A 144179-nucleotide genomic window follows, 5' to 3' on the forward strand; every position below is an offset into this window, starting at 1 on the left:
TTGTGACATGATGTTATTACATGTACCGCGCTCCTTCCTCTCCGCTCGACTGAGGTAAATCCTTCTCCCAGCAAAACTGTCGGTATCGCGCGTTCATGTGTTTTGGGGGCGTGGCTTTAGAAGAAACCCAGAAGGGAGGGGGTGGAGTAAATGGAAAAATTTAAAACAGTGGTGAGAGGTCCACAGACACTCAACCTCTATACTCTCTTTTTCAGAGTACCCACATCTCACCCATGCATTGATATACAAAGACAGTCCAAACCAACTTGTAAAAAAGTCTTCTTAGATAATTCCTGCCTATCCTGCCTTTAAAATGCAAATGAGCTGATGAAATGCAAACACTGATCACAATGATGGTGGTTTGTTGCATTTGAAACTCAATTCTGCTGTCAATTATTTTTTCTCTCTCTGCACTAGATGGCAGTGCCGTGGTTGGATGGTTCAGATTAATGGGCAGTATTATTGCAATAAGACTTAATACCTACCTCACAAAACAACCTAATTTTTCACATGCTTGCAGAGAATGGTTTACCAAAACTAAGTTACTGGGTTGTTCTTTTTCACGTTTTCTATGTTGATAGAAGCACTGGGGACCCAATTATAGCACTTAAACATGGAAAAAGTCAGATATTCACGCTATGACCCATTTAACAAGTAGTCTTCCAACAATCAAATTGTTAAGAATCTATAAAAAGTCCTTTAACTTTTCAGATTTGCTTTCCTCTTCACATTTGTGTGATTAACTACAAACGGGTTGAAGAACAATGATGTCTTTTTTTACATCTGTGGAGAAAAAAGTAATTTTTAAAAACATTTAAAAAAAATTAAAAACGGACAGAGCTACAGAATGTATTAAACAACAAAAAATCTTAAATAATCAGCTAAAATGTTTTCAGTTAAAAATTACATTTTTACACATGTTGACTAACAATAAATATATTTGTATGAACACAATACACTTTATAAAAAATGCTGCACTTATTTTGACTTACCTAACTACTGTCTGCATGTGACTGATAGCCTCGGGTAGAGGAAATCCTAAACTCTCTGGAAGAAGAAGACATAGCAACCCCGAGAAAACATTTAGGCCGCCAATTAAGATGTAAGGCAGAGATCTGTAGTAGCTTCCTGCAATGAAGCGACAAGAGAAAATGTGCAAAGATTTTAATATCTTAGATATTCTGTTAATTCAACATCTTATCTCTTTATTTTAGTAAACATGACCACCATGTTTGCATGTAATTCAGTATCATGCTTGTTATGGTAAACAAAGAGCTTAAATGGATAGTTCACCAAACAAATATAATTCTGTCATTGTTTACTCGCCCTCATGTTTTTGTAAACCTGTTGAATACAGAAAAAGATATTTTGATAAATGATTGTAAGCACACAGTTGAGACAGTAATATATAAACAAATACTATGGAAGTCATTGGTTACAGTCAACTGTGTTCTCCTTCTTCTGCATTTAACAAAATGAATAAATAATGGGGAGTAAATCATTACAGAATTTTCATTTTTAACCTCCTAAGACCTGTATGTCCACATACGTGGACATCAAAATTTTTTGTTTTTGTTGTTTGCACCATAATCAATTCTGTGTAATTTGAACCTGTTTTACACAAACATGGTCAAATACACTGCTTCATGTTCTAAGTAGGGCCGGGACTTTAACGCGTTAATTAAGATTAATTAATTACACAAAAAATAACGCATTAAACATTTTTAACGCATTTTAATCGCACTTATTTTTGCACTGCAGAACATTTCTCATTGGATGAGTTTCGGCGGACCGATTATACTGGAGCACCAACTAGCGTTCATGACTTCAGACAACAACAAACCACAGTGAACATGAACGAAGAAGCTGATGAAATCGCTTTGGTTGGTCCCGTGGATGGGAATTTTTTTAATAAAAAACGAACGGATGGAAGCGTCGATAAGAGCATGGTTGTGTGCAAGCTATGCAACAAGGAATTCACATATCACCGCAGCACATCGAGCCTCAAGTATCATCTCAATGCAAAACATATAGCAGCTAGCGTGGACGTTAGCCCGACTCCGGTTGAACAAAAATAAACAATATTTTGTTGCTTAGGCTTATGTATTCAGTCATTATTCATGGTATACTAAAAATCCATGTGAAAAAATTACTTCTCAATGTTCTCAGGTCAAATATTTATATGTGATTAAAATGTGATTAATTTCGATTAATTAATTACAATACATTTTTTTAATCGAGTCCCGGCCCTAGTTCTAAGCAATATATTTATTGGTTCTTCCTAACCCCAAAATATCTGGTAGAAATCTGGAAAAAAAGACAAACCAAACTTCAGGTCTTAGAAGGTTAAGTGAACTCTAAGGGGTTTTCAAAATGTGATATGCAGAGCAGTCATCCGCATTACTGTGGAAATGTAAAACACTAAACATTTAATAAATACAAACAAAAAATCTGATGCTCATTCTACTTCACTCTGCATATGGGAACACAGTAAATGGTTTATTCAGATGTTGCACATTGGGCTAAGAAGCTTGAGGTGTAAATTATGAGATGTTATGATATTATGGAGAATATTAGTTTGAGTAGTTTACACAGATTAAAGTTTAGTGACCTAAGTAGAGGAAGTATGGTGCAGTAATGGAGCCCACTCTGGATGACATTGAGCAGATTCCTAATGCAGAGTTCCTCAGACCGGTGGGATAAAGCTCGGCACTTGCAGGGTAGGCAATTGCGAAGGCTGCTGTGAAGGCAAACTTTCCAAACATCACCAACGCAATGAAAACAGAACTCAGATCTGTCAGTTGAAAGGAGACAAAACACACAATCAAAGTTGAGAAAAGGTTGTGCCATAGATCAAACACATTATCAGATGGGTAGATCTGCATTTTCATTAAAATTTTTATACTTTGTTTGATAATACCAGAAGCGTGAAAGAGTGCAGAGTGTGAGATTCAATCAGGCCTTTGGGATAAAAAAATAAAAGTAAAACATGCTTATCAGCATTATGAGTGCTTTATTTAATGAATACAGAGACCATGTCAGCAAAAATAAAAAGACTTTTGTGCGCTTCACTAAGGAGCCTCTAAATGTCACAGTGTTAAATGGTTTGTTATAAATGTGCAAATCCCAAAGTAAACAATAACATAACAATAATTATTGTCTCCAACTTAAATTTCTTTTGTAAGACTACAACAAACACACGCATTGTAGGCAACAGTTTACTTCCGTAGCCTGATGACGTGAACACAGCAGTCATTATCAGAATTCAATCGCAAAGGCAATGCAGGTAGATTGCACATAAGTTAACTGTTTATGATGCTCCATGCCTCCACGAAATTGGCATTATGCGTTATTGTGAAACAAGCAAGTATTTTTGAGTTGCTGCCTCTTTCTTCTCAAATGTGTTTTTATAAATCTTATGCCTGCCCGCTGCAGCTCAGTCGTCTAACTTCCGAAATTTACCAGGAAGCGCATTCTTGCCTTTATGCAGGAGCTGATCCTCAATTTTTTTGAAATATTGATTATAGATGTGTGTATAAGAACTGACTAGCTGTTCCTAAAAAAGTTTGACGCTCTTCAGATAAGTGCAGAGGGTTTCTGATGAAATGCTTCCAGTTCCTAGCACAGCATCCCACACTATTCTCCGCTGAAGAAGGTAAAGTCTCTTTAGGATGCTCTCTGGTTACAGGAAAAGCGCTGAATTCGGCTGAAGCCATCTGGTGGAATCGGGGCTTCAATCAGTGCACGTTCACTAACTGTTTGCAGGAGTTGAGAGAGGTCTTTGAGCACCTCGGAGGAGACAATGAAACCAGGAAACAGCTTTTAACAATCCAACAAGGCAGGAGAACCGCAGCTGAGTTTGCAATAGCTTTACATACCCCTGGGCACCCAAACTACTTATGGTGATGATACACTGAAGTTGTTGTTAAAGCTGTTGTTTCTTCAGAGACTTAATCTTGAGTTACAGTCAGAATTGGCTTGTCGAGACGAAGGAAAAATGTTTGACCAGTTTATCAATTTAGCCATTTGTTAACGTGATACGATCCCGAACACCTGGTCATTCTTACAACCCCACTCCACTGTCCGAATTCGAAGATACGGAATTCATGCAGGTCACCGTACTCACCCCACCACCGAAGAGAGAAACTGTGGTCCTCTGTAGCGAGCAGGGCGGGCGCGAGCTGTGGGCACGAGGCTGGTGGTGCGATTACTAATGAGCATCACCTGTGAACCACACTAGAGTTTCACGATTCTGTATAAAATAACAATCACTATTCTTTTGCTTTAAATAAAGATCACAATTCTCAATAACTTTAAAGACTTACAACCCCTGAACATTAGGAAAGAATTCTGCTTCTGAAAGTTTCAGATAAAGTGTACTGTAGATAATCTTTAAATTCAGTTAATGTTAATTGTAGAGTGATTATGTGTTCATTTTATTAAAGAAAAACTTCCGGAATAAGATCCTCTTTTTGGTACTAAAACAACATCACGGTTCTTGTCAGACGTACCTGCGCATTGCTCTGCCTCACTTATTCTCTTTAGTTTCTGTTTATTTTTGTCTAACTTTTCGGCAAAAGCATCCGCTGTACCAGTGGAGCGAACACGAGCACAAGCACATCTGGCTTGCGCATTAATAAATGTCATGCCAAATCATTGTCATTGCAGCCGCTGTTAGTGATTGCGTGTTGTTGAGAACTGACGAGACTGCGTCTTTCCTCCTTGAAAATGTAATTACACGAATCGTAGAAATGCTGGATTAAGAACGTTTGGGGGAATCGAGATCACAATCTTTAAACGATTAATTGTGCAGCTCTAAAGTCGTACCAAACTGGAAAACTGGAGTCGTGCAGCTCTAAAGTCGTAAAACTGGAGTCGTACCAGCAGTACTAAAGACTGCTGCTGTTATGCCGGTGCCAAAGAAAGATAATGTTCCTATGGATGATTTTAACAATTTTAGCCCCATTTCTAATCTTCCTTGCTTGGCAAAAGTGCTTGAGCGTGTTGTTGCTTCCCAACTCAGTAAACATCTAATTACTAATAATCTGTTTGAACCCCTTCAGTCAGGTTTTCGCAAATGTCACAGCACTGAAACGGACTTGGTCAAAGTTACCAATGACTTCCTGATGGCTGCTGACTCTGGAGCTATCTCACTTTTAATTCTTCTGGATCTTAAAGCAGCCTCCCTACTGAAAAATCCAACTAAGACCAGCATAAGCGGGTGAGCTGGTCTTAGCTGGTCTCCATCTTGGTTTTAGCTGGTTTTGCTGGTGTAGGAAGCTGGCTTTGCTGGTGTAGCAAGCTGCTCTAGCTGTGTTTTGGTCACATTTTAAGCTGGTCTAGCTGGACTTAGCTGGTCATGCTGGAATACCAGCTGGCCCACCAGCATGACCAGCTTTGTCAGGCTGGGAGGACCAGCGTAAACCACCTTAAACCACCTTTTAGCTGGATTTTTCAGTAGGGCTTTGACACTGTGGATCACGGTCTTTTACTTGCTTGACTAGAAACTACATTTGGGGTGTCTGGGACAGTTTTGGTATGGTTTAAAATGTATTTTACTGACCATTCCCAAATTGTATCGATGGGTGGCTTTAGCTCTGTTTCTTGTCCGGTTTTTACTGGTGTCCCTCAGGGATCTGTTTTGGGTCCTTTACTTTTTAATATTTATTTATATCCATTTGGGCATCTTCTGCGATCGCTTGGTCTTAATTATAATTTCTACGCTAACAATACCCAAATTTATATCCATTCTAAACCTGGAGAAGATATTTATTCTTGTTACCTTGCTGGCTGTATTTCTGAGATTAAACTATGGATGAATAATAACTTTCTGTGCTTGAATGTTGGGAAAACTGAGGTTATGCTTATAGGGTCTCGGCATCGAGTTCGCAAAGCGTCAAGTCTGACATTGTCTGTTGATTGCACTGTTTTAGAGTCTCAAGTAAAATCAGGAACTTTAGTGTCTTTTTTGACACCAGCTTCACTTTTGATTCTTCTGTCCAGAGTACTGTGAAGGCGTCCTTTTCCATCTCAGAAATATAGCTAGAATACGCCCGATGTTAAGCATATGGGTCGCTGAAAAGTTAATTAATTATTTTGTGATTTCACGTCTGGACTGTTGCAATGCAGTCTTAGCTGGAGTTTCTAAAGCTACAATTAGTAAATTGCAATATGTCCAGAATTCTGCTGCCCGGATCCTGACTGGAACTAGGAAATTTGAACATATCACACCGGTTCTGATATCTCTGCACTGGCTTCCAGTCAGGTACCGTGTTGATTTTAAGGTCATGATGTTAACCTACAAGGCGCTGCATGGCCTAGCTCCGCAGTACTTATCTGATTTACTGACCACTTATTCTCCAAATCGTAGCCTGCGCTCCTCACAATGTAATTTGCTAGTCGTTCCACAATCACATCTTAAATCTATGGGTGATAGGGCTTTCTCTGTGTATGCTCCCACACTTTGGAACTCTCTTCCTCTTGAACTCAGGGAAGCACAGACTCTCGGATCCTTTAAAGCCCTTCTTAGGACACATCTTTTTAAACTTGCATTTGATTGCTGATCTTGTGAGTTATTTTTTACTGTTTTTTATTTATTTTTGCTTGCTGAATGTTTTATTGTATTGTGATTTAATGTACAGTGCTTTGAGAAGCTGCTTTTAAAGGCACTTTATAAAAATAAAGTTTATTATTATTATTATTATTATTATTAAAGCACATGGAGCCCGGAAGTATTAAAGGAGGAACGACAATGGTGGAGGATGAGAGAGGACCAGGCCTGGACATTATTTTATTATCAGGTTGGATTTTTCAGTCGGCAGTTGTCTGTGAGGGGCTGCTGATGTTTTCTTTTGTTTTGTTGTTGTGTTTATTAGGGGATGGACGGTTCACAAAACCCTCGGTTCGGTTCGTATCACAGTTTTATGGTCACGGTTCTCGGTTCAGTACGGTTCTTGTTGTTATTTTTTCTTTACATTTTTTTAACACTCCAGAAATGTATTAATTATCCATATTTTAGGATACAGTATTAAAAAGTTATATCATGTAATAATCATACACAAACTGAATTTGACTTTAACTCTTTCACCGCCAGCATTTTTTTAAAAAAGTTGCCAGCCAGTGCCAGCGGTTTTCATGATTTTCACCAAAGTTAAATGCCTTCCAGAAAATGTTCTTCTTTAAATATATAAACATATCCTACCTTGAGTAGTTCTTTTGTAATCAGCTTTTGAATATGGGTAGGTTTCTGCAAAAACACCACATTTTGAGCAAAAAGCAGAGATAATAAAATTTTTGTGACGGACTTCTCATAGAGATCCCATTCAGAGCGATCTTTAAAACAGACACGGACATGCAACAGCTTGCCAGAGGGCAATACTTCCGGGTTTAAATAGTAGCGGAAGGGCGCCACCTAGTGGATAATAGCGGTATTGCGGAAAGGCGGAAATACTCGTCATTGGCGGGGAAGCGTTTTCTCTTGATTGACGAGATATCTCATCAATGGCGGGGAAAGAGTTAAGCACAGTATTGGGACCATCTCTGAGGAAAGCCAGGTGAGATTTTGTTAAAGCAAGAGAGAAGACATTGATGATTTCAACATGCTTTTCATTTATTTGGCAAAAAAATAGACTGTGTATTGCCATCTACATGAACTTATGTACCTTTTTAACACACAAAGATAACTTGCATTTATCAAACTGCCAACTTCAGTGTAGCTCTAAGATTTATCACTGAGAGGCTGCTTAAATACTGCAGAGATTATATGTGAATGAGAGAGAAACATAATGTTTACACCTGTAATATTTAAATCTGTATCTTTTGTTTACTTTTGACCACTTCTGTCCTGATTACTTTGAGGGGCAATTTATGAAATAAGATTGCGCAACTTTCACATGCTAGCAAAATGAAAGTACGCGGAAATCAGTGGCTTTCGTTTTATCAATGAAAGGCTAAAAATAGCGCTGTTCACCGTATGTTCCCGGCAGAAGTCAGAAAAGACGTAAAACAATTGTGTTCAGTACCTCAGATTAGATAAATGGTCGGAGAGAAGGCGGTCTCCTGTGGCTGTTCGAACACATTCAACCTGTAGACTGCATTTTCTATCTATTGTTTTATTTCCCCAGGCATCATAGGTAACATGAAATAAAAAATGTTTCCACACACCAAACTTATACGATGCTGGCGCATCCTCCAACTCCGGGCAGACTTCTTCCTTCCAACTTGGCATTTCTACATGTAACATGACCTGCGGCATTCACTCTCCACACCAGTCACCTCTTCTTCGCGCAATTCGCCAAAGGGAAACACGCTATCTGAGGTCACATACAGGGCACGAGGCTACATACATTGCGCATGCTATGAACCGTCGAACTGTGCGACGCACACAACGCTCCGAACCGAGACAAGCGAATCGAACGGTTCAGATTTTTTTCATGAACCGTGCCACCCCTAGTGTTTATGTAAATATTAAATTGTTAAATGTGTTCGGGCGCATTGTTGGCGCGTTGCTATTTTGAGGAAACTAAAATAGATTAAGCCATTGACCAACAAAAACTTTGTCTAAAGTTTTTGTTTTTGTTCAATATGTTTTTTGTTATTTAAAGATTGCGTTAGAAATATGTGCTATATAAACTGGACAACAACGCAGGTTTGCTTATCACATATGAATGCTCAGCAGCACAAAAACACTTTTCAAATGTAAAAAGATTAAAGGATTGAAGGTAAAATATTATTATTGAGTTTCTTGGTCATAAATGAGGACCGATTATGAGACGTTAGAAGGCGCAAAAAGCTGCTTCACCTGCAGCCTGGTAAGTAAATAAATGTTTTGCTTTAAACAAATGCATCTGTTTTTAAAAGTTTTTTTAAATGCTACCCCACAGATTTATTGTATATGATGACTCTGTGGATATGGTGAGATGAGAAAGTTTTTAAGTAATGCTTTTCAAAAAAGCCTATGGCACTGTTCTAGTGCTGAAACGCTGCTCTCCACACGTTAGTAAATTCTTCTGCTCTTGTTTGTTACAAATAAAGTATTTTTACAGTACAAACCTTTTCTTGCATATTTGCAAATTATTTTATGAGATTACAATGATTATATAGGATATCAATACATTTACAGCAATTAAAAGCCTGCTTTTTTTACTTCTATGACTGAAAGAAAACGGCTTTTAAAAGTTTTAATAAAAAAAAAAACATTTTTTTACATTATGCTTAAACTGGGGGTTTCTTCCTGCGCTTAATTTATCAGTTTACAAAGTCCGTTACCTAAATAGGGATAGCTATAGCGCCAGCGCAGCAAGCTTTTAAAGGGGATGGGATGCACGTTACGCCCAAAACACACCCATTACTCATTACAAGAATGGGTACAACCCTAATCGACGTACGCCCGGCGCACAAACCATTTTTCCTGTCGTTAAATTAGCAAAAGTGGAATCGGACACGCCCATTTAGACCATGCGCCGTGCGCTTTAGACAATGTGCTTAGATCTTTAAAATAGGGCCGCAGTCTTTTTAAAAGTCTTTTTTTTCTGATAAAACTTTGTTTTGTTTGTCATTGTTTGAACTGTTCACCTAGTCATTATCAAATTAATAGCGGGTACCGCTTGTGGGTGTGAGATAAAAAAATTGTTACTCTCTTTACTTCAATACAGATTATATAAACAGGCAATATTTGTTTTCAATTATAATTAGTTTGTTTAAAAGACATTTCAGGCTTTCTTTAGATATATGTATCATGTTTGTGTGACGAGTATTCGCTGAGTTTCAATTGAATTTTGTTATGTGTTTTGAGGGACAGCTGACGCACTATGTTTATTTTCTTTATTTGACAAAAACACAAAAAAATTTATGTTAATGTGAATGTACACAAATAAAAGTAGGCCATTTACAGTTTCAAATTATGTCTAACACATAAATGTATGATTATTAATGATGAAGTATTATAAGTTAATTCTGCTTTGCTGAGGAGAAAACAAGTCAAAACACAGCGCCATATTTTTGGACTGCAGGGAGGTAAAGCTCCCAAAACACATTGTTTTCGCCAATCTTATGTTAATCTTGGTTACATATAGAGTAGTATGTCATTACCATATGTCCAAAGAGTCTTTCGTGCTGTCAGATTATTAAAAGACAGAACTGCCTTTCCGTTTTTTAAAGAAAAAAGATGAACACTTAAAGACGTACGGTGGGCGGAGCTAAAGAGTTACGAGTACCCCCTTATCTAACAGCTGTTACATTGATGGAAATTAAACTTAAATATATATATATATTTTTAAATAACTATGGCTTACAGTCAGATACAGCCTTATATATCTATATAAGTCAGTAATAGATCAACAGGAACAACAGCAGCAACGATTACAGCAGGACGTCTCTATTAATTCCGTAATTAATTCCGCTATTTTAATTAAAAGATGTGACGTAAATCATGATTTTTTTCTGCATTTGCACGTTTAAAAGGTGTAAATGTCGTAAGTGCAGTACAATACCAACTGAGGGGGAAAATGTTTGCAGTTGTAACATTACATGCACTTATGTGCCGATTGCAAACAAAACAGGTGAAATTTTGATTTACTTGCGCCTGTGGTTGCGACTCCTAAACAGGGTCTTTTAAAGTTTGGACTGCCCCATCAGTTGTAAACAAGTGGCAAATTCGCCAACAAACTGAGCCTTAGTTTGTAAAGCAATCCTCTCCGAAATGCAGCCAGGGAACAAACATAAACCCATTTGCAATTATGTTGCTGTCCGGGCAAACGAACTGCATCCACTGTTGTCTTAAAACAGGGAAAGCTAAATAAGGTTTTCTTGTCCTTACATCCAAAAACACATTTCTTTTGTCAAACAATCTTGATAAAACAAAGTTGTCGGTGCAGCAATGCTAATGCTGTTCTCGCTCTCAATTGATGTGCAGGGCAGGTGTGCTTTTCTGGAGAGAAAAAGCCCATAAAAGGATTATGGGGTCAATCAGTCGTAACGGATACACCCTTTTGAAAAAAACGTTCCAAAACTTTTAGAAAGGCGTGAATTTGGCCCAGAAATACTCTGTTACAAGCTCAACTGCTTTTTTTGACACTTGGCTTATGTTTAGCATGATGTTTACAACTCTTAAACTGTGTTAATAAGTCAGAATGCATGAAATAGCATTACACCCCCCCCCCCCCCCCTAAATACAGAGGATATTCTGTACCTGAACCTTTCTCAGTGAAAGACCCAGACATAAATAACTTTCTTGGGTCAAAAGCCGCTTGCAGGGGGCTCTGTCATGGATGTCAGCAATATCTCCCCCGGACACCAAAGCGCCCATTCACCCGAATATTAGTCCTGGACTCCAAGTCCCATAATGCCACGCACATTAGGGGTGGGACAATAAATTGATATGGCAATGTATTGTTTGTCTGTCTCTGGCGATACGAGAGTCGATACAATGACATCAACTATTGCTTTTCAACTACAGTAGCCACTGTTCAACCTAAAGAAAGCAGCACTCAGACGTTTTTACACCATATATTGCAGTATTGAAACACTTTATATCTAAATGTCAAAAAAGTTACTAAAATCAATGAAAAGCACTAATAAAGCATCATTCTTACAGATCATTAACTAAAAAAAGTTTGTTTAGGGTTTAGTTTAAATAGTCATTATTATGCTGATCGATTGAGTGAGTACTCAAGACATGATCTGCAATGGAGAAGTAGCTTGTTGCTTTTGTGTAATAAATACTATGGTGAACACATTGGAATTATGAAAAAGGAACACACAAGGCTTTAGAACATTTCAGCCTGATACCTTTTACCATTTGGTCATAAGTCTACTTTATACAACTTGAGATGTTTACCAAATGGATTTCTCCAAATAGCATGCCAAACTTTACCTGTCGAGTAGAAACTTCGCGACTGAGGCATCAGCGTGTGAAATATTCAGCACAGTGACAGAGGCATAAGTTTGGGCTCATTTTAATCCAATAATTTAATTTAATCTCATTTAATCCTTCATGCTAGATTTATGTTATATCATGCTATCTTCATGTTAAATCACGCCAGCTTTATACTAAAACATGTCAAAACTACTAAACTAACCTTCCACTAAACTTCCAGGGGTGGTTTCCTAGACAGGGATTATCTTAAAACAGGACTAGGCCTTAGTTTAATTAGGCAATATATAACTACTAATATATAACTAAACTAACTTTTAACAAGCATGCCTTACTAAAAACATTACTGGAGTGCATTTTGAGGCAAAACAAAGGGCACTGATGTATTTTAAGATATGTCCAAGCAAGTTGTTTTCAGTTTGGACAGCTCTTACATTTATTTTAGTCTAGGACTAGACTAATCCCTGTTCAGGAAACCGCCCCCCAAAGTCCACATTTAACCTGTCAAACTTCTTTCAAAGTGTTTTAAACGTTCAGGCAAGGCTTTGTCAAGTCAACATAAGGTTTGCCTACTGTACAAACTTTACTATCTAGTAATTTATTTTTAAATGCTTGGCAAGTGGTGCACACGTTTTATTTCTCTTGTTATGGAGTAAATAATTTAGACTAGCCAATCACTAGATGCAATGCAGCAAACCTGACATTACGCTGATCAGCATTTTCACGCATATAAAACTCTGTTTCTAGTGTAAATCACATTATAGAGCACTGGCATGGGTGAATAATAGCAAAATGAGAAAAAATATTGCATGTGTGAACAGCTGATATGATACATTTACTTCAAAGCAAATTATTGTAATTCCCTTCATTTCAGTAGAATAAAAGCTAAACTGTAGACAGCAATTTCAGGTCTCACCTTCTGGTATGAAGTGTAACATAAGAAGAACAAGTCCTCCCAATGAAAAGGTAGAAGACAAGCAGAGACGCCTCGGCCAGCAGCGAAACATCAGCCAGGCCATGATGAGAGCAGGAACTTCTACAACAGCTGCTAACAGACAATTTATATAGATGCTCCCATGTAGGTTTGATGTGTTTAGAGATAAAGCATAGTATCCAACGGAAACAGTAAACCTGAGAAAGAAAGTAAGCATGTGAGAGGTAATTAATTCATATGACTCACTGATTTGACTTAGCAGTGAGATTTATATTCACTCCAGTATATTATATGGCTTAATATCACTGCATTTGATGATTTACCTTTCACATCACTAAAAGCAAAAGGACCTCCAATAAACAACTTTGACCAATAACAATCATGCCAAAGCCATCCCAAAAGTTATACTTGTCTTGGACATTGTGCTTGGACATGTCAGTAAACAAATAACAAATAATATTTAAGTAAATAAATACATAAAAAAACACAATGTGCAATTTTCACAGTATTTTATCTATATTTAAAGCTTTGATTGCTGTAGGAACAAATAAGTTTTTTAATCGATTAGACCTGCACATCAACTACAGAGAACTGTGATTTATTTGTTTTTTAAAGAGCACAACAAAATAAGTCTCACCAGACCACGCACAGCAGGACAGTAATGCAGCGGATGTTGGTGGACTTCACCAGGTCAAAGAGATTGTAGGTCTGCAATTTTCCAGTATTTTCCACTGACTGCAGTTCATGTATAACAATAAACATCTTTTACTATACAGCAATGGAAACTTCAAAAACATTAGACACAAGGGTAGACAATCTGATGTCCACAGCTAAGAAAACATTAAGCATGCCAACATGAAAGGTGATAGGAAAAAGAACACCCCTATATGTCTACAATACTGTATTTTTTTAGTCTAATGTGTAAATGCTACAGGACAACATGCATGTAATGACACTTATTATTTTATTTTATGTATTTATTTATTTATTTATTTAAAAAGTCAGCTGTGGCACTAGTTTGGAAAATACATTTGACACTTTACAATAACACAACTGTATTTATGCAGGCTTTTAAATAAATTATAAACATCCATCAACCAAAACGCATCTTAATACCAGGAGTAAACAGAGCCTTAGGATCTTTTTGGAGATTTTCAAATCAAATAAAGTTATGTCTTTGCAAGCTTACATTTCATTGTATTGCACAATTAACACAATACTAGTACAGTGTGTCATTTTAAAAGCACAGCCTATGGATTTCACCTGGAGTTGGGGGAAAATGACATCAGGAGCCTGAACTCTATTCATCTTAGCAGCTTTTCTCAGAATTGCCTCAGCCTCTTTAACCCTCCCCTGAGACAGCAACCACCGTGGAGACTCTGGAATAAACCTGTAAAGAATTAGAATATTAGGGCCCAAGCACCGGGTTGGGTAAAGCCCTATTGTTTTTTCTCCATTTATTTGGGCCCGAGCACAGAGGTGCGACAATTTACAAGTGCTATAGGTTTCAGAATTGGTCATGTAGAAATGCTTAGAGCCTACAAGGAAATTCAGCGGAGAGGAGACAGGGACCATGACAGGTGGCGCAGCAGCCGGCAGTGGAGACGAGACAGGTACCATGACAGGGGGCGCTGCGGCCGGCAGCGGAGACAAGACAGGGACCATGACAGGGTGCGCTGCGGCAGGCAGCGGAGACGAGACAGGGACCATGACAGGGGGCGCTGCGGCAGGCAGCGGAGACGAGACAGGGACCATGACAGGGGGTGCTGCGGCCGGCAGCGGAGACAAGACGGACCATGACAGGGGGCGCAGCGTCCGGCAGCAGAGACGAGACAGGGACCATGACAGGGGGCACTGTGGTGGGCTGCACAGACAGCAGAGGCTGCAGTGGAGCAGAAGCCAGGGAAGTAACGAGCTGTGGAGCCGAAACAGGGGTGATTGCAGCCGACTGAAAAGCCGAGGGCCCCTTCTTCCTCCTAGGCCGGGACATCGGGGCTGAGGAAGGAGGGGTGGGCGTTGCCGAGGCCGTGACAGGCTCTGCGGAGGACCCTTCGGAGGCAGACTCCCAAGAGACCCTCCGCTCACGTTTCCCTCGGAGGTCGGCATACTGGACTGAGCTCATGGGGACCGGAGTGGTGAGCGCTGGGTCCTCCCGCGTCACCACTCCGATGCCGAGATCCTCCGGGATAAGGGACAAAGGAGGTGGGGGTACGGCCTTGACTGAGGACCTGGGCTCCAGCCGGTTACTGATATACCGAACCATGTCCTCGAAGCCCAGGTACCTCATCATCCTCCGCTCCTTCGGTTCGATGGGCTCCTTGAGGCAACTACAAAAAATAGTCATGAGTTCTGCCTCATTGAAACCGGAGCCCATCGCTGCCTGAATAAAATCACTGGAAAAGGTCCATACATCGGCCTCCTTCTGGCGGAGGCCGAACAAAATGTGCGCCTGGTACGCACTCTGGGCCTTGTCCATGCTGTCTGCTGGGTTCTCTTATCGGCTTGTTCGTTATGTTATGATGTGGTGTGAAGTGGTAGCACAGAAACCAAATGCAGACAGCAAGTACTAACGAAAAGACTTTTATTATATAATAAACAGAAAATAAAACCCCCGAGGGGGCAAAACAACATAAACAGGATAATACTAGAACACTAAACTGTACAAGACACAAGACTACACTATAACACTTAACAATAAACTTGACCAAACACTAACTCTACAATAAACTAGACTTGACAGAATACTCAAAGGAATGGAAACAAACGAAAAGCACAGAGTAACAGACACAAGGACCTTAAATAGGGGAGAACTAATGAGGACAACAGGAAACGAAACGAAACATGACACTCCTAGTAATTTAATCAGATCATCATCATATTTGGTCAGTGTCATCTAAAACCTTTGCGATGCTAAATTGCAAAGATCTTGACTCTAGGCTTACAATGTCTGACCTGCCCCAAACATCACATGATTGAGTCCTGGCCTAAACACATTATGCCAATATTCAGTTACAGTCATAGTGGCACCTGCTGGCAGCAGGAAGAATTGTTTGTACATGTTTACATTGCAATTTACTGCTGATAGAGATTTCACCAATCAACATCATATTCTTAATCTTAAGGCCTTTGAAATTATAAATGACAAAGATCTTGACTTTTTCTTTAAAGGACATGTCTGTGGCAGCCTGGCAAAGAAGTGAATTGCATTTTTGAGGGTCTAAGCATGCTTGAAAAGTCATAAAACGTTGCACATGTATTAGATGTGGTGATAATGTACAAGTGGAATAGGTTTCAGAATTCAGCCCCCAAGACCTACGAAAAAGCTCTAAACCCCACAGGAAGTCGGCCGTTTTTAATTATCTCTGTTTTGGGCAAATTTTGATATTTTCAGACTTCATACTTTAACAAACTCCTCCTAAAGATTTCGTCAGATCATCATCACATTTGGTAAGTGTCATCTTAAGGCTTTGTGATGCTAAATTGCGAAGGATTTGACTCTACATAAAAATTTCTGTCGGTTCTGGTGCCTAATTTATAAAACATAGTATCCAAATAAAAATATTCAGATTTATAAAACCATGTGTACGCACACCAGCAAGCAATGTTTCCTTTATAAATCACAGATCACCTGCAAGTGTGTGTACATTTTTAACCATAAATAGTCAAGGCAAATCACCTCACGATTGCTGCACATATATTAATAAAGCTGGCATTCAATTGTTCGTTCGTAGGCTAAATGCTCCCGGCCAATAAACGCAAGCCATTGTCGAAATCCCCACAGCATTACACACAGGGGTCACCGCAGCATTAATATATATTTTCAATATTCATCAATTATATCGTGCACCTTGCCAAAATCACAGCATAAACAAGTGGTATCACTAAACTAAAATTAATATCTGTTTTCTGCTCCTTTTGTGCACACGTCTGATATATGAGCGCTCTTCTCCAGCAGCATGAGCGTTCTCCTCTGCTCTATAAATGAATCATTTTAGTTAAAAAACATAAACATCATTTTCTTTGACCTAACAGACTTGCAGTAAATATATATTTTAGTGTAACAGGCGAACACATAATTCTTTATCCCAGTTTTGCTATAAACATCATAATTTGGACTATTATAACGATAACAGAGAGATAAACGATTGTCCGGGAGCCTAATGGCTGTATTTTCACACTTTGACATTTGATGATAAAAATGCACAATAATTAAGGAAAATATTATTCTGCAGTTGTTCTGCAGTTATCTAATGGAGGGGTATTTGATGCTATTCTTTATTCATGCAGTCGGGCCATCACATGCTCCCGTAGTGGACAGTCTGATGGTGAGACAGCATTGAAAAATATTTAAATGAATTTTACATTTATATTGGATTTTACAAGCTGTATATGAAACAAAGATCACTCATTACAAGCACAAATAACTGCTGGATATTAATGTCATGATAACGTGGATCTAACGTATGATAGAGTGAAATGTGTGTGTGGCATCAATGCTTATAATCGTTCCTGTCATATTTACTTTCTTCAACTGATTTCATTTCACTACCTCAGCATCTGTGTCCCCTTGATTGTCTCCAGGGTCCGAGTTTGCTTACAGGTGCGCACATTCTCCAGTCATTTTTTTATAGATCACAACCTTTGCGTGGGAAGTGGCGTACATATGTGTTCAGCCCCGTTTTGTGTGTATGCACGCTTTATAAATGAGGCCCCTGGCCTGAGAAATAAAACAGGAAGTTGCTGGAACCTACAGTGTCTGATCTGTCCCAAACTTCACATGATTGATAATAAGTCCTAACCTGAACACATCAACATGCCAGAACCGTGGGTCATGATCTGATGGATCACGGATCAACTGCAATCCATTACACCACTAATTAGTATTAAAAAAAAATCTTGAGATACTTGGTAGCCTACAATATTTGCAAAAATAGAAATTATTTTATTGCAACGTTTCGATCTCTTGATCTTCTTTCTTCTTCAGACATCAAACATATTGACTTTGTCAGTGACGCATGTATCATTTGTATTTTGCACCGGCGCACAGTGGGTTTTTCCCTCCACAGACGCACGTCGGCAAACTATGGAATGAACTTGGGCTCCCTGGGCGGTTCAGCGCAAAAAAGGAGGCGTGTTCCGGCGCAAACCATCCATGATGCTATTTTGCAGTTTTAAAAACAATTGCGCCTCTGACCAAAAAAAACTAGTCTAAAGTCAGTAACACGTTGCGCGTTGTTCATTATGTTATTTTAAGGGTGCATGCTTGACCATAATGTATAGCGTGCACAACGCGCACACACTTTGCTTATCTAATCTACACAGATGCAACAGTTATTTTTGCAAATCATAAATTGTTACAATAAAAAATATTAACACATGAGATAAGGGAAATCATAGTGGTGAGCATTGTGGTGATTTTTATTTATTGTGTGGCTGCGTTAAAAAATTCTCATGCAAATAACGATTAAAATATTTACATTATCATAAGTTTGTTGTGTGGCTGTATTACGTTTATTTTATGTAAAATAATAATTAAAATGTTTTCATAAGAAACCTTAATGTATAAGAACTTGATTTGTAAGTGTACTTTGGGGGTTGGACCTTGCTTGCGTATCTTGGGTCCGATTTCAAAGCCCCCAAACCCTTTCAGCGGTGAGGGTGGATGCAGCGATGTCCTCTTGTGTGCCCGGCGTGCCCGATTTATGCTGGCAAGCTTGGGATCCCCCCGTCTCCTGACATCATTGTAGCGCTTGCGGCACAACGTCCTGCAGGGATGCCAGCTGATGAGACAATTGTTTGTGGGTATTTCCTCTCACGCCTGTTTAACTAACGCTGATTTGGGCGGGTTTCTCCCATCCCCATACAAAACAACTTCTCTGTCTTTGTCTGCTCTTACAAGAACGTGGGTCTCCTCGGCTGTGAACCGCTCCTGGCGTGCGCCTGGTAAATCTGTCATAATAATAGCAAACCGCCATGGAACTTGCGCCCTTGCGTTTAAAGGGAATGTTGGATGACGTTCTGATTAGGGCCTTAAAAGTTAGGCCCGAAATGTCCAGAGCCCGACAGAATGCAGCCCGAACCCGAAAGTACATTTAGATTGACAGCTTTTTAAAAGCTCGAACCCGTTTACAGCCCGACATTGTTTAAATGTGCGCGCACACACACAGCTTTTGTCAAGAATGAGAAATTTACACAGGTTTTAACATTATTTATTAATGACTAATAATCTACATGCCACTTGGAAGTTGAAACAAAGAAATAAAATAAGTCATCTGTAACGTTGTAACATCTCATTCTAAATAGGCTTATGCAATACACTATAAATATGCCAATAAAATTACTAATTAAATTAAGATAATACATTCTGAATTAAGATGGGTATTTGGCAATAACGAAATGAAGAGAAAGGCTCCGCGGGATTTGCGTCTGCACTTCTCTCCATTACTGCCAACATTAGTATATATCCTCTGTCTAAATTATGTATTTAAGACTCGATTCATATTTAGTTATACATTGAAAAACCTACTCACCAATGTTAGGCTACATGTTTTTGATGAGGAAAATCATTAAATCCACTGTAAATGAATTCAGCGCGGTCCTGCGCTACTGATAGTGCATCCAGCAGCATTGAACTTGACCGCTCATTTACCTCACAAAGCCGGAGCACAAGGCCGAGCCCGGCCCGAGCCCGTATAAAATGTTTAAAAAATGAAGCCCGAACCCGCCCGAGCCCGTCGGGTCCCGTCGGGTCCGGGCAAAGATCTTCAGCTCTAGTTCTGATTGGTTTTTTTGACGTTACGCCCAAACCACACCTATGAATAATGAACCTACTTCAGACCAACCCCTTATTGATTTGCGCCTGGCGGAAGAGTTATTTCTCCCGCTGGGAAAATAGCAACAGCTCCCAAGATCCGCCCACAAAGTCACTTGCATTTTGCGCTTCGCACTTGTGTTTCAGATCGTTAAAATAGGGCCCTTGGGCTTGAGTAGGCTACTTGCTGGTGGCAAACTTCTCATTTCTCTGATGAGTCAATCAGCTCATTTACATGCACACCAATAATGCGATTATTTTCAATAATGCGAGTAAGGACTTATTCGCAGTAAGATGTTTACATGACTGGAGCTAACCTCTTCACTCCGGTTTACATGCATTTTTTATTTTCGGATTATTCACACAAAGCCCAATGCAGAGCACAAATGATGAACTCACATATATGGTTCACTGTTTTAATTTACTTATTGTTATGGATGTATTTCATTATCCAGTGCCGTGATGAAGGTATAAATATGACAGTGCCTGTAAAGGGCGTTCACATTAAAACGATATAAAATTATAGTTTTAAAAATCGTGTTATATTAAAGATAATAGCAGAGTTCACACAACAACTATAACGATAGCGATTTTGGCACATGATGAATGAACCATTGAGTATGTTTACATGCACAGCATAAGCGGATAACTATCAAAAATCTGCTTATTACAGAAAACTGTTTTCATGCGTTTACATGCAAATCAATAAGCCGGCTATGCAGACAACTGCGTTTCCATGGGACTTGCAGAATTATCAGTTTTCTCGCAGGCAGTGACGTCACCACCTATCGTAGACAAAAGTCGTTCAAAAAGTCAACGGCATATCTGTCTTAAGCTGTAATGTTGCATCTCTTCTCGTGTCTGCAGAACCTGTAAATGTAACATGAGCTGCTATTTTAACAGTTTCTCTGCCAGCTGCTTTAGTCGAGCGGAGACTTTTATGCGTTACTTTGCGCTTACTTCCGCGTGTGACGTTTATCTTTCATACGCGGAGACATGCGCACATGGACAAAACCGTGAGAAAGCCGGTTAAGGTGTTTACATGCCACGCGAAATCGGCGTAATGAGCAAAAAACTACCTGTGCCGATCGGTTTTTGCTTACGCCGTTTATGGGCTTTCCCCGATTACAGAAAACCGATTTACGCGTTTACATGACCCCACGTGTTATCAGTTTATTAAGCATAATCGGCGTAAGACTGTGCATGTAAACGCACTCATTGACAGCCAATCAAATCTATTTTAACTTGAAGTGCATGCACACTTAAATGCAGTAGAAAAGCTCATTCATTGCTGAGGTCTGTAACATAAAATTACCTCAGGTATCCAGTGCTGATGCAGTTGCTGTGAAATTCACTACTTAAAGTTTTTTCTACCACACTGACTACGCCAAAAGGTAAGATATTTTTACACACTACTACATTCATTGTTTAGTTACGCGAAACGCAGCGAGTTGAGGACATTTGCTGGTTTCCCGCTGTGCAACAAGATGCAACAAGAACAGCATATTCAGTGACATGTAAACAATTGCAAAAAAGTTTTTATTACAAGAAATATCCAATATTAGGTAATGCCGCGCTCGTTGAACGAATTAGCATGAAGCTATCATTATGATGTGGTCACTGATATATTTATCGTTATAATTATTGTTATAATGTTCCTTAATGGTTTAATACACTGATGTCGTGTTATTTGAGCTATTTCTGAATGAAGACAGACTGCTGACAGCGAGTCGTGTTGGCAGAGTTCACGTAAAACTTCCTAATGTCAAGTTTAAAACGAATTTGTGCTTAAGGTGCGTGACTAAAACACACGCGCACTTCAGTTAGTGCGGTATAAATGCGAATAAAGTTTTTACATTTACCTCTTTTAATGCGATTATACTTACTGCAATTATGAGCTTAATCACATTATTTTTATTGAAATATTGCGTTTGCATGAGGTAAAGTATAATCGCAGTATTGACAAAATCCCATTATAATCGCATTATTCGTGTGCATGTAAACGAGCTCAATGAGGACCGGAAGTGAACTTCACAGAGTATTGCACAAAAATCTTGTCAACAAACGAAAAAAATATAACGGTATTAACCGATTACCATTATTTAAAATAAAAGATTCTGTTCCAGAACATTATTTTTTTTAAAGTTTCTGGTTTTGTTTTTGTTCCTTACAAAACATCAAAAATTCCTGGTTTTCGATTTGTGAACCGGTTCAAAGCCTTGGTCACAGGAAAGTGAGGGCCGATGATGCTTACAGACATCACTTCATGCAACAGCTTTGTTTTATATCAAGACTTAACAATGGCTCTAAAGAAGAAGTGTGTTTTTGGATGTAAGGAGAAGAAAGCCAGCATTATGGAAACAATGGATATAGTTTTTTATCCGGGGTACCAGCAGAGTTTTGCGTGTGTGTTTGTTTAACGCTGGATTTTGTTGAAAAGTCCCAACTGGGTCATGAGTTGCATGCGGTAAGTAAGACTTCTGTGTTATGTTGAAAATAACGACACATAGTGAATCACGACATGTAGTGAATCATAAGTTATCCAGTCAGTGTTGTATAGAGTGCTGCATGACTTGTGACTCGCTCCTCACGCCGTTCGTAACTCCTCTTCTGAATCGGTAAAGCTAATCTGCCTTTATAAATCTGATTAAATTAAAGACTCTTCGCAGATATGAAGGATGTAATACTACTCTATAGGTACTCCAGATTAACATCAGATATGCAGAAACAGTTTGTTTTATGAATGCTTTAATCTTAGTTCATGTTAATTTTGGCATTTACTAATCAACTACTAAAGCGTTGTACCTTTTAACATTTATTTATGCTCCATATTCTAACATGTAAAAGGGCATTGATATTAACTAACATGAACAAGGATAAATACATGTTAAAAACTATATTGTTCATTGTTTTTTCATGTTATTTTTTAATGGCTTTTTAAATGTTTACTAATACAACCTGATTGTATTAGTAAATACAAACCTAACAGTGTAAGTCACTAAACGAATTGAGTTTATTTAACTTTTTTTTTTTAAGTTAATTTAACTTAAAGGGACATTACACTTTTTCTAAAAAAAATATGCTCATTTTCCAGCTCCCCTATTAAACATTTGATTTTTACCATTTTGGAATCCATTCAGCTGATCTCCGGGTCTGGCGCTAGCACTTTTAGCATAGCTTAGCACAATCCATTGAATCTGATTAGACCATTAGCATCACGCTAAAAATAACCAAAGAGTTTCGATATTTTTTAAAACTTGACTACTCTGTAGTATTATGGAATTATATTTGTGTCAAATAAAACAAACGCAACTTTTGCAAAAACAAACAAAAATATACATTGATAAAAGAAAAAAACACTCTGAAAATAAAAACAATCAACTAACTAGCAAAAAATTAACATCATCTTTAAATATACTGCATTCTTTGTTTATGGTTTTCTAAGTTTCACTAAACATAGTTTTGAATGTGCTGCAAGTGTTTTCGTTTTCGCTTTCCAAGTTTTCATTTGTGCTTCGCAAATTTATGTTCACCATTTTGACACAAACCTCTCATGAGGGGGCGGGCTTAACAGCGGTTCGCTCTTATTGGCTTGTGATATTCTGATTGACAGCTCATTGAACCGGAACCCCGGAACAGAAGGTGGCGGCAGTGCACCAATAAGCTGGATGCCAACCGCTGTTAAAAATAACAAGAAGGAGACGATCGTACGCTGTAGCACGCCCGCCTTCCAGCTGGCAGTACTGCAGTAAATTCTGTTTAACAAAACAGAGTTGTGCTGTTGTCACTCACGAGTCGCTCATGTAATCTTTATTACAATAATTCAAAGATTATTTATATCTTTTTTTCTCCTTTTAAACTTAAATCACAATATCTTGTGTCACCTTACATGTGACTCACTCAAATTAAACATCAATAAACATGTTGCATTACTCTTGTAACTCTTTTCTCTAATACTCAAGTACAAGTAGTATTTTTCTTAAATAACTCAATACTTTTCCCGTAAACATATATCACAATGTATTACAGTTTCTGTTGTCTGTGCAAATGTGTCCTCATAAATAACTGACTAGTTGAGCGAACCATAGATCACACAATATAACCATTTAAATGACATGACTATACACAGTAATTACAAGATTATCACAAGATTATCATCCTACAACAGTATACACATGCCATCAACATATTGTTTCATGTTTTATGTCCATAGTGATTGATTTCACCCACCTGTTTAACAAAAGAATGAGAGAGACAAGAGCTGTTGTCACTCATGAGTCGCTCATGTAATGGCGGCTTCTTCTACGCGACTCAGTTACCCACACAGACTCTGTTCAGCACATAGTCTCCCCCTATTGTCCATTGAGGGTATTACGCATCACAAGTCCAGCATAATAACAGCAATTGAAACGATATCATCAATACAATAGAACAAATCAAATACACAAAGAGAAAAAAATATATAATTATTCAAAAATATAATTATTCCTGTGACTATACATACAGGGTGTCACACTCGCATGTCTGTAATGTTACTTTGGAGCTGCAAGTAGTCTAAACAAATGCTAATAAGAGTATGTTAAAGAGCATTAATGCTAAAACACGGATATTTTACACGTCAGCCGAAGAACAACAATAGTTCAAGATGAGCAATCAAGAGGCCCACGATCCGGAGCGCCAACACCACCCTCGGACGGACAATCGAGGCAGCCCGAGGCAAGTTCGCAACAACCACCAAAACAAATAGAACAATCCCATTATTATTATATACTTCACATGATGATTTACTATGGACAAACATTGCTTTTTTATAAGCTACAATTTGACCAAACTTCTCTTCTTTTTTTAGAATTGAGCCTCTATGGTGTGAAGTTTGGTCAGCCGTCTCTTGTACTTTGAAGAACTGCAATGAAAGAAGGGACAGTGCTTTATTTGGCAGGTGAACTGCACCTATTTTGTAAAGCCAGATTTAATTTTAGAATATTTATCAAGAATAAATGTTTACTTTTTCATCTTTTATTAATATTCATAATTCTAGCTGGGTAAATGGCATGGCATTAAACAATTAATAAACAAAAAAACTGTAATAATACATCCTTTCCCCCACCCTTTTTTGCAAAGTAGGTCTCAAGTAGGGGTGTGACGGTCATTTAATAACCGTGAGACCGACGGTTATAGTTGAACACCGTCATTGGAACTCTATAACCGCCAAAACTGTGTTATTATTTTTTTTTACATTTTTATCAGAGAGTGTTTAAATAGTATTTAAAACAATTGTTAACATGTTACTTTTGATATTAAACATATTAAATAGTCTTACCTTTCAAATCATCCCTTCGTTCTAGTTAATTTATAGCATCAAATAAACACGCATAACCATAAGAAGGAATTCTGTTTTGATAGCGGAAAAGCGTCAGTAAACTCCGCTTTTCAACTTTAAATCCTCCCATGTTAAGCTGGTAACTCGCGGATGGCGAAGTATGATTAGTCAGATCACCTGTCAATCAAGCTCCTTGCGAATGGGTCTTAAGAACCTATACGGCGAGGGTCGTTGGTCAGGTGATAGCGGTGATAACCTATGGCCTGCAGCAGTATCACTTTACATAAACTTCGTAAAGAAAGGTAAAACCGATGGATCTCGTTGCAAAAAAAATGTTACATCGCCTATTTGGGCACATTTCGGGTTTAAACCAGATGACAACGGAAAACCCGCAAATCTTGATGAGCCTGTGTGCAGAATATGCGGAAAAACGGTATTTGTTACAAATGCAAAGACCACTAATCTCCGTAACCATCTGAAGATTAACCACCCCGCGGCACACGCGGCACTTGGATTAAGCACTGCTTCTGCTGCCGCTCAACCATCCACATCTGGTCAGAGGCAGTTGAATATGGCCCAGGCATTTTCCAAGGCGACAAAATATAAAAAAGACAGCGACAAATGGCGAGTGCTAACAGATAGTGTGACTAGATATTTGGTATTAGGAATGGTACCCTTCCGCACAGTGGAAACAAGTTCATTTAAAGAAATGCTGAATACTTTCGACAAACAGTACGAGATGCCTGGGAGAAAGTACTTTTCTCAAACAGCTGTTCCGGCCTCGTATAGTAAGGTAAAGGATGAGGTGCAAAGAGAACTCCAGGAAATCAGTAATTTTGCACTGACAACAGATATGTGGTCAAGCGTGAATATGACCCCATACATGAGCCTCACCGTTCACTACCTCACAAAAGACTGGTCACTGAAATCCAAGAGTTTGGAAACAAGCTACACGCCCGAAAGCCACACAGCCGAACATTTGTCCGAATGCCTGCAGTTAGCGTTGCACGACTGGGGTCTGGATGAAAAGAAGCTGTCATGTATCACTACCGATAATGGGGCGAACATTGTTGCTGCAGTAAGGCAATTAGGATGGCCGTGGCTAAATTGTTTTGGCCATAATTTGCATCTGGCTGTTACAAACGGTGTAAACAGTGAAGCTGCCCGAACAGGTCGACCTCTAGGTCTATGTCGGTCCCTAGTGAGCGCTTTTTCTCAGAGCTGGAAGAAAAAGAAGGCACAAACAGAACTCCAAATCCCACAGCACAGCCTTATTCTGGTAAGAATTGTTTTAGCCTAAGATAGTTAACTCTATATTATACTATTCTGTAATGAACAGTATGTAACTGGTTTTAGATTATTATTATTTATTTTATATGCATATCAATAAAAAGCAGACATATATAGGCTATAACATGGTACTCGTTTTATTTATTTTTTTCTATTGCGTCCCCTTCCAATAATCAACTATATTTTATTTCACAGGATTGTCCGACACGGTGGGGAACAAAACAGAAAATGGTTGAGAGAATTTTGGAACAAGAGCAAGCGATCGCACGTGTCCTGGTCTCAGATAGAAAGCACCAGCATCTGATTCTTAAATGGCAAGATAAAGAAGTTTTAACATCGCTTCAAGAATCTCTAAAACCTGTGGTTTACCGACTTTCTATCTGGGGAACGTTATGTAACAGTTTCTTCAGTAAAGCCTGTCCTGCAACTGTTCACATGCGATCTTTTAAAACCAAAACCAAATGAAACGGATCTGACACAAAATATAAAACGCAAAATGTCCAGCGTACTGGAAGACAAGTACAGTGCCCCAGTCACTCAGGAGCTTTTGGCAAAGTCATCTTTCCTTGACCCAAGATACAAAGGCAATGGGGGGGGATGGATTGGAGGAGACAAGAGATGTACTCCGGGGGGAAATTGTATCAGCTGACGAGGGAAACGGAGGCGGAGTTAGTGGTGCTTCGGCGGCTGCTGCTACTGCTGGAGATGATCCGGGAGAGGTCTGTGCACCACCCCCTTCCAAGAAGAGAAATCTTGGAGATCTCCTTAGTAAACGGAGGTCTGAAATCTCTGCACCTTTACCGATCAGAGCGCGCGCTGACGCGGAGTTAACACGCTATCTCCAGGAACAAACAATTCACTCCACGGCTGATCCACTAGCATGGTGGAGAGACAATGAAACCCGCTATCCGCTCTTAGCAAAATTGGCACGTAAATACATGTGTATTTGTGCTACAAGCACAGCATCAGAGCGAGTTTTTAGCACAGCTGGTAACATAGTTACTTCTGTCAGATCGTCACTAAAACCAAGTAAAGTTAACATGTTGGTGTTCATGTCACGGAACTTGGAAGTCAAGAAAGATTAGGCATTTAAAATGTCATTGCACTTTTTGTTCCTGTATTAAGTTAATTTAATAAGGTATTATTTAAAACAGCCGTTGTTCGACTTTTTTGATAAAGGTATTTAGATTTTGTAATTTGTAACGCAGTTTTTATGCAGCTCTTATAATATTTAATTAGCCTTAATTTTTTAAAGGATTTGTTTACTGTGTGTGTGATTTATTTAAAACAAAGCACGTTCATTGCAATGTTATTTTTGTTAAGGATTTGTTTACTGTGTGTGATTTACTTAAAACAAAGCACGTTCATTGCAATGTTTTGCTGTTAAATTGAATAAACATTGAGCAAGTAGCCAATCAGTGTCTGCTCATTTATTCAAACAGACATCACAAAGAAAAACACGCAACACCCCTGCTGTTTGTGACTGCTGGGCTTCCCCTCTTATTGTGTTCAGATTCATATGCATCTGCAGGGTTATTCGTGCCAACACTTTATAGCGTTGTGCTGGTAATTTATCTTTATATATCATGCCTTCTCACTGCGTCTGTCAACCTGTGCTTAACATATCTGAGAGTCAACTCTAAACATGAAGGACAAATGCAATGCAAGACGTTATGCGTGTTAAACAGCATCTATAAATGATAAAAAAGACATTACTATTGGGAAAAACATTTTGTCTGGACATTTGAGTTCATTTCAACTGAGACGTTGTAAAAGTAAGCATCATTTTGCACTGCTGTTTCCATTCTTTCTTTAAATTCATTTGCTTGGCCTTTGCATGCATGTGTATTTTGAAGGCATTCTTCTCTAAGGGAAGCAGGTGCCTGTCAGCCACTGCATCACCCGTGGAACAGAAAGTGCTGCCTCGTCCTAAGTTTGCCGTCTATTGCAGTAAAATAAACAATAAGCATTTAATGACATCACTACATATAGCACAATAATCATTCAACACAAATACTTTAAAATGTATAACTTGTTTGTAACTAATTGTTGCTTTAGAAAACTGCAAGTTTACAGACAAGGTTAACATTAGAACCCTGAAATTTTGAAGCTGGCCACCCTGTGCAAGGCTTACAGCAAAAACCTCCCCAGCAGCACATGAATAAAACTTGCAGTGGGATTATTTATTTATTTTGATAGTTATTACAAACTTACCTTGGGTTGCCTCGATTGTCCGGCCGAAGAGGATGGTGTTGATGCTCCGGACCGTGAGCCTCCCGATTACTCATCTTGACCTATTGTTATTCTTCTGCTGTCGTGTAAAATATCCGTGTTTTATCATTAATGTTCTTTAATATACCCTTATTACCGTTTGTTTAGACTACTTAAAGCTCCAGAGTCCAGACATGCAAGCCCCGCTGATGAACAGCGCTCGATCGTCGTCGTCTTGTTATTTTTAACAGCGGTTGGCATCCAGCTTATTGGTGCACTACGGCCACCTTCTGTTCCGGGGTTCCGGTTCAATGAGCTGTCAATCAAAATCTCACAAGCCAATAAGAGCGAAATGGTGTTAAGCCCGCCCCTCACGAGAGGTTTGTGTCAAAATGGTGAAATTTGCGAAGCGCAAACGAAAACCCGGAAAGTGAAATGAAAACACCTGCAGCACATTCAAAACCATGTTTAGTGAAAGTGAAACTTAGAAAACCATAAACAAACAATGCAGTATATTTAAAGATGATGTTAATTTTTTTGCTAGTTAGTTGATTGTTTTTATTTTCAGAGTGTTTTTTTCTTTTATCAATGTATATTTATGTTTGTTTTTGCAAAAGTTGCGTTCGTTTTATTTGACACAAACATAACTCCATATAGTTTCATCGTGTAATAAGACAGACAGAAAATTAAAAGTTGCAATTTTTCTAGGCAGATATGGTTAAGACTATACTCTCATTCTGGCGTAATAATCAGGGACTTTGCTGGTGTAGCATTGCTGCGGCGGGCGTAGTGATGTTGCACACTGCCCGAAAATAATAAATAAAAAAATAGTCCCCTGCCATTGAAAGTATTCAAGGGGACTATTTTCGGGCAGTGCGTAATATCACTAATATGTATGTTTTGTTTATTATACTTCGCTACATTTTAAATCATATCCGTTACTGAGTAAAAATATTTTTTTAAATGCAAGGTGATAAAGGCGTGCCACAGATGATTGATTGATGAAACTAGGAGTCGCATCCCTGTACACCAAACAGTTACAAAGGATGGCCATCCCAATCTTAGATGATGACACTCAACCCCCTGCACAGTGAGTTTTAGTTTTTGCCATCTGCGAGGAGGTATAAAATCCTAAGGTCTAGAACAGAAAGATATAAGAGCAGCTTTGTACCAAATATGATTAATATGATTAACATATTGTAGAGGTGATTTTTAGAAATGATTTTTGTTTGTTTTTGTTTTTAATTGTATTTCATTTTTGTTAAGTTTTTGTTTGGGTTCTTTAACAAAGACCATATGTAATGTTTTGAGAGCACTTTACTTAGTATGAGTATTTATCATAGACTGTAAAAAAAGATGGACGGCGCCTGTTCGCTCTCTTCAATTGGTGAAAAGTGAAGCTGCCAGTGTCCCGATATGGCGCTGACATCTTGGGTCTTGATTCTGCGCAGTAGCGATTTCGGGACCAGTCCTGCGAAGTAGTAAGCAGGAAGTGAAGCCGCGAAATCAAGACCCCGCCTTCGCAGAATGCACATATCACATGATATCACACCTGTCAATCATGACGTGACACCACCATTTTTATATCATTAAATAAATAACTAAACACAAACCGATTTTAAAAACAAATATTTGAATGTACATCAGTGTGATAAAAACTACAGTAAATGACAGAAACCAGCTTCGGAAAAAAAGATAATTGAAGTTTAATAAAAAAAATTGTTGGTCTCAAGTCCCATTGAATAACATGGGGAGGCGGGGTTTATGACCTATACTGGGAATAGTCACTGGGGGGCGATCGAGACGGTTTGGCTTGTGCGGCACGCTTGGTATTTATTTATTTGTCCCTATGCGTTGTGGAGTGTTCTGTGTTGTGTGTTTTTGTAATAGATGCCAAAGAATGTCATTGCACTGAAAAACTAATTTGCCTACGGGTACAATAAAAGTAACCTAACCTTACCTAAGGTATCAGTTTTAAAACTTAAATGGTTTAAGGTAATCGGTTTCCTCAAACAGTTTAAGTTGAGTTAACTTATTGGGTTTTATAGTGTATATATATATACCCATAGATTCTGGAATGATGTTAAGAAGTAAATATGTAAATGGTAACCTTTGGTGCATAGCTTACACCTACCACCAAAGGGGTATGTAGAAGAAACCAGGGATGGTTAGAGCCAGAAGTAGCATTCTCCAGTCTCGTAGGAAGTATGCACCCAATGGGAGTATCATATACCCAACTGAGAAGAAAAGGCCCACACCAAGAGTGGAGAAGATGTCCCGAACTGATCCACTCAATATCTCCATTCCTGTAGGACAAACAGGATTGAAGAGCAGAATAAAAAGTTACAATGATAAATTGCATATTTCACTTGAATTGTTGAGGAATTGTGTTACTAAATATCAAATATCAAAAAGCTGTTAAATACTATAAAGAAAGTTATTTTGCTAATATCATTGCCAATCACTCTTAACCACTGTGAATAAATCTCGTGGGGATTCATAAACTTCCGAACAAAATAATTTTGACTCCTCCATTAGCAACATGCAACTTGTGGGAGTACTTCGACTCGGCGCAGTAACACCCTCCCTCTCCCATTATGAGAGGGAGAAGGGGAGCGGACTTTTCAGGCGAGTGCTATTACGCCATACAATATAATTCCTCTTCTAAATCCGCCCAGAAAAGCGCCACGCTCTATTTTGCACCACCAAACTTGCTCGCACAACCCCTCGTCTCAAATAGGAAAAACGCTGACGTGCCCGGTCACCTCCAACTCCATCTCCGTTTGATACCATTGAATGAATGAGGCCAAGCCAAATGCTATCGAAGTGTCGCAGCGTGCTCCAGCGCTTACGTGCACGCACACAGATGATAGAGGGATGTATCAACAATTCTTAGTTAAGGTAATAACATAGTTTAATATTGAAAATGAGTAGACTATTCCTTTAATTCTATGTGGCATTGATTCCACAAGGTGCTAAAAGCATTCTTTAGAAATGTTGGCCCATATTGATAGGATAGCATCTTGCAGTTGATGGAGATTTGTGGGATGCACATCCAGGGCACGAAGCTCCCGTTCCACCACATCCCAAAGATGCTCTATTGGGTTGAGATCTTGTGACTGTGGGGGCCATTTTAGTACATTAGTACATGACTCATTGTCATGTTCAAGACACCAATTTGAAATGATTCAAGCTTTGTGACGTGGTGCATTATCCTGCTGGAAGTAGCCATCAGAGGATGGGTACATGGTAGTAATAAAGGGATTAATGAGTCTAAAGCAATATGCTTTTATTCTAACATACACTTTAAATCACAGTATATCAAAAGCATGTACCTAAAACAAATGCTGCCATATAGTTAGAAATTTGTCCAATTCCAACGATGAAATACAACAAACAGAAGATCAACCAAGATGGAGAGAAGACTTGAATTAGGGTAAATGCTGTCTGAATCGCCATGGTAGCAAAGAGCACAATTTTCCTGCCAAACCTGAAAACCAAGAGCAAACAAAATTCTTATGAAATGGCAACAAGAATAAATTAGGGCTGCAATGATTAATCATGTGTACTATTAAACAACATGGCACAAACGAGGAAAACGCGAAACACTGTGTTTAATTTCAGTTTGGGGAGAACGTCAGTTTCAAAAACAGTTCCGTGCCTCAGGGAAGTAAATTTGACTTTAAAAATAAGTTTGTTGTGTTATTCAGGAACTGGATGGCCATTGACTTGTAAATGCTTCTTTAAGCGATTTTATATTTAAAAGAAACCCTCAAATTAAACGGAAATTACGCGATTTACATGTATATTTACAGCTGGTCTATTTGCACAGGATTGGTGTGACCTGAGGTAATTTCTCCGGACCTTTTTACAGAAGCTCTGATAAAAATGACTTTTTCCCACCTCCCTATGTAAAACTAATCCCGTCCGAATAGTACTATAAAGAATATTTTATTAAAATAGTGACTAAACATGACCCAATAACCTTGTGTTTAATCCAACCAGCTGTTACTTTAACTACTAAGTTACTAAAATCTTGATTTATAAACGAAACATCGCAAACAATTCAGCGCAAATAAAAAAATTGCCATTACACAGAGTTAATACAGAAGGCATGCGCGGGCATAGGAGAGAGTGAGCTCGCGCACAAGCACAGAGAACCAGTGTGTGTGGGAAAACACTGCTAACCTTTCATGATAAACTCGAATCGGTTGTCTTCTCTGTCAGTAACATCTGACGTTTACGTGAAAATGCAAGTACACAGAGGAATCCGCATGGAAAACACAGCCAACTTTTAATTCTTTCACTCAGTGTCATGTGTGAGAGGCGCTGTCGAGGGGCTTCACGCAGAGAGAGCGCGCGCACACACAAGAGGGGCACCACCGAGCGCTCACAACAATAAATGAAGCCGTTTTAAATAAAAATGTAAATGTTGCGGCCATTGTTGATTTTGTGGCGCACACAAACAAATCAATGCATTTTACGCATGTCAACGTATTTTCGTAGTCGACGTAATCGATGACGTTGACGCGTCGTTGCAGCACTAATGTAAATATTCCTATAGACATTTCCTGGAAGAGCATTTGTAATGCTGTTACTTCTGTGGCACTAAGGGAGTTTCTGCACAAGAGCACCCCCTGGCTTTGGGATGTGCCGGGATTTCACTGTGGCTGCATCCGAAAACTTAGGCAATGACTTCGGAGGCATGAAGGCAGCTCAGAGAAACGCTTTCGGACACACTTAAAAGGAAATATAAAGTTTGAAATATAAACAGAGAGCGCCTTTGTGATAACTAATCACATATTTGAAAACTAAAATACTTATCACTACAAAATGCAATTAAACGTGTAAGAAGTGAAAATATAAATTTATTTACACTAAATGTGTGCTCCAGCCGCTTGCTTGGCCGCCATTTTATTTTTTTCTAACTCGACCAGGCTCGACCAATCACAATCCCCATGCGAGCATACACATAGAATTGTGGGACAAGTTCTTAGGATTCAGGAAGTAAACCTAACATTGGTTTCGGACATGCCTTGATGCCTTCCTGCCTTGAAATGCTGCCACAGAAAGCAGCAATTTTGGACGCAGCCCATAATTCATTAAAATTAATTCATTGAGAAAACGCACATTTGCATGATTAATCGTGACAGCCCTACTGCTTATCATTATTGTTTTTTAGTAAACAAGATTATGTACAGCGGATTTAAAGTGTCTACACATCCTTTTTAAATGGCAGGTTTTATGATGTCTAAATGAAATGACACCAAGATGACTCATGTTTAAACCTGTTCCACCTTTATTGTGAAATTGTAACCTGTATATTAGGATAAGTGGAGGAACATGAAAAATAAAAATCATACAATAACCTGGTTGCGAAAGTGTGCACACCCCTACTTAGTTGTAGCGCATTTTAGATTTTATCACAGCATGTAATCTTTGTGGGTAAGAGTTAGTTTTTTCCTTGTAAAAGCACTCTAACTCTGTCAGTTTTGTTTGGCATCTCTTGTGCACAACCACCTTCAGGTCACCCCACAGATCTAAACTCTGGCTTGGACATTACAAAACTTTTTTGAAAGGTGAGTTTTACTAAAAAATTCCTCTTCATCCTTAGTATTTTGGCAGATATTATCTTTGGGGCAATAACCCCATTAAAAGTTTAACGTCTGTAAATGCATGATTGACAATTTTTTTGGCTTCAAATTTACATCATGATCTTTTTTTCAATGTCCTCTAAACATTTTGTAGCATCTGTGTTCTTTGAATCAGATGCTGTATAAAACTATACATAAATTTGTTTTGGTTGTTTCGGGTGATATTGAGGTCACTATAACATGCTATAATTTTATAATATTCCCAATTTTTTATATTTAATATATAAATATTATAAATATTCTATTTTCAAAAGTCTTTCCTAAGTTTCATAGTCCTAACCTAACGACCATACTCCGAGAACCACTGATAGCTAACATGAAAGGGGCAAAGGGGAAATCCTAATTCTCATGAGAACTTTGATATTTCCCGTGGTGGAGGGGAAAACATTATTCTCGTGGTTTACATGGGGTGAGCAAACATAAAAGCTTACACAGAAGCCTACTAAACCATTTCTCTTTGTGCTCTGTGGGCTCTCTCTTTATGATCACTCTCAGTTGAAAATGAACTTTAAGCAAAGGTTTTCTGTCAATAAGATTTTGTCAGAGTTTTTTGACAATGAAAGTGACATAGATCATAATATCACAGATGTTGATGGATGTTATATTACTTGCAGTATTAGGTTTATTAATGTTTTGAGAATCAAATAAATAATCACAACAAAATTTCCTTCTACAAAGAGCAATTTAATATGCATTTAAAAAGGCTTATGCATGTTAAAGGTAAGGAAAATAAAACACTTTACAGTCTTTAGTGTATGAATTAAATATGCACAAATTCGTATAAAGCACAACAGTTCTTCAGTCAGTTTTGACATTGGTGGGGATGCAAATAATGTCATTAAGTTAAGGGTGCCATAGAATGCAAACTGTACATAGGCATAGATGAATAATAAGAGTTCTGTACATGGTGATGACATATCATGAGCTTCAAATGCGTTTGTTTCCTCATTTTTATGTAAACCTTGTGCACACAAAAGACTGCTGGAAAACAGACCAATCTAAAACTAAAACCAATGGTGACGTTACAATCAAGATGTACGCCCCAACATTAAATTACACGTTAAGTTAATTACAAAGTTGTTAAAATGCTAAAAACAAAAGTTGTGAAAGTTAGTGCTTAGGGATGTAACGATACTTCGCAATACAAAAATGCCACATTGTGCATCGTAGCATGATTAGTCCAGGCAAAATAGCGTTTTATGACAGACTAATTGTAAAAGATTTTTTTCAGCATAGTTCATTTCTATGAGGTGTCCAGAACAACATATAATACTAAAAGTCCTAAGAAATCCTAGTTGAGGAAATATGTTAATTTCTCATCATCCGAAATGTGTGCCAATAAGGCCAGACTACAATACACCCCAATGGGGCTATTTTTTCCTTTACTCCTCAGTGGCGCCCCCAGGATTGTTTTCATGGGGGGACACAAAGGGGCCAGTACAAATCTTAGGGTGGCACAATTAAAAAATGTATTATGCCTGAATTTAATGGTCAACTGTTTTCCCTTTGCTTTTAATGCTACTTGGAGTATAGTTATTCTTATTTATTACTAGTATATGATTTACTAGAGACAAATAAAAATTGCAAATAATTTAAAGATCAGATGGTGGAATAGTATTAATCTATCAAAGATGAGTATCGACCGATCATCGTTTGATTCGTGTATATAAAATACATTATTTTATTAAACTATACAATGAGTTATATCCAGTGTTATCCAGTTAACATACTGTAATTAAATGAGTGACATACTTTAGTACTTAACATGTTTCTAGTCTTCTATTAAAGGAACACGCCCACATTTTGGGAATTTAGCTTATTCACCGTATCCCCCAGAGTTAGATAAGTCCATACATACCTCTCTCATCTCCGTGCGTGCTGTAACTCTGTCTGACGCAGCCCCCGCTAGCTTAGCTTAGCACAAAGACTGGAAATGCATGGCTCCAGCTAGTATACTGCTCCCAATAAGTGACAAAATAACGCGATCATTTTCCTATTTATGTGTTGTGATTTGTATAGTCAAACCGTGTACAAATAACAAGGTGATATGAGACACAGCGATCTTTTAACAGTATACATACTGAGAACTATATTCTCTGAAGACGAAGCACTGCCGCATGGGCGGAGTGATCTGCTCGCAGCACACGAGAAGCCCCTGGTGAGGAGCAGAGAATTCGGTCAGAGTTGTGCAAATCACTCCGCCCATGCGGCAGTGCTTCGTCTTCAGAGAATATAGTTCTCAGTATGTATACTGTTAAAAGATCGCTGTGTCTCATATCACCTTGTTATTTGTACACGGTTTGACTATACAAATCACAACACATAAATAGGAAAATGATCGCGTTATTTTGTCACTTATTGGGAGCAGTATACTAGCTGGAGCCATGCATTTCCAGTCTTTGTGCTAAGCTAAGCTAGCGGGGGCTGCGTCAGACAGAGTTACAGCACGCACGGAGATGAGAGAGGTATGTATGGACTTATCTAACTCTGGGGGATACGGTGAATAAGCTAAATTCCCAAAATGTGGGCGTGTTCCTTTAAGTTTTCTCGACGTGGGCACGAATCTTACCTCTCTCTCTCTCTCTCTCTCTCTCTCTCTCTCTCTCTCTCTCTCTCTCTCTCACACACACACACACACACACACACACACACACACAAAAACTCGATTGAAGGGACAAGGACGTGTCTGTCTGATTGCGTCTTTGCATTGACTTTGTATGTAATCTACTCGCGCAAATCGTTGAACTTGCGTTTGGTGAGTATGCCCCATAAGGAAACACATTATTCCCTTCGCGGCACCGCAGCGTATTCAATCGGAATAATGACATATTGGCATCATATTTACATCTGAAATGGCATGTTTTGTTTATTTATGTTTTGTTTAATCGTGTCATTATATGGAGCGAGATATGTGTCTTTATTACATGCGATAAATTAAATGATCTGAGAGAAATAAAACTATTTGAAAGAAAAATTATCACACTGATAGCAAAGAAGCATTTCATGAGAAAAAAAAGAATATTTGAGAGAAAAGGTTTTCATACCAAAAGCAAAAAATAATAATATTTGAGACTAAAAAAAAGTTTTGAGAGAAAGTATTTTCTCATGATAGAACATAAAAAATATAAATTATAATTTTTTTTAATTATTTCTGAGAAAAAAAATCTCTCAAGTATATATTTTTTGCTATTAGTGTGAAAACATTTTCTCTAAAAAAAGTGTTTCTATCAAAACGCTTTTCTTTGCTCTCTATGCAATTTCTTGCTCTCGTGTCAGGATTTTGCTTTCTGTCGCATTTTTTTGCAGCATACAATAGTCCAGGTGATGCCAACGCGATTGAGATATCTTATGAAAACATAAAACTAAATTAATTTTCTAAATAATAATGATTATCTTATTTTGACTCGATTACTGCTGGCTCCTGTAGATGGACATCAGAAATGTTTTGTGCAAGGCAGGGAAGCAGAATTGAGAGATGATGAGTTTAAGGGAGTTAGTCCTCACTCCGTCACTTAATCCTCACTCAGTCAGTTTCTTAAAATAGTGTTATTGTAAAAATATTTTTTGTAAAAATAAGATATTAATCATTGTATAATGTAAACTGCAAATGTGCAAGAAAATATGTTCTCGGCTTTCATTATTTCCAAACCGTTTATGCAATTTATTAGGGCTGGGACGATTCACTAATCTGGCGATTCAATACTATCCCGATTATTTTGTGCCGATTCAATACATATCCCGATTCTGTAGCTATTGCGATTCATTGTTTAAATTGTGATTTTTGTTTGCTTAATAAAGTCTAGACCAGGGGTGTCCAGACTTTTTTGTGTGGTGACCTACTTTTAAAATGATAAAGCTGACAAGATCTACTTGCTAAAAAACCCAGTTAAATTTGTAATGACAATTTAAAAGGGTATTAGGACTATACTGCATATCTCTACAATGAATTTAAGGCTGTCCCTATTAGGCTACTCCATTAACAGATCCTTAACAGTCCTTCGGCGGACGTTGATGACGTAGCATCCTCGAAATTCTGGCTTCCGAGGATCCTTCCTTGACATTAAGAAACGGCTACTGTCACACTTCACTTCCCACTTCCTGTTTGTTTTGTATAAAGCCACCTCAGTCTTGTTACTCACTGCATATTATTACTTTGTAAGTCCAGCCTGTTAGTTTACCTGTTACCTGTATTTGTTATCCTGAATTCTGTTTCTGTATCTGCCTGTGTTTGACCTGTGCCTGTTTTTCGATTTTGTGATTGTTGTGCCGCCTGCCCTGAACATTTGCCTGTCTTTGGATTTACGATTGTGGATTTGCCCTTTGGATATGTTTGCTGGCCTTGTTGCAGTGTAGGAATAGTGGGTTAAAGCAACACTATGTAGTTTCCATGTAAAAATGGCTTACAGCTCCCCCATGTGGTTGAAAAGCGCAACAGTGCCTGGTATCAGACACTCTTCTGCAGGCAGGGAGAGGGGCGGGGCTGTGGTTCCTACCCTTCACCGCCACTTGTGTGCTTGTAGCAGCTAGGAGGCTGATCAGGTTGCAGCAACAGTATAATTTGTCCAGTTAAAAGTTGTTTTATCACTGAAATAATTTTAGAGACATTATTTAAAGGTAAAAAAAAAACATAAGCAAAGGACATTGTATAATAGTGTTAGGCTTTCAAAAAAGTCCTGTGCCCCAGTAGAGCTTATGTCTAGCAACGCCCAGTCCCTTAATGCTAATTTCATGTAAAATTTCACTTTTTTTCAGTGACAGTCCAGCCTTAAAATGTTACAATTGTTTATTAAGTTGTATGTACGACAAAAAAAGTTACTGAAATTTTTAATATTATGAAAATAAATCTGTTATTTGAATTTCAGTTTCATTTTTTAATGAATGGACCCCGAATTACATCACTTGAATCCAACGCAGACCACCTCAGCGAGCGAATCCATTTGTTGGAAGCGGTATGTTCCGAACCAACTGAGAACTACACTAAGCTCAAGGCCAAAACAGCGGACTTGGAGGGACGCAGTCAACGAAATAATATCAGGATAATTGGCTTACCGGAGTCGACTGAGGGTCCTCGACCTAAAGCGTTCTTTTCCGAGATGCTGTCTGAAATAATGGGTGAGCAGATCTTGTCGTCACCCCTGGAACTCGACAGGGCTCATCGCGCTCTGATCGCTAAGCCAAAGCAAGGTGAGAGACCGAGAGCTGTTATAGTTCGTTTCCATCGGTACCAGGTCAAGGAGGTGGTGATACGAGAGGCCCGTAAGAGAAGAGGATCTCTGCAATACCGTGGCAAACCGATCGCCATCTATGACGATTACAGTCCTGAGGTTCTAGAACAATGCGCTCAATATCGTGGCGTAATGGCAGAACTTTACAATTTGGGATTCAAGCCATCTCTTCTTTTCCCTTCTAGGCTGAGGATCTTAACCAAGGTAGGTGAGCAGAAGATACTTGCTTCGATCAATGATGCAAAGAAGTTTTTGACGGCTCACCGTAATGCCTCTTAGATGATGACGATCATTGTCTGAACTGTGTTGCAAGGGTCTGCTGGAAAACATTGACTCAAAAAAAAAAAACGGACTTTTTTTCTGACTATACATGAATAGTTTACTATTCACTTTTAGTGACTTATATCATGCGGACATTATTGCGTTTCTAATGACAGTTTTGAGCTGTTGTATAATTGGTGCTCAATTATATTTGTCATACAATTTTTTCGTTTATTTTTTTATGTTTTCAGAATTACTGATAGCATGGTTTAAAACACAAGTTTCGTTCACTTTAGAGGAGATTCTTTTTTTTCTTTTTTTACTGATTTTGATCTGCCATGTGATTATTTTACTGGTAAAATATTTAAGTTTGAGCTAAGGACCATTATGTCATGGCTTTATTCTGTTAAGCTTACTACTTGATGTAATGTTCTCTATATGTTATATTATGAGGATATTTTGCGTTAAGGGATTGAGGATTATATAAGGTAAGGTGAAATAAGGAAGTGTACAAAATATTTAGTTATTTTTCTAGAGGGTTTGGCTCCTACTGTAATGTTTTTTGAGGGTTGGGTTGATTTAGTCGGAGGGATAGGAGGCTTTATGGGGTGGCGTCATACTGGCTTTGCACTTATTTTCCCTGTTCTCTTGTTTTTATGTTGTTTTACTCTTTGTATTTTTGTTTATTTTTTGTTTTATTGTCCGATCACATTCCTCTGATCTGTACTTAAATGAGAAGAGAGTTGAGATTTCTGTGTTGGAATGTCAAGGGGTTAAACTATCCTGTGAAGAGAAACCGGGTTCTTGCTCATCTTCGACAACTTAAAGCTGAGGTTGCCTTCTTGCAAGAAACCCATTTACGAAGTATGGATCAAAACCATCTAAATCGTGGTTGGCAGGGGCAGATTTTCCATTCTTCCTTTCAGGCAAGAGCAAGAGTGGCTATTCTGATTAATAAAAATATACCCTTTGTACCAAATGATATTATATCAGATAAGAATGGGCGTTATATAATTGTTGTAGGCACATTATGCGGTAAGAGTTTAACTTTAGCTAATTTTTTGTCAGTTTTTTCAAACACACTCTTTCTCTTATTCCGGATCTAAACTCACATTCCCTTATTCTTGGAGGAGACTTTAATTGTTGTCTCGATCCGGTGATGGACCGTTCATCATCTAAGCCATGCATTACTAGCAAATCCTCCATTTATCTAAAAAGTTTTTTTTCTGAATATGGTCTATCTGATGTCTGGCAGCTTCTGAACCCCAATAGGAGAGAATATTCTTTTTTTTCAAATGTCCATCACTCCTATTCTCGGATTGACTATTTTGTTCTGGACAACGGTTTAATTCCTAGAGTTCGGTCTTGCGCATATCAAAGTATCATTATATCGGATCACGATCCTCTGATTCCGGACATGACTTTTTTGAATTTACCTTTTCCTAGGAGGAATTGCCGTTTTAATTCTTCCCTTTTGGCAGATGAGAATTTTGTTTCCTTTGCTGCGGACCAAATTTCTTTTTTTCTAAGTGTCAATAAATCGCCCGAAGTTTCAGATTCAATAGTGTGGGAAGCCCTTAAGGCATGTATAAGAGGCCAAATTATTTCTTATGATGCTAATAAAAAAAGGCTCTCCAAAGAAAAGCAAAATTTTCTCGCTGATGAGATTTTTAGATTGGATGAGCATTATGCTAGGTCTCCCACTCCAGACCTGTATAAGAGACATCTTAAACTGAAGTCAGAGCTGAATCTACTTTCAACCAATGAGATAGAGGGTCTTCGGAGGAGAAATGAAAGCGTCAGCGTAAGTTCTACCAGGAAGACTCTAATACCACGTCATTCATTCATAAAATCGGCTTACCAATCACAGCTCAATGCCGACTATTTAAACGCTGAACTAACACTCTCTCCTGCTGCCCGTAGGTGTCGTAGCTGAAGTTCATTTGCTCGATGCTTAGTGCAAACCAAACGTTTTCAAAGCGATTGTTACTCGTACCAAGCAGAATCGGATGTCAAAACGCTCGCCCTTCCTCTGCTTATTTGTGAATTCGGTATGTTTACTCGGCCCGCAATGTTTTCGTGCCAATTTAACCTTTTCCCAGGATCTCTTATCCACGATATGCTACTCGTCTCATTTGCCGCTCGTTCTCACAGACTGCAACACAAGGTTACGGTAGGCGTGTTTGACCAGTCCCTTCGAACGCAACTTTGCCAAAGACCCTTATTTAGGGAAGCTCGCAAACTTGGCACAAAAACGCAAGGAATGAGGCCGTTTCATTTCAATGAACAGATTAAAATGCAATGCAGTCCTGTTAAGCGTAAACTGTAATCGACCATAGCAACTCACTGGACGCTTGCACAGGTGTCACTGATGATTGCCTGAGAAGTTAGGCCGCAACAGGTGTCACTGATCATATTGATTGCCTGAGGAGTTACGGTTCATGGTAAACACCGAAGGGTGATGTCTTCCTAACTAAAATATCTTTGTCTTCTCATCTAAACGAGAGTCACCACACGAAGGCTCTGTAAAGCAAAGATATATATATATATATATATATATATATATATATATATATATATATATATATATATATATATATATATATATATATATATATATATATATATATATATATATATTTTTTTTTTTTTTTTTTTTTTTTTTTTTTTTTTTTACGGCATTATTCCTCCTGAAAGGCGATCGCGTTTCAACAGCACGGCATTAACGCGTGAGTAAGTTAACGTCAAAAGACCCGAACGCAACTGTCTTAATTATCTGTGCGTGTTTGTTGTAAACAAATGGTGAAAAAAATGCGTAAACGACAAAATGGTGTAAAATCATATGTGTCTGCCTAAGAAACAAGGTAAGGTCACTGCTTTACATAATTTTCCTGAATATGTCTATCCTATACAACCTTCCCGATATGTGCCTACATGTGCCTACCTGTTCCTACTAATTTAAGGGACATATTAAATGTTACCTACTGTATTTGTCAGTTATTGCAGTCTTTGACCAAAATATACGGGATGTCTTATTTTAGTTGTTAATGTCATTTTTAATGTCACTGTTAACATCACTATGCAGCCTGCTCAATACTGACGATAGGCCACATTGGCATACTAACACAGGAATAAGCACGCAGTCATAACACTCAACTTGCATTTCTTGCGCAAATTGCGAGTGATTGTCTGGTTATGTCGGTCAAATGTACAATTATCAATGTTTCGTCCGACGACCGTCGGAAACGCTGTCACACAGTTGAAATCAATTGCTTGCATTTCATAAGAATTATGGCATTAAATGTACTGTCATTTTAATTTGGTGTGAGGTAAGTTACATTAATTATTATTTTTTTTATCATTATATCGCAGCCCGTGAGATTGCCGACACGATAGTACTGGGAATGTGACCATTTAGCCGGACGTTGTCATACTCAATTCTAGTCAGAATTTGAGTCTGATACCGCTCCATTGAGCTATAATTATGAGGCGTGTCTCAACCGAAAAATGCCTCTGCACTCAATTGGATAGACCTACGACCAATCAGAGCAACGGAGTGTGTGACGTACGTTACGTCTTTTACAGCCTGACCGAACTGCTAGTTATTTCGCAACAATGACACTAACATTGTGATTATAATGAGTTAGCGAATGTACATCAACACCTATTATGTTTACAACATTTCGTTTATATCACAACATGAAGTATTTACTAAGTCATAGAGTAAGACTATCTCTTACCATTTGTACGTTAGGTGAACTTCATCCACGACAATACCCATTACGTTTGCTTGAAAATATTGGAGCCTAGCATGTCCCTCACTTATTCAGCAACCACGATTCCGGGCTTCCGAAAAGAAGCTGGTAACGACCGCTAATTATATCCATCTCGTCGTGCACGCTGAGCTGCATCGCCGTGATAACGTTAGCCATTTCAGTTGCGACCAACTTTTGCCGAATAGGAAGGACGGCAAAAACATCAACAAATGCCCTGCTCGCGTTTCTCTGTTCCTCTTTTAAAATCAATGCTCTGTCGATATCTTTTAGAACAGACTCAATGTCAGAATCCACACATCTGAACTCTACACAGCAGCAGCCATTCAACACACGCGCTCTTTGGTGACGTGGTTCATTACGTTACTGTTGATTATCTGTCCATCATCGTATAAAGCCCGCCCTCACAATTTGATTGGTTCGACCAGCATTTGTCCAAGCATAGTAGCTCCTCAACGGAGAAACGCCAGACCGATCTTCCCGTTTTCACATTCTTGTGGGCGCGGCTAAGATCGGCTGGCACCCAGGCTAGTGACCATTTATTTCTTCTATTTAATATAGCAATGCTGACTGCGCGGGTACGCGCATCGAATAAAATCTGCTTCCGCCCGCGCGGTAATTTTACAATGCGTCTCATGCAATATTCAGTCATCGTCGCAAGGTTGTAGTATGTTTTCACTAAATACGACAATTAATACGTCAAGTCCGAACACCGGAAGCGTTTGATATTTTTAGTATTCAATTCGGAGGTGTTTTTAGTTCACAGCAACGGTTTAAAACTGAGTGTCACTTCAACCGGTCGATGTGCTTCCACTAAACTCTGGACAATAATGAAACGTTAATGGACCACAATATATATCTTTTATCTTGGTGCTGAAACATGGTAATGGTATGGAGGAGATTGTATTTAAATAGATCGCGAAAATTTGCATATTACGTTTCTTGTTTTAGACTACAGTGAACGTCATGTCAGAACGTCCACCGCAGGCATCATTCTAAAAATAATGGTTAACATGGGTCCGATGCCCATTCTGACTAAAACAGCAAATGTTTATAATTTAATTTGAAAGTACTAACAAGTTCTACCTTCTGTTAAAATTTCATGAACATATCTGATAAAATGAGAAGTTATAAGCAAAAACATGTAAGTAGGCAGCATTTCGGTCACACACATTCCATAGACATCCATATAACTTTCCACTGATTTCTAATAATAAAAATATCATAACTTTCTCAATCTTCAACGGATTTTTCGTCTGCAATCCTCTTAAAACTTTGTTGCACATCACTGATACCTTGGCGGTCTGAAAATTACCTTGTAACAGGAAATGGAACTCTCTCTCATTGACCCAGCGTGCATTTTAACCACCCTAGTGCGAAGTCCACGCTACATGCATTACAAGTTCAGGTGCAACGAAGTCAAAGCATTACTTGTTTATTGAAAAGTTTCTTATGAGGCAAATCATGCTATGCATATTGGTGTTGCAACTGCAGGTTATGTAAGAATGGTATGTGACAACATGCGATTGACTTGTTTATCCATTAAAGTTTAACTTAATTATGCTGAACAATTTCAAAGACTTTAGGTGAAGTCTGACTCGCAGTATGGTCTAAAATATGTTCTCTAAAATTGTTTGAGGCTACCGTGTCAACACAATCACATCCCGTAAATGTCTGGGATCGCTCCCGTAAAGAGAACCTAGTAAAATTGCCGAAAGATGCACGTTTAAAGTTCTCTGTGTGAAACGATGCGTGCTCACTATACGTGCTGCTAAAGCTGAGATCATTCACCTGCATGACAGAGCAGCGCATCACGCGCTCCTCATGATCTCATTTAAAATACGAGTTACAAATAACTGGCGAACTTCAGAAGCGCTTAAAAGTCAAGCATGTGCAGGACTTTACATGTATCACATGTCTTTACGGGTTTTCGCAGTAAGCATGACTCCGAAAAATAATCGGCAGAATAAATTACCCAAAAGTCTAATGATTCCGGACAAATCCTGGAAGCATTTTCTGTGTAGTATTCATAATCTCTGCATGAGAAGGGCAATTGATGGTGTCGGCTATCATTGATCGTGGTCTATTGACATAACCTGATCCCGCACCTTCTAGTAGTTTCAGGATTTTAATAACACTCCAGTCAAGACACTAAGCATTCAATTGCGTATTGTTCGTTCACATTTAGTTCATACAGTTTAGATTAATTTACTTCCATATTTTCTAATCTTTCTAGTCTATAATTATTAATCTTAAAATTCAATAACCTTAATTTCTTTGTTTTATCAATTTCATGTTAATGTTATGATTCTGTTTTCCTAGGTAATTTTTTTTTTCTGCCATCAATACACTTGAAATTTAAAGCCATAGCCAAAATCCCATCTTTTACTACATAAATACTTTGAAAAGTGAATACACTTGAAATGCAACGTTTCATCAGTTTCTATAGCTTTAAGCTGCATAATGATCAAAGTACGATCCAGCAGATACTGGTGGGGGTGTAGGTTACTCAACCATGTCTCATTTCTCGCTAAACTTATCTGTGGCATAGCGCGCTTTATAGGAATATTGTCGCTTTCCATCACAGCCTCCGACATAGCATACGCAGCCTTTCTCACTATAGGGTATATTGTTGCCCCATTGCATGGCTCTCGTGACCTCCTTGCTGCGTGGCATATCATTGCCTGTATCCAGCATTCGCAGTCATACTGCTATACTGCAAATTGTTGATGTGTATCATGGCCTTCTCGCTAATCAGCATATGGTTACATTGTGTCATGGATACCACAACCGACTTATTACATTGCATATGGTGCCCCGCATCTATCCTCCGCAGCCTTTATTATGATTCAGCATATCGTTGCCCCGCATCATTGCCTTCGCGGTCTTCACGCTACATGGGAAGTCGTTGCCCCGTAACCGTCTTTGTTGCATACATATCATTGCCCCGTATCTTGCCCTTTGCGGTCTTCGCACTAAATTGCAAAACGTTGCCCTGTAAGTGTTCTCCACGGCCTTCTCGCCTATCGGGGCTATCGATCGACGTGGCTTTACACATCGCCTATCGGGGCTATCGATCGACGTGGCTTTACATATCGCTTATCGTGGTTTTACACATCACCTATCGGGGCTATCGATCGACGTGGCTTTACACATCGCCTATCGGGGCTATCAATCGACGTGGCCTATCGTGGCTTTACGTATCGCCTATCGGGGCTATCGATCGACGTGGCTTTACATATTGCCTATCATGGTTTTACACATCACCTATGGGGGCTATCGATCGACGTGGCTTTACACATCGCCTATCGGGGCTATCAATCGATGTGGCCTATCGTGGCTTTACACATTGCCTATCGAGGCTGTCGATCAAGTGGCCTATCGTGGCTTTACGTTTCGCCTATCGGGGCTATCGATCGACGTGGCTTTACATATCGCCTATCGAGGCTATCGATCGACGTGGCCAATCGTGGCTTTACACATTGCCTATCGAGGCTGTCGATCAAGTGGCCTATCGTGGCTTTACGTATCGCCTATCGGGGCTATCGATCGACGTGGCTTTACATATCGCCTATCGGGGCTATCGATCGACGTGGCTTTACATATCGCCTATCGTGGTTTTACACATCACCTATCGGGGCTATCGATCAACGTGGCCTATCGTGGCTTTACACATCGCCTATCGGGGCTATCAATTGACGTGGCCTATTGTGGCTTTACACATTGCCTATCGAGGCTGTCGATCAAGTGGCCTATCGTGGCTTTACGCATCGCCTATCGGGGCTATCGATCGACGTGGCTTTACAAATCGCCTATCGGGGCTATCGATCGACGTGGCTTTACAAATAGCCTATCGTGGTTTTACACATCACCTATCGGGGCTATCGATCAACGTGGCCTATCGTGGCTTTACACATCGCCTATCGGGGCTATCAATCAACGTGGCCTATCGTGGCTTTACACATTGCCTATCGAGGCTGTCGATCAAGTGGCCAATCGTGGCTTTACATATCGGCTATCGGGGCTATTGATCGATGGGCCTACCGTGGGGTTACACATCGCCTATCGGGGCTATTGATCGACGTGGCTTTACACATCGCCTATCAGGGCTATCGATTGCTGTGGCCTATTGTGGCTTTACATATCGCCTTTTGGGGCTATCAATCCACGTGGCTTTACACATCGCATATCAGGGCTATCGATTGCTGTGGCCTATTGTGGCTTTACATACCGCCTATCGGGGCTATCAATCCACGTGGCTTTACACATCGCCAATCTGGGCTATCGATCGATTTGGCCTATCGTGGCTTTACACATTGCCTATCGGGGCTATCGATCGTTGTGGCCTATCGTGGCTTTACATATCGCCTTTGGGGCTATCAATCCACGTGGCTTTACACATCGCATATCAGGGCTATCGATTGCTGTGGCCTATTGTGGCTTTACATATCGCCTATCGGAGCTATCAATCCATGTGGCTTTACACATCGCCTATCTGGGCTATCGATCGATTTGGCCTATCGTGGCTTTACACATTGCCTCTCGGGGCTATCGATCGTTGTGGCCTATCGTGGCTTTACATATCACCTATCGGGGCTACCTATCCATGTAAAGCCTACCGTGGCACTTTACGACGAAGCATATTGTAATTCTTATCCTATTCCTTTTGTGTGAATCAGACATTAAAGTGAATGCCTATGCCTATCGTGGCTTTATTTTTGGGGGGGTTCCAATAAATAGCTGTTGTAGCTTAAGAAGTCTGATTCCTTCTTAACATTTTCTTTTGTTTCAGGATTGACATCTCTTCGATATCCTAGCAATCAAGCCAGTTGATCTATTTCACTTTTGGGGGTAGGCTCCGCCCCTGCCTTCAACATCAGGCAGGATCTGCCGGACTACAGCTAGACCCGGACGAAAGGCGGGGCATATGCCAAAATCTTATGAGACTCAAGCATCTTTTTTATTTTGAGACTGATTCGAATTTCTGTCTTTTAATTTAACATGGAATAAATGTCATTCAAACGTTCACTTGCCTTCTGAGTCTTTATGGTTACGAGTCTAATACCACGTCATTCATTCATAAAATCGGCTTACCAATCACAGCTCAATGCCGACTATTTAAACGCTGAACTAACACTCTCTCCTGCTGCCCGTAGGTGTCGTAGCTGAAGTTCACCTCCATCCTCCCCACCACCACCAGGTTGTTCCCTGTTCTTTTGTCCGGGGGTAGGCTCCGCCCCTGCCTTCAACATCAGGCAGGATCTGCCGGACTACAGCTAGACCCGGACGAAAGGCGGGGCATATGCCAAAATCTTATGAGACTCAAGCATCTCTTTTATTTTGAGACTGATTCGAATTTCTGTCTTTTAATTTAACATGGAATAAATGTCATTCAAACGTTCACTTGCCTTCTGAGTCTTTATGGTAGAACTAGGAGTGTTTTTTTATTAAAGTGGGGAGAAATCTGGGAAAGTACTGGCCAATCAGTTACGTGGGCTCCGGGCAAAACAAATTATAAGTGCTCTTCGTCTAGATAATGGGGAGCTCAAGACTGATTAAAGCACTATTAAAGGTGCAGTGTGTTATTTTTAGAAGGATCTCTTGACAGAAATGCAATATAATATACAAAACTACATTATCATGGGTGTATAAAGACCTTTTTATAATGAAAAGATGTTTTTCTACATGGACGAGGGTCCCCTTACGTGGAAGTCACCATTTTGTGGCACCACGTTTCTACAGAAGCCCTTAACGGATACATTTTTTGTCTCTGATGATGACATGTTTTTCTGGTGGCGGCTATTCTAGCTCTATGCATTTCAAAACCGAGGGGTGAGCAGTGGGCTGAGCCGTTGGTTGCAATTCGTAACCTCACCACTAGATGGCGCTAAAATTTACACACTGCACCTTTAACAATATGTTTAGAGACTTTTATTCTACTCTGTATACGTCTAATTCCTCTCCGCGGGGAGACATTGAAAAGTTTCTTAGCCGACCAAACGTCCCCACTTTATCCTCTGACGTTCGGAACCACTTAGAAACTCCGTTTTCTCAGGAAGAGGTTGTGGCTGCAATCTCTTCTCTAAAATCTGGTAAATCAAGCTTGCATCTCTTTATTACTTAAAAAGGACAAAAACCCTTTGCATTTTGCCTCTATAGGCCGATCTCTTTGCTTAACTGTGATGTTAAAATTTTAGCAAAGGTGCTCGCCACTAGACTCGAAGATGTTCTTCCCAACATCATCTCTCCTGATTAGACTGGGTTTATAAAGAATCGTCAGTCATTTTTTAATATCCGCCGCTTACTTAATGTTGTATATTCTCAACATCAGACCATTCCAGAATGTGTTGTTTCTTTGGATGCAGAGAAGGCGTTTGATAGGGTGGAGTGGGAGTACCTTTTCCTAGCCTTGGAAAAATTTGTATTTGGCCCAGTGTTTCTCTCCTGGATCAAATTACTTTATAGCAGGGGTCTTCAACTACTTTTCTTCGGGGGCCAGATTTTAAAATTGTAAATATGACGCGGGCCAAACTTTTACCCCTATTTTTACTTTTGATATATTTTTTACTTTTACCATATATGTGTGTGTTGTTGTCATTTTTGTTACTTTTGTTGTAGTATATTTGAAAAAAACATATTAAAAACATGCATTTTCAAAAAAAAATTGAAATTAAAAGCCTTTTAATTACTGTAAACTCATATTTTCTTTATTTATATTTAAAAACAATTACAGTTTAACATGTAAGAGCCAAATGTTAATAGTAAAAGTGTAAAAGATCAACACTCCTAAACATATTTTTGTTTATAACTGTTTACTTTCATTAATTGTTACATGTCAAGTATTCACAACATATAGCCAGTCTTCTCCTAATGACTAAAATTGCACTACATGTTTTCCTTTTTAATATTTTATAGATACATAGGCTAAACAGCCTTTCCATTGTACATTACATACAGATATAAATGTCGGAAGTTCGCCCCCTAGTGGCAGTCGTAAGGAAAATGTAGTTTAATCGTAAATCTTTCATGGGAGAGAACCTTTAATCTATGAATATATGTATAGTTAATAATTTACTTACCAGTAATTAAAGTATTCAAGATAAAGTAAAACAAAAAATAATAAATAATTTTAACTTTGCACACAGCTTTGATTGGAACACACTGAAATACATCACTTCCGGTCGCCGCGTCACATGCGTGTAGTCGCATAACGTTATTTTCTTGAATGCATCCAAAGCTCGAATTGGATCAGATAATTACAGCCCGCGGGCCGCCAGTTGACTAGCCCTGCTTTATAGATCTCCCTCTGCAGTAGTTCTGATCAATGGTCTGCACTCTAGACCATTTAACTTGCAAAGCGGAACCCAACAGGGCTGTCCGTTAAGCCTGCTACTGTTTGCTCTAGCCATTGAACCCTTAGCAATCGCTCTACGCGACAGTCAGCAGATTACTGGAATTACCCGCGGTGAGGCAGTGCACGTGGTAACTTCATATGCAGACGATCTACTGCTTTTTATTTCAAACACACAAACTTCTTTACCCGCAGCTCTATCTTTGCTTGAGAATTTTGGTCGGTTTTCTGGTTACAAGCTTAATCTGCAAAAGAGTGAATACTTTCCGATTAATAAGTTAGAGGCGCAACTACAGTACCCCAACATACCATTGAAAATAGTTAAAAATAAGTTCTCTTATCTTGGGGTGTATATCACTCGGCATTATAAACACCTTTTTAAACATAACTTTGGCTCACTTCTGGAATGGATTAAGAAAGATCTTTCTAAATGGTCCCCTTTAAAGATTTCTCTCATAAGGCATTATGTTAAGTCATTTGTATTAGACTTTCCAGCTATGCCTTCTGAAAATCCTTTGGATAAATTTCTCTCATGTAACATATTAGCCAAGGGCTCAATTTCTATTATTTATAATTTAATGACCAATTTGTCTTCTTCCTCATTAAATATCATTAAGAGAGCTTGGGAGGAAGACCTTGATAGACCGCTTTCTGAAGACACATGGAACTGTATTCTCAAACAGGTCCACTCATCATCAATGTGTGTTCACTTATACAATTCAAAGTAGTACACAGAGCTCACTTATCCAAAGTTAAACTAGCTAAAATGTTTCCTGGTTTTAGCCCTGTATGCAATAGATGTAAATGTGATGAGGGATCATTAATTCACATGTTCTGGTCATGCCCCAATTAGAGTGTTTCTGGCGATCAATATTTCGTACCCTTTCAGAGGTTCTTGAACATAGTGTTGAGCCAGAACTTCTGGTGGCATTATTTGGAGTAGCACTACAGGAGTCATGGCTGTCGACATCTATGTGCAAAGTCCTTGCTTTTTCTTCCTTGTTAGCACGTAGAGCGAGCGATACAATTAAAGTGGAAAGATCCTCTCCCACCCACACATACCCAATGGATTAGGGATATGATCTTGTCTCTCCCTGGAAAAAATCAGGTATTCATTAAGAGGGTCGGAAAAACAAATAGTCAAGTTGTGGCACCCTTTTATTGACTATGTTAACAAGTCTGTTTGAATACTGCCCTTTTATTGTTTTTTTCTCCCCCTTTTTTCTCCTATTATTATTATTTTATTTAATTTTTTTCCTTCCAAGTGTTAGTGCATGTATATTATTTTATGGCTGGATGCTGTTTGTTGATATATATGTTTGCTCAGGTTTTCTATCTGAATTAATGGATAGTATGAATGCTACGCTAGTTATGGTGAGGGTTGGGGGATTGTTGCATGTGATAATACAAATATTAATAAAAAAACTTTGAAATAAAAGAACAGCAGGCACGAGACATGGGTATAATACAAAAATACAATTTTATTAACACTAGCCTGTTTTAATTTTCATTTTAGTCTAGTCATTGTGTCAAGCTGTCATTTTAGTTTAAAGTAAACGCCGCTACTGCTTTAATCGGTTAATGATCTGGTCTTGCACTCCAACATGCAGCGATATTCACAAAGAGCTTTTACACACTGTCCTATGGCAGCTAACAGGAGGCAGTGATTCATGATGGCGCCAGTGTGCATGGCAAGCCGTCTGTCTCACAGCACTTCTCACAGCACTTCGTTTATCTCGTTTATCTTGTCGTTCATCTGTTATTGGCACTTGTGCTTTTTCTCTTTTCACCTTTTATTCGTTTCCTTTGTGGAGTCTATCGCCTACGATCGTCAGACTCTCTTGGATATACGAAAATGGAGTTTATATACCCACGAAATTAACCTGGAACGCATTATCGACTACCCACACGGCAGCAGAGTGGGTGAAATCCTGGACTTTCTTTACCAATGGCCGCCAAAGTTTGCACAGAGGAAACGCCGAAAAAGACGGGGCAAACGCAGCGGGGCAAGCGTAAAGCTCAAGATCCGGCTTCGGTACGGCGAGAACCGGTTTTTGAGGCAGGATCTAGGCCACTATGTGATCGTAGTGATGCCATCTCAATCTTCTCGCTGGCTAACACGCATCGAATCATCTTCTTCGGCCTCCATCGACCTTATCGGTTTTCCCCCAAAGAAGCTATACCCGCGGCTTACAACTCGACGCCGCTCGGTGTTAACTGTTCAAATCTCCAACATTTAAGGAAACGTAAGGATTCAGATTCGCCGCTTCCTCCGACGATGGCCCTACTAAATGCCCAATCCCTGGTGAACAAAACATTCATTTTAAATGACTTCATATCATCGCGGCACTTGGACTTTCTGTTTATTACAGAAACATGGGTAAAGGTATGAGATCAAAGCCCTTTTACGGACCTTTTACCATCTGGTTACTGCTTTTACAGTTCTCCCCGTGTCTCGGGTAGAGGCGGAGGTTTAGCAACTATTGCCAGGGAATGCTATAAACAGAAATGTCGGATGCTTTCATCGACCGCATATTTAAGCTTTGAAGTTCAAATTTTGCTACTCGACTGGCATGATCCGCTGGTTTTAGCCCTACTATATCGCCCTCCTCATCTTTCTAAAGGCTTTACTGAGGAATTCTCCGAGTTTGTTGGAGATCTGATTACTAAACATGAACGGATCCTTTTATTAGGAGACTTTAATGTACATGTATGTTGTCCTTCTAAACCCCTTATATCAGAATTCCAGAACATTATTGACTCATTTAATTTGACACAGTGGGTTAAAGATCCCACACACATTAAAGGACACACATTGGACTTAATTTTATCCACTGGCTTGGCTGTTACTGATATTGAAATTATTGAAATTGCAATCTCGGATCATTTTCCAATTGCTTTTAAATTTGACCTTCCATCTATCTCTCCTAAAACCGGGAAAGCCCCATGTAAAGCCCGGATCTATACCCCTTCCTTCAATGAGGACTTTACCAGGTGTTATAAGGACTCATGCAATACGCTTGCGATCAAGCCCAATCTGACTGTCCTTGATGCTGAGGAGCACCTTCTCACTTTAAACACCATCTGGACTGAGATATTAGACTCTATTGCACCCTACAAAGTGTTTAAACCTAAACCGAAATCCGAGCTTTGGATTAACCAGTCTATACGCTATCATGACACAGTAAAGAGGGCCAAAAATGCCTACTTTTCAGACCTCATTGAGAAACATCATCATACACCAAAAATTTTGTTTTCTGTTATAAACACTGCACTAAACCCTCCTGTTAATAGCTTTCAAAACCCCTCTACTGCTCTATGTGATAATTTCAGGTCTTACTTTGAGGCAAAAATCATAAATCTAAGAGCTCAGATTCAGGTTGTGGATAACGCACCATTGCCTAGTGTCATTCCCTCTTACAATTGGTCTACATTTGATCCTGTCTCTTTGCAATTTGTTAAAGAAATTACAGCAAAACTAAAACCCTCCTTCTCTTCTAATGATATCATCCATCCCCGTTATCTAAGGTTAATGCTTGACACCATAGGTCCAGAGTTGGTTTCATTTTTAAATAAATGCCTGAACTCTGGGAAAATTCCGGATACTTTAAAAACGGCAACAGTAACACCAATTTTGAAAAAACCTAACCTTGACCCGACTGTGTTGGCAAACTTTCGACCAATCTCTGTACTGCCTTTTCTATCCAAGATATAAGAAAAGATTGTACTTACTCAGCTTCAGTCCTACATAGATGTAAATCAAATCCATGAGATCTTTCAATCAGGTTTCAAAGCACTACATAGCACTGAGACAGCACTGGTAAAAGTTCTTAATGATATTTTAATGGCGACAGACCTGGGTGATTCTGTGATTTTGATTCTGCTGGATTTATCCTCTGCCTTTGATACTGTTGACCATGAAACTCTTATTTGCCGGTTAGAACATTATGTGGGGTTAGGAGGCGAAGTCCTCAGCTGGTTTAAATCCTGGTTTAAATCCTTCATTACCAATCGTAGCTTTTCGGTGAAAATAGGAAATTTTAATTCTTCTCCTGGGCATTTAACTTGTGGGGTCCCTCAGGGCTCAATTTTATCTCCTATGCTATTCTCCTTATATTTAATTCCTCTTGGCTCTATCCTTAGGAAATATTATGTAGATTTTCACTGTTATGCAGATGATCTGCAAATTTACCTGCCTGTAACGAAGAAAAACACATGTACTTTAAACACCCTGAATTCCTGTCTAAATGAGATAAAATCCTGGCTATCTACAAACTTCCTCTTCTTGAATTCTGATAAAACTGAAATCATTGTCTTTGGCCCATCTAATGCCAAAACACACAACTTTTCGGACTTTCAGCCTTTTTATCCTACCACAGTTCCCCATGTAAAGAATCTTGGGGTTATATTTGACACAAATCTATTCTTTGATAAACAGATCAGCTCTGTTGTTAGCTCTAGTTTTTTCCATCTCCGCTCACTTTCTAAAATTAAACCATTCTTGTCTGATAGGGGTGTCACGATTCTCCAAATCCTCGATTCGATTATATTTTCGATTCTAAGGTCACGATTCGATCCGATTTCCGATTTTTACATATTTTTTATATGGCATATAATTTAGACAAAAATGATATGCCATTATTTATTATTATCGTTATAATACTTTAACATTAAAGGCGGAGTCCACGATGTTTGAAAAACGCATTGGAAAAGGAGACGGGCCGACTACCAAAACACACTTATAGCCAATCAAATCAAATCAAATGCCGAGTTCTGTATGTGTGGGGCGGGTCTATCAACAGAAGGTCCAGATTCTATTGGGGTAGGGGCGTGTTTGTTTAGGTGATTTCAAATATCAACATTGGCTTTCAAACATCATGGACTCCGCCTTTAACATGCACATTGCACAACTCGCATGGGGGTTTGTGGGCTTCACTTAACGCGAGAGCTTGTAGAGAGAGGATTCCTTCTTGCACGCACATGGACTATGCGCGGTTGGCAGTTACATGGATCGGGCGGATGACGTGACGAAAAATAATATTTTAATTAAATTCGGGCGGGTGCCGGATCGACTGCTAGTTATTAGCTCTGTCCTTCTAAGCATGCGACATCTCTGTCTTTCATAGTGGCAGCCACAGAAGTTCAAGAAGAGAACTAAAATGAGGCGGTCTAGCCTTCTGAGGACCCAAAATTTGCGTCACCTGCTGCACACGCCCCCAGTAGCACCCACCGCGCCTGTCACCAGAAAACAGCGGAGACATTTCTGACTTATTAAAATAAATATGTAATCAGAAAAATATTAATTTATTTTAGAACATATGACACATTGATGTAGATTAATCTATTCAACAGCATATCAAATAATCAACCTAGAAATATACGCAACATAAACAGAATAATATTAACACAAAACGTAACTTATAATACTAAAACAGTGACAAGAAAAAGTTTTCTAATAAATACACACTTTTATTTAATAAAGCTTTTAATTGTTTGGGATATACTCGGCTGTTAAGGATCCATTCGTTCTATCATTAACAGCGCGGAGAAATGAGGACGCATTTTGACACAGCTCTTATCAACGCTGGCGAAGGAGGAACGTGGCAAACTCAAAAAATGAGAATTAAAAACAAAGGAAATAGAATGTCAGAAAGGGTTGCCTGGAATAAGTTTTACAACGTGGTAAATCAGGATGACACCAGTGCAGGCTATGTAATTCGTGCGTTTAATTTAGGCTATTTATTTATTTATTTTTGTCCCTGTGCGGCGATCGAAGACGGAGTTCACTGCTGACATTCAAGAGGTTTCTAGTCTCGCGGCTGTCATCAGCAGCGTCTTGCATCGCCCAGTCAGCGGATGGCGGGCGGGTGCAGTTTTGAAAACTGGTCAGAAACAGTGGTGCTCATGGATGGTGGACGGATGATGAGTTTTGTTATGCGGATGAAATAATAGTCCATCCGCGCATCTCTAACATGGACTTAATGCGCGTGTCTTGGACTCATAGCATCTGAAATAAATCCAGCACGTGCACGTGCTCGCATCTGTCCGAAGTCTGAACATAAACTAAAGTAGTTATCCTTATGTATTTGTTCAGTTTTATGCGTTTCATGCAAGCTGAGGCAAACTATCCTTTTGTTTAAAATATATCTTTGCGCCTCCCTCACTATCGCGCACGTGCAGAGAGCTGCACTCTGTCCAAAGTCAGATCACTGGTAATCCTGTTTATGATATGCATTTCAAGAAGTTGTAGCATCCCTAGTGTTTAAAATATGATCGCGTTCCGCTGGACAGATGTTTTTAAAGGCATCTCTGAGAGTTTTTTCCTCGCTTGGCAAGCCGACCGGACGTGAAATGGGGGCGTGGCAGCATCGATGATCCCATTTTTTAATTCGAAGTTCGAAGCTGTGACTTAATTTCGATCGATTTCGATTTAAAATCGAAATCGTGACACCCTTATTGTCTGAGCATTCCTTGGAGACTGCTATCCATGCCTTTGTGACATCGCGGCTGGATTATTGTAACTCTCTCTATTATGGCATTGCAAAATCCCAAATTTCCCGACTTCAACTAGTACAAAACGCAGCGGCTAAATTTCTGAAAGGTTACAAGAAATATGATCATGTTACACCCCTTCTTAGATCATTGCACTGGCTACCTGTTGAGTTTCGCATTGAGTTCAAAATTTTACTACTGGTGTATAAATCTCTAAATAATCACGCCCCCCCCCCCATATCTATCTACTCTATTCTCTCGTTACAGCTCTAATAGGAGCCTTCGTTCCAATGATCAGTTCCTCTTGCAAGTTCCTAAATCTCGCTTAAAGACAAGAGGTAACCGTGCCCTAGCTGTAGCCGGTCCTACCCTCTGGAATAAGTTACCCTTGGCAATTAAAATGGCTTCTACAATATCAGAATTCAAAAAGAGGCTGAAAACTTTTCTTTTTAATTGTGCTTTTACTTGACACCGAAGGGTTTATTTTGATTTTATTTTTTATGTTTTTATGTTTTTATTATTGTATTATGTAACTAGCCATGGACATCCTGCCTGTTAATTTGTGTTGTCGTGTGTTTTAAGTTTTATGCCTTACTATTATGTTTTTACTGTATGCCTGATTATGTACAGCACTTTGGTAGGTTTCAACCTTTTTTAAAGCGCTTAACAAATAAAATGAACTTGAACTTGAACTTGAACACACATGGGCACACACGCGTGACTGCCCTCCATCACGTTACCAAAGCTCAACCTAAGTGTTAAACTGATAGGACTATTGCCGGTAAATCATTGTAAATATGGCTCGGTGTGTTGGACTGATGCCTTTGTTTACACCTGAGAGAAGCTACAGTGCACATCTCCTGGTAAGTGGCGGGACACACTCTGATACACACTCTGGGCCCTATTTTAACGATCTGAAATGCAAGTGCTAAGCGCAAAGCGCAAGTGACTTTGTGGGCGGATCTTGGGCGCTGTTGCTATTTTTCCGGCGGGAGAAATAAGTCTTGTGCCAGGCTCAAATCAATAAGGGGTTGTTCTGAAGTAGGTTCATTATTCATAGGTGTGGTTTGGGCATAACGTCAAATAAACCAATCAGAACGCTATCCAACATTCCCTTTAAACGCAAGGGCGCAAGTTCCATGGCGGGTTGCCAGGAGCGGTTCACAGCCGAGGAGACCCACGTTCTTGTAAGAGCAGTCAAAGACAGAGAAGCTGTTTTGTATGGGGATAGGAGAAACCCGCCCAAATCAGCGTAGGTTAAACAGGCGTGAGAGGAAATAGCCACAATTGTCTCATCAGCTGGCATCCCCATCGTTGCGCCAAGCGCTACAATGATATCCGGAGACGGGGGAATCCCAAGCTTGCCAGCATAAATCGGGCACGCCGTGTAACGGGAGGTGGATCTGCCTCTACACATGACCTGACGCCAGCAGAGGACATCGCTGCGTCCACCCTCTGGGGGTTTGGGGGCTTTGAAATCGGACCCAAGAAACGCAAGCAAGGTCCAACCCCAAAGTACACTTACAAATCAAGTTCATATACAATTAAGGTTTCTTATGAAAACATTTTAATTATTATTTACACAAAATAAACGTAATACAGCCACACAACAAACTTAAGAAAATATTTTAATCGTTATTTGCATGAGAATTTTTTAACGCAGCCACACAATAAATAAAAAAACTATCACCACAATGCTCACCACTATGATTTCCCTTATCTCATGTGTTAATATTTTTTATTGTAACAATTTATGATTTGCAAAAATAACTGTTGCATCTGTGTAGATTAGATAAGCAATGCGCGTTGTGCGCGCTATACATTATGGTCAAGCATGCGCCCTTAAAATAGCATAATGAACCACGCGTAACGCGCCACTGACTTTAGACTCGTTTTTTTTTGGTCAGTGGCGCAATTGTTTTTTGAAACTGCAAAATAGCATCAGGGATGGTTTGCGCCGGAACACGCCTCCTTTTTTGCGCTGAACCGCCCAGGGAGCGCAAGTTCATTCCCTAGTTTGCCGACGTGCGTCTGTGGAGGGAAAAACCCGCTGTGCGCCAGTGCAAATACGAATGATACATGCGTCACTGACAAAGTCAATTGCGCTGGGTGCAAGATAGGGCCCTCTAAGTGAGTGACAAAATAATGTGCCATTCACAACAGACTGTGCCAACTTGTCTACTAATGGCGATTTCGATTAATGATAAAGTTATCGTCTGGGCTTCCAACTCCGATCGCTCCCTGCTACATGGCTTTGTTCTACCGTCTGTCATAACAGCATGTGCTATAAATTTCCACGTTGGGTTCCCTTTGATTACGGCATGCATGCCATGGCTTTGTCTACCCAGATTTTCGCGAGAAATTTTAATTTCCTTCAATGCGTCTTCTGCTAATTTGTTAAATATCGCACCTGCTGTTCTGACTACCGTAATCGTTCGTTCGTTGCAATTTAAGAACTAACATGCCTTCGCTATAGTGTCTTTTAATAGACCATCATGTATTGTCACTTTTATGTTGCCTATTTTAAGTTCATATTTCTCAGCCTTTTCTGTTTTCTCTGACAGGATTTCTTCCTCAACCTCGAAATTATTTCTTGTTGATATTTTCTAACAGGATCCATATTTACTGGTTCTCCCTGTCTTTTTTCTAACAGTTTGTTATTCGTAACATATATTTTTATGGTCCCTAAGTCATCTTCGTTCACTGTTGATAAAATAAACTTGACATCCAAACTCATACACTATATACGCACGTCACTATTTTTATTCTTATACCACGGGTCTGTTGAATGATGCATTCTGATTGGCTGAGAAATGTTCTATGGGTGTTGATTATTTTTCTGTAAATCGCACACCTAATTTTTCAAATGTCTTAAAAATAGGCACCAGAGCAATGTTTGTGGTAACCGTGGTATAAGCGGAATAATTGACTCCGGTCCTTTGAATTATTTGAAAATAATGCACACCTGCGGTGTAACGGCACTCCGCTTTGCGTCGTGCCGCATTACCACCTTGGTGTGCATTATTTTCTTATAATTCAATGGCCCGGAGTCAATTATTCCTTACTTCTGTTTCGGCTTCTGAGAATGTTATAGCCCCTAATGTATCTTTAAATGAGAGCCATAGCACTAATTACTCATTTTTAGCGGCACCCTCTCGTTCACGAGGATCGCCTCTTGTGCACACGAGAATACGGTCTGAGCTCTTTCTGTCATTTTAAGAAGCGCCCCTCCTGACAGCTTAACGCAACCGTACGTTTTCAAGCCCTAATAAACCTCCTTCCTGGCAGTTTATATAAAATTGTGCGTGGCGTGCACACAACCCTTTCTGGGTCGTAAAATATTTTGTTTCGAACTATTCTTTGAGGTCTCGTGGGATTTTAATTATTTTAACTCTTTCCTAGGCAAGGTAACTCGCAATCATATTTAGATGACACAATTTGCTGTTGATTCTGGTCGGAAATCAAAGACAAATCGAGCCCCGCAGTTGGGCACCATTTTGTACGAAAATCAGTACCGTTTGCCTAATATTTTTATTCAGAAATATATATCTGCAATTATTATAGGGATATATCTGCAATTATATCTCTAAGTATACCAATCACATTACCTTAACACATTAAATCCAATTTTGTTGCATATCTAATTGAAATCCAATCACATGTAGAACGTGTGAACAGCCAAAACCACATAAAATATTTTTTTTCCTAATCTGTTTCAGGCATTTCTGGAAATTTGAGAGAATACACTTAAAAGTCACTGGCCCCCCCAGTGGCCCCCCAAACAGAATGAGATTTTTATTTTTTATGAGATGAGATTTTTATATTTAAATAATAGTAATGTATTCATTAAAATGAACATTAAAAGCACTATGTAAAAAAATAAAATACATTTGTATAATGTGTTAAATAGAATACGATCTTAAAGGAATAGTCTACTCATTTTCAATATTAAAATATGTTATTACCTTAACTAAGAATTGTTGATACATCCCTCTATCATCTGTGTGTGTGCACGTAAGTGCTGGAGCGCGCTGCGACGCTTCGATAGCATTTAGCTTAGCCCCATTCATTCAATGGTACCATTTAGAGATAAAGTTAGAAGTGACCAAACACATCAATGTTTTTCCTATTTAAGACGAGTAGTTATACGAGCAAGTTTGGTGGTACAAAATAAAACGTAGCGCTTTTCTAAGCGGATATAAAAGAGGAGCTACATTTTATATACTTTATGGATTTAAAATTACATTAATTTCATAGGATAATGCAGTTGTTTTGCAAAATGCATTAATGACACAATTAAACAAGTCATTAAACAAAACGTAAATAAACAAAACATGCCGTTTCAGATGTAAATATGCCAATATGTCATTATTCCGATTGAATATTATTTGATATAAAAGTTAGTCAACACTTTTGTTTTGGAGGTTTTTGCATGAAGGCAGGGGCGCTCAGATTGTTAGAAATGTAATACCATGGAAAAGACTGAAAGCTCTATAATATTTCGTTTGATGTCTGTGTATGCACAAATTTCTGTGAGCTGTGCACACTGTGCCCCTTTAAAAAAAATGGTGCATGACAACCCTGCCCGGCACATAAGATGAAGGTCTCGCTCTACTCTTGCCAGTGTACCCGCTGCGCAATTGCGGAAAACACGCGCTTTTCCCTTTAAGCGTGTCTTTGTGCAAGCAGGGTCATTTGACATTGTGGAGAACGGTAACATCCGTGATTGTTGACGTTTATGCAAAAAAGAAAGTATACAGAGAAACGTACATTAAAAAAATCTTGCCACCTTTTCACTTTCATGGGAAAGAGAGGCGCGCGCTGTTGAGGCGCTGCACGCCACATGAGAGAGAGAGAGAGAGAGAGAGAGAGAGAGAGACAGAGAGAGAGAGAGGGGGGGGGGGTGCGCTGAGTAGGGATCGAACGATATGGATTTTTTTTTTTTGTGCCGATACCGATACAGGCTGCCGATTTTCTTTAGCCGATATTTGGAGCCGATACTGCTTTTGCTCATTCAGTTTACATTATAAAAATGACATGATGATAAAACCAAATGTTACAACTCTCAATTTAAAAAAGGAACATACTAAATTTAACAAAGAGGACAAATATTTGAGAAATTCAGTGCTGCTGAAAATATTAAAAATAAATATTTAAGCATAAATAAAATAATTACACTATTGCACATAGTAGTAACAACCAAGCAGCATGACAAGGGGAACATTGTACTTTTTCCTTGGAAGTAACCAACTATTTATAATCTAAGTACTGTATTTAATGCTTAGGTCTAAGTTTTAGTGCACTTAACTTAATCTCTTGTAGAGCAAATGTCTTTCTTAAGATAAGGAAAATGTTAACAGCAATACTGAACAAAACAATTAAAAAAAATTGTGAATAACATGCGCATTGCCCACTTCTGTACAGCACCTCACACACCCTAGCGTTTCAAGCGAGCCGAGGCAAACTAACTATCCCTCGCATTTATTATAGAGCCCTATATGCATTTGGTGCACATGTCATTATGCACAATTTATCAAACTTTGCAGGAAGTTATAAGAATCAACCTCCTTGAATAATTCTAGGCATAAGATAGACTACCCAAAAAGACTCAATTAACAAGAAAAACAAACTGATTCAGAAATATGTCTTATAAATTAGCCATAGAGATTCCCTTAGCTGGGCAGCAGTTAGTTAAAAAAAATCCCTATAGTTAGGTCGTAATTAATTTGTATAATCAAAATACAATATTTTATTAAACTATACAATAAGTTTTATCCAGTTATAGTTAACATATTGTAATGAGATGAGTGACATGGCTATACATACTTTAATACTTTGTTTCTAGACTTCTATTGAGTTTTTTCGACGTGGGCACCATTCTTACCTCTCTCTCTATCTGTCATCTCTACAGTAATGTCAAATGATCCTGCACAAATGTGCGTTCTTGAGGTTCTGAGTGAGACACGAAGCTGCGTCTGAGCACATGGTGACAAAAACGATCAACGCGTCGTTTAAATGAGCGGTAAAAACCCGGTTCTGTCGTGGGTTCCCCGCACGCACGAGTGTGAAGCCTATGAATGAAAACACGTCATTCTCTTCCCATCAGTTCACATACACCAGCGCAGTGCGTACACTGGCGCGGAGCAGAGAGAGACCTTAACGGCGGATTTTAAACCCTGCAAATGTATCCGAGTCCTGATCGGGAGGTAAAGTCCGATTCCGATCGAGTCTGAAACCACATGATCAAGGCCGATTTCCGATCAAGTGATCGGATCGGGACATCCCTAGTTGTAATACTGTATTTCATAAACGTACCATATTTACACACGTGTATGTTGAATTATGCAGACTATTGTTTGTTTTCATCGTTTTAACTAATTTTTAGATGTTGATTTAGATGTGTTTACAAACTTGCTAAGTTACCAGCTAAACTGTTATCGGTAAAGTTTGTTCTCATGATCAAACTCAAGAAACTCTCAGTACAGATGATTTGTTTATATGTATTTTACTGTTGTATTTACTTGAAGCTTTCTTAGATTTTGAATCAAAGTAAACACATCATGTGTGTTGCTAATGTTGGGGCATGTAATATGTAATACATGAACGTTTTAATGAATAGTCTAACGATTTATAGTCGTTGTACCCTATTGTTATAATATGTCTTTTTGACTGAATACATGCTTGTTTTATTTGTCTATATCCTAGATTCGCAGCAGGACACATCCTTCTACACTGTAGGCAGAGGTGTAAAAAGTACTTAAAAATGTTACTCAATTGAAAGTTCAAGTACTGAGTGTAAATTTTACTCAATTAAAAGTAAAAGTATCTGGCCAGAATTATACTTGAGTAAAAGTAAAAAAGTACTACATTAAAATTGTACTTGAGTATTAAAAAAGTAAAAGTAACAGGAAGAATGAAAACGAGAGATTCATGTTTAAGCTTTTAATCTCTAAAAACATGAAGTGAATGAACCACATATGGTATTAACTGTTTGTGTTAAATTGTATTTCATTATCAAACTATAAGACTACTAAATAATTTCCAACATGTTCTCACAAAGTTCTGTGATATAGTTACAGAAATTTTTGCCCATTTATTCGTGTCATTGTCACGGATCTCAGCATTTTCTCTGTGTGCGTGTACCACCGACTTTCCTCTCCGCGTCGGTCCCATGCACTGATCACTCAACCGTTCCTCCCATTTTAAAACCATTTTCGCGTGGGTTTGGGGTTAGATTTGGGGTTTGGGTTAGGATGTCACTTTAACTATTGGTTTATACAATTTTTTCCAGACAATTGTCGCCTGATGTTAGGGTTAGGAGTTGGGTTTGGATGTCATTTTATGTTACAGAAAGTCATTCTAGCCCCAAACCCAGGCGAAAATGCAAACAAAATAGCAAAAACAACTGAGCAACCAACACGTGAACCCGACACGGAAAAGAAAGTCGGCCGTACAGACAAAGAAAAATGCGGAGATCCGTGACAATGACAATGAATTTCAGTATGCAACATGCTACTCAAAATTGTAAAACCTCGAATTTAACTTAAATTTCAAGTTCTATCAAGCCTCTCACAGGCAGCCGATTGATCACACTGTCGGTCCAAATCCGATTTTGGTGCATATCCAATAGAAATCCAATCACATTCACAACGTGTGAACGGCTAAAAACCACATGAAATCAGTTTTTTTCTAATCCGTTTCAGGCTGCATCCAGAGGTGGTTTGAAATCCTTTTCAAAACGCATTTCCGGAAATCCATTTCAGTCTGACCGCCCTGATCGCATTTGTGTAGCTTTTCGGTTACGTCATGCTGTCACTTCACATGAAACACGTCATACGTTGAGGCAGATTGTCGTGCCAGTGTGACGTCATTTGGCATAAAACAGTGCAGATAATCCGGTAAACGGCTACAGGACGCACAGATTGGATCTGAACAGTTGTGATACACAATGTGGACAGTGAGTCTGTCAAATTAGATATGCACCAAAATCAGATTTGAACTGACAGTGTGAACAAGGTATTAGTCTTGAAAGAGAGGCTGCCAACAGCAGGGAACGTGTTACACTTCATGTGTTGTCGGTTTCAAAGAAGCGAAGAAATCTTCATCATTAGATGATTAGACTGTTGGCCAATTCCTTAGTGTGGCCCAAAGGCTCCAGAATAAATAACATTTAAATTAAACTGGCCATCAGCGCAATTCAATTGGTTTGATAAAGCAAGGGAAAACAGATCTCTAAAATAGAAGTACTTTTTGACTGTAAATAAAATTGTAAGGAGTAAAAAGTACTTTTTTTCTTTAAAACATGTAATTAAGTAAAAGTATTGATTTATAATTGTACTCAAGTAAAGTAAAAATCTCCAAAAATAATACTTAAGTACAGTAATCAAGTAAAATTACTCAAGTACTTTACACCTCTGACTGTAGGCAGCAGTAGACGTGATGTATAATGCCAAACATGCAACATCAGTGGGCACACAGTACGAGAAGTCAGACTGGCATATGAGGAGTAAAGGTATGTAACATATATGAGGTATTTACCAGTCTTAAATGTTTAACTGATGATGACAACGTTTTTTTTCCCTCTGCATAATCATAGAAACACAGGCAGTAGCGTCGTTTCACAATGTTTCCATCACCTGATTCTCAGATTTACAGCAAAAAATTGATTTTCCCATTTATTGGAATGCTGTGCAGGTATTTTAGTAACTGTGTTAAATAAAGTAGGTTTTATTTTTACAATAAATGTATTGCTTGTTTATATTTTACAGGTTGTACCTTGCAGCCATCCATTACAATGTCACCAAGCTGTAACAAAAGCAGGAGAAGTTATGTTTCCAAAGTCTAAATGGGGAAATACATTGCAAGGCCAGTAAAAACACAAGCAAGATACTGTAAGCAGTAATATTTTTATTTCAAATATATTTATAAATAAAAAATACTTAAAAAACGTAAAGTATAAAGCAGGGAAATAAATGATCAAAACAAAAGATTTATTGACTGCAATATTTTTACAGTTATGTGGATGACGTGATCAGACTTGTTTTTCGATGAGGTATTTGAAGATAAGCTGAAGGAAACCCCGATTCCAATGGACCTGGCATCACAGTTTGAGAGACCTTCAAACGAAGACTTGATTGAATGCCATCTCACGTGCTTCAGTGTAGGGGTCGTCGGAAGCCAACATACTGACCAGTCTGATCAGGAAGCTCCAAGCATATCTGGAGAACAACACACGATAGGTTTGATAACCATATAGTGTCGTCTTTGATATGCCATTTATCTGTATAGATAGCTGTATAATTTTTTTTAAAGAAGAGCACAGTATGGTTACTAAAGTATGTTTATTTGTATACTGTTTAACATCTAAATATATATTTATAATAAATAAAAAACTTTTAACTGAGTACTATATTTTCTTTAAGTTACATATTTTGTTCTTTTGGGCACTTTGTTACTATAATGCTACTTTAGTGTTATTAGTTTAAAAATGAAATAAAACTTATAAACACTTACTCTAGTGTCCTGCGACTCAAAGGCCCATAGTCGGTACAATAAATGTTCTGTGTGTAGGGATTTAGACAATTTGTGCGAAACCTGGATGATGAATCACGCAGGTAAGGGGCCCTGGAACCTGTTGCATTCTCCTTAAAACCTAATAAGTAATAACATAGCACTTATAAGTAAGCAGTCTTTCATAATAAAGTTTACTATAGTAAAATAATGTAGAACAAACAAATGAAATAGTTTTATCATCATTTCAATGAATACTTTCTACGTGCTACATTTGATGTTTCCATATAGTTTGCACAGTAATGTAGTACATTTTAATTACCTTTTGGATGTCTTTGCAACACATTTTCATCTTCGTTTCGCATTCTGTCAAGACACCTAAAGAAGTTAAATCCAATCACGTTCATTGACAGACATCGTTTATACCGTAACGGCTGTCTGAACTCTCTGGATGGAGCTCGAAGTGGTAAGGCAGTATACAGATACCATCGTTTATAGAGAAAATAACTGCTTGTTTACGTTCATGCCTGTGAATCTCAGGACCGTAAAACCCACGCGTAGTCATGGGCGTAACCTTTCAAACACATGCCGTTAATATTCAGTTATATTATTTACACTGCAGGGAGAGTGGGGAAGAGAATTCCAAAGTTTGGGTGCAATAGTAGGGAAAAATCTGCCTCCCACTGAAGAGAGGCGATACCGAGGGATAATGAGAAGCATAGAGTCAGAGGAACGTAGTGAGCGAGTTGGGGTGCAGGGAACAAGCATATTGCAGAGATAAGGGGGAGCCAACCCATGCAAAGATTTAAAGGTAAGCAGTAGGATTTTAAATTTAATACGATAGACTACCGGAAGCCAATGGAGATCTTTCAAAATTGGAGTGATGTGAGCAGAATGCTTAGTGTGAGTGAGTAATCTAGCAGATGAGTTTTGGTAAATTGTAATCTGGAGATGGAGCTGACAGGCAGACCAATGAAAAGGGCATTGCAGTAATTGAGGTGTGATGATACAAATGCATGGATGACGGTTTCAGTGTCTTTATTACTGATGAATGGACGGAGTTGGGCAATGCGACGGAGGTGAAAAATGCAGATTTTGCAATGGAACTAATATGGGACTGAAAGGAAAGTATGGAGTCAATGATTACACCTAGGTTTTTAACAGTATTGAATATTTTGATGTGAGAACCAGCAATTTCACAGGTGAAATTTGAAGAAATATTGTTGGTTAGTGACGGAGTTCCAATAAAAATGATCTCAGTTTTATCCATGTTCAGTTTCAGAAAATTTGAATTAAGCCAATCTTTTATATCCTTTACACAAGCTGAAATTTTGTCAATTTGGGGATGTAGGGTGGGTGTGCAGATAGAGTATAAGCACAACCGGCGCAACGTCATAGAATGTCTCTGAACAGGTTCACACCCACTCTTGGGGGAAAAAAGACTAGACCTCCCATTGACTTCCATTCAAAACAGCAGGACAAGCAACGCTCGTACACAGCCGGCAGGCGCAAACAACCCACGAAATCACCCAGATCAAACATGTTGAGTAATTATCTGTCCACCCTGCTTCCCATAGAGCGCGAATGATACATTAACACATTTAATTTGGTCAATATAAAAACATGTCCCTTTCATTCTCCCAGCGTCAAATCCGTGCAACAACGCTCCCTATTGGCCAGAGGTGTCTTACCCGGACATTTACTCGTACCTCATCGAGTCTGCAGGGAAGCAAGTGAATGATTTTACTTCGTATTTGAAAGTTACTTCGTATTTATATATTATGTCTTTATATTTAGAGTACTGAGTGCACTTTTCCGTCCAGCCATACAACTAGCCTTAGTGATGCTCAGCGTTGCTACACAAATTTGACGCTGGGAGAACGAAAGGGACATGTTTTTATATTGACCAAATTAAATGTGTTAATGTATCTTTCGCGCTCTATGGCAGGCAGGGTGGACAGATAATTACTCAACATGTTTAATCTGAGTGATTTCATAAGTTATTTACGCCCGCCGGCTGTGTAAAAACGCCGCTTTGTTCCACTATTTTGAATGGAAGTCAGTAGATCATTCACTACCTTTACCAGTGCAGTTTCAGTACTATGGAGGGGGCGAAAACCAGATTGAAAGGGATCGAGAAGATTATTTTCAGCCAGAAAAGATTGAAGTTGGAAGGCTACAGTGCTTTCCAGCAATTTAGCTACGAATGGTAGATTTGAAATTGGACGGTAATTAGATAAAACTGAGGGGTCTGTCAGAGAAAAGCTGGACATATTTTGACTGGATAGATTTGGTGGATGGTTGAGCATTGTATCAGCAGAGAAGCATTGGTGGAAGGCATCGGTCTTTCCAAGCAGATAATTCATAAAAAAACAGCAGAGCTCATTAGAAGCTAGGGAGTCTTGAGGTGGAGGTTTAGTAAGTTTATTTATTGTGTTGAATAATGCTTTTGGCCTATTACTTGATTTGTTAATTGTGGCAGAGACAAAACTAGAGCAAGCTGAGATGAGAGCAGATTTGTACATTTTGAGATGATCCAGAAAAGCTAAATAATGTCAGTAAGACCGGTTTTCCTGTAAAGAGTAGCCTTAAGGATACGAAGCTCAGTGGTATACCAAGGAGAGGAGTGGGTGGTAGGGACACGCCTAGTCTTAATAGGGGCATGCTGCTGTAAGATATCAGAAATTGTTGAGTGGTATGTAGATAATATCGCGGAGGCAGAGGAAATATTAAGACATTGGAGGGGTTCGAAGAAACAATAGAGCTACAGAATGATTCAGTATCAATAGCTTTTAGATTGCGGTATGAAATAACAGTTTTAAGGCATTTCTTATGTATAGGCAGACTTAAACTAAAATCAAGGAGTTTATGATCAGAGACACCAGTGTCAGAGAAAGAAATAGAACAGCTATCAGACATTGATGTACAAATCAGATCAAGAGAATGGCCGCTATTATGGGTATGAAAATGAACATGCTGAGTCAAATTAAAACATTCAAAAACTGACATTAATTCAAAAACTGATTTTTTTATTTGTAATGTAAATGAAAGATTACTTCACCATGTAAACTGGCAACAATACGCTTAAGTTATGAACCATAGAAACCATAATTGTCAAATTATAATAATAAACTTTTTTAATATTTACAAAGCAATGTTTGTATTATCTAGTCACACAAATTCAGACCGTAATTTCTCCCGCACCTCGTCTTTCATCTTCACGTTTATTTTATTTTTTGGCTGGCAGTGGGAGGCCAAAGGTTTAAGGATATCAAGATATGTTGCTACGTAATTTAACCTTACCAAAGAACCTAATGAAATATGAAAATAAATATTCCCAAATATTTAATAAAGACTATAGGGTATTGCACGCAACATACATGTTTTTTTAATTAAGTTTTTAATGACCCGCTTCGCAATAAAGTGACATCTTTACCGGACCCGCGGGTTACGGGACAACCCGCGCATCACTAACGTTACTGGATACAGTTTGTAAATGTTTCTAGACAGTAGGCTGTTATTTGGCATGTGTGCTTGTGCTGTCGCTGTCTTTTTCATTTCGCAGGGTGCAACATCTCTCCCACTCGACAGCATGCCTCTGTTCAAGGTGCTGCAGTAAATTGGTCGTACCTTTGCTAGCAACAGACTTCTAACACACTTTGCAGCGGGGTGTTGTTTGTTTAGCGTCTGACGCAGCAAAACCGAACCAATTCCAAATTACAGATGACAATGTGCCATGTTGTTTGTGCATCCCTATGGCAAACGTGTGGGGGGAGGGCTGAGCCCACTCGGAACTACGGGAGCCCAGAGGTGAGCGTTGGCGGATGTTAAAGATGACACCGATTTAATTCAAACAAATCGATGTTAAACTACACATTAGTTTAACACGAAGCACTGAGTTTAGACGAAGCACTGCTACTTGGGCGGAGTGATTTGCTCACAGCAGGCAAGAAGCCCCTGGTGAGGAGCAGAGAGTTCGGTCAGAGTTGTGCAAATCACTCTGCCCAAGTAGCAGTGCTTCGTCTTCAGAGAATATAGTTCCCAGCATGTACACTGTTAAAAGATCGCTGTCTCTCATACCACCTTGTTATTTGTACACGGTGTGACTATACAAATCACAACACATAAATAGGAAAATGTTCGCATTGTTTTGTCACTTATTGGGAGCAGTTTGCTAGCTGGAGCCATTCACTTCCAGACTTTGTGCTGGGCTAAGCTGGCGGGGGCTGCGTCAGACAGAGTTGCAGCACGCACGGAGATGAGAAAGGTATGCATGGACCCATCTAACTCTGGGGGATACAGTGAACAAGCTAAACTCCCAAAATCTGGGCTTGTTCCTTTAAACAACTTTAACATAAAAAAATGATTAAAAAAATGTATAACAATAACACATGATCGCTTAAATATTGCAGATGCACCCTTTCACTTCCTGGTTGATGCACCTAATTTTAACATTAAATATATGCTTTTGCTTGGATGCAGGTATAAACTTTTGCCTCTGATACAAAGTTTAAAAATGTATTTTTCTATTACAATTAAAAGATTTGGTAACACTTTACAATAAGGTTGTATTAGTAAATATTTGGAAAAGCATTAACTTACATCAACAAACAATGAACAATATACTTTTCAGCAATTACTAACTCTTGTTAATGTTATATAATAGTGCTGCTGCGAATAGTCGACGTAATCGACGATGAAAATTTGTCGACGGCAATTTTTTTAGTCGAGGAGTCACATATTTATTTTTTTTTGTCTCAAACGGCCCACTGTAATTCTGTCTCATGTCTCAAATGGCTCAATGTAATTCACCTCCACACCAGTCTGTGCGCTGTGCGCGCCCTGCTGGTTAATCTGCTACGCTATCATCTTTCTTCCCTCTCCCCCTGCCTTCACTGCTTTAATTTTGAAAAATTGGCGGTGGCAGGTGAGTCTATGGAATTATGAGTCGGAAAGCTTCCGAAGTATGAAAGTATTTTAAGCCAAGTTGTGATAAAAGAGTGTTCTGTTACACCGTGCCAAACGTCGCTGGCTTATCACGGGAGCACAACGACAATGCACGAGCATCTCAAACGAAAACACTCGGGAGTTATTGACGATACACCCACAGAGAATAGGACAACGTAAGTAACTGTTATATGATTATTAATGAAACGGCGAGCTAGTCAGTACTGTTTTATTAACTCTTTTGAGAAGTACAATGACTCTGTCTTTGGATGTTAAAGGCTATCAGTGTTTGCTCGTGATTCCGCCACGTAATCAACACTGGACGCAACAAATCGATTTTTCATGATTCCCATATACATTTTTATTTTACTATTTTAAACGGCTCAATTCATTGTTGCGAGTGTTCAGCGCGTCTCTCTCTCTCTCTCTCTCTCTCTCTCTCTCTATCACTCATGTTGCTTGCAGCGCCTCGACCGCGCGCGCCTCTCTCTTACGTGACAGTGAAAAGGTGGCAGTGTTTTTAATGTACTTTCTTTTTTGCGTAAACGTCAACATTCACAGATGTATCTGACAAAGACGACTGATCGAGTTAACATGACTTGAAGAAAGATTAGCAGTAGTGTGAGTCTGTGTGCGAGCTTTCTCCCTCCCTATGATGCTGTATGCCGTGTTCTATAGTCTATGTAACAACAACAGTGTAATCTCTTATATTTCTGAATTTGCACCGAATTGTCTGCGCTATATCACTCGCATTTAAAATCAAGAAATGGCTCAAAACACAACAACAATTATGAGAAGAGCAACAGCAGTAAAGCTACAATGTAAATGTATGGTGATTTTTGCATATCTAAATCAGGATTTTAGCAGCAGTTAAAGGAGCTGGTTGGATAAAAAACGAGGTGATGGGTCATGTTTAGTCACTATTTTATAGGCTACAACAGAACAGATAATATGTAAAATAGCATTCAGTTGTGTTAAAATGCAATATAAGATCAAAGAGTAGAAGTGAAACATTTCATATTTCTGTTAAGCATCTACTTTGCACTGGAAGTTTTTATTATTATTTATATTGTTTACATTGTAATTTTTTATTTGGTAACATTTAAGTTATTCATATTGTTTATGACGCCGGTGGGTTCAAAATAAAATGGACACAATGAAATAACAAACACTTGAGTTTTTTTTTTATTAGTCGTTTAGAATAGTCGACTATTCGAAAAATTAGTCAAAAGATTAGTCGTTAGAAAATTAGTCGTTAGTGGCAGCACTATTATATAATGCCAATATAGTTATTGATGTTACATGGTGTATTATAACTAATGTTAACAGCTACAACATTTGACTTAAAAAAAATGTATTAGTAAATGCTGAAATTAACATGAACTAAGATAAAAAAAATGTTGTTATGATAGTTCATGTACACTCTTAGAACGGATGTGTTAAAAACAACACATCAGTTTTAGTTAAGGGACAAAACACTAATACCCCGTTTACACGAAGGAAAGACGCATATATTTCCCTGCGGTTTGGCCTGTCATTTACACGAAAACCGCGTTTTTATTACAGAAAACGATTATTTCTAAAACCTCCGGCCAAAGTGGATATTTCTGATTACCCCGGTTATGTGTTGCCGTGTCAACTGGGAGAAACGGGGTTTTAGGTTCTTAAAAGTCACATTTTGCGCCAGAAAATGTTTAACGTCATGAGAGCGTCCTTACAGTTTGTTTGGCTACTGATCAATCTGTGGCTGAATCCCAAACCGCCTACTTCCATACTATATAGTATGTAAAAAGCGCTACTTTGCGTACTATATAGTATGGAAGTAGGCGGATTGGGATTCAGCCAGGTTTATCATGTTTGCTGTTATGAAAGGAACAGGAAGTCGCTCGTGTTCTTCGTTGGTGTCGATTCTGACGATTTTGATTGGCTTGCATGGCTGTATTCCCCTTCCTACACTGCCTCCCACAGGTTTGGCATAGTTATTATGCCGCTTGACGGCGTATTTATGCGGGTTGATGTAAATGGAAAGTTTTTTTTAAAACGATGTTGTGTGCACGATGTTATTATTGAAAACGGAGGCGGGAAAGTATTAGTTTCTCAAAATACCCGGCTATGTGTAAATGTAGCCTTAATGCGTTCCCAGAATACACACATTGGAACAACACATTTTACAAAAAAGTAACACAATAGTACAAAAAAATTACATCCTTTTTTAGAGTGTAGGCTAATGTATTACCTAACTTTTAACAAATTCAACCTTATTGTAAATTGTTACCAATGTTTTTTTTTTTATAAAAATGGCATTTTCCTAGTTTTAAAAAGTAGCTGTTTTTCAGTATTTCAGAGAAATCAGCCATAAGGATCACGCGGGGTCCTCTGAATGATGTGATATCATGTTTACGGTTTATACCGTAACTTCATAAAAGGCCCATAAATGTGGTTGTACCCTTACATTTACAGTAAATACATCCAAATTGTTGGACAAAAGTTTTTCAATTAATCCAACAGCTACTGATATTTGTGAATTAAAATTTGTAGGAAAGGTTTTTTTAACATAAACAAATGCCAAAATATTTTATTTTATTTTAAATTTGTAACAATTTAAACACCATTTAAATAGTTGTCTTAAACTGCTAATTTGTACAAACAGTTGCCCCGTCTGCCATTTTACAAGTCTGAAATGCCAAAACACAAATTAATATTTATTATTAAAACAAAAACAAAAAATGTATTTAAAATATAAAGGGGACAAGATCAGATACATCAGTTCAAAATGTTTTTAAATTAAGGCAGATCAAACATTTTAGTCTGGGACTAGGATAAGCCTTGTCCGGGAAATGGCCTTATAGTGTTTATAGAATAAAGTGACCTTTTGATAAATGTATCAAGTAATTTTTCAAGTAAATAATGCCCCTGGACACAAAAATTAGCATGTCATGTCATTGACCCTTATACATACTTTATACTGTCTTTAATAATGTCTAACTAGGCTTTATCATTTCAAACGTGTCAAATGGGATCTTTAGACTTCTAAATAAATCATTAATCAAAAGGTTGTATGTTTTCTAACCTGTCAGACAACTGTCCAGAGATCACAGAACCCACCAAAACTCCAAAGAAAAAGATTGATGTGGTCAGTGGAGCTTTCCAGTCATCTGAACACACCAAATCCCACTGTGATTTCACAAACAAAAAAAACATGCATAAATAACACACACACATACATCTTTAAATCACTACATCTGTTGTAAAATGAATTACTCCAAATCATTTCAGTACAGACCTAATAAAACATGGCCTATCCAAAATCAAGCACTACACCTTAAGGTCACATACATTTATCTATAACCTTATCAGAAGATGATCTCCTGCATATTTCTGATAAGTTTTTATGTGTTTTTGTTACAGTACGGAACAAAGAGGGTTTTGTCAGTACAAATTTTTATTTATTCATGTATTTATTTAAAATTTTTGACTTGGGTAAGTCATTTACTTTTTTGAAACATGTCAGCAACATCGAGTAACTGTTCGCTAGGCTGGAAAACATTTTCCCACAACAGGCTTTGATGTAAGACAGTGTTACAAATAAGCCATCAAGGGCCAGATTTACTAAATGGGGCAATTTAGCGTGTGAGCGCAATTCCAAAAAATCACTGATGGGAGTGGTAATATCTTAAATATATTAAATAACACAGGCGCAACAGCTGATTTACATAATGACCAACGCAATCTACAAAGAGCAGCGAAAATTAGTTCAGAGTTGCAAATAAGCAGAGCTGACACCACAGACATTGCAGCAGAAAATGTGGGGTGTGTAATCCCAGCTAACGAACCTATAGTACACTAAAATTAACTGGAGGACAAAAAAAATAAGGTTTACAAGAAGTTTTGAAATGTCTGGTATTGTGTGACTTTTCCTAGTCACTCTTCTTTACTTCAGCAAATAAAAAATAACATGGCTTGGCAAACAATATTTTTCTGGCATTCCAAATAAACAATCCTCCTTCTTGTATCATGTGGTCTCTAATCTCTGTGATGCCTCTTTTAGTAACATTTGCAGCCATTGAAAGCGCATAATTATTTAAGACATGCTTTTTTGGCGTTAAATAATGGCACAAATACCAGTCATAACACACACGTAAACATTAATAAATCGCGTTGCGTGAATCATTTAAATAATCTCCTCCCATAAATTTTTGTCAGAAAGGGAAACTACTAGAAATGCATATGCAATAAGGTCTGTCACATAAATAACTAGACCACACCTTTTGAGCACTAATTATCCACTGCACGTCTTCAGTAAATCCCAACAATCCTTATTTAACGCCAAAATGATGGTTTGCGCTGGTGCAAGCTGTTAGTAAATCTTGCCCTAAGTGTACAATGATAATGAAATAAATGTAAAATCCTTTAATCAAAATGATAACTGTAAATACAATATCAATTGTGAACTCGAACACAGTGTGAACGACTTTGCACTACATTAAGATGTTTTAAAAGGCATGCATGCATGTTTTTTTAACATGATAATAATGCGGGACATTTCTCATATATGCAACATGCGGTTCAAAAGGCTGTGCAGTACAATGCAAAGTGGAATGGGTGGTCACCTTAATCATGGATGGATGGATGTTTGGATATCAATAAACTTACTCACGTAACCCTGGCTCCCTGAGATAAGGAAAACAAGCATTGCATCAGTTGCTGACGCTATGGGAACGTATCTTACTAGTAGGGTTGTCAAAAGTACTGGATCTTCGGAACCAACCGGGAACTGATGTGCCATTTGACAGGTTGTCAGTTGGAAACTTTTCATAGATGGAACAAGAAGACGCGAGTAGCAACACGCTAATAAAGGATCATTGAACTCCACAAAATATTTGAAAGATGTTCTGAGTCGCGTAACTCACGTACTGAAATACTTCAGATTTAAAGCAGATCACCGAGAGAATGAGCGAAGTGTCGTGATGAAAGGAGGAAACAAACTAAATGCATCGACTGGATTCATTAGAATTCAAGCAGGTGAGCTTCAGTTTTAACTGCATTTGCATTATGAGTGTACGTCCTCGGCTCACAACAAAGAAATTACAGAGAGTGCGATCGGCTAAAGTATTAAAAAATAATATGACATTCTGTGTTCAATGCTCACAAATGAATGTGACTCAAACTGCCTGATCCTGGTACTTTGTTTTAAAGTAGTACTGTATATCAGTAAGAAAGTAATTTTCTGAAGGCCACAGAAGTAACGTTTTTTAGTTAATTTAATTAAGTTAATTAATTGGTATTATTAATTCTGCTAAATCTGGTAAAACCTATAAATGTGTATACTTAATTATAGTTATTATACTTATTATTACCTTTTGAGCTAAAATCTGGAATTTCCTTAACATATTTCAGTATTAGGTTCAATAGAATCACTTCTGCATATAGAGTTAAGTCTATTTATTATCAAAGTAATTGTTAGTAATGCAGTTATTTTGGGGGAATGGTGAATAATTGCATTTCACAAAATCACACTTACAAATAAGTTGTATAGATTAAATTAGTAAACATATTTTGCGTGCTTTCCAGGTAGAGGGCTCTGAGCTCGGAAATGGGCCCGAACGCAGAGTACCCCCCCCCCCCCGGTTTAGGAATGAACTTGATGAGTGAGAGGAGATGGGGTGGTGGAGGGATTCTGAAGACTGCAGAGGATCTTTGGAGAGTTAAACTGTGACTTATATATGGCTTGCCTTTGTGCTGATTGGGTAGATATGATGATTACTGATCAGTGATGGAGTACTCGAGTCCTGGACTCGGACTCGAGTCTGACTCGAGTCACTATTCTTTGGACTCGAGTCCGACTCGAGAATCCATTCTCTGGACTTGTGACTCGACTTGGACTCGCGGATTGATGACTCGTACTTGGACTCGAGGATATATACAATCGGACTTGAGCATTCATCACTTTGTTTTTGACTGAATATCTTATACAAAATTATATAATGTGTTACACTTCTCCTGTTTCGTGCCCAAGACCGGTCGCGATCTCCCTTCACAGACACTGCTACCTCTCGCTCTCTTTGCTTGACGACACACTCACTGACGTCACTCACTTTTACGCTCGTGCAATGCATGACGCATGATTCGCAGGCTAAATGTTCAGATTTGTAAAATGCAGAAAGACGTGCCCCGGATCGTGAAGTTCGCCTACGCGAATTTTGCTTCTAATGCTGGAAAGAGCAGCGCTAAATGTTGTGTGTGTAATCGCACAATTGAGGAAAAGACTGGGACAACCTCAAACTTTAACAGACACCTTTCACGGATGCAACCAGAATAGTAAGTAAAATGCTTTCCATTGCCTAAGGTTTGCTTTTTTCAAAAAATTTTATTGACGAATGCATATAACGTATAACAAACAGAAGAAGCTAGGGTTAATGTATGTCTGGTTCAGATTACAGCATTTTTTGTCTGTTGATAACTTAAAGAGTAACTAAACCCTAATCCAACTTTTTTTAGTTACTGATCTGTAAGAATGATGGTTTATTAGTGCTGTTCATTGATTTTAGTGTTTTTTGACATTTGGATTGATATAATGTGTTGTAAAAACGTCTGAGTGCTGCCCTCTTCAGGTTGAACGGTGGCTACTGCAGTTGAATTTTCTTATTGGATGTTGGGTCTAAAAAATGACTCGTCACGTAAGCAGGTTCAAGCTTACCACTTTTCTTGCATTTTTCAAATATTGCCAGTGGGTGGAGTCAGGCTCTGACCAGGGGTTTACACATACACACACACACACACACACACACACACACACACACACACACACACAAGTTAAATCATTCGGTCACACACTCTCTCTCTCTCTCTCTCTCTCTGCATATCGTATTGATTTTTACGTTTTAAGTATCCTGTACAGTGTCCTGTAAAATGCAGGTTTCTTTTTTCGCTGAGTGTAATTCTGTAATACAGTGTTAAAGGATTAGTTCACACAAAAATGGAAATTTCCTTATCATGTACTCCTCCCACTGCCATCCAGGATCTTTTTTTTCTTCAGTGGAAAATAAATTGTTTTTTAAAAGAAAATAATTTCAGGATGTTTTCTTAATGGACTAAAATGCCAACTCAGTTTGTTCTTGTTTCCTCAAAAACGTATAATCTTTTCCACTGAAGAAAGACATGGATATCTTAGATGACATCAGGGTGAGTAAATTATTAGGAAATTTTAATTTTGAGGTAAACTAATCCTTTAATGTTACTTATATATTAGAAATATATAAAACAAATAATTAAACGATTAAATAAATATACTTGTGCCACAGCTAGTTAACAATGATTTTAACTAAGGTCAAAGACAATTCTAGTGATATCATATACATTTCTAGCTGTAAGAAAGAGTGCCTGAAAATGTTGCTTGATTTGGCTTAATTGTACAGTATATAATTTCTTCCACTAGGTACCAACAATACTGTGCCTCCGTTGCATCACATTTGACACCAGCTGCTTCAGGTCAGAGTGCTATTACATCATTTTTCCATACTGGACCACAAGGGATCTATGACTCCAAGCATCCACGTCAAAAGGCTATAAGTGATAACCTTGTGAAAGATCTTATAATTAGCTGTTGCTTGCCTCTCTCCATTGTCGACCATGAGGACTTCAGGCACGTCCTTCATGTCCTGGACCCTCGGTATAGGCCTATAGCACGATCCACTATCTCGTCTGTGACCATTCCAGGAATGGTAAAAATTCAAAAGGAATTGAAGTGCCAGCTGGCTGAAGCATCGAGTGTTGCTGTTACTACAGATATTTGGAGTGATCGTAAGATGCGTTCATTCCTTGGAGTGACAGCGCACACAGTGACCGAGGTAAACCATGCACTCAGCCTTCAGTCATATCTTCTTACCTGTGAAAGAGTCCATGGCAAACACACCGGAGAAAAGATTGCAATGATGTTTGAATGCTGTGCTGAAGAATATCTAATTAAAAATAAGATCAACTTTGTCATCACTGATAATGCATCCAATATGAGGAAAGCATTCCAGGCCTGATTTCTGCCAGAGGAAGATGACGCTGCAGAGCCAGAGCAGGAGGATGAAATCTGGCAAGATCTGACACCAGAAGACCAAGAGGCAGTCAATGCTACTTTGGATGAAAACTGTAAGATGCAGAGACTGTCGTGCTTCACACATTCACTGTTTGAGAGAAGCCAGTGGGCTGTCAGGCACCCTATCCAACTGTCCCGTGCCGCCAACCTCCTTCACAGTGGCACCTCATTTAAAGACTGCTTTGAAGCAACCTTCGGTGATGCAACGATTCCAACAGCAAATGCTACGCGATGGAATTCTACTTTGAAGCAAGTGAAGGCATATGTGAATTTTGACATACAAATGCTAGCATATGTGTTGGACTCAGAGGGGCACAAAAGTCTAATCCTTTCACAGCAAAAATATGCTCAGCTTAAGCAAGTTCTCGACCCATTCTTAGAGGCAACCAACCTGACTCAGGGAGAGAAAACTGTCACTGTCAGTGTTGTTGTGCCCTGTGTCCTCACTCTGCACAGTCATCTGCAGGAAGTAAGAGAAAGAGTCAGATACTGTGGGCCGCTGGTGAGAGCTCTGGAGAAGTCCATGAAAGCAAGGTTTACAGAGATCTTTAGTGAAGTGATGATGCCAGGATGTGAGCCAGAAGAAGGAAGAGGTCCCACCAAATTTCCTTTCACCATTGCCTACTTTGTAGCATCCGTGTTGGACTCAGCATTTGGTTTCCAGTGGCTAGAACATGATGTGCAGCTGGACAATAGCATTAAAGGGCAACTAAAGAGTCAAATTAAAGGTGAGAAATTTCCTTTTTTTATGCAGACAAGTGAGTTAAAAACCTTTATGAGTTTTATGTCCACATATACTATGTAAGCCTATTTAAAAACATATTTATAAAATACCTTGGTAACACTTTACAATACGGTTTGCATGAACTAATAAGGAACTGCACTTATAAAGTATTTATTAATCTTTGTTAATTTCATCATTTACTCATACTTTATTAAAATCTTGTTAATATTAATGTGGAAACAACAATGAATACTTGTATTTTTATTAACGTTAATAAAGATGAACAAATACAGAAACAAATGGATTGTTCATTGTTAGTTTATGTTAGTTAATACATTAACTAATGTTAACTAATGAACCATCATGTAACGTGTTACCCATACCTCTCCTGCGTTCTTTTGTTTCAGAGTATATCAAAGCAGAAGGCGAGAAACAGCAGTTACCATCATCAGCCGCTGCAACAGAGCCAGGGGAAGGTGATATTGCAGCATCTCCTCCTGAGGCTCCTCAGAAGAAGCTGAAAATGTTCTCCCACTATCGGAAGACTCCCTCCTCGACTAACAAGCCGTCTGTCCATGCTCAGTTGACTGCATATCTTGACCTGATCGCCGAGCAGGACACAGTCCCATGCTTTGAGTTTTGGCAGCAGCACAAAGTCAAGTTCCCTGCCCTCTATCAGCTTGCCCCTCAGGTATTCTGTATTCCTGCCACCAGTGCACCCATTGAAAGGGTGTTTAGCCATGGAGGCATTTTGATGAGGCCTCACCGTGCAAGATTGAGCAGTACCATGCTTTCAAATCTGATGCTTTTAAAATGCAACATGAAAATGCCGCATGATTAAACATGCAATTTGTAAATTTTCTATGCTAGTTCTGAATCACAAGTTCACAACAATAGAAGTAAACACATGCTTTTGATGGTGTTGTAAAGTGTATATGTCAAATCAGTAAATAAACTCCCTTTGCAATCGTGACAGTGGTGTCATTTTTGTTTAATTTAGAACCTCTTTAATACATTTTATCAGTTTTTTGAAGGTCCCAGAGTGGAGACATGTAGGCACTCTCAGACTCAAATACGGGACTCGAGACTCGACTCGGACTCGAACACTGGGGACTTGAGACTAGACTCGGACTCGAACTCTGATAATGGTGACTCGACTTGGACCTAACTCGGACTCTTCTTTGGTGACTCGGACTCGAACACTGGGACTCGAGACTCGACTCGGACTCGACAGTTGGTGACTCGACTACAACACTGTTACTGATTGAGGACAGCTGGTGGTACTAGAGTATTTGTTGATTACTGATTATAGACAGCTGGAAGTACTTAAGTGGTTTATTTGACGTGCTCCTCCCGAACTACATTAATAAAACATAATTTATTGATATAAGGTGTGCCCCTAAATGTTCTGCTTGCACTCCTAACATTTTCAGGCAGGGGCTGCAGTGTTCCTAGTAAAAAAAGGTACTCTGGAGCCCTGTACCTACTAAAGAACTTTTTTTTGGACTTGACTAAAGAGACACAAGTTGCACTTAACCTTTTCCTGGGCATTTTGTTTTTGATAGTTTGTCAGATATCATGATGTCTCAACCCCCTAGCTCGCTGCAGCGCCCCTGTCTCGGCTCTGCAGCCCACTGCACAGCCCCCTGTCTCTGTCCTGTTCTCGTTTCTCTTGTCGGCTGCAGCGCCCCGTCTTGATCTCTGTCTCGCCTCCACTGCCAGCTGCAGCGCTGCTTGTCTTGGTCCCTGTTTCACCTCCCCTGTTGTCAGCTGCAGCACACCCTGTTTCTCACCATCTGTATCAGCCTCCGTCTCCAAGTCTTCCCTGGACTCTCTTCCATACCTTGTCAGCCCTGGTTCGCCCCATCCAGCTCCCTTGCCTGCCTCATTTTGTTTCCATGTCACCCCTGCCGCTGCCCTGCCTCAGTTTGTCCTCCCTGGAACTCTCCTTTGTGTGTCTACACCCAAGCCACCAAGCCTGCCCCTATTTCTCGTCCACAGCCCTCGCCTACACCCCATGGAACTAAGACTCATTTCCTGCCAGGTCTCACCCCTTTTGGACCTTCCCCCATGAGCTCTGTTCCCCCTTCCCCCTCCCGTGTTTGTTATTTTTATTATGTCATGTTTTGTTGGATCATGTCTGTGTTTTAGTCTGTCAAGTCTCATGTCTAGTGTTCCCCTGACACTAGACACTATCTGCTGTGTGTTTACAATCATTTCTCAAAATATCTTCGTTCATACAGGTTTAGAACAACATGAGGATGAGTAAATGATTACAGAATTTTAATTTTAAAGTGAACTATCCCTTTAAGAGCCTGTGGTGCATCATTATATGAAAGATCTGTGAGGTAGACAGCACTATAAATCGAAACATCAACTTAGGGATGCAATTCTAGCATCTTTAAGTGAAATAAAGAAAAAAACTATACTTGTACTTACAAGTTTAATGATTGGAAGAGTTGAAGTCATGTCAAATATATTCTCATATATTATTATGTAACTTGTGTAAATATGTTATTTATTTTACATTGTGTTTGTTTTTTGGACAATGTTTGTTTTGTGTTCATGCAGCACATTTGACAGACATCTGTTTTTGGATCATATTTAATTCATTATATCATTATAAATTTGGTTAAAGTGCATTCTGCATAATATTTTGGAACAGCATATTTTGCATATTTTTCAAAGAATTAAAGTATATTTTGACAAATGTATTTAATTTAAATAGAATAACATCCACACTGTCATATAACTGTTTTGGGTCAAATAAAACTTCTAAATTTACTGACTGTATAGGAAAAATAAACAAAAATGGTGTATAATAATTTGGAACGCTGTGTAAACATTATTATAGATATTATTAGTGCTGGTTTACATTTAGGTAGCTCAAATGCAGCAAGTGTGGCTTCTGTGGTAGTCAAGCCCATTCCATTTCAAGGGGAGTTAGGGCGCACTCACATTATCCAAACCAAACCATGCCCCAGCGCGATTGTCCCCCCTCCCTACTCCCCCAAATGCACGCACTCACACTGTACTTTTTATCGATCCGAGTCCGGGCGCGCTTTCGTCATTAAGATGCGATTGTTTTGAAAAAAGCAGGAAGTAAAGCTCTCTCTTAACACTGGAACCCACCGCAATGATAAGTCTGTGTTTTTTATTCAGAGTCGTTTTGTGCGCGATTACAGACAGCCCTCTCTCATTTCATCATATTGCTTAGTTGATATGTCACGTGCGCAGCTCTGACATTCACGTAACCCCGCTGCGCACATCAAAAGGTTTTTAAGGCGGCAGATGAAGGTGAGTGGTCGCGCAACTGCCCGGGCGCGGAACAGAGCGATCACACTTGTCAAACAAACCAGGCTTTGGGGGTCAAATGCGCCCGAGCGCGGTTTGGTTTTGATAGTGTGAGTGCGCCCTTAGTGTATGTGGGGGAGGGTCATTTTTAGACACTAGGGGAGGTCAGGCACATTTGGTGATCAGTGTTGATCAAGTTCACATTCTCACTCATAACAACTTATTACTTAGCACATACTTCCAACTCACCACCATATCTAGTTATTCAACATACAAGTAGACTATGAAGAACTCTTTTTTTGAAAAGGCAATATAAAAACAAAAAAACATGTCTATTAATTAAACAGAACTTAAATACATGGAACATTATAAATAACAACTGTAAAAAAATACTGTATAAAAAATAAAGGGCTTTCTATGTCTTTTAAATAGACATCAGACGTTATAAATAACTGAAAACTTCTATGTCCATTGGAGAGATATCAAACAACCAATTAATAATAAAATCTAATAACGCATGATTTTTCACAACAACCTTGGAAGGTCCTTTCAAGCAAATATATTTGCCTGAAAATGAGATGCCATTTTCAGTCATTCATCACTCCTAGCAGCTGGGGCACTTCTCCTTGATATTTTTGCCTCATAGCCTGCTGACTTGGCCTTTCTAAGGAGAGTATCACTGAAATTTTCCATGTGACCAACAGCTCCCTTTGCAGCCAAACTCACCTTTCTTGCCACCAAAGCACTTACAACATTAATGCCCATGCTGTCTTTGTACTGGTCTTGTTTTTGCCCACAAGACTAAAAACCCACTCACAATCAGCATTGCTGTGGAAAATTACCAATATTCCAAAGATAACTGTTGAAACGTTGGAGAAGATTTGCTGACACTCCCTCTTCAATTGGCCAATGTCTCTCCAGGACTCATCAATGTGTTCCTCAGGATGCTGTCCTCAACTGCCTCTTCTCTATGTCTGCCACAACAGCATGCATAAGCAACACATCCCCAAATGGAAATTTGGAGATCATGTAGTCAGCTGCACAAAAAAAGAACTTCCTGACATCTCTGTAGAATGACCTCAGTTACCCTGGCTTTGGATGAAGGTATTTTTGTCATGGCTAATTGAGAGTTCCTCATTAGGGAGCTGCATTTCCCTTGTGATGGTTGGTCTGTTACCTGTGGACAACTCATTCATAAGGGTTATCACAGCCTCAGCTTTACAGAACGAAAGCAATATATTTTGCAGTGCAGTTCTAAAGTTGGAAGCAGGATATGTATACATGGCTCCTCTTTCTGAAGCATCTTGTTGCCAATAACAAAAATAGGTATGGCTCTCTGCAGAAAAAAGTGCACAGACCTTTGACACAGGATTGATGAGGAACTGAAATACCTTTTCAGGTTTTGTTAGATCCCCTTTTTTCTTGTTTTTTTAGACTTGGACTTTTCTTTTTATTTTGCAGCTCTCTTTCCGATTTCTTTTTGCTTGAAGAGGAAAGTTGTCAAGTCAAACTGTGGAGCAGTGTGTGCAGGGGTTTAACCTTTGGTTTAATAAGCGGTGTTGCTTTAGACCTCTTGACAGAACCAGGAGAGTATGTGGACAGCATAGGTAGGGTGGAAGAGAACAGCTTGGGCTGCACTGTTGCAGGATAACTGGTGGAGGGTGTGGTTTGGGCATCTGGGCAGGACCAGGAGAGGATGTGGGCAGCATAAGTATAGGGTGGCAGAGAACAGCTTGGGCTGCACTGTTGCAGGTAAACTGGTGGTGGCTTGGATTTTTAAACAGGACCAGCATCAGACTTTGGCATGTTGGAGGAAACTGAGGTCTTCTTTTTCTTCGCTGCATTCAACTCATTTTCAGAGAAAACGGTGTTAGCATCCCACTGTTGCAAAAGACGGTTCACACACTGCCCCAGAGAGAGCCATCTGGTTGAAGCCATCTTAAGGATCTTCCAAACCTCTGTATTACACATGACCTGAATCATCACGCAGATTTTACTTCCTCTTGCTGCTTTTATCTAGATAGTAGTAAATGGTGACGAGCAAGTCTTCCACATTCACACCAAGCTCCTTGGATGACCTTTCTGCAGCTAGGTGTATCAGGGACAACCTATTAAATAGATGTGCGAATACTGTGCCTTCAAAAAAGCTGCTACATCTTTCCCCAAACCTCGCATGACAGCAGCACTGTCAGCTGCAAAGCTGATGCAATTTGACCATGGTATGCCTCTTTGTTTATGCTCTTCATCAAGTAGATCAAATATCGCTCTCCCCTTAGATTCTCACGATTCACAGATCTTAAGTAGCATAACAACGACCCTCCCGAAACTGGCATCAAAAATCCTTACTACAATTGGGTACATCTTTATGTCATCCATGTCTTTGCTGCCATCTGTGGCCAGACTGAATGCAGAACTTTTCATAATGTTTGTGAGATACTCATCGTCATTGCTGGCCAATGTTGTCAAGTATGGAAGTGGTCTTCATTCTACCGCAGCCATACTATTTTGCTATCTTACTGTCAGGAAACATTTTCATGAACAGTGGGCCAGCATGATCTGCCACAGCTAAACGTATATTGTGCTCTGCTAGGTGTTGTTTAAAATGTTTCTGATCGTATAGTCCTAGGGTCTTGGGACTGTAAGAAGAATGAATCTTGGCACTGCATCTGTGGCAGCTACTTTTTATACCCTCCACATGGCGTCGGCAGTCTGCAACACACAAACACACACACACGCACACACATATTCTAAATCCTTTTATCATAAATGTTTTCACAGTAAAAACGGCAAAATTGTTTTTTTCAGCAGATTCTCTTTACTACACTTTGAACATCACTATACGTTGAAAGTGAATATTTCGAACACCTAAATAAAAATAATTTTTGTTTCAACAATATTTAATTAATGTTATGTGTGCTCATACAAACCGATAATCTCACATTTAATTGTTTAATAGTAATGAAAATAAATCATACTATGGCATAATCCTATAATATAGCCTTTATGTTATATTTATATGTACAGAAACATATAGCAGACAGTATAAAAACAATATGGTCATTTATGAAAAGCAGCTGCAGCTTATATAGGCACACATAATGGCCTAATTTGTTAAATAAGAATGGTCTAGAAAAAGCATGTCTATCCTCCTTGATGGCTAATGTCAAAATCATTATTGCACACTCTGCAAAACGCATGACTAGGCAGTTTAGAGGGGCGAAGGCATGGCCATTGATCTTGATACTTCGTCAAGAACTTCTGAGGGACATACACTCACTTCTTTTTAAATTTGCTTCTCTCTCTCTCTCTCTCTCTGAGTGCATGCTGGGAGTAGTTTGAGAGCGGTGGTGGGTGAGACCTGAGCTCTCTGAATATCCTTATATTTCTACATTTTTAGATTTTTTCTGTTCTAATTTCTTGGTTTGGAAGTTTATGCTTTAAGCACTTTTGTAGAGACTGCAGGGAGATTAGAATCCATTAGAAAAATACAGAAAGGTGGATAAAAAGAGGAAACTAAAAGCTTTTTTGTAAACTACTAACCATGCATCACGCGGTGTTCCTTTTTTGCTGCTCTTTTCTGTTCTTTTTCTATCCCTTCCTTTTATTATATATGGATTCATTGAGGGTGGGATCACTAAATATTAATGGAGGGAGGGATAGGCACAAAAGAGCTTTGGTGTCTGAAATAATGCATCAAAAAAAGTTAAATGTTATATTGTTACAAGAAATGCATAGCGATGCTGATAATGAAGTTGAGTGGGGAATGTGGTGGAAGGGTCATCATATCCTTAGTCATGGCACAAATCTGAGTGCGGGAATTGCTTTTCTTTTTTTTCTGGATTTTTGAAACAGCTCACTGATGAAGTGCTTGGAGAACTGAACTTTGATCAGCGACTTTTCATTAATAATTCTAATCATGTTTATGATTGGGAAACTGGATGTGAATATATTTTTCCAACCCTAATGGTAGCTGCTGACTCAAGACAATGGCAGAAGACGGAAAATCTCATATTGTCCTTTAGTACTCCTCAGCTGGGCAGCTTTTTGAGTCTGCTGAGAAAACAGCATTATATGTGACTTGTGTTAAAGTGACCAATACACAATCCTTGTCTGGAGTGATTTTATCTAGATAGGCTGAATTTTTTAGAGATAATACCTCCCCCAAAGGCTGTTGGCGGTCATTGTATAAACGGCCAATTTACAAACAAACAGGCGATTTGCAATGGCGCATAGTCCATGGCGCAATAGCAACAAATAGACATGTGGTGCACCTCAATCCAAATACAACAGTGTGCTGTCTGTTTTGCTCTGAAAGTGAATCTGTTTATCATCTGTTTGTACAATGTGCATGGCTGGGCAATATGTTTACCATCTTAACTTAATGGGCATCAGCCTTGGGTGAAGATTTTTCTTATCAACTATTTATATATGGACCAAAATATTCAGTCAGTCGCAAAAATGCTTTGGTTTTATTAAATTATGTGTTTGGTATTGCTAAACTGACTATTTGGAAAACAAGGAGGAATAAGATGCTGGGCAGAGATACATTAGATCCTTTGTTAATGTTTCTGGGTTTGATGAAATCAAGACTCAAGATTGAATATGCCTACTATAAACTTACAGGATGTTTTCCAATGATTGTCAATATATGGGCTGTAAATGAGGTACGCTCTCTCTCTGTTAGTATTCATAAACGAGCACTTGTTTCAGAAGTAACAATGAAGTTGAGTGGGGTTGATGGTGGAAAGGGCAATATAAATTAAGCCACAATACCATTAAGTGCTGTGCTGGAGTGGCAATCCTTTTTTCACCTGGCCTAAAAATTAATATTTTGAGTGTCAAAGAAATAATAAATGGTCGCCTGCTTGAAGTTAAGGCTGATATTGAGGGAAGCATTTATTATTTTATCACCAAATATTGGTTCAGAGAGTTTTTTTTTTGGTGTACTAAGTAATTTTTTAAAACAAGGGTATAATGATGGCAGTGTAATTATTGGTGGGGACTGGAATTGTACTGAACATTTTACTGTTGATCGCAATACTGAAGAACCCCATTTTCAATCGTCCTCTCTTTTATCAAAGTTAATAAAAACAGCTGACCTTTTGGATACATGGAGAGTTAAAAATCCTAATGTGAGACAATACACTTGGGTCAAAGTAAATAATAATAGAGTGAGTGCTGCTCGTTTGGATAGGGTGTATGTGTCTAAACATCTTAATAGTCAAGTTAGTCACTGTTTCATTACTCCAATGGTTTTTACGGATCACAAATTGGTCACAATAGAAATATGTATTTCTCAGACTTTAAATAAGTCATCTTTTTGGCACTTTAACACTAAACTGCTGCAAGACAAAACATTTTGCAAGTATTTTGAGTTGTTTTGGAAGCAGTGGAGGGAAAAGAAAAATATGTTTGACAATTTGAGACAATAGTGGGATATAGGGAAGGTTAATATCAAAATGTTTTGTTTGCAGTATACTGCCAATGCCACAAAAAAGCTGAAGGAAACAATTAAGGCTGTTGAGGAGGAGATAACAACTATAGAAATGGATTTAATTAATGGGTGTGATCCTGTATTAAACAATAATTTACAAAAGAAAAAAACAGAGCTGAGATCTTACCTTAATGAAAGAGTTAAAGGGGCTTTGGTTAGATCTCGATTTGTTTCTATAACACATATGGATGCTCCAAGTGCTTATTTTTTTAGTTTAGAGCACAAAGTAGCAATGCAAAAACAAATGGTGTGTTTACGCTTTCCTGATGGGAGAATTACTTTTGATGTTAAAGATATGTGTCATCATGCAGTGAACTTTTATTCCAATCTTTACACTGCAGAGCAATGTGATGCAAACTGTTTGGAACAATTATTACAGGACTTACCCCAAATAGACTGTGACTCAAAGATGGCCTTGGATTTGGATATATCCTACCAAGAATTAACTGACGCCCTAGGACAGCTTCATTCTGGAAAATCCCTGGGTATCGATGGTTTACAACCCGAATTTTATAAGTGTTTTTGGAATCTAATCGGACAAGATCTTTATGAGGTTTTTCGAGTGTGTAAAAAGGATGGACTGTTGCCTGTTTCTTGTCAACACCATTTTGTCACTGCTGCCAAAAAAGGGGGATTTGACCCTCTTGAAGAACTGGAGACCAGTCGCCTTACTGACCACAGAATATAAAATGCTATCTAAATGCCTTGCTAATAGGCTTAAAGACTATTTGCATTTGATGATACATAAGGATCAAACATACTGTGTTCCAAAAAGAACAATATCTGATAATTTGTTTTTAGTCCGGGACATCTTGACTTGGACACATGCAGAGGTTTTAAAGTTAAAACTGGTATAATCTCCCTGGATCAAGAAAAAGCTTTTGATCGTGTTGATCACAACTATCTTTTTAATGTGTTGGAGGCTTTTGGTCTAGGTGAAGGTATCTTAAAATGGGTCAAATTATTGTATGCCGGTGCTACTTGTATGGTTAAATTGGGAGGAGGATTAAGTCGTCCTATTCCTGTAACCAGAGGTATAAAACAGGGTTGCCCCTTATCGGGACAACTATATAGCCTAGCGATTGAACCCTTACTCTGCAAATTACGTAAAAAAAATGTCTGGTTTTCATGTACCTGGGCTTCTTAACAATACAGGAATTGTCTTAAGTGCCTATGCGGATGATATCACAGTATTTGTAAACAATATGAATGATGTCAAAGTCTTGTCTGATGCTCTTGATGTTTACGGAAAAGCCTCATCAGCTAAGGTGAATTGGGATAAGAGCGAGGCTCTGTGGGTAGGGCAGGATTTAGAAAATCTTCCATCGTTACCTGGTAACCTTAGTTGGGCATCAGAGGGTTAAAAAATTTTAGGTATACATTTTGGTACTAAGGATTTTCAGAAACAAAATTGGGAGGGCTTAGAGGAGAAAGTGTGTGCTCGATTGTCTAAGTGAAACTGGTTGCTACCCCAGCTGTCCTACAGGGGAAGAGTCTTGATTACAAATAACCTGGTGGCATCTATACTGTGGCATAGATTTAATGTGCTACAACCCCCAGCAGGACTTGTTCAAGCAATCCATAGCCACTTGGTTTCCTTTTTTTGGTCAGGACAACATTGGGTGCGTTCTGCGGCACTGTATCTTCCGAAAGAAGAAGGGGGACAAGGCTTGGTAGATATCAAGGCAAGAATAATGACTCTTACAAGCCTCTCAGAGACTGATTTACAACAGCGATCTTGCTTGGACCAATGTTGCTACAGTCCTCCTGCGGAGGGTAGGCAGGCTGGGTTTAGATAAACATCTATTCCTAATGAACCTACAAGAGGTGCATCTAGCAGATCTTACCCCTTTTTACAAGTCCTTATTTGAGGCATGGAAAGTGTTTGCAATATCTAGACCACCAGAATTGGCACCTGGTCTTTGGTTGTTGGAAGAACCATTGCTCCAAAACCCTTTTATTCCAAGTGTATTACCATCTGCACATCTATGGTCACGATTGACGAATGCTGGATATACAAAGCTGGGTCATGTGTTAAGCAACAGTGTGGAAGAAATAAGTCGAAAGAGTGGAGTTAAATCTGTGAGACTGATACAGCAGCTCTATACTGAAACATGTGGTGGTTTGAGAGGTGACTATAAAACATTTCTAGAGAACACCAATGTGCTTCAACAATGGACGGAGGGATCGGCTACACCTTCCCTGCAATCACCGTTTCTGCTGCTGTAGAAAACTGGGAAGAAGATGAGCAGTATTTGCTGACTTTTAAAATCCCTGTTTTGGACGATTTTGAACTGGTTGGAAAAAAGGCAATGTATTTGACTTGTGTAAAATTGTCCAATGCCAGTATGCTCACTGGTGTTCTTTCAACAAAATGGAAAGACTTTCTTGGACTTGACTTTTCCCCTAAAGGGTGTTGGCGTGCTCTGAACAAATGTCCGATTGACAAGAGGACAGGTGACCTCCAGTGGAGGATTGTACATGGAGCTATAGCTACGAACAGACATGTGGCACACCTTGATCCTAGTGTTGGGGTGGGGTGTCCTTTTTGTTCAGAAACAGAGTCTCTATTTCATCTGTTTGCACAGTGTTTACGTTTACGAGATCTTTTTTCTCTTTTAAGTGAATGGTATTTGTCCCTAGGTGAAGAGTTTTCCTTACAATTATTCATTTATGGTCCCAAATACACTGCTCAATGGAAAAAAAACTTTGGTGTTAATCAACTTTTTGTCAGGCACCGCAACACTTGCCATCTGGAAAACAAGGAAAAACAACTTATTGGGGCAGGGTGCAATAAATGTGATTCCTATGTTTTTAGGTTTGGTGGTAGCAAGATTGAAAGTTGAATTTGCCTACTATAAGTATTAGATTGTATACCAATGTTTGTAGAGATTTGGGGTGTGAATGAAGTATTATGTTCTGGTTTTGAGGAAGGTGAATTGGCATTGTCTTTTTAAATAGGTTTTATGTGAAGAAGTGTTGGTTGTGCTGTTTTTTGTTTTCTGTGCTTCTGATATATAATTGTTAAAATAAAGTTGAATTGAAAATCTCTCTCTCTCTCTCTCTCTCTCCCTCTCTCTCTCTCTCTCTCTCTCTGTTAGTATTCTCATCTGACATCATTTGTATTATTAACTGCAAGGCACACACATATCATCATCATTCTCATGTTTTTCATAATAGGCTTCCATGCGCATTTGCTTGAAAACACTGTTCAAGAATCTCACATGTATTTTGGAAGGTCTTAAGGCACAGTAGCCTGTCGGTTAACTGTAGGGCTGGACCAGAATATTTGAATATTCGTTCCGTGGGTTCACATTCGATTTTCAATTTTGAGATTCAAATATATATATATATATATATATATATATATATATATATATATATATATATATATATATATATATATATATATGTACAGTGGGGCAAGAAAGTATTTGGTCGGCCGCCAATTGTGCAAGTTCTCCCACTTGGGGAGATGAGGGAGGCCTGTGGTTTTCGTCATGGGTGCACTTCAACTATGAGAGACAGAATGGGGAAGGAAGTCCAGAGGGTCACATTGTCTGATTTTTTGGGAATTTGTTTGCGATTTATGGTGGAAAATAAGTATTTGGTCAATAACAAAAAAGCAAGATTTCTTTCTCTCACAGACCTGTAACTTCTTCTTTAAGAGGATCCTCTGTCCTCCACTTGTTACCTGTATTAATGGCACCTGTTTGAACTTGTTAGCAGTATAAAAGACACCTGTCCACAACCTAAAACAGTCAGAATGCAAACTCAACTATGGCCAAGACCAAAGAGCTGTCAAAGGACACCAGAAACAAAATTGTAGACCTGCACCAGTCTGGGAAGACTGAATCTGCAATAGGTAAGCAGCTTGGTGTGAAGAAATCAACTGTGAGAGCAATTATTAGAAAATGAAAGACATACAAGAACACTGATAATGTCCCTCGATCTGGGGCTCCACGCAAGATCTCATCCCGTAGGGTAAAAATTATCACCAGAATGGTGAGCAAAAATCCCAGAACCACATGGGGGAACCTAGTGAATGACCTGCAGAGAGCTGGGACCAAAGTAACAAAGGCTACCATCAGTCACACACTAAGCAGCCAGGGACTCAATACCTGCCGTGCCAGATGTGTCCACATGCTTAAGCCAGAACATGTTCGGACCCGTCTGAAGTTTGCTAGAGAGCATTTGGATGATCCAGAAGAAGAGTGGGAGAATGTCATATGGTCAGATGAAACCAAAACATAACTTTTAGGTAGAAACTCAACTTCTTGTGTTTGGAGGAGAAAGATGCTGAGTTGCATTCAAAGAACACCATACCTACTGTGAAGCATGGGGGTGGAAACCTCATGCTTTGGGTCTGTTTTTTTGCAAAGGGACCAGGACAACTGATCCGAGTTAAGGAAAGAATGAATGGGGCCATGTATCGTGAGATTTTGACTCAAAACCTCCTTTCGTCAGCAAGGGCATTGAAGATGAAACGTGGCTGGGTCTTTCAGTATGGCAGTGATCCCAAACATACCGCCCGGGCAAAGAAGGAGTGGTTTCGTAGGAATAATTTCAAGGTCCTGGAGTGGCCTAGCCAGTCTCCAGATCTCAACCCCATAGAAAATCTTTGGAGGGAGTTGAAATTCCGTGTTGCCCAGCGACAGCCCTAAAACATCACTGCTCTAGAGGAGATCTGCATGGAGGAATGGGCCAAACTACCAGCAACAATATGTAAAAACCTTGTGGAGACTTACAGAAAACGTTTGATCTCTGTCATTGCCAACAAAGGGTATATAACAAAGTATTGACATAAACTTTTGTTATTGACCAAATACTTATTTTTCACCATAATTTACAAATAAATTCTTAAAAAATCAGACAATGTGATTTTCTGGATTTTTTTTCTCATTTTGTCTCTCATAGTTGAAGTGTACCTTTGACAAAAATTACAGGCCTCTCTCATCTTTTTAAGTGTGAGAACTTGAACAATTGGTAGCTGACTAAATACTTTTTTGCCCCACTGTATATATATATATATATATATATATATATATATATATATATATATATATATATATATATATATATATATATTAGTATTGTTCAAAATAATAGCAGTACAATGTGACTAACCAGAATAATCAAGGTTTTTTGTATATTTTTTATTGCTACGTGGCAAACAAGTTACCAGTAGGTTCAGTAGATTATCAGAAAACAAATGAGACCCAGCAAGCATTCATGATGTGCGCGCTCTTGGGGCTGTGCAGTTGGGCAATTGGTTGAATTAGTTGGGAGGGGTGTGTTCAAAAAAATAGCAGTGTGGCATTCAATCACTGAGGTCATACATTTTGTGAAGAAACAGGTGTGAATCAGGTGGCCCCTATTTAAGGATGAAGCCAACACTTGTTGAACATGCATTTGAAAGCTGAGGAAAATGCGTCGTTCAAGACATTGTTCAGAAGAACAGCGTACTTTGATTAAAAAGTTGATTGGAGAGGGGAAAACCTATAAAGAGGTGCAAAAAATGATAGGCTGTTCAGCTAAAATGATCTCCAATGCCTTAAAATGGAAAGCAAAACCAGAGGGACGTGGAAGAAAACGGAAGACAACCATCAAAATGGATAGAAGAATAACCAGAATGGCAAAGGCTCAGCCAATGATCACCTCCAGGATGATCAAAGACAGTCTGGAGTTACCTGTAAGTACTGTGACAGTTAGAAGACGTCTGTGTGAAGCTAATCTATTTTTAAGAATCCCAGAACACATCAACTGGCCTAAAGAGAAATGGAGGAACATTTTGTGGACTGATGAGAGTAAAATTGTTCTTTTTGGGTCCAAGGGCCACAGGCAGTTTGTGAGACGACCCCCAAACTCTGAATTCAAGCCACAGTACACAGTGAAGACAGTGAAGCATGGAGGTGCAAGCATCATGATATGGGCATGTTTCTCCTACTATGGTGTTGGGCCTATTTATCGCATACCAGGGATCATGGATCAGTTTGCATATGTTAAAATACTTGAAGAGGTCATGTTGCCCTATGCTGAAGAGGACATGCCCTTGAAATGGTTGTTTCAACAAGACAATGACCCAAAACACACTAGTAAACGGGCAAAGTCTTGGTTCCAAACCAACAAAATTAATGTAATGGAGTGGCCAGCCCAATCTCCAGACCTTAATCCAATTGAGAACTTGTGGGGTGATATCAAAAATGCTGTTTCTGAAGCAAAACCAAGAAATGTGAATGAATTGTGGAATGTTGTTAAAGAATCATGGAGTGGAATAACAGCTGAGAGGTGCCACAAGTTGGTTGACTCCATGCCACACAGATGTCAAGCAGTTTTAAAAAACTGTGGTCATACAACTAAATATTAGTTTAGTGATTCACAGGATTGCTAAATCCCAGAAAAAAAATGTTTGTACAAAATAGTTTTGAGTTTGTACAGTCAAAGGTAGACACTGCTATTTTTTTAACACACCCCTTTCAACTAATTGCCCAATTGCACAGCCTTAAGAGCGTGCATATCATGAATGCTGGGTCTTGTTTGTTTTCTGAGAATCTACTGAACCTACTGGTAACTTGTTTGCCAAGTAGCAATAAAAAATATACTAAAAACCTTGATTATTCTGGTTAGTCACATTGTACTGCTATTATTTTGAACAATACTGTAACACAAACTGAGCTAAAATATTATTTATGTTTGTATTTTTGAGAGAAAACGGTTTATGCGTGGTTTTTAAAAAAGCAACTTTTTTAAGTCACTGATATAAGTCCACAAAACACATACTAAAACATGTTTTAACAAGACCTTTCTAAACAGAATCTAGTAGTCTAGAGTTTTTTCTTTAAAATGATGTGAAAATCACCCTGCCTACTTATTCACATAAAACAATGTATTGATTTAGAAATTGTAAGACACTTTTTGTTTAGACGGGCTGTATGCGAGAAGGATTGATTGACAGCTAGCAAACAAAGGCTTGCATAATGAGCTGCATAATGAGCCTTTAGGCAGGAATCTGAGAGTGAACTACAGTAAAGAATGTGAGGACAAATGTATACATGTTTGTTTGAGGTTTATTAAGTTAACAATATAATCAAAATAGAAATGATGGTCAGTAGGACATTTTCAGTTTATTTGGAAACATACCCTATTTAAAAACTTTGTATAAACTAAGAAACTGATACACAACAGAGCTGTAAACTTCATGTGGCTCATGTTTCCATATAACTTTATGTCCAAAAAGTGTTTTTCCACTTCATAGTTTTGTACTGATGAGAGAGATGCAGACCTCTAAGAGAGTTATAAACAGCTGTTAGCATAAGTTGTCCACAGAAATACCCTTACATATATAACTGATGGGTAAATGTCACTGATACTACATTCATATAAACTATCTTGTACATAAACTAAATCTCAGATAAACATCTGCAGCGATTAGTTATATAAAAAGCTGTTTTCAGATGACTGTTTTCAGATGCCCATCCCCTTATCGTCTAGCTTCTGTTTTAAACGCGTCTCTGTAAGCGCGTATGAACTTTAAAAACACATCGCATATGGCGCGTCCGTGTAACGCGGTGCTCATAAAAACGGTGTCGCGTGTAAAGCGCAATGTATGGAATTGCCTTGCATGTAAACAATATGGAATCATTTTACAGCAAATCCCAGTGCAGCAAGTTGCCATGAAGTATGTGTCTAACGCTGTAAAACATGTAAAAGATATCCGCCATTACAGGAGGTCACGCGGATTTGTTTGTAAATAAGCATGTTAACATGGAATCATATTACAGCACACACTTAAAAGATACAGCAGTTCAGGATTACTGAAAGATGCCACGAAGTCTGTGAGGTTGCTTACTGTATGAAGGCTGAACTGCACAAGCCATGAGCATATTAAAGGCAGGGTAGGCAGGAATTATCTAAAAAAATTATTTACACATTTGTTTAAACTGTCTTTATATACAAATACATAATTAAAATGTAAGTACTCTGAAAAAGAGAGTATAAAACTCAAGTGTCTGTTGACCTCTCACGATTGTTTTAAACACAGCTAATTATTTCCATTCGGGACGAAACAAATGATTCGCTTGCACGAATATCACTCTCTCGCGACCATGGCACCACCCGTTGCTATGGGATCTGCCCAGACATGCGCACACCCGATTGATTTGAACGTGCACGAGGCACTCTAGAAAGAGCACAAGCATGGCAGAGAAAGTGAATTCAGAACTCACAGTACCTGCATATCCAGTCAGCGAAGGCAAACAAGGCAAAAAGGGAATAAACGAAGCAATCAAGCGAGAGTAAATATCACGTGGCTTTTCCACGAGTCGACGATGCGACGTAGCAGTGTTGTCTGCGGAGTGTAGTCCTCATCAGAGTCAACAATGCTTTCATCACGGAAACTCTTCCATGCAAAACACTGGCTTAATAGTGAGTACTAGAAAGCATCCTATCTGTTTATATTCCTACTGATAAAGGTAGGTGTATTATTACATGTGATTGTGACATGATGTTACTACATGCACCACGCTCATTCCTCTCCGCTTGTCTGAGGTAAATCTTTCTCCCAGCAAAGCTGTCGGTGTCGCGCGTTCATGCGTTTTGGGGGCGTGGCTTTAGAATAAACCCAGAAGGGAGGGGGTGGAGTGAATGAAAAAAATGAGCTGTGTTTAAAACAGTGGTGAGAGGTCTACAGACACTCGATTTTTATACTCTCTTTTTCAGAGTACTTACATTTTACTTATGTATTGATATATAAAGACAGTTTAAACAAATTTGTAAAAAAGTTTTTTTTAGATAATTCCTGCCTATCCTGCCTTTAAGTTACATGATAGCAAATATAAATGGTATAAATTAACTGTTAACGTTACATACTTCTAATCCAGCTGCAGGGCGTCCTCCATTGTTCTTCTAAGGTAACGTTAAAGATAAATGCTTCTCTTCCTCAATGTCCAGACATAAATGAAGATATTCCTCACGTGTGTGTATAAAGTTTATAATCCAAACATGCGGTGAAAAGTCTTTAAATCTGATAAAACTTTACGCTTTGCTTATGGTTTGAACAGCTCGTGTCTTCATTACCATGTCAACAGCTGTGGGCGTGACCAAATTAAAGAAAATGAAGTCAGCCAGGAAAAACGGTAGTCTCTTTACTTCAATGCAGATTACATAAACAGGCATTATTTGTTTTCGATTATATTTAGCTTGTTTAAAAGTAGACATTTCAGGCTTTCTTTGGATGTGTGTATCATGCTTGTGTGACGAGTATTCGCGGAGTTTCAACTGATTTTTGTAACGTGTTTTGAGAGACAGCTGGCGGAGACAGAAATGTCTGGATGCACACCCTGTTTATTTTCTTTATTTGACAAAAACACAAAGATCTGTTGTTATTGTGAATGAACACATATTAAAGAAGATCCTTTACCGTTTCAAATGATGTCAAACACTTAAGTGTATGATTATTAATGATGGAGTATTTTAAGTTGATTCTGCCATGATAAGGAAAAAACACGTCAAAACGCGGCGCCGCGTTTTTGAACCCCAGGGGGTTAAATCTTGAATTAACTTCCTTATGAGGCTTGCTTTATTTAGCTTGGCCTTTCTATCAGTTTGTAACTTGTCCAGTTTCCAAGTGAAAGCCTTTGCAGTGAACATAATTTCTCGTTTTGGAGTCGGTATTTTAGCATCGCTAGTTACGTTAGATTTACTAGCAGTTTGTACATTAATTTCCATGATAATCAGTCAATCAACGATAGTCCGTAGCAACGATTCTCCCCGCAACAGTCAATTTAAATGTTCGGCTACCAATGCATTGGATTTACCCTTTATGTGTGCACACAGTTAATGGCCATTAAACAGTATAGCGCTACATTACCTTTTCTCATTGGGCGCCGTGTAATCCAGTTTCATTAGATCTTATCATCCAAGCGTTTTCCAACAGCACTTGTAATTCCAATGTGTAAACGATCCAAAGATAAATTTACAGACACAGTCCCAACTACTGGCAGGTTTTTGACTAATGTTGTAGAAGATCTACCCGTTGTTAATCTTCTACGAAGTTATTCCCGGAATGAGTTGGTTGACGCGTTTAAACTTTAATTACCGTTAAGAAGAGTCCAAGCGTTGTCTTTGCTTTAGAGTGCAATCCATTTATTCCAAAACATTAAAACAGCATGACAAACACATCTATACGGTAGAACGGTGAAAAACCCTTTGCCCTTCCGGGTTAACACCTTGACCTCAACACTACGTTTCCTATCTATACCTGATGCATTCATAGATACACAGCGACATCTAGTGCAATAAAGAAGACATAGCATCTCAATAGCAGCAGTAAAATTTGGCTGCTACATCGTGTATCGACGATCTTCAGACATATCGCCAATGGCAGGCTTTCATGGCGATAGTCATGACGATAGTTGGCGAATGGTTATTATTAGTATTATTATCATATCATAGTTTTATATTAACACCCACAATGCATGCTTTTCCTCACATGAGGGTTTGTGGGCTTCACTTAACGTGAAGAGCTTGTAAAGAGAGAATTCCTTCTTGCAAGTACCTGCACTTAATGCGCGCGTCTTGGTCTCCTTCTACCACTAAATCCAGCGCGCCGCGTCATGAGCAGCTGCGCTTCTCTCTGTCTCACTTGCACGCGCTTTCACGTCTGTCCGAAGTCTAAACATAAACTAAAGTAGTAATCCTTATGTATTTGTTCAGTTTAATGCATTTCATGCGAGCTGAGGCAAACTTTACTTTTTGTTTAAAATATGACCCGCTGCATATTAGCGCCTCTCTCTCACTCTCGCGTACGTGCAGAAAGCTGCACTCTGTCCGAAGTCAGATCACTAGGTATTAATCCTGTTTATGATATGCATTTCAATGAGTTGTAGCAACACGTCCCTCGTGTTTAATATATGATTGTGTTTAAAATATGATCGCGTTCCGCTGGAATGATGCGTTTAAAAAGGCACCTCATGAGAGCACCACTGCTTGACACGTGTAGTCTTCTGCAACAGCACTAAACCAATGCATTGAATTGTTTGTATGTGCCCGCACGTGTGTGTGCGTGCGCAGATGCATGTTTTTACAGTTATTAAGTAATCATATTAGGGACGTGCTCACATTAATGGCATCAGGTTTAATTTAAATGTCACAGCTGCTTTAAATACTTTTGATCTGACTCAACATGTACATGGACCCACACACAATCGTGGACACGCTCTAGATTTAATTATCAGTAAGGGTGTAAACATTTCATCAATTGTTATTAAGGATGTAGCACTGTCTGATCATTTCTGTATTTTCTTTGACATACTAATCTCTCCTACTATTGAAACTAGATCTGTGTCTGTCAAAAAGAGATCCTTAAATGAGATCACCAGTGTGCTGTTTATGAAGGCTATATCTTTAACACCAAGCATATCTGCAGACTCTGTTGATTTTCTCCTTGATTCCTTTAATTCGAAAGTTAAGAGTGCAATCGATGATATTGCTCCTGTAAAAGTCAGGAAGAAGAATGGCAGGCAAAAATCACCTTGGAGAAACTCAACAGCGGTGCAGAATATGAAGAGACAATGCAGAAAAGCTGAGCGTATGTGGCGGAAGACAAAACTTGTAGTCCATTATAATATCTATAAAGACAGCCTTCGCGCTTTCAGTGTGGAACTAGGCAAAGCTAGACAGACTTTCTTTTCAAATATTATAAACAACAACATAAATAATACACTGACTCTTTTTGCTACTATAGAGAGACTAACAACCCCCCCAAGTCACATTCCTAGTGAAATGCTCTCAGACAGCAAATGTAGTGAGCTTGCTAACTTCTTCTCTGAGAAAATCAATAATATCAGAAAGGTGATCAGCACATCCTTGAGCTGCGCCGGGGTCAGACAAATCAGACCACAACATCAGAAAGTAGTTACGATGTCTGATTTCGAAGCAGTTGATGGTAAAATTTTGGAAGAAACAATACAGCATCTTAAAACATCAACCTGTGCCCTTGACACACTCCCAACATCTTTTTTCAAAAGTGTATTTAACTGTTTAGAAGCAGATCTCCTAAAAGTGGTAAATTCATCACTTAACTCTGGGAGTTTTCCAAAGTCCCTTAAAACTGCAGTTGTTAAGCCCCTCCTGAAAAAGAGCAACCTAGATAACACTGTATTGAGCAACTACAGACCAATCTCAAATCTTCCTTTCATAGGCAAGTTCATTGAAAAAGTTGTTTTCAATCAGCTGAACAAATTCTTAATTTCTAATGGTTACTTTGACATTTTTCAATCTGGTTTCCGACCACACCATAGTACAGAGTCAGCACTCATAAAGATAATAAATGATATTCGCCTCAATACAGACACAGGCAAACTATCAGTGCTGGTGCTACTCGACCTCAGTGCTGCTTTTGACACTGTCGATCACAACATACTTCTTGACAGGCTGGAAAACTGGGTCGGGCTTTCTGGGGTGGTCCTGAAATGGTTCAAGTCATACTTAGAAGGGAGAGGTTATTATGTAAGTATAGGTGGCCATAAATCTGAGTAGACATCCATGACATGCGGAGGCCCGCAAGGCTCAATTCTTGCGCCACTCCTGTTCAACCTGTATATGCTCCCACTAAGCCAAATAATGAGAGAGAACAAAATTGCTTATCACAGTTATGCAGATGACACTCAGATCTACTTAGCTCTATCCCCTAATGACTATAGCCCCATTGACTCCCTGTGCAAATGCATTGATGAAGTTAACAGTTGGATGTGCCAAAACTTTCTTCAGTTAAAGCAACACTAAAGAACTCTGGCTCTTTGCTCCCCCTACAGGTTAGAAGCGTAATTGTTCATTACCACTGTCGTAAATACTGCAGCATAGCTGGCTCTGATTGGATTGTAGGTCTGCCGTAAAGCAAGTTTTTGTAGTTTTCACTCGAACTACAGGACCACTACCCGACGGTTGGAAACTTCTTTAGTGCGGTTTTGGCCGATAGAGGGCTGCAAAGCGAATGTGAAAGCGCCATTCACCCTGTTTTGTGTGGATGAACCACTGAAACTTTTTTGGAAACGTTATTTTAAGGTTAAAAAAACCTCTTCGGTGTTGCTTTAAACAAAGAGAAAACTGAAGTCATTGCATTTGGAAACAAAGATGAAGTTCTCAAGGTGAATGCATACCTTGACGCTAGGGGTCAAACAACTAAAAATCAAGTCAGGAATCTTAGTGTGATTCTGGAGTCGGACCTTAGTTTCAGTAGTCATGTCAAAGCAATAACTAAATCAGCATACTATCATCTCAAAAATATCGCAAGAATTAGATGCTTTGTTTCCAGACAAAACTTAGAGAAACCTGTGCATGCTTTCATCACCAGCAGGGTGGATTATTGTAATGGCCTCCTCACTGGCCTTCCCAAAAAGACCATTAGACAGCTCCAGCTCATTCAGAACGCTGCTGCCAGAATTCTGAGCAAAACCAGAAAATATGAACACATCACACCAGTCCTCAGGTCGCTACACTGGCTACCAGTTAAATTTAGGATTGATTTTAAAGTATTATTAATGGTATATAAATCACTCAGTGGACTAGGACCTCAATACATTGCTGATATGCTCATTGAATATAAACCCACCAGATCACTCAGATCATTAGGATCACATCAGCTAGAAATACCAAGGGTTCACTCAAAGCAAGGAGAGTCAGCATTTAGCTATTATGCCAGTCGCAGCTGGAACCAGCTTCCAGAAGAGATCAGATGTGCTCCAACAGTAGCCACATTCAAATCCAGACTCAAAACACATCTGTTTAGCTATGCATTTACTGAATGAGCACTATGCTGCGTCCGAACTGATTGCACTATATTATATATGCCCTATTTTAATTATTTTCTATTTCTTTTGTTTTTTTTTTGTTTTTTTTTAACTGTTTTATACTTTTATTCCTTTGTGATTCTTTTTCAGACATTTAAACAGTTTTTATTAAAATCACATTTATTTTCTTTTAATTGATATTTTAAAATCATGTATCTTTGATTTTTGTTTTCCCATTTCTATGTAAAGCACTTTGAATGACATCTGTGTATGAAATGTGCTATACAAATAAACTTGCCTTGCCTTGTCTTGCCCTATTAATAAGAGCAAGATTGTGGGGTGATGAGACAGATGGGTGCACAGACAAAAGGATAGGCACCATCCCCGAGGATGCACTTGCCTGGAGGTGTCTGCCAGCATACACAGGCTTGTTCCTCAGCACCCTGACATCATGCACAGACCCAGGATATCCCACAAAGTGCTCAGCTCATCAAAATAAAGCTGCAGAATTGCCACAGCTGTGTTGAGATGGCAGTAAATATGTGAGTTTGTTAGGAAATTACATTTGAATAAAGTTTTCATTTTGTATGGACTTCTATATGTTTTCATTTTCTTGTGATGGTTTTATTTATTCATTTTTTTATTAATGTTTCCTGTTATTTTAAGTAAATAAAATAACATCATTGCTTCACTAAAAATGTATTTACATGGCCTGCATTTGTCTAGTTTGTATTTAAGCACAGCTGTCATCTGGCATTACAAATGTGTGATATAATGAAGTATTGGTCAGCATTTTTCATTATTATTGTGCCAGCAACTGTTGGGGTGGACTAGCAATGTAATGTGCAGCTGCCGGACCGCTCCTTGAGCATTTTAGTTGAGCGTTTTAGTGCTCGTTAAGTAGGTACTCATTGAAATTAGGTACCTACACTGTAAAAAATCCAATTAATGAAATGTTGGAAGGGCAAAAATATATAAGTTAAACCAATTTTCTTGTTTGGGCTTAGTTGAGTAGACATATTATTTTAAGTCTAGATAAATCTGTGTTTAAAACATTAAGTGAATGGTTATTTTCAAATTCAGTCAACATTCAGAATGGCTATGTTGACTGAACTAATTAAGACAAATCTGGTCAATATGTGGACTTATGACAGCTATGTTTCCTGACAACAAAATGCTCATAATATTACTGTTATTTGGTAACAAAATGTAATTTTAAGAGTTGTTCAGGCGTGAATGTATGTGCTTTAAGTTTAAATATGCGGTCGGTTAATATAGATAGCGTCTATTTAAAAATGTGCTCGGACACTTTCGGACGGAGATGAGCTCCAGAAGAGCTCCAGAAAATCACAGACACTTAAGCGCTCACACCCCGCCCAGCGCAGCCTCGCCTCGGCAAGCCCATCAGAAATCGACTGCTGGCTCTGATATCTCTGTGGCGTTTAAACATGCGATTTAATTCATTTTAATTTCTTATACTTAATAATAAAAGGTTTACCGGTATGTTTTAAATCATATTTTAGGATTGCACTTAAATGATATTGCTGTTGAATGATATTTCATATCTTTCACAATTGTTATAATCGGACTGCGTACTGCCTGCGAATTTGAACTTCAGAGCTGAAGGTGCGAGTGGAGAAATAGTCCCAATATCATAACAATCTTAAAACTTCTAAATATACCCGTGTGCGTGCGTGTGTGCGCGCGCGCGTCCTCGCGCGTGTGCATGTATGTATGTATGTATGCATGGGCGTGCGTCTGTGTATTTTGAATTTAAAATGTTTTAACTCGGAAGGATCTGGATCACAGGTCATTTCATCTGAGATCAATCCGCACGCAACAGCTGGAATCACTTACTGGTTCACACAAGGAAGGACACAAGTCACCCGTTTCCTCAAGTTCAAGTCAGGTAAGTGTTTGTAATTAAATGTTAATTTTAGAATATATTAATTGTCAAAGACGCAAATACTCGACGTTTTTGTAATGATATTTTTGTAAAGATATATTAGAAGTGTGTTGTGTTATGTGACCGAAGTAAAGTGGAGCTATTTTAGTTAAGATAAAAAGCCTGGATATAGGGTTGGTTTACCGGACAGAGTTTAGAACTCGGTCTTTATTATAATTGGGACATTTTTACAAACAAACCTTATATAATACAATACTGGCGTGCATTTTGAGACAAAATAATAGCACTGATATGTTAAGAGATGTCAGTAAGTTATTTTAGTCAGTGAGAAGCCCTGTCCGAGAAAACCGCCCAATAGTGTTTAATTATGTGTGATGTCTGAGGGAAATTTGGCCTAACATTAACGTTATTAAGGGAATAAAGTCTTTCACCGTCAAGCTTTATTATATTAAACATGTATTTATGTATGTTTGTGTGTTTATATTCCTCAGAGGGATACATAGTGAGACAGTCTCCGCTTGGACTGGCTGAGGAAAGTCTCCTAAATGGCCCTGGAGATGTTCTGACTGACTTTGGAGGCTTTTTGGACTGTTTTATGCCCTCTATTTAAAGACTTAATTCTGTATGTTCAGTCTGTATGATAAGTGAATAAAAATCTTTTGTATTTATTTTACTGAAGTTAATAATTTTGTTTACAAAACCAGCATAAATTATTTGATAAATAATTTAAAAATATTATTAAAAAAATCCCAAATAATAAATATTAATTGAAGTAACACATAAAACATTGAGTGAATACTTAAATTTTAATTTACAGAGTCTTTGCTGTAAGTTTTTAAAGATTCAACTGATTAAAACATTTTAGTTGAATGAACTATAAAGCTAATTGAGCCAACATACTTTTTTATATTTGAGTCAAATTTGGGCCAACTAAAAAACATCAATCCAGGTAACACTTTGGAGACAGAAATTGAGTGAACGTAAAATTTCTGTGGAACTAGTTACTAAAAAATAATTCATTGAGCCAACAATTTATTTTTTACAGTGTACTCAGTGAGTATGCAATTTCGAATGCAGCCTATGAGTTTGTGCTTCTGGGGGAGTGGGGGGGGGGGGTATTTTGGCCCAAAACCGATAATGCCATTTTCGGTGGCCAAAATGTCGGTGCACCACTATCTTTTAAAGAGCATGTTTAAGAGAATGCAAGTACATGTAGGGGTTGTGGCCTCAAAGGTTTTTCAGTAAGCAGTGTGCTGTGTGCATGTGACTGAAGAATGTGCAGAGTAGAAATTTAACAGAAATTGCATTTAATCTTGTTGTTTTAAACAAATTTATGCTGCAAGATATTTTTGAAACTACATTTAAGTAATTCCCAGAAGTTTGCAACCCTAGTTACCCTCATGCCGCCTTTCTATTGCACACACCGATCGGACACAACTGTCAGAATTCGCCCCCTATTGGCAGTCGTTATGAAATGTCAATTTGAATATAAATCCAACTGGGAAAGAAGCTCGTTCCAGCACAAGAGCCTTCATTCTATGAATATTACCCATAGTGGAATAAATAAATGAATGCAAATGAATTGAAACCATAAACAGCTATGCCTATATGACAAAAAAATATTTTCTGAGCAAACATATGGACACATGATTAAAAGAATAACATATAAATACTAAGTAATATTAAGTATCAGTAATCAATCGATTTTACTGATTAGGTTGCATTAAAAATGTATTAATTAATTTTCACCTAGTACACAGTGTTTTAATTGGAATACACTGAAATCCATTACTTCCAGTCGGCAGGTCGCATGTGGTGGTGTAGTAGTCAAGATACATTTTTAACACACTTAAAGCAGGCAAAGCTTGTCTGTATGGGAATGTTGGGCAGTGCCCCACCAAAACAGACTCCTGCAATGGGTCGGGTACCTGCGAATGCCCACATAAAAGTGTCTAAAATGGGTGGATTGTGACATTCCTAAAATTCACGAGCAGGAATAAGGGTGGATAATTAACTCCGTGCGGGTGGGTAGTAGCGCGAATGAAAATATGTGCAATATTTGTATGTCTAAATTACCATTACACGCGCAACATATGACATTTGACCCATCACGTCACCACCACTGCGACAGTGCACGATCTTTGTTAATTCTTCTCGTGGCCTAGTTGGAGTGAGTGTTGCAGGAGTGCTTCTCAATTCTTATTTGTGCTTCTCTTATTTTCTGTCGGTCTTGGTACACAATGTCACTACATAAGAGTCAAGTTTTAAATAGGAAAAACATTGAAACTCTTCGATTATTTTTAGCGCGATGCTAATGGTCTAATCAGATTCAATAGATTGTGCAGCAGCAGAGCTTGCTAAAAGTGCTGAGATCAAAAGTATCCCACATTTTCCCCAATGTAAATGCAGTGAGCCTTAACTGCCAGTTTATTGGCTGTCATTTGTTCTCTACATTGGAAATGCGGTGTATAAGTCCATTCAGTTGAAGGATATTCAACTGAAACTGTTTGATATTTTAAGAGGAGTTTAAAACACATACTGCAGTAATCTTTAGTCCATACTGAAGGCTCTACAAACCCTAGACCTCATCCAAATAATCGTTGCCAAATTTTTCTCTTTTTATTACGTATACTTGTATTTTATTCCACATTTACTTATTTATTTTCAATTGTATTTATTTCCACATATTTTATTGATATATGTATTTATGTCTATGCTTATTTATTTTCACAATTATTTATTTATATATTGATTATTTATTAATGTATTTGTCTTTATGCTAATGAGGGGGCGTGTTTCAGCTCAAGGCACATTATCTATTAGCTCGTTTTTGTAATGGTTTGAATCAAAAATTCTAATTTGAAAATCAAAAACAATTAATTGCACAACCCTAACAGAAACTGTACATCAACAGATATGACACCTGGAAGGAGACACGCGTTTGATAAGCGACTATAGTTTACATTTGCCTTTCCTATGTAGCATGCATAACGTCACAAACTCACAATTCAAATGCTAAAAATATAACACATATTTCATAGATCCTGCTCTTAGATATTGATCATTTACAAGTTATCAATTGGAATTAGCTATTCGGGATTAAATTAAAGATGCAATTTGTATTATCTGTGCCGCTAGATGGCGGCAGATCAAATCAATAACAATGATGTTGTTTAATGACGCTCTGAAGCAGCGTGGAATTATGGGATTTGTAGTCTTTAACTCAACCGCTGATGGCTATCAATCAGACGCGAACGAGAAATCACGTTGACGGATAAGGTAATCAAGTCTTATAAATGTTGCGTTTGATGACATTGTTTATTTCATTATGTAAGTTTATATGTGATGTTCAAAACGAAATTGTTAGTCATAGATGTTACACTATTAGTCCAAATTCGATGGTTAACAAAGCACAGAATTAAAGGAACAGTATGTAAGAAATTGATATCAATAAATCATAAAATGGCCCTGATATGTCACTAGACATTACGAAATCATTTTCATTTCAAATACTTATAACACTCACAACAGTGGTCTGGCCAGGATATTGTCATTTAAAAAGTGGAGTTGCAGCCCTCAACTGATGTTTTTGTTGTCATTTTGTGTACTGGCCACCAGTTGTGTGATTGCATTACCAGTTTTAGCCACAAGGTTTGTGATTGCAATACCAGTTTTGGCCACAATCCTACATACTGTTCCTTTAAGTTTTCAACTTACAATCTACAATGATTTTTCACATAATGTATTGACAGTACAAATCTTATTGTGAAGTGTCTTAAAATGACCATTTATATTGCTGTACAATACCTCTTGATGTACATATCAGCCGCGGGAAGATGCGCTTATTACAATCTACACACTAATGTTGTGATCAATATAATAGCATACGTTTTTTGAAGGGTTACGAATCAAAACAACTCACCCATCGCGTAAAACACAAGCAGGATCAGAATCTCTGTCTAGTTAAATGTTGTCGAGAAGCTGTCTCTATCCAGATAATGCAACACCAAATTGATCCTCCCTCGTTTTGTTCCAAACTCTTCTTGGGTCGTTTGGTTGGCCCGTACGCTTATGGGAGCTGTCTTTGCTGACACAACCAGTGGCAGACGGTAAAGAGTAACTTAATCCATAAATCCATAAGCAAGCGCATAGCCCGACAGGCGCTAACGCATAGTTCCGCATTTGTCCACGACACTGGCTGCGTCCGAAAACTCAAGGCAGTGAATGACTTTGGAGGCATGAAGGCAGCTCAGAGAAAGGCTTTTGGACGCACTTCAAAGGCAGCGTGTTTGAAATATAAACAGAGAACGCCTTTGTGATAACTGATCACATATTTGAAAACTACAATACTAATTTCTCGCTAGAAATGCAATTAAAATGTGTAAAAAGTGAAAATATACCTTTATTTACACAAAATTTGTGCTCCAGTCGCTTCCTTGGCCGCCATTTTACTGTTGTCATGTGGTTTTTACGGCAGTAAAGGCGGTGACCAGAGTTGCCAAGTCCGCTTATAATACGCGCCTTTGGGCTTCTTATTTTGGCAAGTCGCGTTAAAAAATCACGGGTTGCGGTTTTTTGGGCTTATTTAAAAAATTAGGTTGCTTGTTAGGAAAAGCCGTTTTCTTTACATTTATGGTTGCCGTTTTCTTAATATCCAATGCATTGATGTCTGCTCAAAGTTAATATAAGTGCTGTGGCGTAATTCGTAAATGCATCCCACCGAATCCGCCCCCTTCTCGCCCTTATTGGAGAAAAGTCACGTTCACCGTGCAGGCAGCGCAGGCTCGCAAAACTCCGCGAAACTGTAATTTAAAACTAACGTTAGCCTGTTATGATAGACAAGATGAAACAGCTTAGAAGATGATTGACAGTGTAATGGATGGACTTCTTTTGTAAGGTAAATATGTAATTTTACAATGTTTTTGTGATGTATGAATGCATATGTAATATATAAAACAAGTAGTCTTATACCAATACTAAAAGTAGATACATATGGAACATAATCTACAGCTCCTATTAATATTCTTGTCTTTTCCTCCTTGTTTATCCTTTTCTAATAAATGAAAGGTTTCAGTTTAGCCTAATATGTTGCAGGCTCATTGATTGGTAACTAATAAAATTATAATATTGGGCTTGTTTTGGGCTTGTTTTTGAAGCTGCAGTTGCTTATTTGTCTGGCAACTGTTGCGGTGACAAAGGGTCACATGGATATTAACGTCATTGACAGGAGCTTGCACTGCCCCGTTTCAATGTTTTGAATGGAAATTTTCTCACGATTTACAAGTAACTTAGTTGAAAACATTACAGAAATTGATCAGTAATCAGCTGGACAAAATATACAACACTGGCCTAGTGGTTGGACATTTTACTGCAAATATCTTACAAATTGCACATTTAAAATGTGCATGTGAACGTATTGTCCATTTCAACAGCACCTGTCATGCCCGCTCAGATTTTTGAGCTAACTGAATTTTTATTAAACATTAATAAGGAAATACAGGTTTCTTGTATTTGCATTTCTTTTTGTATTTATTTGTGAATTTGGTTTTGGAATTCAATGGTTATCGAAGCATCGAGATTACCTTATTTACTTAAAAAAACTTAACAGCATTAAACTAACATAATATCTACAAATATGGCAATAGATCAACGACAATTATTATCTGATTTTTCCGACAATAGACGAAAACAGTGTAGTTATGCCTGTAAATTAATGTGTGTGAATGACACTAAAAAAGTTTAGACTTTTAAGTTATATTAACAAATGTTATCATGCTACAAATATTACCCTAAAAATGCATACATGTACAAACTTTTACACAAACGCATTAGACTATATCTAAGGACGAAACCTCCCAAAATTAAGTAATAAAGCCGACATGCAGTAGCCTACCTCTGAAACAATCGTGGAGATGTACGTGCTTCTGTCATACTCCCACCCGTCTAAGCAGTTTTCTCTGGGAATAGTGGAGACATTCACATCCACCCACGGATTCAACCCTCTTTCAGAATAGTTTTGTATGATATCCAGTCTGTGTCTTGAGCATTTACTGACTCGAGAATCTCCGGCATCCCCGTCCAAAGCGACAGACGCTTGCCTCCATTCGTCCGTGATGTTGAGATCCGCGGGAATCAGGCAATAATGAGCGGGTGTATCGCCCAGAAAAACCATCGATAAACCGAGGAAGCCATTAGGAGTAATGCTCAAGCACAAAAGAGTAAATACAATCTTTTGAAAACGTCCCCAGTCGCCCAGAAACGCCGTTTTATCATCGTAGTCTGGAAAGTTCATTTCAGCCAAAGCAAGTGTGTCATGAACTTTGCGTTGTTGTAAGTGAGGATTTCTTAAGGAAACCTGCTGCTTAAAACAGATGGGAGGAGTAACTCACGCAAGCAGCGTCGCAATACTCAGTGAGTGATATGAAAATTACAGTAGCCTACATTTCTCGTCTTATCTAGAATTAAAGTTAATCATGTTTTCAGCGAGCTGTTTTTTTAAATGCACCAAATCTGTTCACGAAAGTCGAACAAACCTATTTCAAACAGCTTGAGAAGAGGCTGATGGGTTGAATCAGGTGTTTTCTGAAAAGAGATCTCAGTTCTGGAAGAGGGTAACAGTTACGCAAATGTTTGGAAAACTGTGGCGGCATAGCTACATCCTTAAATTTGGTACTTCGCCAGTAAAACCGAAAAGCGTTAAAAAATAACGGGGAAATTGAAATTTACAGATAGCACGTGAATCCTCTAATAGAGATGGTCATAATTACAGTGGCCTTGTAAACGTGTCATTAAAGTTATGTAAATTTTGTTAAAGAGTAACTAACGTTAGCTCCCTCATCCAGTCTGCTTGCACACTCTGTGCTTGATATATTTTCAGTACCTATTTTTTGAAAACCACTCACTGGAAATACCAGTTTTTCAAAGATGGATATAGGGCTGGAAATGACAAAAATTCACTTGGGGGGGGGGTTATAGTTTGGGGGCAAATTTAGATGACTTCTTAGATTGTTTTTTTTTTAATCCTCTTAACATGTGGTTTCTTGAGTATTTCACAAACTTTTAACAATGAGTGCGTTTACATGCACATAAGCGGATAACTATCAAAAATCTGCTTATTATAGAAAACTGTTTTCATGCTTACATGCAAAATTTGCATGTAAGCATGAAAACAGATTTCTATATAATAAGCAGATTTTTGATAGTTATCCACAAATCAATAAACCGGTTATGCAGAACTGCGTTTACATGGGACTTGGAGAATTGTCAGGTTTCTCGCAGGTAATGACGTCACCGCCTACAGTACAAAGAGCCGACGGCATATCAAGCTCTTCTAGTGTCTACAGAAATGTAACATGAGCTCCTATTTTCGAAGTTTCTCTGCCAACTGCTTCAGTTGAGCGCGCGGCGTTACTTTGCACTTCCGCGTGTGACTTTTATCTTTCACACGCGAAGACATGCGCACATGGACAATATAAGCCGGTTAGGTGTTTACATGACCCCATGATGTGTTATTAGTTTATTAAGCATAATTGGCGTAAAACGCACTCAATATTTTTCCCTCAGATTAAAGAAAAAATTTAGTGTTTGAGTGTAAAAATATAGATATTTAGTTAATAGATATACATATCACAGGAGTCTCTAATCTCCAACCTTTTGGCGAGCAGGGGCTACCAATGGATAAAAAAATCTGGAGGGCTACTTTTTTGATATAGTCTACTACTCAAAACTTTTTGTTTTACTTTTTTATTTACTTTTATTTTACTTGTTGATGTGTTTTATAATTGTTTTAAATGTTTACATACATAAAAGAAACCAAGCCAAGCTAATATAAAAATATGTAATAAATAGAAATTAAAGGAACAGTATGTAGGATTGTGGCCAAAACTGGTATTGCAATAACAAAACTTGTGGCTAAAACTGGTACTGCAATCACCCAACTGGTGGCCAATACACAAAATGACAACATAAACATCATTTGAGGGCTGCAACTCCACTTTTTAAATGACAATATCCTGGCCAGACCACTTTTGTCAGTGATTTAAGTATTTGAAATGAAAATGATTTCTTAATGTCTGGTGACATATCAGGGCCATTTTATGATTGATTGATATAAATTTCTTACATACTGTTCCTTTAATATTGAGGCTATTAATAAGATGTGTTTTGACTCACAGACTCAGTGCAGGCGAGACCACTACCATAAAATAATAGTCAATAAAAACTTGTAATGGGGAGTCGTTTATAAATGCTATTATGTTGTTTAAATATATTTCCATTTCAAAAATTCTAACTATTCCCCCAATTCACTCCACAGATTTTATCCCCCACAATCCCACCATTTCCAGCCCTGGATATACTTTTTAAATGAGACGGCAAGGTTCATGTGAGAGAGTGAAAGGTACCCTCACACCAGTTCATAAAACATCCTTGAGGAACCTTGCATGAGTTGTGCACTTAGTGTTTCATTTAAGCTGCAATGGCAAAAAACAGTGAGTGACTGGGTAATGGGAACAATATCCAAAAAGTCCTGTGTGTGGTCCTGGGGCATACACTCACAGAGCAATCAAGGCAAACTGGTAAACAATCAACATGAGGACAAATGAACAGAAGAACTACAAAAATGGACAACAGAATCCAGAACTTCAAAATAAAAGTACAAGACTTGTGAACACAAGGACCAGAATGTGACAAATTATGTCTTCAGTATGGTTTAAATCTTTATTTTTTATTTGAGGAGTGAATTATTGCAGGGCTCAATGCCAAGTATTTTTTTCTACTGGCCAGTGACTCAGATTTTTTATTGCTAAAATTGTATTTTGCCCCACCAGAACAAAGCACTAAAACATGCCTGATTATTGTTTTTATTGATTTTGAACTCTAATAAAGTTATGACACTAAAATCTAGTCTAATCAAATTTAAAGCAATATTGCATAGTTTTCACTGTATAAATAAATATACTTATAAAAAAGTTTTATAAAGATTTATAAAAAGTAAATCAGTTAAGAACTGTTTTTTCTTTGTCCTTTCTTTTAGATTAATCTGCTCCATCACAAGTTTAAGGTTTTAAACCCAAATGCACAGATTCAATATACGGTTACATGTTATTTGTATTATTTCATTTTTAACTGTTAACGTTTTAAAAAATACATAACTCTCTATGTTTACAAGGATAATCAAGGCACTTGAAAATGTGTACTCAGTCTTCGTGAGCTGTCTGAACCGTTTCTGTGTTTAGCAGGCCAACAGGCTCAAAATTATGCTACTGTAAATAGATGAACACTAAGCACTGGTTGAAAATGTTATTTAAAGTGCCCATCTTATGACTGCTTTTCCACAAGTTAAATAGGTGTATGAGTTCCATAAGGCATGTTTCAAAAGTTGTTTGCTCGAAATAGCTTGTAGGAAAAGATTGTTACCCATCTCTAGGAGCCTCTGTTTCAGGGCATTTCAGATTGTGCCGTTTTGAGCTAGTCATAACATATTTATGAGCTGCTGCTCCTTTGATCACGCCCCACTACTAACGTCATGTGCGCGTGCATAGTGATATCGTGAGCAGTACAGACCATACTGTGTTATTATTTTATATATTATTATTATTAACGGTTTATGTTGCCAACAGACAAATCATGCAGAAAAGTATCACTAATAAGTACACTACAGGAGAAGAAACTCATGACACACAATGATTCCAGAGTCAATTGTAATGTAGCAGTCTCAACAATAAACTCGTTTTCCCTGGACAATGCTAACATATTCCCGTTATAAAACATTTTCAAACGCATTATTTTCACAAATTACAGAAATTAAGACCCGGTGGGGGATGTATACTGCTTGTGGACCGCGTTCTAATTGCTAGAAGCTAGTAGGGCTGTCACTTTTCGTTCGAAAATCGATTGCACAATCGATCGGACCAACCAAAAAGAGTTTCGAAAACGAAAATAGGCAACCGATTTTAACCAAATATGTACACTATTAATTTTACAAAAATTAAACAGTTAAAAATATAGATGTAACAAAACTCACAAACAAACAGAAAAAGAAAATAAAGAATTACGAAAGTGCAGTAGGTGTGCGAAAGCTAGACAGAAAATACCCAGCAATTTTACGCACCTATAGTTTCACACTTTCAATCGCTGCATCTAGTGTTTTGCAAAGAAAATGGAGGACAACGTCAATAAACCTGTGCAACACGAGAGAGCGTCGAAATTGTGAACTTACAGGAGATGATGAGTTATGACAAGGAGCCACCCTTGCGAGCTGACAGCGACCCGCTTTTGTGATGGAAGATTGGCAGTACGAAATACGCAGCTGGCAACGAAGTACCCGAGTTTCCCTGGGACATCAGTGCGGTCGGAGTGCGTCTTCTCAACAGATGGACATATAGTAAATGAAAAGCGCTCTGCTCTTGACCCCTAAAATGTTGATCGACTTGTTTTCCTGACCAATAATTTGTAATGGCCCTAGCCTTTTTGCGCATTTCATTATGCCTGCCTAGTGCCGCCTAAGTGTCGGTTACGTTTAATAAAAATATACACAGCATGAACACACGTGGAACACCTACGCAACACAATAACACTACATTGTAAAGCGAACCAATGATACAGGTGAAGGTTGCCTGACTATTCCAACTCATAATCTTGAAACCTGGTGGGGAGCCGACGAAGACGGCCAGACCGCCGGGGAGGCTGCACCGGGACACCTGAGAAGGGGCCCATATCACGGCATGGGGCTTCCACCGAACAGGGAGGGGCAACAATAGTAGCTTCCTAGTGCCCGCGGTCGTCAGACCCCGGAGGGACAGCAGGCTCAGCAATTGCCAAGGGGATATCGGGACTGCATGGAGGAGCAACAATCTGCACACCGCCCTCCTCATCACTCTCCGACACAGCAGCCTCATCACAATGACCTGTGGCACCTGAAAAAGAGTCAACTTTATAACAGTCAGACAAGCGAACCCTATACGACGCACGCCGCAGCTGGGAGCCCGCAAACTTATGTACATTGCACCATGCACCGTCGGAACTAAGCACAAGATATCGGCTGCGAGCCCGAGACTTATTGCGGTCACTGTATAAATATACAAGGTCGCCTGGGCTAATGTCAGGGCAAGGTGCACCCCGACTCCGAGGTGCCTTTGACTTCACGCTGTAAGGGTGGTTAGACAGACGCTGCTCGTATTGCAAGGTGATCAGGTCCCGGTCACACACCGGTAACTGGTCGTGTGAGAACTGATCACGCTGCAGTAGCATCTCACGAGCTGACAGGCCACGTGAACCAATACGGCTATTTAACCGAGCGACAGCCACAGACAGCAGCACAGGGGTAACGGCCCCGCAGTGTGGTTCCAAACGCAAAATCTCACCCTGTAGCTCCTGGATGGCCTTTTCAGCCACTGGATTTTTATTGACATTTTTATCATTGCCTCCTTCAATGGTCAACCTGTAGTGAGCCAGCACGGCGTCCTTAGCTAGTGCAGAAAAACCAGGAGCTGGGTCAGTTCTAACTACAGCAAAGGGGCCATAGAGCGGACGAAGGTCAACACACAGGCGTATAAGGCCATCCCTCAAAGTATCTTTCCGCTCATCGTCAATCAACAATGCAGCTGTGTAGGAAGTCACACACTCCTGAACAACCAGAATGAATTGACGTTCACGCCTTAGAACATCAGCAGCAAAGGTAGAGCCGACTGTCTCTGGTGGGTCACTGCTGGACTGTTCCACAGCGAATACTGGGGTCTTCGCCAGTGCAGCACATTGATGACAGCCTTTACTGGTGAGTTGGATGGCAGAGTCAATGTCCAGTGCATAGAAGTACCGGCAGACAACAAGTCTCAACTGATGCGCAGAGGGGTGATCTAGTCGAATGTGCAGAGACATAAGCAAACCATGCAATACGGACCATGGGACGACAATACATTCAGTGGTGTTTGATAGCGGTGTATTATGCCGTACGACTAACAGGCCATCATTTGCCATGGTGACAGTGTTCAAATATCTCTTTACATCTCTCACATTGGTGACTCTCTTTGAAGGACGAGTGCCCTGCCGAAGATGGGCACGCACCCTGCGGAGATCAGAACACTCCGCCTGAATCGACAGCCATGTGGCTCTATTGGCAAAGGGTACTTTTGCAGCTCCCTGCAAGATGTCGGCAACTTCAGTACGGCACACAGCAGAAACCATAGACTCACGGACGAAGTTAAACACCTGGCATGTGGGATTGTCGCACTGTGTGGCATTACGACTTGCAAAATCTGACAGAAGAATAGCGGCCCCGGCAACATGACGAACAGATGCTTGGAAACGGCTAGCAGTAGACAAGAATGTAGTAACACGTGGGCTTGCAGAGAATTCTCCCCTGCACAGCTTCTCAAAGGCTTGCACGCATGGTTTGCTATCAGTGAGAACACACGGGGTCTGTGAAGACTGGACAATGTAAGGACCAAAATGCTTCAGGGCGGCGGCTACAGCTAACGCTTCAATTTCACACGGAAGCCAATTAATTTGGTTTTTGCGAAGCTTAGCACTAAAGTGTCCGGCGACCAGCAATTTGTCCCCCCGTGTAATGTACAACGTCGCGCCCAACCCCGGATCCCTAAGGGCGCCATCAGTAACAACCCAAAGCTGATCGTCTGGTCGCGGTATCGTCACAGCGCAACTAGTGGATAACGCTTGCTGGGCCCTATGGAAACACTGCAGAAGCTCATCTGACCACACAATTGTATTAGTAGATTCCCCACCGGCGACTACACTGTCAAAAGGGGCAATGATAGAGGCGCAACTTTAGGACGCGAGCAAGGACTTTATATGCACCAATGAATGATCGTAGAGCAGTGACGGTGGAAGGGGGGGCACATGAGCCCAGGGTTGCAATGCGGTGGGAACTAGCGCGAATAGTACCTTGACCCCAGACCCACCCCAATATAGTGGTCTGTACTGGGCCAACGACAGTCTTACTGGGAGATAAGCATAAATCGCACGCCCGGAGGGCTGCCAGGACCTTTTTCCACACCAAGAGAAGATCTTCAAGGGTGTCGGCGCCGCAATACAGATCATCTGCGACCTTGGCCACCTGTCCCTGTTGAAGGAGGTCGCCGAGCACCCGACAGGTTAATTCCTCCAATGCGGTTTCTGAGCCAGGCATGCCCATGGCACATCTGGCATACACACGGACACCTTTAAATGGGGTGACCACCCCACAGTACTTCATAGATGGTCTGGAAAGTGGGATTTGGTAGAAAGCTTTGGTGAGGTCAGTTGCGATAATATATTTCCACTGAGCTATCTGACGCAATGTAGCATCAACGTTTGGCATGAGTGAGGGTTGGGGTTTGCTGTAACGACCCACATCAGCAAATGCTGTGACAAGACGGAAACCACCATTTGGCTTTTTGATGAGAAATGATGGGTTTACATATTCGACATCAATGTCTTCGGGTTTCCGGAAAACGCCCAATGATTCCAACGCGTCAAACTGAGCCTGCAGATCTTGTAATTGGCCTCTGGAGTACTGTGGGACCCTTCCTTTCCGTTGGGGTGGTTGGACGGGCCCCATGTTTACCCTAGCTGGAAGGGGCCAGCAGCGCCATTATAGCCTTTAAACTGTGGTGTAAAGACCTCGTCGAATTCTCTATGGACCTTTTGAAACTTTTCTCTAATGTCCGCTGTCATGATACCGTTAGGGTCTAATGAGGTTAGGTCAGAGAACATTGTTGGGTTAGACGTATCAGACTTAACACTGGAAGCCTGAAGAGCTTCTGCTACGGCCTGCATGGGTCGAGAGTCTGGAATGTAGGTCATACGAATGCGGCATACATGATCGTGTTTTTTGATGCCCTGTGGTACATTGGTTAAGTTGGGAATTCTGATTTTACCCGAAATCCCCACAGACAATGCCGGGGCAAGCCAGTCCGTACAGCTCTCATGTGGCTCGACAGCGAGCTGCTCCCTAACATACGCTAGTTCTGCCGGAAGCTCCAGTTCAACAAAGTCCCCTGGCCACACAGTTTAAGATGAAGTGGCGCGAAGTACATGAGCACGCCGAATAGCGTGTCCGTCTCCATACATCCGGTTGTCGCCATACTCGTAAGTGTCTGATCCGACACAGACCTGACGTTTAGCAGGCCGGATGGAAATGTCGTTACATTCCATAAAAGGGAAGCCTGCCAGAATGTCTGAATCCAGGTTTTCCACCACAAGTCCGTCGAAAAAGAGCTTGTGCCTGTCTCTCTGAAAATGCGTACGCGTTTCACCAACTACCTTCAATGGTGAGGAGCCATCTGCCTGACGTGCAGACTGTGAACTGCTGGAGACTTTAAGGCCCAGTCTGCTGGCGTACACAGCCCTTATCATGTTACCTGTTGCACCGCTGTCGATGGTTAACCTAACGGGGACATGGCTGTGAAAGGCTTCGAGGCATGGTGACTGCATAATGTGGACGCGCATCACTGCCTTGGGATTTTGCAGCATGTCTTCATTCTCGTCCTCAGGTTCACACTCAGAGTAACATGGTGAACCAGCAACCTGTCGTGCCTTAGCAATGAACGCTTTGTCTGGAGGGGGCAGAAAGGGGCATTTACTTAGAAAGTGCCCATCAGGTCGGCGAGCCTCTTTACACAGCGGGCAAGATCTGCGAGGTCGGCTCAGAGAGGCTGGTTTCTGTCTTGGGGGTTGAACACAGCTGAGCGCATAGCTCTGGCATCCTCTGATGACTGTAGCTCGTCCAGTAGTGAACACAGGGCTTGTGATATCTCTGGCTTGATCGATGCCAGAGTGCGTGACGGTACCTCAGTCCCGTACCTCTGTTTCACAAGCTTTGGCAAATCACTATGAATAAGACAAAGCCAAGTGAGGACAACAAAATTTTCTACCGTGGGTGACAGCTCTTCATCCTCTGCAATGGGTTCGCCACCATGGGTAATGCCAGAGTCTTTGCGTAGTAGATTATCCTCAACAAAAGCCATTAATCTTTGATACAAATCTTCTGGTCCTTCATTAGACTCAAGTTTTATAGCAGCAAAATCAATGAAGTGTGCACCGGTTGACTGAAACCCGTAATGTAGTCTAATTGTCTGCCATATGAAATCAATGCTTGTGGAGTTTTTACAATAGTACTCCGAGAAATCACTGGGCAGTAGTTAGCGATCTGTCCCAGCATAAGTTCAAGCATGCTGACCTTTTGTTGGCGCGTGCGCCGTTGCGCGGCAGGAAGAGTCTCGCCGTCATCAGTAAAACCTCTAAACGGTGAAACTCTCGTCTTCTTTTCCCAGCGCGCTCCGTCCAATAGAAAGGGTGCGAACTCAGCGTCCAGTGATAACGTGTAGATGAGGTTTTGACGCCAGTTTTCAAATGAATTTACAGTCTCAACTTTCGTAAGGCACCACTGCTTCGGTGCTCTGTGTGTATTCGCCATGGCTCAGGTCTCAGGTTTCATCAGCAGCGATTCACACCGCGGCTCGTTTATGCACGATTGTAGCGTGGACTAATCTTACACGAGCTCACTGAGCTGTCTGAGGAGTGGGAACAATAGCACTGCCACCACGCCAGGGCAAAGATGCAATGTAATGAATCGCTGACACGAGAGAACTGTTTAGTCAAGCCTTTAATGGCGGAAACAAACACAACAACCACACACGTAGAGCGTAACCCGAAACTCCACCCAGGTCTGCGTGTTTGTGTACAACGTCATGAACCACGTCACACACCACATACTGGCGTAAATCATAAAAGCAGCTGGTTGAACCTGCAGTAATGTTTTTCATTTATGGCAGCAGTCCACTCTGCATATATTTTTAGAGAATGTTGCACTACTGTTGCTGTTTTTTATTCTGCACGAAACTTAATGACAATGAATAAGAAATATTGCTGACTTGTGCGTTTCAGGCGCTCTCTTTACATTTGTCTGTTATTTGGCATTGAAAATGGAAACGTCTTTTACTTGGAAAATCGATTTTACAATAGATTCAATGAACACTTATATATTAAAAATCGAAAATGATTTTTTCACAAAAGTGACAGCCCTAGAAGCTAGCGGTAGGTCCGGACCGTAAAGTTATAAGAGGCTCGGGGGTTAGCCTTGTCAGAAAAGCCGGGGCGGTAAGGCCCGGTCTCGGTTAGTTTGGCAAAAAACTTTTAGTCGTTTAATTTTTTTACCACGCTGTAAACTATCTAGCCTGCAAAAATATCTATATAGCCTAACGTTACTGTCTACAAACAATTTTAACATCACTATACATTTAAAAGGTATAATTTACGGGATTAGCATCAATGTATGATCTCTGTTTTGAGATACAGATGCTCTAGCATCATAAATGTAGTATTTTGTGACAGAAGATGACAACATGCAAAATATAACGTGACATCTTACCTTTTGTGTTGATACAACGCGATCGCGAATCGAATCCAGTCTGTTTCAGATGTGTGAATGATCCATGAAAGTCCAATAAAATACATCCAATGACCATTTTTGTCCACAAATGCGTATAATCCATGAAATATAGATACATAGTCTGTTGTTTACATCAGATTTCGCATGAACGTCTTATCGCCTACAATCTGATGACTATTTGTGTCGTAACACACTGTATATAAGATTACTCCGGGTTCCATTAACCACGCGTTAAAACTTTGTTTTTAAAAGTAAAGTTGCTTACACTCCTCTCACCGCCTGATTTATGAAGCTGTGCGTACCTCTGAAATTCAGGTGTAAGCAATATCTGCCCTTCATAAATGCCGCGGCTGAAAACGATTAGAATAACACGCCCATATAAATTCAAGTCTCCACCTCCCCCACGCCCTCATTTTATGACAATGACACATGGAAGACGGCAAAGAAGAGAAACCGGGGATGTGGAAAGAAACAAAATTGTTTTATTTGGGAGTTTAAAGAGCGGGATTAAAGACACATTAATAATTGCATGACATTTTGTAATATTTGTATTATTAGTTTTTATTATTAATGACGCTTAATTGATATTTAGAAGAATAATTATTTATTATTATTATTATTATTATTATTATTATTATTTACTGTTGCCTACATCTAAATTATATGTCTGCTTAATGGTTCGGTTAAGTTTTTTTTTATAATATTTTAAAATGATGTAGTAACTTTTGTAGTGTGTTTTTCTGTATTTACATACAGTTATTGGTTAGCTAAGATCCAGTTTGATACGGAGCTCCGGATATAATTCAAATTAACAATTTGTTTCCACGACATCCACGTGTTTTACTAGGCTTATTCATAATTTGAAGTAATAATAATTGTAATAGTAATTACGAAATATTATAATAATTAATTCCAAGCTGTTGAATATTGGGAACGAATTTTATATTTATGGCCATACTTTAGACTAAATAAGAAAAAGAAGTGTCCATAATGTAGCATAAAAGATAATCCATGATTTTGTCCGCATCTCATCATGATCAGATTTATGGCTCATTCAACACAAGCATCTTACCTTACCTATTCATGTGTAGCTATTCATTTATCATCGAATGGTATGTAACTATCTTACCTTATGATGCATTATTAACATGATTTCGTAGCACATCCTTGTGCTTTCTTGCAATGTGCCGCTTCAGATTCCAGGATGAATATTTGCTAACTTTTACTGTCTCTCCGCAGTCCCTTTAAATTTTTTCTTCCTGTCCAATCTTAACTTTGATATTTACTTTACATTTATGTATAAGGCTTGAATTCCATAACTTATTGCTAGTCGTTTTTACAGATTCTCGAAATAGCAAATTATCAAAGGGCGTTCTGGGTTCAACGAGCGGTGCTGAGCGAACGGAAATTTCAGAAAAAGGCGCTCTGATGTTATTACCGCACCGCTCAACGCTCCGCTCACGTGCTCTGCCCTGAAACGGCTCGTAACTTAAGGAATACATATGCATACAAATCAAATGCTTTGGTAAAGTCACACAAATTAAACATTGAAGTTCATGTTGCAAAAAAAAAAAACACTTAAGTTTATAAATACTGTTGTTGTTTTTACAGTGGGTCATAATATATCATACTGTATACTATTTTAGTTTGTCAGTGCGTTTTGTTGTGGTAGGAATTTTTTCTGTGCATTTCCTAACTCAAAACGTGCGTACACCACCTCCTGAGCAGGCGTAGGATTTGAGCATGCTGTACGCCAACGTCCATATTGATAAATTTCAAAATCACAGTGGTTTTGGGTGTACGCTGGAAATTTGGTGTACGCACTTTTGATAAATGAGGGCCATTGTGTGGTGGAAATTCAACAATAACCTGATAGACTGGGACGAGACAGAATGAATGCTTAAAGAAGAAGGATTTGATAATAACTTGCAAGGACTTCCACATACAAAGCAATCAATTCAATGTAGCAGAAGCAACTCTCTCTTCCCTTGCTGGGTGTTTTATATGCCCACTTAACCCAAACATCCCCCTGCAGCCTATGATATCTTACAAGTTTACAAGGACAAGAGGACAGAACATTCTAACCTACTGATGAATACATTAGCAGCACAGAATTCTCAGTGAAAAAGCTAACTAATTATTGTAAGACAGTTTAAAAGAAGAATAAAAATCAAATAAGAATAAGAAATCACTTTGGAAAATTCCCATTACAACTGTCAATATGAAACAATCTGCATAAGCAGTGTGAAACATCCGACGTTGCTCCCTTGCAGTGTACTTGCAAAATTACAGGGTTTAGACATCCTAGACTAAAATAAATGTAAGAGCTGTCCAAACTGATAACAACTTGCACTGACATATAATTTAAATACACTAGTGCTCTTTGTTTTGCCTCAAAATGCACACAAGTTATGTTTTTAGTAAGGCATGTTTGTTAAAACTAGTTATATTTCCTTATTAAATTTAGGCCTGGTTTCAGCTAATCTCTGTCCGGGAAACCACCCCTATATCATTAAACTAATACGCACATTTTTAAAGCAGGCAAATGCAAAATGCTGAAAACATTATATTATATTTTCAAAATGACTCACCAGTAGACTTTCTTGCTTAATTAAATTGAATGAACAAACGGTAATATATGGAATATGAAGAAATTTAATTCAAATCAATTCAATTCAATTTTATTTATATAGCGCTTTTCACAAATGTTAATTGTTGCAAAGCAGCTTTACATGAGTAGATGTAAAGGAGAACACAGAAAATCAATAGATTATATAAGCAGTAGAACATAGCGGCTAAGGTTAAACCGTACAAGCAAGCGTATTAATAGTCTTACATATACAGTCAAGTGATAAGCTAAGCCAAAGTTGGCTGACTCCCTGGGAATAAAAACCCCCTAGGAAAAAAACCCGGTGGGAAAAATCCTAGAAGGACAAAAAGCCTTGGGAGGGATTAATATGTATATATATATATATAGATAGATAGATAGATAGATAGATAGATAGATACGGTAGGGATAGGAAGCGGGTAAGCGGATTAAACTGGTTCAGCCGGTGTCCGTTGGTCGAGCATCGGCTAGGCATGACGTTGAAGAACAGCCAGTAGATCAGTGGTGCGATGACCTTCACAGCAACAGGAACTGGGTCTGTTTGTGTCATTGTCCTCGGGGTCGAGGACAAGACAGGGAGACAAAAACAGAGTTCTATTAGCGTAGGGGCCGTTCGCATGTAATGTAAGTGTCATACATTATGGTTGTTTAAGTCAGCTTGGTTCCAGACAGGCTAACTATTGCGGCAATAGTGTATTACCCATATGAGATGTGTGAGTGCTTTGTTCTAGACAAAATAACTACTGCGGGAAAAGTACATTTACTGGACATATTTTATGTGAATGCTTTGTTAAAGAAGAATGTCTTAAGTTTAGATTTAAATTGATCGACTGTGTCTAATACTCGAACATTATTTGGTAAATCATTCCAGAGCTTAGGGGCTAAGTAGGAAAGGGATCTACCACCTTTCAACACTTTTGATATTCTAGGGATAATTAAGTGACCCGAATTCTGTCAGCGCAGTTTACGTGGTGGATTGTATTCTGATAGTAGTTCTTTAATATATGAGGGCGTTAGGCTATTTAAGGCTTTGTAGGTAGTTAGTAATATTTTAAATTGTATGCAATATTTAACTGGTAGCCAATGTAAAGATGCCAGAATTGGACTAATGTGGTCATACTTTTCAGATCGAGTAAGCACTCTTGTGGCGGCGTTTTGAACCAGCTGTAGCTTGTTTACCTGATTTGCATAACATCCCCCGAGTAACGAGTTACAATAGTCTATTCTAGAGGTCATAAAAGCATGGATAAGCTTTTCTGCATCTGATGCAGATAGCATATGCCGTATTTTTGAGATATTTCTAAGATGGAAGAATGCTGTGCAGCAGACGTTGGAGATATGACTATCGAAAGATAGATTGCTGTCGAACATTACGCCTAAATTCTTAACCGTGGAAGATGGCACCACCGTGCAGCCATCTATGGACAACTTGTAATCTGACATACTATGTTTGTAGCGATTTGGTTCAATAATAAGTATCTCAGTCTTATTGGAGTTTAGCATAAGAAAGTTTTGTGCCATCCAGTCCCTAATATCACTAATGCAGTCTGTTAGCTTAGCAAACTGGTGGGTTTTGCTAGGATGTGACGAGATGTAAAGCTGGGTATCATCTGCATAGCAGTGAAAACTTATGTTATGTTTGCTGATAATGTCTCCTAGAGGTAACATATATAACGAGAATAGGATAGGGCCTAAAACTGATCCCTGTGGTATGCCAAATTTAACCGGGGAGTGATATGACTCGTCCTCATTTACATAAACAAAGTCATAGCGATTGGTTAGATACGATCTAAACCAGGCTAACGCTTGACCACTGATGCCAACAGAGTTTTCTAGTCTACTGAGTAAGATTCTGTGATCTATTGTGTCAAAGGCTGCACTAAGGTCTAGTAATATGAAGATTGAGATTTCACCACGATCGGATGTTAATAGGAGGTCATTTGTAACTCTAAGCAGCGCTGTCTCTATGCTATGGTGGGGCCTGAATCCTGATTGGAACTTTTCATATGTATTATTATTCGCTATGAATGTGCGTAGCTGGCTTGCCACTACTTTTTCTAATATTTTAGAGAGAATGGTAGGTTTGAGATAGGTTTAAAGTTATTAAGATCTCCCTGGTCAAGGTGTGGTTTTTTAATGAGCGGTCTAATAACTGCTAGTTTGAAAGCTGTTGGAACGTATCCTAATTCTAGAGATGAGTTAAAGATATTTAGTACCGTGTCTGACACTACATGAAATACCTCTTTTAGTAATTTTGTGGGAATGGGGTCTAGTGTACAGGACGATGATTTGGATGACGTTACTAATTTAGAGAGCTCTTCTATTGTAGTAGGTTTAAATGACTCAAGATGTTCGTATGGTAATCTATAGGTAAATGTACTATTGGGAATAGTAGTGGCCGCTTGCGTAGTTTCAATGTTTTCCCTAATAAACATAATTTTGTTAGTAAAGAAGTTCATGAAGTCATTACTATTGTGTTGGAGTTTACTATTTGTTTCTGTTTGTTCGTTGTTTCTAGTAAGTTTCGCAACTGTGCTAAATAGGAAACGAGGGTTGTTATGATTTTCTTTAATAAGCGTACTGAGATAGGTAGATCTGGCGGTTTTAATAGCCTGTCTGTAGTGTTGAACACTCTCTTTCCATGCTGAACGCCATACCTCTAACTTTGTGCTTCGGTAGTTTCTTTCCATTTTTCTGGCTACTTTTTTAAGGGCTGCAGTATGGTGATCATACCATGGAGCTGGCGTTTTTTCTTTGATTCTCTTTTTTCGAATGGGAGCAACGGCATCCAATGTGCTAGTGCAAACGTTGTTCAGGTTTTCTACTATAATATCCAGATCTTCACCGTTATCTGCTACATGTTTCATTTGAGACAGGTCTGGTAGAGTGCTAATAAAGCTATCTTTAGTGGTGGAAATTATTGTTCTGGCTAATCTGTAGCATGTTGTAGACTGAGGGGTCCTATCTAGAAGTATCGTGTAAGACACAAGGCAATGGTCTGAAATGGCATCGCTCTGGGGTGATATTTCGATATCATTAATATTGAGTCCAAGCGACAGAATTAAGTCTAATGTGTGCTTACGAGTATGCGTTGGCCCTGATACATTTTGTTTAATACCGTAATAATGCATTGTCATGAATATAATGTTATAGGCTGGCATAGACTTAGGGCGCACTCACACTATCCAAACCAAACTGTGCGACCAGACAGCGCGATTGCCCACCCTTCCTCCTACCCCAGAAGCACGCACTCATGGCACATTCAGACAGCCAGCGATGTTATCGCTGTGTGTCGCCCTTCTCTTTCAATGAGGCATTACTAAATCTGCTTGTCATAAACAAATGAGGACCATTCATGCCAGTTACTGATGAGAGAATGATAACCAGTGGCGGTTCTACACGGAGGCCAAGGGTGGCCCGTGCCTCTGTAGACATGTCCCTGGCCACCCCTGTGGCCACCCCGTGCTGTCCAAAACTACAAAAAAGTATAAATTTATTTACATTTTACACGGGAGCGCCAAAAGCGGAACTAATGCGACGCAACGTTCTACACGGGCAAATTAGAGCGGCGCACCCAACCACTGTGGCCGCCTGCGGGTGCTGCTCGGCGAATTTGTTCCCAATCTCCCGATGTTGAGAATGTGTATGCAGGTTTGGGCACTGGTAAGAACTCTAGCTGGATTGACATTGGGACACTGTTCACTTGTTCTCCTGTGGCGTGGCTGCTTAAGTGCGGCGATCATTCACAGCTGTTACTCATCAACAACCGGTAAAACCAACATCTCACTAACTTTTTAAAGTTTACACATTGTTAAAGGCACTGTAATTATGCTCTTACATATACGTGCATACAATTGGAGGAATTTAATTAAATGTTACATATAAAAATGTTTACAATTTAAAATAAATATTATTTTAACTCTTTCCCCGCCATTGACGAGATATTTCGTCAATCAAGAGAAAAAACGCTTCCCCGCCAATGACGAGTATTTCCGTCTTTCCGCAATACCGCTATTATCCGCAACTTTTTAAACCCGTAAGTATTGCCCTATGGCAAGCTGCTGCATGTCCATGTCTGTTTTAAAGATCGCTCTGAATGGGATCTCTATGAAAAGTCCGTCACAAAAATGGAATTATCCCAGCTTTTTGCTCAAAATGTGGGGTTTTTGCAGAAACCTTACCCATATTCAAAAGCTGATTACAAAAGAACCACTCAAGGTAGGATGAAACGGTTTGTTTATATATTTGAAGAAGAACATTTTCTGAAAGGCATTAAACTTTGGTGAAAATCATGAAAAATGCTGGCGCTGGCTGGCAACTTTTTAAAAAAATGCTGGCGGTGAAAGAGTCAAATACTGATTAGATTGTGGTCCCTAACTGTCTAGCAATGTGTGTTTTTATGTAAACTAAAACAAATGTTTGTCTTTATAAAAGTTTGCATTTCATAAAGTTTATTGAGTAGGCTCGCATGATTATCGGTTGGGGGGCTTTAGAAAAGAGCCAAGCTCCCCTTTTGCACCTGCACTCACTCTTGTATTAAATACATATTCATATGATTGTCAAGTAAAATAAAGTTTACGGGGCAGTTTCCCGGAAAAGGATTAGACTAGTCGTAGACTAAAATAAATGTAAGAGCTGTCCAAACTGAAAACAACTTGCAATGCCATATCTTAAAATACACCAGTGCCTTTTGTTTTGCTTCAAAATGCACACAAGTAATGTATTTAGTAAGGCATGTTTGTTAAAGGGACACTTCACCCATTTGCATAAGGCTTTGTATAGTTAGAACCCCAGTCATGTTTTTGAATGGTCATGCATAATTTTCTCAGTTGCCGCTGAGACAGGAGAAATACAGATTTTAGTGTTGCACTTCCTTCTTTCAATGATGTAAAAATCATCATTTTGCATCATTGAAAGAAGGAAGTCCAATATCTTTATTGAGGGAGTGAGACTACAAACACCCCTTTTCTCGGTCAAATAGGCACCAAATTCTAAATGTATGTTAAATTTCGAATACAAATATGATGCACTTTCAAAAAAGATTAATGTTGCTACGAGTGAAATGCTCTTTAAAACTAGTTATATTTCCTAATTAAACTATAAGGCCTAGTCCTGTTTTAAACTAATTCCTGTAACCACCCCCATTATCTTTAAATATAATTTCTTGCCATTTTTTATGTGCCCCTCTGGTAAAACACTGGCCCCTCCTTGGCCCCCCTAGTGAAATTTGTCTAGAACCGCCACTGATGATGACGTGAACTCCACTGCTTCGTTCTCATTGGTAGTCCCTCCCGAAATTCGCTCGACATTTGCATAAAGTTAAACTTTTCTTAACTTTCTCGCGTTGCAGGACACGCCCATACGGTCGCCAACGGTCCCTTTCGCTCGTGTCGCCGGAAGTCACCCGGTTCCCATTGAAATAAATGAGATTGCGTCGCTCAGCTACTGCTGGTCGCTGGCTGTCTGAATAGAAGGTCACACTGTTCTTTTATTAATCCAACCCCGGGTGTGCTTTCGTCATTAGGATGCAACTGTTTTGAACAAAGCAGAAAGTCAAGCACTCTCTTAACACTGGAACCTATCGTAATGTTAAGTCTGTGTAGTTATTCGGATTTGTTTGGTGTGCGATGACACACAGCCCTCTCACATGCCATCATATTGCGTAGTTGGTTTGTCACATGTGAAGCTCAGACATTCACGTAACCCTTCTGCACGCATCAGAAGGATTTTATGAAAGCAGCCCTGCTGAAAAAAACAGCATCAAACCAGCATGGACCAGCATGGGAAGAACATATGCTGGTCTTGCTGATATGACCAGCTTGGAATGCTGGTGCTGGTCTAGCTGGTGCTGATGCTGGTTTTGTGCTGGTTTAGCTGGTGTTCACTAGCAAATCAGCACCAAAACACAACACATGCTGGTCTTGCTGTTTTTTTCAGCAGGGAGATGAAGGAGTGATCGCACAATTGACGTCTCTCCTTTTAAATCGCTCCTTTTAAAGTCAGGAGTGATGACGTTACTATGCCCGAGGCCGAATACAACTTATAATAGTTGGGTTCCACTTGCAGGAGGTCTCCTGATAACATTGCTGTAATTATCGTGATCTCACTTAAAGATTGTGGGTAGTGTAGTCTCTAACTGTGTTTTCGCAATTAAAATCCTTTTTATTCAGTTTTAAGATTCAAATGGTGTGCGTTCTCCTCCACACTCGAGTTAGATGCATATTGTTTTGTTACGTCCTGGGACTTCAAGTTGAGAGATGTGATTTGTTTGTAAAAATTGCCTTGTTCTAGATGTGTTTCTCTTCACTCCCTTTTGTTTTTTAATTATCTCTGGCAGTGTCGCGTGATTGGAAGCAGCTGCAACTAATGAGGGAGAACGGGATAAAGCACGAGAGAAGACCGTGTGCGGGAGCTTCGGTAGAGCACATTGTGGAGCTCACGATCGGTCGTTCTCCAGCTCCTGTCTATTATCTTTAGAGGTCTATTGTGACTAATGTGTGGACTAATAATTGTATAGATGTAAGAGTTGGTTCTCTTTATTGAGTCTTTAAGATTGGCTACTGTTGTAAAATCAGCGTTTTGTGAAGACTCGTTTCTATTTGTTCCTAATTCTTATTAATTGTTTGTATGTGTCATTTCATTCAGTTATTGTTTCCTTTGTTAAATTAATTGCTTTCAGAGCTGTAGTTCTGGGATGACCGTTTTGGTTGGATTACTTCTTTTCTCCTGGTGCCCGTTTCAATAAGGAGGTTCAACCAACTCTTCTTTTAAATTTTAACTCTGAGTTGACTTACGCTGAGATAGTAAACTCTGTTTTTTCGGTTACATAAAAGCTGATCTGCGTTTGTTCACTCGACTCTGAGTAGGTTGACTCTGAGTTAAGCGTGTGCACAGTCACAATGAAAAGCCATCATCAATGGAGCTCAGATATTACGATTTATCATGGCAACAGCACGTGACAAAGAGGTCTTAATCATTTTACAACTGAAAGTGTTACTGCAAGTGTACAGCAACTACGAGCATATATTTAAAAAAAAGAGTTGTTTGTAAATTGCTACTCTAGTAAATTCGTACAATTTTTTATCCCAGTTAAAATATCAGAAGTAAATAAACTGAGGACTGTACGTTATTATATTCATTTACATGCAGATGCAATCCCATGGACAATAAGATGACAGCAGCTCATCTAAAAATGAAATTTAGCATAATACTTTGTCATATAAGGTTACGAACTTTACAAATGTTTGTCATGAATAAAACAAAAATCCGCAGAGTTGGGATTCGAACTCCGATCGTCGACAGTACATCTGCCCTAATCACTGCACTCAGTACTACCCACTAGACCAGCGATAATGACGAGTGGATACGTGAAAAATGTCAAGCCAACTCTTTAGATGTAAGAGCACCCCAAAGACTGATATTAGTCATATAAGGATATTTATATATCTAAAATGACTGCAAAATATAATAATTTCGCTCACATAAATGTAAGTGGATATGACAAAAAAACCACTCGGGGTCTCAAAATCCTCTCGCGACATAAATCTAACTTTGAGCACCAGCCACCATGTACCAGCTTACCTCCATTCACCAGATTTGGTTTTATACAAATAAATTGACCCTCCGGGGCCTTGTTCACAAAGCCTATCTTGTCGAGTGATTCTTCACCCCGTGACAGTGTGCAGATTATTAGGCACATTTTCCTTTACAGGTAAAATGGGCCAAAAAAAGGGGATATCAGGGGATAATCCAAAGGCAGACAACAGGTAAACAGGCAGATGGTCATAAACAGGCAGTCAGAAATAACACTCAGAATAACGCTCGGTATACAGGGTAAGCTGGCAATACTTCGCGCTAGACCTAGGCTAGCTTGAGGCTTAAGTGAGGCTCAACAGGAAATTATCAGAGAAGCACGGGTCGGCGCCATGTCAGTACTCCAGAGAGGGCTCCCTCTGGTGGCGCGGCAGTATGGACGTTACATCCTTCTGGCGCTCTACGGGGTCTTCCTCAAAGGCATGGTGCAGGTCGGTCGGGTCTGGCTCGGTGGAACTCCTCGATGAGGTTGGGGTCCAGAATGTCGTCCGAGGCTACCTTTCCTCAGGGCCATAACCCTCCCAATCAACCAGATATTGGAGACAACCCCCGCGTCGCCTCGAGTCCAGCAGCTCTCTCACGGCGTAGGCTGGCTCCCCGGCAACGTCAAGAGGAGGTGGTGGTTCTTAAGGCTCCGCGTTGGGGTCGTACTCTGCATAATAGGGTTTCAGCAGGGAAACATGGAAAGAGTGAGAAATACGATAATTACCGGGCAGTTCTAATTGGTATGTAACATTATTGATTTGTCTGACTATGCGGAAAGGTCCTACATACCTCAGACTCAGCTTCTTGGACAGGAGCTTGAGATATCTTGTGGAGAGCCAGACCCTTTGGCCAGGTTGATCCGGGGGATGTGGACGTTTGTGACGGTTGGCATGGGGCTCCTGGTTGCGGATGGCCCTTTGGAGCCTAACATGGGCGCTTTCCCAAACTTCTCCACTCCTCCTCATCCAATCGTCCACAGCAGGGACAGCAGAAGGTTCGCCAGACCAGGGGAACATGGGGGGTTGGTAGCTGAGTACGCACTGGAAGGGGGTGAGGTTGGTGGAAGAGTGCCTCAGAGAATTCTGTGCGTACTCGGCCCAGGGCAGGAATTCAGACCAGCGATGTTGTTCACGGGGGCAGTATGATCTTAAGTATCTCCCGATCTCTTGGTTTAATCTTTCAACTTGGCCGTTAGACTGGGGATGATAACCAGATGTTAAACTGACATTAATATCCAGATGATTACATAAGACTTCCAAACCTGAGAGGTGAATTGTGTTCCACGGTCTGAGACAATGTCTTCAGGTATCCCAAAATTTCTGAACATGTGGTGAAACATGACTTCAGCGGTTTCCATGGCTGTAGGTAATCCTTTGAGGGGGACTAAACGGCAGGACTTGAAAAAATGATCAATAATTAAATTCAGTTCAATTTAATTTTATTTATATAGCGCTTTTCACAAGTGTTATTGTTGCAAAGCAGCTTTACATAAGAAGATGTAGGGGAGAACACAGAAAATCAGTAGATAATATAAGAAGTAGAGACAGCGGCTAAGGTTAAACCGTACAAGTGAGCATATTAATAATGTAACGTATACAGTAAAGTGCTAAGTTAAGCCAAAGTTGGCTGACTCTCCCTGGGACGAAAAAAAACCCTAGGAAAAAACCCAATGGGAAAAACTCCTAGAAGGACAAAAACCCTTGGAGGAATTAATATATAGATAGATAGATAGATAGATAGATAGATAGATAGATAGATAGATAGATAGATACGGTAGGGATAGGAGGCGGGTAAGCGAATTAAACTGGTTTAGCCGGTGGTCGTTGGTCGGGCATTGGCTGGTCATCACGTTGAAGGACAGCCAGTAGATCAGTGGTGCGATGACCTTCACAGCAACAGGAACTGGTTCTGTTTGTCTCATTGTCCTCGGGGTCGAGGACGAGACAGGGAGACAAAAAACAGAGTTCTATTAGCGTAGGGGCCATTCGCATGTAATGCAAGTGTCATACATTATAGTGGTTTAAGTCAGCTCGGTTCAATAATGACAAGTATAGCAGTGTAATTGTTGGAGGTGGGCAGATCAGTGACAAAATCGATACTATGGTGAGACCAGGGGCGTTGAGGTATGGGCAGGGGTTTCAGGAGACCAGAGGGTAGTTCTTTGGGTGTTTTAGACTGGGCACAGACTCTACAAGATTTAACGTTGGTAACATCATGGTTCAGGGAGGGCCACCAGAAAGATGTCTTAACAAGGGCTATTGTGCGTGTGATACCTGGGTGACCGGAACTGAGTGTGAAGTGTGAACCCATTGCATGATTCGGGGATGGAGAGTGAGTGGAACGTAGGTCTTTTCAGGGGGACATTCAGGTGGTACGGGATTTTGGAGGTGTTCCTGGTTGATTTCCTGCATAATATCCCAGGCTATTGGAGCAATGATGTGAGTGGGTGGTATGATGGGTGCAGGTGAGCAGTCAGAAGGTGTAGGGTCATGGTAACGTGATAGTGCATCAGCTTTGCCGTTTTTATTTCTGGGTCTGTAAGTGATGGAGAAATTGAAACGGGTAAAGAATAGCGACCATCTTGCCTGATGTGCGTTGAGTCTTTTCGCTCCTTTCACGTACTTCAGGTTTTTGTGGTCTGTCAGGATTACGAAATGGTGCTTGGCACCCTCTAGCCAGTGCCTCCATTCCTCCAGGGCTGCCTTAATGGAAAGGAGCGCTTTGTTTCCAACGTCATAATTGCATTCTGCCAGTGTGAGTTTCCTGGAGAAATAAGCACATGGGTATACCTTATTATAGCTCTGATTCCAGTGTCAGATGCGTCCACTTCAACTATGAACTGCTTCTCAGGATCAGGGTGCTTCAGGACAGGGGCAGTGGTAAAACAAACTTTTAGTTTTTGAAATGCTTGTTCAGCTTGAAGGTTCCAGGCCAGCTTCTTGGGTTTGCCTTTCAAGAAAGATGTCAGGGGTGCTGCTACCATGCTGTAGTTACGTATGAATCTTCTATAGAAGTTAGCGAATCCCAGGAATCTTTGGAGATCTTTAACTGTACGGAGTGTGGGCCATTCTGTGACTGCCTTGACTTTAGAGTTATCCATCTCGACTCCCTGATATTATAACCAGGAAAGTTGGTTCTAGTAACATGGAACTCACACTTTTCAGCTTTTACGTACAATTGATTCTGGAGAAGGCGAGACAGGACTTCTTTAAAGTGGCTCACATGGTCCTCCGTACTGTTGGAGTTACTCAGAATATCGTCAATGTAAGCAATGACATACTGGTTCAGGAGGTCTCTGAAAACTTCATTGATGAAAGACTGGAACATGGCGGGAGAGTTAGATAGCCCATACGGCATCACAAGGTGTTCATAGTGCCCTCTAGTGGTGTGGAATGCTGTTTTCCATTCGTCGCCTTCACGGATACAAATGAGATTTTAGGCACTGCGTAGATCAAGTTTGGTGTAGATTTTTGCTTCTCGTAGTTGTTCAAGGGCAGAAGGGACAAGAGGTAAGGGGATATGGAAACTTCACAGTGATATTATTCAAACCTCGATAATCAATGCAGGGTCTCAGGCCACCATCTTTCTTCTCCACGAAGAAGAAACCGGCTGCAGCAGGAGAGGTAGATGATCAGATAAATCAATTTTGTAACGCTTCAGAAATATAGTCTTCCATAGCGCAGGTTTCAGGTTGAGACAGGGGGTAAACTTTACTCTTACTCTTGATCAGCGATGAAGCACTTCTTCCGATGTTTGTAAGCAGCCCTCAGATTGGTGACATCTGCTGGATCGATGGTAGGCGAAGTATTTTGTAATGATGGCTCAGAAACACTTGGATCCATTTTACGGATGTTTATTAAAATAAACCAATCTGGCAAACAAATCCAAGACGTTAGGCAGAAGAGTAAACAGTAACAGGCAGGCAGGTCAAACACAGTAAGCAGTCCAATCCAGGCAAACAATATCAGGGGATAATCCAAAGACAGACAACAGGTAAACAGGCAGATGGTCATAAACAGGCAGTCAGGAAAAACACTCAGAATACCGCTCAGTGTGCAGGGTAAGCTGGCAATACTTCATGCTAGACCTAGGCTAGCTTGGGGCTTAACTCTTTCCCCGCCATTGACGAGATATCTCGTCAATTAAGAGAAAACGCTTCCCCGCCAATGACAAGATTTTCCGTCTTTCCGCAATACCGCTATTATCCACCAGGTGGTTCCGCAACTTTTTAAACCCGGAAGTATTGCCCTATGGCAAGCTGCTGCATGTCCGTGTCTGTTTTAAAGATCGCTCTTAATAGGATCTCTGTGAAAAATCCGTCACAAACATGGAATTATCTCTGCTTTTTGCTCAAAATGTGGTGTTTTTGCAGAAACCTACCCATATTCAAAAGCTGATTACAAAAGAACTACTCAAGGTAGGATGAAACGTTTTTTTTGTTTGAAAGCAGAGGGTCTGTTCATTCATTTGGTATATTGTATGTTTATATATCTGACGAAGAATGTTTTCTGGAAGGCATTAAACTTTGGTGAAAATCATGAAAAACGCTGGCGCTGGCTGGCAACTTTTTTAAAAAATGCTGGCGGTGAAAGAGTTAAGCAATGCTGCGTTCCAGGCAACCTGTAACCCGTAAATTTACGACTTCAAAACCACGAGTCACTGCTCTGAACTGGGAGTGCATCGATCTAGTACGAGTTCACAGGTGGAAAGTCACGGGTTTGACTGCCGTTCCAGTGCATTTTCACAGGTAGAAGGTTGTAAAAACACGGGTTACAGGGTCGTGCGTCATGGTTTTGAAGTCGTAATTCACGGGCTCAAAAACCTGCCTGGAACACAGCATAAGGCATAACAGGAAATGATCAGAGAAGCACGGGGGGCGCCATGTCAGTACTCCGGAGAGGGCTCCCTCTGGTGGCGCGGTGGTTTGGAATTAGTAAAAGGTGTACAAAAAATTATCAAAATATCGACATACCTAATAAATTGGGCACACACCGCACACTGTGGCTCTGCTATATTGTAACATTTATAAGGTCTCAGTTTACACAGTTTACACATTGTGCACACTATATGGCTAAGACAAATAGCTATTACAGTTTTTTATAGTGCTTGAATTACATTATTCTCATGTCATGTGTCAGCTCTTATACTTTTCTACTTAATCATTATATGGCTTTGAGTTGGTATACAGGTTGCACAAAGATGGGTGGTATTTGTGATCCTATATGTAGTGGGCCGGTCTGGGCCAAAATGCCAGGGCCAAGTGCAGCCCTGATCATTAGGACATTTTTGAGTCATTCACTACAACCAGTGACTTTGCGCAATCCACTAGTTTGGTCCCGAACCACCATTTGAAAACCCTTGGTCTAACTACTAAGAGAATGAATGGGGAAGCCCTTTTTCATTTGATATGTCTCTCCTGACTTGGTAAAAGACTTTTTATACACATAGGTTGCAGATGTTGCAATCCTTAACACCTTCTAAGGAGTGTATTTAACCAGTGTGATGGATTTTACATGCAAACTAACAAAGAATGTGCTGCATGCACATTCAAATGCACGAGTTTGTGTACGCGAGGAGTGGGTGGACATGTCTGTTGAGTGCGCGTGTCAGTGGGCATTGCATTTTGTGTTACTTGATGCTGTTCTTTTTCTTCATGCCTTTTTTGTGGGTGTTGTTAGAGTGAAATATAACAGCTTATACTGCCGCCTGCTTTTCCAGTGGCAAATGTATCAGATGATATCAGAAGTTTGTCTATACAAAACTCAATAGGTTCAAAGGGTGCCATAGTAATCCCTTCTAAAAATATAGTAAAGTCCCATATTAGAACTCTCACTAAGATGGAGGCCTCATCCTCAATGTACCACACAGGAACCAAACAACTAAAGGATGACTCCCTAAAGACCCCTCAGTAAAAGGGGAGCGAAAAGCAGCTAAGGCTGGGATATATACTATTAATCCTCTATGGTCCTTGAATGATTTGGCATCCTAGAGCAGTTTTGACCAGCTGACATTTGTGCTTTTTCAGTTGCTTAAACATAATAATAGCAAAAGTTTCATAACACTGTGTTCAGCACAAACTGGGCTACAATATTATATGAGCAACATGTATGTATATGTTTGTATTTTTGAGAGAAAAATGTTTATGTATGGTTTTTGAAACAGCTTTTGAAGTCACTGATATAAGTCCACAAAACCCATACTAAACATGTTTTCACAAGATTTTTCAAAACTGAATCTAGTAGTCTAGTGTATTTTCTTTAAAATTATGTGGAAATCAATCACATAAAACAATATATTTAATATAATTATATAATCTGTGATTTACACCTAAAGGTCTTTACACACCGGGACGTTTTTCGTGCGCGTTTATCGTCGACGTTTAACGTCTCGTGACTCAAGAACGAGCGCCAATGTGAGTGCGCACACCCACGTGAAAAGCGCGACGCGCAAAAGCGTCATTTTCAGAAAAACGCCTCGGACGCGTTTTTTTTGTTTGACGCGGCGCGTTAAAAGTTGGCCGACCAATGAGATTGGCGCTTTTGTTCACGTGCCTGGCGCTGCTGAAGTTCCAGTAAAACACGACTTGGCGGCGCTCAAACACAAAATGGTCTTGCGGAGCACGTGGAACAGGTAAACACAAAGAAGATGCATCGAGGCTGTGGAGGTTTATGAAGGTGTCGGAGTTCCTCACATCATCGACTGAATTTCGAAGGTAACGTGATATATATTAGAACATTACAAAACATAGCTGTGTGGGCTATATGATTAGATTAAACTTTATTGTCATTACACAAGTACAAGGCAACGGAATGCAGTTTAGGTCTAACCAGAAGTGCAAAAGCAGTATAAAAAGTGCAGGATATCAATAATAATTGCATATAGGTGCAGGATTATGTAATACGATGTAACAACTTACTGTGGGTGGTACTATGAACATAATACTATGAACATAATCTACAGAAATTTACAAATGGATGTGTACATAATAAAGTAAACAGAACAATAGTAAACACTTTATTTTAAGGTGTCCTTAATACAGAGTAATTACCTCATTAAGTACTTAGTAGTAGACGGTGTAATTACATGCAACTAAATGTACTTAATATGTAACTAAGTTATGGAACAGCATGTACTTACAGATTGTAATTATGCACATGTAATAAGCTGCAACTGTTACACATATGTAACAGGTCGAGTCTGTTACAAAGCTAACTACTGGTGTAATAAAAGGTCTTGTTACATATGTGTTACAATGTAATCATATTGAAAGTACTTTGTGTAGCACTATGCAACAACAAGCACCTACATATGTTACTAGTTACATAGTTCACAGTTTAAATACATGCATTAGCTTGTTAATTACATTTAAATAACATACTATTACACAGGGATAAGCTACGTAAAATAAAGTGTATCAAGAGTGTACTTAAGTGTACTTCATGTGTATCTACATACCTTATCCATCAGTAACGTAGTTTGAATCGACTCACTAGTTCACAGTTTAATTACATGAATTAGCTTCTTAATTACATTTAAATTACATAATATTAAATGGGGATAAGCTACGTAAAATAAAGTGTATCAAAAGTGTACTTAAGTGTACTTCATGTGTATCTACATACCTTATCCATCAGTAACGTAGTTTGAATCGACTCACTAGTTCACTGTTAAATTACATGAATTAGCTTCTTAATTACATTTAAATTACATAATATTACACGGGGATAAGCTACGTAAAATAAAGTGTATCAAGAGTGTACTTAAGTGTACTTCATGTGTATCTACATACCTTATCCATCAGTAACGTAGTTTGAATCGACTCACTAGTTCATGGTTTAAATACATGAATTAGCTTCTGAATTACATTTAAATTACATAATATTACACGGGGACAAGCTACGTAAAATAAAGTGTATCAAAAGTGTACTTAAGTGTACTTAAGTTTGAAACAACTTACTAGTTCACTGTTAATTACATGAATTAGCTTCTTAATTACATTTAAATTACATAATATTACACAGGGATAAGCTACGTAAAATAAAGTGTATCAAGAGTGTACTTAAGTGTACTTAAGTTTGAATCGACTCACTAGTTCACAGTTTAATTACATAAATTAGCTTCTGAATTACATTTAAATTACATAATATTACACGGGGACAAGCTACGTAAAATAAAGTGTATCAAAAGTGTACTTAAGTTTGAAACGACTTACTAGTTCACTGTTAATTACATGCATTAGCTTCTTAATTACATTTAAATTACATAATATTACACGGGGATAAGCTACGTAAAATAAAGTGTATCTAGAGTGTACTTAAGTGTACTTCATGTGTATCTACATACCTTATCCATCTGTAACAAAGTTTGAATCGACTCACTAGTTCAAAGTTTAATTACATGAATTAGCTTCTTAATTACATTTAAATTACATACTATTACACAGGGACAAGCTACGTAAAATAAAGTGTATCTAGAGTGTACTTAAGTGTACTTAAGTTTGAAACGACTTACTAGTTCACTGTTAATTACATGCATTAGCTTCTTAATTACATTTAAATTACATACTATTACACGGGGATAAGCTACGTAAAATAAAGTGTATCTAGAGTGTACTTAAGTGTACTTCATGTGTATCTACATACCTTATTCATCTGTAACGTAGTTTGAATCGACTCACTAGTTCATGGTTTAAATACATTAATTAGCTACTGAATTACATTTAAATTACATAATATTACACAGGGACAAGCTACGTAAAATAAAGTGTATCAAAAGTGTACTTAAGTGTACTTAAGTTTGAAACGACTTACTAGTTCACTGTTAATTACATGCATTAGCTTCTTAATTACATTTAAATTACATACTATTACACGGGGATAAGCTACGTAAAATAAAGTGTATTCAGTTTGTACTTAAGTTTGAAACAACTTACTAGTTCACTGTTAATTACATGAATTAGCTTCTTAACTACATTTAAATCACACACTACCACACAGGGACAAGCCACGCAAAACAAAGTGCATCAAGAGTGTACTTAAGTGTACTTCATGTGTATCTACATACCTTATCCATCAGTAACAAAGTTTGAATCGACTCACTAGTTCAAAGTTTAATTACACGAATTAGCTTCTTAATTACATTTAAATTACATACTATTACACGGGGATAAAGCTACGTAAAATAAAGTGTATCTAGAGTGTACTTAAGTGTACTTCATGTGTATCTACATACCTTATTCATCTGTAATGTAGTTTGAATCGACTCACTAGTTCATGGTTTAAATACATGAATTAGCTTCTTAAATACATTTAAATTACATACTATTACACGGGGATAAGCTACGTAAAATAAAGTGTATCTAGTTTGTACTTAAGTTTGAAACAACTTACTAGTTCACTGTTAATTACATGAATTAGCTTCTTAATTACATTTAAATTACATAATATTACACAGGGATAAGCTACGTAAAATAAAGTGTATCAAGAGTGTACTTAAGTGTACTTCATGTGTATCTACATAACTTATCCATTTGTAACGTAGTTTGAATCGACTCACTAGTTCATGGTTTAAATACATGAAATAGCTTCTGAATTGCATTTAAATTACATAATATTACAACGGGGATAAGCTACGTAAAATAAAGTGTATCTAGAGTGTACTTAAGTGTACTTCATAAAAAACTGAATGCTAAAAATATTTAATTTTGATATACTTCAGTTATACGCTCACACTAATGACCAGTATATTTAAAGTGTGCTATTGATTAGTTAGTGCTATTTCGGAACAACACATTTTTTACTTCATATATTTTACTTTAAGTGTATTTGGTGTACTTTTGTGTGCTAAAGTGGAACAACTTCAAGTTTACTTAGTACAATTTAAGCATATGGCTGTTTGTGCTAAATGCATGCTTGATAAGTGAATTTAGAGTTTATTTTTGTGTTTAATTTTTGTTAAACGTACAATACAAATGTATTATGAGTGTCTTGCAAACATACACTCAGTATACCTTGAATAGATTGTTTGCACGCATTTTATAGATCTATATTTTTTGGCTAATCCAAAATTCTTAAAACTACCCTGGTAAAAATTAATATGGTAAGTACATTACGTTTTGTATACTTTAACATACCTGCAGCTAGACCAGTGACCAGTATACTTCAAGTTTGTTTATAATTTGTTAACTTAAAGAGTGCTATTTTGGGAATAGATGACTTCAGCTGATAACATATCCAAAATTATTTTTTTGAAATAAATGTTTCCAATTAAATAAAAGCTGATTAAAACAGTCAAATAAAATGTTATAAATATATTTAAATATTTGTTTATTCACAGAATTCATAGAGTACACTATTTGCATAAAAATGGAACAATTACTCATTGAAGAATGCCAAGATTATTCAGAGTTTTCAACATCTTTCTCACGCAAAATCAACTTTAGCCTTGCAGGTTTTGATTCAGCCTATAGTAGTCTGAAAAAGAGAGACAATAAGCTCAATTAACAAGTGTTTAATTTTAAGACATTGCATTTATTTAAGACTTACTGTTTTAAATCTATAGTTTACTGGCTAAAGAGAACAATGGCAACTGAGCAGAAAGTATATTTTTACGTAACTTGAGCTTGACTAGAATGTCCTCATATATAAAGAACTCTTCATTAAAATAACTTCCCAAAGTAGGCATATGAACATACTCAATTACCCCAAAAAGTAACATTAACATTTCTTTAGACTCACAGTATTCACATTAGATTGTCATTTCACATTAGATTATCTTTTGTCTTTTAAAGATTCTTTTAGAAACCATAAATTGTCTATTTAAGCACTAATTATATGCTCAAAACAACCTCAACATCATATGAGTTATTTTCTGTCATATTTCTTTACTCTTGTTTCATACGCAAACATATGATCTCATTTACAATTCAATTATTAACACTATCACCATGGCAACATTCACTTGAAACAAAATGGCGGACACCCGCGAACTCCGTGTGCATTACTGAACTCACGGTACTGTCAAATAGTTGTTTACCATCAAAATTCAAGTAACAACATAATTGCATTTTTTCTCTCTCTGTGAAATAGCAATCTTTGTTTTTAAAAGGAACTTTCAAGATAGTTACTTCAGTTCGTATTACATTCACGAGTACTTAAAATACAGTTTTGTTGTTCAAAACTCACTCAAAACGTTAAACACTAATGACAACCATTCAAAGACACCTTTAACTTGTTATATACTCGAATTAATCTTACCTGCAAAGAATATTAAACAAGATAGATTAATTTCTCCCGGAGCATCTCGAATCACTGTTATCTGCTCTCTGCATTAACTTGTGTATATAAGCGCTACTACTACTAAGCAGACCTATGCGAGAGCTCCCCCTAGCTGTCTGTATGATGTAGACCGCCTATGCACACATACAAATATATTGCTACTGCAGAACTCTTTTACAATGAAAGGTGTGTCCCTGAAGTACTTTAAGAAATTCAGTTCAGGCAATTTACCTTTTTATCATGTTCTTATTCTTCTGAACAAAAAAATATATATAACACTCAAAATTTAAATGGGGGGTCTTCCGTTTCCATATCTTTTTTTCAACTAGTACCACATATACAAACATCAATATATGAAGAGTTTCATTGCAAAACGAGATAACTTTTTTTAATTGTCAGAAATCTTGTTTTTTGGTTGTGCATTCCAATTAACATCAATTCAACTGCAGTTGGTTTGTTTTGATTTAAATCTTCATAACTTAAAAAATACAGCTAAGTAGCACCATAAAACAAAATAATAACATGATAACATAATAATAAACATGTTTTGACAAAAAAAATGATTTATTTATCTCGTTTTCAGTGTTGGGAGTAACGCATTACAAAGTATACACTGTAAAAAAATCCGTAGAAATTACAATGTAATTGCCGTAGATTTAAATTTATGTAATCCACTGGCAAGAGTTTGTTCAAAGTTAAATAAATTTTAAATATTATAAAATAATCCTTATAGAATAAAACTATAAAATAACAGCCTCAATCATCATCAACCTTTTTCTTGGTTTTGCTTCAGATTTTGTTTCTCAGAATGTTTTGCTTGATGCTGTTTTTTTTTTACTCTGTAAAGACAAAGACTTGTAAATGTTAAATGTCCATTTAACTTTGAACAAAATGTTGGCAGTAAATAACATAAATTTAAATCTACGGTAAATTACCGGCAACCCAGCTGCAATTTTTGATGAAAGTAACTCAAAAGTAACGCAAAGTAGTGTAACTCATTACAGTTCAGAGACAGTAATATTGTAATGTAACTAATTACTTTCAAATGTCAGTAATTTGTAATATATAATTGTATTACACTTTGGAAGTAACTTTTTCCAACACTGCTCGTTTTGCAACGAAACTCTTCATATTTGACAAAACAATGGTGCATTAATTTGTCGATATAACAGGCTAACAGTACCGTTAGCTATAAGCTAAAGCCACATTCAGACAGCCAGCGATGTTATCGCTGTGTGTCGCCCGTCTCTTTCAATGAAGCATTTCTAAATCTGCTTATCATAAACAAATGAGTACCATCCATGCCAGTAACTGACGAGAGAAGGATGACATGAACTCCACTGCTTTATTCTTATTGGTTGTCGCTCCGAAATTCGCTCGACATTTGC

At 39.0% G+C, this 144179-nt stretch overlaps 2 protein-coding genes and 2 long non-coding RNA genes across 4 annotated transcripts; 2 read left to right on the plus strand and 2 right to left on the minus strand.

Annotated features, from left to right (window-relative positions):
- Positions 1–259: 259 nt before the first annotated feature.
- LOC129423731 (solute carrier family 22 member 4) lies at positions 260–111402 on the minus strand. The gene is made up of 10 exons (XM_055180164.2): positions 110836–111402; positions 74722–74825; positions 31774–31928; positions 30573–30744; positions 14070–14196; positions 13444–13541; positions 12789–13003; positions 2612–2794; positions 993–1128; positions 260–783 (listed from the first exon to the last, which is right to left on the minus strand). Exons 1-10 carry the CDS (start codon positions 111232–111234, stop codon positions 744–746), a joined length of 1629 nt encoding a protein of 542 aa, XP_055036139.2. The 5' UTR covers positions 111235–111402; the 3' UTR covers positions 260–743.
- Positions 64384–66591, plus strand: LOC129423750 (uncharacterized). Its single transcript, XR_008637850.2, has 3 exons — positions 64384–65706; positions 65963–66085; positions 66209–66591. It is a non-coding gene; the product is annotated as an uncharacterized lncRNA (long non-coding RNA).
- LOC141366027 (uncharacterized) lies at positions 74869–84567 on the plus strand. The gene is made up of 2 exons (XM_073871035.1): positions 74869–80465; positions 80869–84567. Exons 1-2 carry the CDS (start codon positions 79796–79798, stop codon positions 81300–81302), a joined length of 1104 nt encoding a protein of 367 aa, XP_073727136.1. The 5' UTR covers positions 74869–79795; the 3' UTR covers positions 81303–84567.
- Positions 111403–141812: 30410 nt separating the features above from the next.
- On the minus strand, positions 141813–142870 carry LOC129451162 (uncharacterized). The gene is made up of 2 exons (XR_008646639.2): positions 142771–142870; positions 141813–141987 (listed from the first exon to the last, which is right to left on the minus strand). It is a non-coding gene; the product is annotated as an uncharacterized lncRNA (long non-coding RNA).
- Positions 142871–144179: the final 1309 nt, after the last annotated feature.

The sequence above is a fragment of the Misgurnus anguillicaudatus genome, chromosome 9 (assembly GCF_027580225.2).
Source record: "Misgurnus anguillicaudatus chromosome 9, ASM2758022v2, whole genome shotgun sequence".
Lineage (NCBI taxonomy): Eukaryota > Metazoa > Chordata > Actinopteri > Cypriniformes > Cobitidae > Misgurnus > Misgurnus anguillicaudatus.

What these genes read in the sequence shown, in the direction of transcription:
- LOC141366027 (XM_073871035.1), top strand. Translation starts at nt 79,796, where the DNA reads ATGCAGAGACTGTCGTGCTTCACACATTCACTGTTTGAGAGAAGCCAG. An exon ending in ACTAAAGAGTCAAATTAAAG is followed by an intron (nt 80,466 to 80,868) that starts GTGAGAAATTTC and finishes CTTTTGTTTCAG; the next exon opens with AGTATATCAAAGCAGAAGGC.
- LOC129423731 (XM_055180164.2), bottom strand. Translation starts at nt 111,234, where the DNA reads ATGAACTTTCCAGACTACGATGATAAAACGGCGTTTCTGGGCGACTGG. An exon ending in TATGGCAGCATTTGTTTTAG is followed by an intron (nt 30,745 to 31,773) that starts GTACATGCTTTT and finishes TTTGTCCTACAG; the next exon opens with GAATGGAGATATTGAGTGGA. An exon ending in TTCTACATACCCCTTTGGTG is followed by an intron (nt 14,197 to 30,572) that starts GTAGGTGTAAGC and finishes AATTCTTTACAG; the next exon opens with GTTTATTCCAGAGTCTCCAC.